Source organism: Ascidia mentula, chromosome 5 (genome assembly GCF_947561715.1).
Source record: "Ascidia mentula chromosome 5, kaAscMent1.1, whole genome shotgun sequence".
Taxonomy (NCBI): Eukaryota; Metazoa; Chordata; class Ascidiacea; order Phlebobranchia; family Ascidiidae; genus Ascidia; species Ascidia mentula.
In genome coordinates this window covers 19,127,784-19,262,856 of record NC_138570.1, presented here as the reverse complement: position 1 = coordinate 19,262,856, position 135,073 = coordinate 19,127,784, and the positions used below count along the sequence as shown (strand labels likewise).

The 135,073-nt window shown below is 38.6% G+C and overlaps 16 protein-coding genes and 2 long non-coding RNA genes across 27 annotated transcripts in view; 9 read left to right on the top strand and 9 right to left on the bottom strand.

Moving 5' to 3' along the window:
- Positions 1–1,619: 1,619 nt before the first annotated feature.
- On the bottom strand, positions 1,620–7,113 carry LOC145902112 (betaine--homocysteine S-methyltransferase 1-like). The gene is made up of 7 exons (XM_082989974.1): positions 6,842–7,113; positions 5,461–5,652; positions 4,783–4,945; positions 4,312–4,485; positions 3,557–3,687; positions 2,526–2,623; positions 1,620–2,054 (listed from the first exon to the last, which is right to left on the bottom strand). The coding sequence occupies exons 1-7, from the start codon at positions 7,097–7,099 to the stop codon at positions 1,979–1,981; spliced, it is 1,092 nt and encodes a 363-aa protein (XP_082846100.1). The 5' UTR covers positions 7,100–7,113; the 3' UTR covers positions 1,620–1,978.
- A 1,512-nt stretch (positions 7,114–8,625) lies between these two features.
- Positions 8,626–12,858, bottom strand: LOC145902360 (betaine--homocysteine S-methyltransferase 1-like). The gene is made up of 7 exons (XM_082990297.1): positions 12,582–12,858; positions 11,797–11,988; positions 11,224–11,386; positions 10,697–10,870; positions 10,230–10,360; positions 9,695–9,792; positions 8,626–9,222 (listed from the first exon to the last, which is right to left on the bottom strand). Exons 1-7 carry the CDS (start codon positions 12,837–12,839, stop codon positions 9,147–9,149), a joined length of 1,092 nt encoding a protein of 363 aa, XP_082846423.1. The 5' UTR covers positions 12,840–12,858; the 3' UTR covers positions 8,626–9,146.
- Positions 12,859–15,591: 2,733 nt separating this feature from the next.
- On the bottom strand, positions 15,592–60,750 carry LOC145904006 (zinc finger protein castor homolog 1-like). 6 transcript variants are annotated; one of them, XM_082992213.1, is made up of 42 exons: positions 60,652–60,750; positions 57,512–57,552; positions 33,971–34,174; positions 33,752–33,811; positions 33,159–33,248; positions 32,844–32,912; positions 31,786–31,911; positions 30,749–30,839; positions 29,968–30,097; positions 29,626–29,681; positions 29,491–29,554; positions 28,869–28,995; positions 28,364–28,440; positions 27,959–28,056; positions 27,598–27,666; positions 27,327–27,417; positions 26,878–27,042; positions 26,398–26,570; positions 25,777–25,902; positions 25,444–25,595; positions 24,844–25,086; positions 24,427–24,546; positions 24,026–24,164; positions 23,879–23,945; positions 23,381–23,534; positions 23,139–23,209; positions 23,019–23,068; positions 22,636–22,758; positions 22,007–22,549; positions 21,602–21,712; positions 21,254–21,341; positions 20,821–20,992; positions 20,204–20,344; positions 19,832–19,959; positions 19,653–19,755; positions 19,343–19,519; positions 19,047–19,149; positions 18,686–18,821; positions 18,243–18,451; positions 17,830–17,955; positions 17,491–17,625; positions 15,592–17,136 (listed from the first exon to the last, which is right to left on the bottom strand). In XM_082992213.1, exons 3-42 carry the CDS (start codon positions 34,116–34,118, stop codon positions 16,791–16,793), a joined length of 5,397 nt encoding a protein of 1,798 aa, XP_082848339.1. In that variant the 5' UTR covers positions 34,119–34,174; positions 57,512–57,552; positions 60,652–60,750; the 3' UTR covers positions 15,592–16,790. The 6 variants fall into 6 exon arrangements, with proteins under 6 accessions (XP_082848339.1, XP_082848336.1, XP_082848338.1 ...); XM_082992210.1 differs by having other exon boundaries at positions 24,026–24,168; positions 24,428–24,546; XM_082992212.1 differs by lacking the exons at positions 57,512–57,552; positions 60,652–60,750 and adding exons at positions 37,221–37,325; positions 37,394–38,374 and having other exon boundaries at positions 24,026–24,168; positions 24,428–24,546.
- Positions 60,751–62,119: 1,369 nt separating this feature from the next.
- LOC145902246 (integrin-linked kinase-associated serine/threonine phosphatase 2C-like) lies at positions 62,120–67,069 on the top strand. The gene is made up of 11 exons (XM_082990137.1): positions 62,120–62,455; positions 62,549–62,568; positions 62,695–62,761; positions 62,977–63,051; positions 63,290–63,410; positions 63,765–63,871; positions 64,497–64,590; positions 64,675–64,762; positions 65,088–65,209; positions 65,674–65,875; positions 66,127–67,069. Exons 1-11 carry the CDS (start codon positions 62,374–62,376, stop codon positions 66,274–66,276), a joined length of 1,128 nt encoding a protein of 375 aa, XP_082846263.1. The 5' UTR covers positions 62,120–62,373; the 3' UTR covers positions 66,277–67,069.
- A 154-nt stretch (positions 67,070–67,223) lies between these two features.
- Positions 67,224–69,513, bottom strand: LOC145903380 (uncharacterized). Of its 3 annotated transcripts, XM_082991462.1 has the most exons (7): positions 69,203–69,513; positions 68,987–69,069; positions 68,706–68,790; positions 68,257–68,634; positions 68,121–68,152; positions 67,512–67,843; positions 67,271–67,340 (listed from the first exon to the last, which is right to left on the bottom strand). In XM_082991462.1, exons 1-6 carry the CDS (start codon positions 69,453–69,455, stop codon positions 67,520–67,522), a joined length of 1,155 nt encoding a protein of 384 aa, XP_082847588.1. In that variant the 5' UTR covers positions 69,456–69,513; the 3' UTR covers positions 67,271–67,340; positions 67,512–67,519. The 3 variants fall into 3 exon arrangements, with proteins under 3 accessions (XP_082847587.1, XP_082847589.1, XP_082847588.1); XM_082991461.1 differs by having other exon boundaries at positions 67,224–67,843; XM_082991463.1 differs by having other exon boundaries at positions 67,224–67,843; positions 69,002–69,069.
- Positions 69,514–71,852: 2,339 nt separating this feature from the next.
- LOC145903136 (putative methyltransferase DDB_G0268948) lies at positions 71,853–72,791 on the top strand. The gene has a single exon (XM_082991210.1). It carries the CDS (start codon positions 71,853–71,855, stop codon positions 72,789–72,791), a length of 939 nt encoding a protein of 312 aa, XP_082847336.1.
- A 1,175-nt stretch (positions 72,792–73,966) lies between these two features.
- Positions 73,967–76,886, bottom strand: LOC145904055 (ATP-dependent RNA helicase DDX19A-like). The gene is made up of 5 exons (XM_082992279.1): positions 76,299–76,886; positions 76,041–76,117; positions 75,314–75,514; positions 74,766–75,010; positions 73,967–74,541 (listed from the first exon to the last, which is right to left on the bottom strand). The coding sequence occupies exons 1-5, from the start codon at positions 76,849–76,851 to the stop codon at positions 74,229–74,231; spliced, it is 1,389 nt and encodes a 462-aa protein (XP_082848405.1). The 5' UTR covers positions 76,852–76,886; the 3' UTR covers positions 73,967–74,228.
- A 3,089-nt stretch (positions 76,887–79,975) lies between these two features.
- Positions 79,976–80,877, top strand: LOC145903975 (uncharacterized). Its single transcript, XR_014402706.1, has 3 exons — positions 79,976–80,088; positions 80,471–80,578; positions 80,739–80,877. It is a non-coding gene; the product is annotated as an uncharacterized LOC145903975 (long non-coding RNA).
- Positions 80,878–81,359: 482 nt separating this feature from the next.
- On the top strand, positions 81,360–82,571 carry LOC145903135 (uncharacterized). The gene is made up of 3 exons (XM_082991209.1): positions 81,360–81,792; positions 82,205–82,318; positions 82,397–82,571. The coding sequence occupies exons 1-3, from the start codon at positions 81,410–81,412 to the stop codon at positions 82,569–82,571; spliced, it is 672 nt and encodes a 223-aa protein (XP_082847335.1). The 5' UTR covers positions 81,360–81,409.
- Positions 82,572–82,804: 233 nt separating this feature from the next.
- On the top strand, positions 82,805–91,061 carry LOC145901822 (EF-hand domain-containing family member C2-like). Its single transcript, XM_082989627.1, has 17 exons — positions 82,805–82,923; positions 83,289–83,477; positions 83,777–83,902; positions 84,303–84,433; positions 84,631–84,748; positions 85,174–85,314; positions 85,638–85,748; positions 86,110–86,217; positions 86,606–86,744; positions 86,994–87,159; positions 87,569–87,711; positions 88,178–88,374; positions 88,892–89,025; positions 89,438–89,582; positions 89,897–90,036; positions 90,368–90,470; positions 90,768–91,061. Exons 1-17 carry the CDS (start codon positions 82,882–82,884, stop codon positions 90,870–90,872), a joined length of 2,238 nt encoding a protein of 745 aa, XP_082845753.1. The 5' UTR covers positions 82,805–82,881; the 3' UTR covers positions 90,873–91,061.
- A 170-nt stretch (positions 91,062–91,231) lies between these two features.
- On the bottom strand, positions 91,232–93,679 carry LOC145902655 (uncharacterized). The gene has a single exon (XM_082990706.1). The coding sequence runs from the start codon at positions 93,624–93,626 to the stop codon at positions 91,425–91,427; it is 2,202 nt and encodes a 733-aa protein (XP_082846832.1). The 5' UTR covers positions 93,627–93,679; the 3' UTR covers positions 91,232–91,424.
- A 3,885-nt stretch (positions 93,680–97,564) lies between these two features.
- Positions 97,565–111,523, top strand: LOC145901409 (kelch-like protein 25). Its single transcript, XM_082989083.1, has 14 exons — positions 97,565–98,001; positions 99,603–99,738; positions 100,509–100,697; positions 103,586–103,739; positions 104,401–104,537; positions 104,826–104,975; positions 105,349–105,501; positions 105,931–106,038; positions 106,477–106,591; positions 107,023–107,144; positions 108,794–109,004; positions 109,467–109,647; positions 110,039–110,130; positions 110,662–111,523. Exons 1-14 carry the CDS (start codon positions 97,925–97,927, stop codon positions 110,808–110,810), a joined length of 1,974 nt encoding a protein of 657 aa, XP_082845209.1. The 5' UTR covers positions 97,565–97,924; the 3' UTR covers positions 110,811–111,523.
- A 71-nt stretch (positions 111,524–111,594) lies between these two features.
- Positions 111,595–112,775, top strand: LOC145903300 (uncharacterized). The gene is made up of 2 exons (XM_082991377.1): positions 111,595–111,680; positions 112,250–112,775. The coding sequence occupies exons 1-2, from the start codon at positions 111,639–111,641 to the stop codon at positions 112,742–112,744; spliced, it is 537 nt and encodes a 178-aa protein (XP_082847503.1). The 5' UTR covers positions 111,595–111,638; the 3' UTR covers positions 112,745–112,775.
- Positions 112,776–113,053: 278 nt separating this feature from the next.
- LOC145903298 (uncharacterized) lies at positions 113,054–116,317 on the bottom strand. The gene is made up of 3 exons (XM_082991375.1): positions 116,186–116,317; positions 115,506–115,670; positions 113,054–114,048 (listed from the first exon to the last, which is right to left on the bottom strand). The coding sequence occupies exons 1-3, from the start codon at positions 116,199–116,201 to the stop codon at positions 113,066–113,068; spliced, it is 1,164 nt and encodes a 387-aa protein (XP_082847501.1). The 5' UTR covers positions 116,202–116,317; the 3' UTR covers positions 113,054–113,065.
- Positions 116,318–116,588: 271 nt separating this feature from the next.
- On the bottom strand, positions 116,589–121,973 carry LOC145902734 (protein FAM124A-like). 2 transcript variants are annotated; one of them, XM_082990829.1, is made up of 4 exons: positions 121,844–121,973; positions 118,588–118,652; positions 118,102–118,301; positions 116,589–117,743 (listed from the first exon to the last, which is right to left on the bottom strand). In XM_082990829.1, exons 1-4 carry the CDS (start codon positions 121,882–121,884, stop codon positions 116,634–116,636), a joined length of 1,416 nt encoding a protein of 471 aa, XP_082846955.1. In that variant the 5' UTR covers positions 121,885–121,973; the 3' UTR covers positions 116,589–116,633. The 2 variants fall into 2 exon arrangements, with proteins under 2 accessions (XP_082846955.1, XP_082846956.1); XM_082990830.1 differs by lacking the exon at positions 121,844–121,973 and adding an exon at positions 120,029–120,159.
- A 721-nt stretch (positions 121,974–122,694) lies between these two features.
- Positions 122,695–126,032, top strand: LOC145901418 (tafazzin-like). Its single transcript, XM_082989092.1, has 6 exons — positions 122,695–122,970; positions 123,702–123,856; positions 124,273–124,403; positions 124,493–124,614; positions 125,132–125,580; positions 125,764–126,032. The coding sequence occupies exons 1-5, from the start codon at positions 122,772–122,774 to the stop codon at positions 125,302–125,304; spliced, it is 780 nt and encodes a 259-aa protein (XP_082845218.1). The 5' UTR covers positions 122,695–122,771; the 3' UTR covers positions 125,305–125,580; positions 125,764–126,032.
- A 36-nt stretch (positions 126,033–126,068) lies between these two features.
- Positions 126,069–129,698, bottom strand: LOC145901416 (protein arginine N-methyltransferase 6-like). Its single transcript, XM_082989091.1, has 6 exons — positions 129,512–129,698; positions 129,264–129,377; positions 128,881–129,041; positions 127,726–127,900; positions 127,387–127,533; positions 126,069–126,489 (listed from the first exon to the last, which is right to left on the bottom strand). Exons 1-6 carry the CDS (start codon positions 129,689–129,691, stop codon positions 126,079–126,081), a joined length of 1,188 nt encoding a protein of 395 aa, XP_082845217.1. The 5' UTR covers positions 129,692–129,698; the 3' UTR covers positions 126,069–126,078.
- A 2,423-nt stretch (positions 129,699–132,121) lies between these two features.
- Positions 132,122–135,073, top strand: part of LOC145903634 (uncharacterized) — a 5,033-nt gene continuing 2,081 nt past the window's right edge. For both annotated transcript variants that reach the window (XR_014402668.1, XR_014402667.1), the window contains exon 1: positions 132,122–132,228. This is a non-coding gene — a long non-coding RNA (uncharacterized LOC145903634). The remainder of the gene's footprint in view (positions 132,229–135,073) is intronic.

Here is a 135,073-nt window from a genome sequence, read left to right as displayed (position 1 = left end):
GTTTCTGACACACACATTTGAATGAGATTATAGAGTGAATGTTGCAATATTTTATGTCATGTACTGTTAACCCAAATAGCCATTTTTTGCAGTTTTAAGTGTTAATATTGTCAATAATTTCATTGTATCATTTTCATCGTAAAACAAACATGCTCTGTATACTTTGGGGCTAACTTTGTACAGATTTCTTTGTTACACACAAATTCATTGTGCCTTGTTTCAGATCATTCTTTTGTATGTTCCTTTTTGTGTGCTTTGAACATGTGCAGCATTTCTTTTTTACCCACCACTGCCACTGAGCATTACTAATCAATCCTACGTTTTTTTGAACATGTTAAAGTTGCAACTTGTTTATTGCAGACACATTTGTTGCAAATATGTAAGTTAAAGTTCATTGTAGATCCAGTTAACCCATCCTATGTATGTGAATAAACTCTTTACTTGTTAGAGTTCGTTTTGAATTGCGGCATTTCAAGACCGATTGTTCTGCATTGAGAATGTTGCAACCTGATACGCTTCATAAATGACTAATTTTCCTGTTCGAAACACAATGAACAGTAGCTTCCTCGCATTCCTGGCAAGGTTAAGAGCAAACATGACATGACAAATACCCATTGCCAACCGAATAATTAACTAAAGTCAGCGTTTCCTCATAGCTTTGCAGACAAGACCACTAATAATCTAGAATAGAAGCCACTTCCTCTAGGACGCATGTGGACAAGGAAACCTATTCATTCCTTACATGTTGGAAAACTTTAGCAGTAAAAAAGCATGTGGTAACAACGTTGGTAGTGCGTGCTTTATAAACCATTACCTCCGCTTTAGAAAACTAACATGTGGACATTTTAAGCGACCTTTTCCCACATTTACCTGTGCAAGTAGACGCCCCGATGTGGTGGATTTGTGCAGAGTTGGTATACTATGAGTACAAACGGGAATTACATCACAAAATTACTGCAGTCTGTACCAAAATTAACCCATACACTAAACTAAATAATAAAATTATGGGTTATGTTTTTTGTTGCATTTGGGTAACTTCGATGTCACTTAGCCATAAAACTATTGTGTCTCTTGCTGTGCCTTGACCAGAGGCATGCAATGAACAACATAACGGTCGTTGCAAGCAAAAGACAAGATATTACTCACAACTAAAAATACTTGTGTACTGTACAGTCACAACACGCTGCCAAAGAAACTTGGTCAGAATTAACATCGTTTTTTTTTTAAAAAAAAACCGTCATCCACAGATTGTTGCAGCGATTGATGAAAACGTTGAGGTTGTGTCAAGTAAGCTGCAAAATAAAATATCTACCGCTCACTGTGACGTAATAATGGCAAGTTTGGGCGCAGACAAAAAGCACGCTTGCGCAGTGATGAACGACAATCAATTATAAGACAACCCCTAAGTCCGCGATTGCCCCAGGTTTTTGTGTTTTGAGATATTTTGGGGGTGCAGTCGCCCTCCCCTTCTTAATCCTTCCCTGCAACAAACTTGTATTTTATGCCCGCGTGTTTACGTTATTGTGTTGCATTTACTGCTTGTCACGTATGCGATACTTCTAATATTATGCAAGATAATTATGCAAGATTGAGATAGTTACGTACAGAGGAAATTAGGCTTTGTTCCTGGTATGGTTTATTGCAAGCAAAACGAAGCAACCACAGAAAACACGTGACGCATCTGCTGCTACAATTAAGCACCACTAAAATTAATTCCGCGACTTATGCAAAAGGAGAAACTTGGCGGTGATAAGAAGGTCCACTTTCAGATAAATCGGAACAAATGCATCAGAAAGTCGAATACATTTTCAGCATGCATAAATATTTTTGATATTTTGAGTTTCTTTAGACAACAAATTAGTTCTGCGTTCGTTTTTAAGAGCTATAAATCCACAATGTAATGAATATTTGCTTCTTGTCATTGCCGTACGAGGATGAAGACGTAAAGGCACAAGACCAACAAACATGTGACGTCATCTCACACGTGGGATAAAGCAGAAGAGAATGGACGGCCAGTAGAGGGCGTATGGTTCAACCAATACTCGTCGGAGGACCTAAATTCGAGACGAATATATTCATATATTACGGCGAGGTACCGTGGGCAAAAAATAATAAAAATCTACACTAAGCCACAATGCGCATCAGGCCTAATAGTCGCTAAATGCACTCAACGACTCTGGCTTGATTGAGTCAGGAACGTGCAAATTTTTTAAACGGGTTTAACTGCTCCTCAGCCTAGGCATTTAGGCTTAGCTGGATCAGCCACTTTTTCGCTCAAGTCTGAGCGAGATCTGAACAATCGAACTAGCTGTGAGGTCACAAAGCACTAAAGCAGGGCCTATCGGGCCCAACGCTCTACCGGCAGACCTACAGAAGCGGTTTTGCAGGATATTGTGGTTTATAAATATGCCCAAGAATCATCTTTACACCTTTTCACACAAAGGCGATGGGTATAAAAATACTGTAAAAAGTGTCGAAAACCTAACGGATGGAGACCGAAAGGCAAACGAAGCCATCGAACTTACTTTTTCTTGGTGCATTCAAATGCGCTATCTTTGAGGAAAGTTGCAAGTTTTGGGCAGAGATCATTGCAGGGAGGCAATTTATTTCTCTCCTTTGACAACTATAAACAAACGTGTAGTTTAGTGGTTGTTATAAACTTTACGCACTTGTGGACCAGTTGAGTTAAAAAACACCTTGTAATTTGATGACTATCTGGTAATTTGGTGGCAACCTGGTAATTTGGTTTACAACCTGGTAGTTTGATAAAATGTAGGCTAAAATGTAATAAACATTTACATAAAAGTGAATATACAATGTGGCAAAATTACGCATTTCGTTACGAAGGAAATCCATTTGACATGAAAATTTTATATAGAGGAGACAGGTGGTATATATCGGGGACAAAAGATTTCCACATAACTTTGGTTGCGGCATTTTGTCGCTTTACGGTTTGTTTACAATCGTCGCAAGTCAAAAATAAATACAAGCCCAGAAATACCAGCGGTATAACTTTCAATCTGGTGACAACTAATGGCAGAGGGTTTGAAAAAGTGAAATTTCAAACATTTTTGTCATGCGTTACTGATTCAACCAGCTCCCTTCATTCATCCCTCTAGCACATTGTTTCCCAACCGGTGGCAGGCGAATCCATTCCAGGTGGTACGCGATCACCTTACCGTAATTTTCGGATATAGTTCGAATTTAAAAAATCGTAAATGTTCTCAAAATGTTCGTTACTTCCTCCCCTAGGTTACTTTGTAACACTTAACAAGGTGGTACACGTCGAAATTGTTTTACCTCCGAGTGGTACGCAACCACAGAAGGTTGGGAATCACTGCTCTAGCATATTTATTTTCACGTTGGGTTCAACCATTTGTTAAGTTAAGAAACATAAACCTAGTTCATCTAAAACAAGGCTCGTGGGAACGCCAACGCATTTAAGTCCACTTGTGTCATATGAAGAACACAAATCTGGATTGAACAGTTTCATCCGAGCGTCTCTTTCCATTATGACCTCATAAGAGTTGCGATAACCAGTCACAAAAATCCTCACCTCGTAAGCGAACGATCTGATATGATGAGATTCAACCCCACAACAACCTCCTATGTATCTTACTCCTATGTCATAAGCTTCCCTTGCAAATCTGTGTGCATCCACGCGTGTCATCGAGCGTTGATCGAGCGCTGCGTCAAAATCACAAAGTTGACACATCATACGTAAGTTCGTATTCACTTTAAAGAAGTCCAGAATACACATATATAATGCATACATGGTTCATATGGATGGAAACCATTTCTATACGCCTATGCATAATATACCACGTGAATGTAATTACAATTGCTGGCTCTATGTTACGTGTTGGTAAGATTTCTACTGCAAAAATATGCGCCTGAATTCTTGATGAGTATACATGGCGTCATTGGCAGCCATGGATTTTCAGTGGGAAGAGTTGTACTATCACAGCAAACCATGAAAATCTTTCTTTAACAAAGAACAAAATTAAGCTTTTCACAGGAGGGTCCCCTGTAATTGAATCATTTCTCGTAACAATTGACGGCTGAAAAATGGTCCAACGACTTTTATATCCTTCTTCATGAAACCATTTGCTTGTAACGAAACAATAGACCCCGTATATTAAAGATGGCGTTGGTTTGATTCTGGATGATAAAAAAAGCTTTTGACCCAGAAAAAAACACGACGTCATGGCTGACCATAGCTGTTTGGCTGGTTATCACAACGACTCATGTAGATTTTTTATAGAAAAAAAACGAATTTCGCATGAACTCGTTGGTTAAAAATCTCCTTACTGAGTGGAGTATCAGGAAGAGCTAAGTAACCATCATGGTGTCCCTCAACCTCCGGACACATCCACCCCAGAGGTTGGCACATGAGGTAAGGATGAAGATCAGCCTCATCCAGCGCCTTCTTCATCCTCTTCAACGTCTTCAGGCAAGTGTTGATATCATACAAGCAGTTAATACCTGTGGGAGGTGGTTGTGGTGTTTGTTATTTAATTCAAAACGATGTGAGTTATAGGAAATAGTGACGGAAGAAACATCGGGATTAGCAAATGGACAACTTTGTTCTGACCCAAAGTCTTTAGATACTGTAATACTCTATTGAGGTTAATGCGGACAGAGTTGTCATCATTAAATCTCTATCAATCTCACCAGTGGTTTATGATAAGTCAATTCCAATAAAATATTTTATGCACATCTACTGGTTTATTGGTTTCACCATTTTATAATGTTAACGTTATAAAATTGAACCAAACGTACCAATCATGTCGGCTCCAGCTTTCGCCATCCTGACAGCACACTCTTCCACTGACACACCGTCCAAATCCCCCAACGGACCAATCCGCATGGTGGCGCCCATCGGCTTTTTCGCTTGCTTCATGACGTCAATGCAAATTTCTATTTCTTCAACGTTTCCGAAAAACTGCATAGATTAAAAGAGTTTCTTTGGTGAAGAAGGAAACGTTCATAGTTTGTTTTTGGAAGACTCCGTGGTTTACATAAACTTAACTATATTAGAAAATGCAGAAGTAATGCCATGCTTTCGCATAGCAAGGTAGGATCGCCCCACTGCACAGGCCCTTTATATTTGGCGATCACAGCTCTAATATTCTCATCATAAGTTTCACAGGTTTCGCAGCCAAGGCATTGCAGCCAAGCTGTTCCAGCTGTACCTTATATTAGAAAATGAATATGAAAATGATGATGTATATATAACACGAAAACAAAGTCGATATTTCCAATGCAATAAATCAGCTGACAATAAACCAAGGCTTAGAGCCTTATTGGAATACCTTGAATATAAAAAAAATTACTATGCTTTGTTTATGGATAAAACGTGGAGCGAAAAAATTATAAATTTGGCAACGACTAGTCATGGAATATTTGCTTTTGGGCTTTTCTTAACAATATTTTTCGATAAACGCGCACAATACCGACCTCTGCCAGAACGAAATCGACGTCGTAGTCGATGAAAACTTGGAGTTGAGACATGAATTCATTCCTCACAGCTTCGATCCCTTTCTTCTCAGCATAACTGAATACAGGAGAAAGCCCCCCGCACACGATTGCGTCACCCTCGTTTGCGACTTCTCTTGCAATCTCACATGCGGCCTTGTTAATTTCAGCGCACTGTAACAACAAGAACAATTTGCGTGATGAAAATACAGCAGAACAGCATGCGACGCTTTGTGAGTTATTTCAACAATTTTAACCAAATCTCAAGCATATTCAAACCATATCGCAACTATATTTTAACAATTCCACCATATTCCAACCACATAACAATTTCAACTGCAAAATCAACTTTGAGCGAATCTGAATTGTTTGCATGATTTCCCCCCTTTGCACCCATAGCAACTAGAAAATTAGAGTTAACGACGCAAAGTAACCTCCAAAGTATGCTAAGCACAGTGGAGCCAATAATATGAATTGTGTAAGCTGCATACAGGTATCCAGCTGTGCTGATGAAACCTTAAAGGTCGGAACAGTTGGCCATCTGTATGCAGCTTACACATCTTCAATATATGCGTCCATTTCTGCGATGTCCACCCTGGTCGATTCGATCTTGTTTTCAATAAAAAAAATTAGTAAAAAGTTTTTTGTCTCAACACAAACGAATGAGAAATGCACGAATGTTTTAGGCCGAACAACGTGTGTATTTTCTCCATACTTCCGAACATTTTGAATATGGGACAGCATTGACAGCACCAACTGTAACGACATTAAATTGAAAGTTTGTATCCTTGGTCAATATCCTGCCGGTCATCTTAACGGTTAGTAACAGACAACAGCGTTGTTTGTATTTTCAGCGATACCGATGATGTCTGGAATCACAGGCGAAATAAATATATCCAGAAACAAACGTCAAACAAACGACTCAAGATTATTTACAGGAATTGTTAAACGTTATCAGTGATAGAACCGCACTTTTCTGTTAAATTTCATATCAATGCTGCATATTGTTGTTTTGCAGTGTATTCACACTCCAAAGTTCGACAACATACCGGTCTTGGCTTTTGTGGGCATTCGTGTTTATCAAACACTCCCTAATTCATTTTATCCCAGCCAGTAAAGGGAGTTTGCATTTTGCCAAAATACATTCGAGCTTCCATTCTTCTGCAAACACGCCCTCTTACTATAGTTTGCCTCGGGCCGACTAAAACGCAGCAACTCAGCATGAGTCAGCAAAATAAACAAGGTCGGCGAGTTGTTTACCAAGCCACGTGTGCGGCGCGCCTACCACTTTCCACCTAACCGTTATATGTTTAACTTCGCGAAATACGAAGGACAATTTCCCAACAAAACCTTTTTTTCTTACTGTAAACTTGACTCCGACGCTTTCCAACTTTCCCTCGCTTGAGTAAAAGCATGGGGTCTGTAACACATCAGCTCCAGCTCTCAGATATTCTCTCAACAGTTGACGTACAGCGTCTGGGTAAAGCACGGTCGCTTCAGGTGTCCATGGACCAGCTGAACAATAACCTCTCTTCTCCAGGGTCATACACATGCTTCCATCACCAATGACTGGACCTTCGGCCAGACGCTCAAGTAAACCTTTCTTTTTGCTTTCTGACATTTCAATGTTAAAACTGGGCTGCAGGTAAGAAATAATAATTGTTGATCAGACGTCAAATATTTAACATAAAAAACGGCATAAAGCTCTGTCAATTGGTCTACAAGGTATAGAAGTACGTCACATACATTCTTATTTAGGGTAAAACTGTCGGGACGATTTAAACCTCATAACATCAAATAACTTGTTTCAAAACATACAGATTTATTGCAAAACCCTCCTGGCTCAGTCTATAGAAGCTCAACACTTTGCAAACACGCATTGTTAAACCCGATAGCGTGACAAACTGAACGCAAAACACAGTTGGCACCGCAACGTTTCCCTCTTTGTCAGCAGAAATTCACAGCCGCATGAAAACAAAACGCTATGTCACGTGGCAGCAGCAATCGAGTGTAACGGTGTTTCAAAAGAGAAGAAGTCAACAAAGGACTTCCCCAGTGGAGTCCGAACCAGTTTGAACCGGTTTAAAGTGGTGTGCAAAAGGTGAAGTCTATTACGTTGTCACCGTATGAAGCCAGAAACATTTCACACCACACAAAAACACGAGTTTACTCGAAACATTCACCCAAGCTTTCCACCTTAACTGAACATGTTGCACATCATAATATGCAAACAGCAATAGCACATTATTTACAACATAGCCTGGTCTGGCTAAACTCAAGAAGCAAGTACATGACATCACAATTAGCAACACTTCAAACACATAACAATTTGCTACACTTTGTACACATGACATTTTGCTACACCCTGTACACATGACAATTTGCTACACTTCAAACACATGACAATTTGCTACACTTTGTACACATGACATTTTACAACACTTCAAACACATGACAATTTGCTACACTTAAACACATGACAATTTGCTACACTTCATACACTGTACATTACGACGGACATCAATTGCTTCCTCTGTTGCTTCTGTTACACATAGGCTTCGTTGGCCTTTGGAGTATCAACGCTTTTTAGGTTATATTTTCCAAACCTTTAAGTGTGAATTATAATCGTAAACTGTATTCCATATCCTAGATATTAAACTTTGTAATGCCAAGTTTACGTTTCAATGCTTTTACAACAGAGAAACTTTTTGCCAACAATTGTTTAGGACAGCTATTGTGCATTGAGAATAAGTGTAGTTATACGGGCAATAATGTTTGTTTAGCAGAGAATCGAGGGTGTATTAAAAACAAAACTTGCGTAGTAAGTGTTGAGAACAAGGCGCTCAGATGTTATCTGACCAAATATGTGTGCAAGTGTTTTCAAATCTGAGGATCGCGATTCGAAGTATATAGGATCAAATGAACGTTTTTTATGTCGCTTATTGCAAGCAAAGCGAAACATTGCGATTTGTGACTTGTAAATATCGGTGTTTTTAATTTTGTACTTTTATTGCTTGTTACGCCGAAGCCAATGCTTGATTTTTATGTTCAGGTTGCAGAAAAATAGAATTTTCGACTTAAATCAAATTCAGAAACAGCTCAGTAAACTCAACGAACATCACCACAAACCTTACATAAATTATGCTTCTGCCATATCGAAGTGCTTTGTTTCGGTTCTGGTCCTTTGGTATTTTAGTTGCAGCAGTTTGAAATGGTAAAGTGGGCCCAGCTGGTAACATAAAATATTACACCAACCCTAAATTAAGTTGTTCACCAAAAGTGGGCATTTTCGTGTTTGGTTTAATTTAATGCAAGCAAAAATGCGTCACCATCCCAAAAACTTTCAAAACACAGAAACTATTCAACGAAAAAGCACAAATTTGGAATATTAAATGTTCCAAGTTTTCCTTGTCTCTTTTTGGCATCTATGAAAGTAAACCCAAAAGGTTAAGTAAAATATTGCTAGAAAGTTGAGGAATTAAGCATTATTTCCGAGGTTTTATTCGGATTTTCTTAGGTCAGAATTCTACATAATAATTGGCGTTGGAAATGCATAAGAGCTCAATTGAAATACATAGGAGCCCGCAATATTCATGAACCATTTTAAAAGAAAAATGCTTTCATTTGTTGCAGCTGATGATAAGAATCAAGAAACATGTGACGTCATCTCACACGTGGGATAAAGGTGATGAGAATGGCCGACCGGTAGAGGGCGTATGGTTCATCCAATATTCGTCAGGAGCCCTGGCAGTGAAACAAAAAAAAGAGCTGGGTTGGGGTTTGAATCCAGGCATTTCGTCCATAATAATCAGAAAAATCCATTGAACTTAAATTGCGCACCGCTCGGCTATGAGCGGTTTATGTGACTGAAGACATATGGAAATAAGTTATGGTACATTTGGGTTATCTGAACAACAGCGCAAAAATTGAAAAAGGGCGTTGTGTACGTAAATACGTTACAAATATCCAAGACTGATATGACATTCGTGCTGTGCATTAGGTTTATAGGCTTCGCAGCGTAGCTGGAACCTAATGATCTCGATACGATAGCTGTGATCTCTAAAACAAGCCCAGTGGGGCGATCCTGTTAACCTTGCGATTGCATGAACACTGCGTAATAAGGATGAGGAACGCATGCAGTTTGTGAGGTCGAATAACACTTTGTGCCCTAACTTCGTTGTCGCTATAGGAAGAAAACCGAAACCACAAAGCTTACTTTTTATTGATGTTTTCGTACATGCTGTGGTTGAGTAAACGTCCAAGTGCTGGACACAGATCGTTACAAGGAGGCACTTTGTTCCGTTCCTTTGACAACTGAAAACAAACAAAATCTGTCGTTTACACAAAACATAAGCGAGACAAACATGTTGCCAGCAGGCAACCACGCATTGTGATCTTGGGGTTAAATGCTTGTGTCGCGAAGTCCATACGTAATCCAAAAGTAACTGAGGGATTGATTGTCAGCATCGGTGACGCCATATATGCTTGCAAATATTGAATTCGTGCCATGTTATAACAATGTGGAAAAAATTGTGTGTTTGTTTTGTTGTAATGAGGAAAGGGTTTGTATGATGACGTTTAACATTAAAAAGCACAACAGTTTCGCCCAGCACGTTTCCATGGAAACGCAATTCGGTTTGGATTCACCACTTTTTTCAGACATAAAGACAGCGCATCTACCAATATGAATGTCGCACCAGAAAATGAGTTAAGGAGACTTTGGTAGTCTCGCAACCCGAATACTTCCTCACCTCATGAGCGAACGATCTGATATGATGAGATTCAACCCCACAACAACCTCCTATGTATCTTACTCCTATGTCATAAGCTTCCCTTGCAAATCTGTGTGCATCCACGCGTGTCATCGAGCGTTGATCGAGCGCTGCGTCAAAAACACAAACTTGACACGACTTGATGTTGTATTTGTAAACAAAAATAAGTTCATTTTCAGTCCCGGACGTATATCATATAGGCTCTACTATGGATGTAGTGAAACAACAAAAATAACAAATGATCAATAAACCATGCTATACAATAACTACCATATGTAGTATTGGTGCCTGTATAGAAATAAACCGTTGGATCAAAACACTCCCATAACGCCATCGGCCACCATGGCTGTTCAGCGATTTCATCCGTATTATCACATCGAATCAAGTAAATATAATTTAATATAAAAAAAATAATCCGTATCAACATGTGTGAAAAATCTCCTTACTAAGTGGAGTATCAGGAAGAGCTAAGTAACCATCATGATGTCCCTCAACCTCCGGACACATCCACCCCAGAGGTTGGCACATGAGGAAAGGATGAAGATCAGCCTCATCCAGCGCCTTCTTCATCCTCTTCAACGTCTTCAGGCAAGTGTTGATGTCATACAAGCAGTTAATACCTGTGGGAAAATGGCGTAAAACTAAGTGAGTGCCTGGAAACCAATGAAAATAAACGCAGAAGATTTGGAAACATAGAAAATTACAGGTTGTAGTCAACTTTGTTTGGGAATCTGCCGCCTTCAAGACTTTGTCAAAACCATGTACTTCATTTAACTTAGTCCAAATGACCACGTGCATATTGAAATATGTAAAGGTCTTGGTCATTAATTACAGTTGTAGTAAAACGATACTTCAAAAGAGAAAATATATGTCCAATATCTTCATATGTCGATGTGACCCCATATATGACCTCAATTTACTCAAATAACACCAACTGAACATAATTATCTGGGAGGCTTTCTGGGTAGCTCACCAATCATGTCGGCTCCAGCTTTCGCCATCCTGACAGCACATTCTTCCACTGACACACCGTCCAAATCGCCCAACGGACCAATCCGCATGGTGGCGCCCATCGGCTTCTTCGCTTGCTTCATGACGTCAATGCAAATTTCTATTTCTTCAACGTTTCCGAAAAACTGCATGGAATAAAAGTGTTTTGCAATCGAAAACCCACATTATTGTTTGTTGAAATAATGCATGAAATGTAGTTGACAACAATCGGCTGCATGAAAACTACGGTTTATACCAGTGCTCCCCAACCGGTGGGTCGCGAGGCTATTTCAGGTGGGTCCCAAAAAGTTTCTAAACTTGATCTGATGATGTCCAATATGCAAGCTCAAGTTTCGCAATAAAATAGTAAATTGCATGTGTATACATTGTTTCTTTTGTCATTAAATTATTTTTCATTCGTTTGGTCATGTCTCATTGTGGGTCGCACAACAAAACTTGCGTTAAAAGTCGGTCGCGAACTGAAAAAGGTTGGGAAGCACTGGTTTATACAACACTAACAATTTGCATTCCTTAAAATGTCGCGCTAAATACCGACCTCTGCCAGAACGAAATCGACGTCGTAGTCGATGAAAACTTGGAGTTGAGAAATGAATTCATTCCTCACAGCTTCGATCCCTTTCTTCTCAGCATAACTGAATACAGGGGAAAGCCCCCCGCACACGATTGCGTCACCCTCGTTTGCGACTTCTCTTGCAATCTCGCATGCGGACTTGTTAATTTCAGCGCACTGTAACAACAAGAACAAATTGCGTGACGAAAATACAGGAAAACAGCATGTGGTGCTTTGTGATTTATTTCAACAATTTTAACAATTTAGGCGCACTGTAACAGTAAAGTCTATTTGTTTTAAACCTGATCGGAATACAATCAGGCGCTGAGGATCTTATGGCGTGCTCTGCTCCCATATTATAAACCATAGAGGCTAAGTCATTAGATTCTGTTACGTAACATATGTATTATAGCCTTAACGTTGCGTTTGTAGCCCATGCTTACACTCGATGTTTAACGTACGTATGAGGGATTCGTATTTACAAATACTCAATGACTCATTTTATCCCGGCCGGTTAAGGAAGTGGGAATTTTTCCAAATGGAACTCCAGTGCTTCTGCAAGCAACACGTGGTAACGCCCACTTATAAAAGTTTGACCCTAAAGTGTCCAGTCAGCATGAGTCTGTATATACACAAGGTCTACGAGTTGTTTGCCAAGCCACGTGTGCGGCGCGCCTACTACTTTCCAATAAACATTGAAAATTAAACTTCATGAAATTAACGACGGATAATTCTGCAGAGAAAGCAATCATCCAAACAGTTTTTCTTACTGTAAACTTGACTCCGACGCTTTCCAACTTTCCCTCGCTTGAGTAAAAGCATGGGGTCTGTAACACATCAGCTCCAGCTCTCAGATATTCTCTCAACAGTTGACGTACAGCGTCTGGGTAAAGCACGGTCGCTTCAGGTGTCCAAGGACCAGCTGAACAATAACCTCTCTTCTCCAGGGTCATACACATGCTTCCGTCACCAATGACTGGACCTTCGGCCAGACGCTCAAGTAAACCTTTCTTTTTGCTTTCTGACATTCCGAGGTAAATTTTAAACTGCTCTGGAAAAAGCAAGGGATTTTCAAGCGAAATATTTTTCAAATTGAATTCGTTTCAAAAATTTCGTTGTATTTTCAAATTGAATTCGTTTGTAAAACAAAACGGAAAATCCTTTTTTCCAATATTTGTGGAAGGTTCCTAATCACATTATAACTACAACGCAAGACGATTTATAGCAAAAAGCAGAAGCAAAAAACATCATCGAATAACTTGAGTTTCAAACGTTCGGGACATTGTACACCAATCTACTTACGAGTCTACAGAGTTTCAACAAAACATTGTTAAACTTCGCCCCACAAACAGGAAAAAACATTTCAGCATCCTCATAAATGTGAAATGGACGCATCGCGGTTGCTTTTCTAGCAACATTTCACTCTTGTCAGCAAAAATTGGCAACCTGTCAAACCACGTGACAACCGCAATCGAGCGTGACCGTGTTTCAATTCAAAGAGAAAAAGTCAACACGGGGGTCACAGTTTCCCCCAGTGCAGGTCGGTTGCCACGTTCGAAGCCAGTTGCAACTGCGTGCTGTGAACCACGACCAACAACCTCAGTCAGACGCTACCTTAACTTAAACCAAACATATATTTGTTTCTTAAGTTTGCAGCCGGTTATAAAAGGAAAACATTGCATACAACCACCATTCACAACATTGCTTAGTCTAAATTATAGCCAAACTCAATACATTATGCATTTATTAGAATTTCAACTGACAATTTCCTACATATTGGGCTCTGCAGGCTGGAGTGTAACGGACGTCAATTGCTTCCCCTGAGGTTTTTACGCAATTTTGTCTAAAAACGTCAACGCTTTTTGCCATAAGCTTAAATGTCCATTACAATTTACTGCTTTGCAAACCATAGTGCTAATATCTCTTGCTGACAATAAAAATTCCCCAATACACCAACACAACATAACAGTTAGGGGTTGAAAAAACACAACTTCGTGCGATTGAACAACCATGCTCTTGCAAATGTAACTCTGGATTAAGGAAAACGAATTTTAAACGAGGCTCAATTTGAGAACATGGCCACTGTGTGCCTTTCTTGTCGTTTATATCTCAGTGCTGTTTTTTGCGGTTCGTTGCCCATGTTTAGCTTCATCTTCCCGTGTCCAGACCAAGGTCCACAACAAACACTATTATAGCCTACTTCACGATACTTGGCATAGTCTGTCTGCCTTCGGGCCAAACAAGAATAATTGCTACATATTGAGGAAAAGACAGATTAAACTTTTATCAGGCCAAGCTTAAGACTTACGTGGGGTTGGTAAACACTTTCAAAGATGGTGAGTAAACAATCAAAGGGCCACGGTTAATTTTGTTCAAGACATTTCTTGTGATATTCTTGCATTGTGGTATTTTATGCTCTAACACAAGATGTTCCTTTCTCAGTGATTGGTCACCAATGTTGGTCGTGCAAACAATAAACCTGCAAAATAAGTTAAACTGGAATAAACCGGATTAGGCCGGCTTTCTCTGGTCTGTTCGTAGTAACACGTGAGGAAAATCACACGGGAATTGGCCGGTTGATTATTAACGTAAAAGTGGGTTTAAACCGCAACAGATAGTTTTGTTAAAGGTGTACGAGTATAGAGGGGGGTTCATCAATAACAAATGTGGCCTTTTGTGAACTCCACGAACGTTGACTTACTCGATTCGTAGATTAAACAATTCTGTTGACTTGCGAGTGAACGTTCGCTCTTTTCAGCTACGTGGAATAAATCCTCTTGGTTTCTGGTTATTTGGTAAAACAACCATGGATGAAATTAGATTTTGTTTAACTGTCGTGCGAAAATAAATGATCTCATTGGCTAAACTTTTTTCAAAACATCTTTGCACATCGCAATAAAGCTGCGAAAACGACCCCCACGCCTTCGCAAAACGATAATCCAGTGCAGATATTGTTGATCACGTTCGATTAACCCCAGCCGATGTTTGGTTTGCGCTTGTGTAAAGTGAGCAAATAGTTTGGAGGACTCTCGAATTTCAATGGCACGCATTGTCTTCAGCACGATTCAATGTTTACTTTTGTCTGGGCTAACGTCTGGTCGCGTGTGTTACACCAGGGGCTGCCATTTCCATCTTGCAAAATCCATCTTGCAAAAAGTGACTCTACAAGAAACCCAACAGTTACCGCGGTTTGAACAAGGCAATATTGTACTTCATCTAAATGTATAGTTTACCATTTCTGTCACCTTGTGCGGTAACTCTGATCTTTTCACCATTACACAAAACAGTTTAAAATATTGTACAAGGAATGAACCAACTGAAACTTAGTATCAATCTCGTCTGTATTTACAGGCATCATTGGTATCGCTTATTCAAATATATTTAACAATCATTGAACTGTTGACAGTTGTGCAAATTGTTTCGACCAATCAGGTTTCATCGGTTTATTTGATGACTGACGACGGTGTTTCCTGTTAACCAACCATGCTAAGACTTATCCACAAGTGGTTTATGTCGGTACGTTGGATAAGAACAATACTGGAGTCGAACCACAGTAGAACAAACTAAGGCCTACTGAAATCCAACATGACAAGTGATCTTCCATCTTTGCGTCAAGAATATCGCATGTCTACAAAAAGCAAAACTAAATAGCGATGAATTTGACAGTCTGTGCGGTTTTGTATAAACTTTAAGGTACGCCTTCCTAATGTATAAATGTGAATCTGTTGCTGCCTACACAGGTATTTCTCATGACAACATCAGTTATTTCCCAATCACGCATGCATTTTATTTGTGGGAGTCGTTCCAATATGTACACGAGAAATGCATAGAGCGAATCCCAACTAAAGACAAGCGCATTTGTTCGCTAAACACACAACGATCCAATCGACTCCCTCAAAGAGGCACCAACCAAAGTGAAAACAACAATCCCAAGAAAATATAGCCGCTAAATGATAAAGAGTACAACAACATTCTATGCACACGCTAGGACGACGAAAGATGAGTAGGAGGGTAAAATTTTCACTCTTACACAGTTTGTTACGTCACAGAACATTGCCACGTCATCGCGGATAAACGTAGCACGCCAATGAAAAAGCACATCGCACATCGTTGATAAAAAGAGAAATATATTTGAAGATGGAACACGTACGATGACGTCACATGAAGTTAGTGTTCGTGACGTCATCGACACGTACCTGATCGATGACGTCATATCGACAATACCTCGAAAGGGTTTTATAACTGACAGATACAAAAAACATGCATTATAATGTAAATAAATAAAGTACGCACAAACCGGGTTTATGTTCGCTCACAATCGGTGTTTATTCGTTTGATGACGTAACAAAATAGGTCACAGTACGGTCACTGAAATATGCTGCGCACCTGAGCGATTGTATCGTGGATGGTGATTGGCTGAAGCGCCCACCAATCACAGCGCTTCCCGCCGATGTTGCCGTTTGAAAACTAGAGATTAGCACAGTACGACGATGCTGTACAGAAGTACGATCAAAGTTGAATAAATAGAAGCACGCGAGGCAGGATGTCACACGGGTTGTGTTTGACACACGATCATTTACAGACTTATGGCTTTAAAAACGAAACACTTTTGAATTCACAGCGAGAGATGAGCGGAAAAGGCTGCCTGGCTGCTGATTTCTTAGATAGTGAGAATAAAAACGAGCTGATAAAAGGTTACAGAAGGTCGTTGACCTCGCGAAGGAAGAGTTCAGCGCTGCTGAGGTCACTCGCGATCGAAATGCATAAAAACCCAAAAAGCGAGGCTGTTGCATAAAAGGTCAACAGATACTAGCGAAAACATATGGTACTGTACATGGGGGCAAGACGCCGAATAAAAACGTATGATGACGTCACTAAAACGAGACGACCCGTTACACACACGCGCGAAAATTAGGATAAATGAGAAGATATGATAAGAGATTTTAACACAAACAAATTCGCCTGATTGGGCAAAAGGTTTACGATAGTCCAAGACCAGCGTGGTAACCGGTCATGAGGTTTGTAACTCCGCTCTTCGGGGTTTGATTGACAGCTAGATTCAGCGAATCAGAAAGGTCCATCGCACCGGGCGCTTGGTTCACTTGCATCATGTTCGGATTGAATTGTGACGTCACAACGGCAGACGCGTTAAACTGCGGGGAGATGCGATCATCCGGAACGGGGCTATTTGCGTTGTTCATCTGAGCGTAAGCATCGCTGTTGTATTGTCGGTAATCACCACTTGACGAAGGAACACCAAATGATGACTCAGCATGAGTAGGCGGGTTTCGTGATTGCGTCATTGAATTGTATTCAATTTCTTGTCTGCGGAACACCAACAATAAAGTTACAACGTAATAAGTTGAGACTTCACTAGAAGACAGAATCATTTCAATTTTCCATGACCAACAGAAAGTAAGGATTGGACTTTTTTTGACTAGTTGTATGAAGTCTTCGCCAGAAACAAGATCTTCGTTTTATGTTTGTTGCCTACTTTATCATCGGCTTTTTCGAATAGAATCTTAACATATTTTGGACACAGGCATTTGCAGGCGAGTTTTAAGTACTAGATTACAATTAGGAACTGATATTGACAGCAAGGGTTGGATAATCAACCACTTCACGCCCATCTTAAACAACCTGCATTCAAACATAAGCATTTAAGGTTTGAAAACTTACCCGGCTTTATTACAGACTTGTGCGAGAATAAATCCCCTCTTGTGTTTGTTCGAATGTTGTTCGATCCCAGATAGACCGACCACAGAGTACGAACAACCGGATTGCAAGCAGTGGAAGTGGGAGGTGTTACGGTGTCTGCGAAAATAATACTTGATTTATAGAAGGAAACATACAGCTAGAGAGAGCAGCTTGCTGAAATTTTAACACATAAACATATTTTCTGCCTCTTTCATTGGTGGACAGAGAAGTGTTGTTTTACATCTGGGCTGTTTTGATTCGCTGTGACACTGCTCACACTTTATAAATGTTAGTTTAGAACTTTAGTAACCCCCACATTACCTGTACTTGCAATTATCCCTCATACAATCTTCTTTACCGCGAAACCTCTCAAATCCGGATTGTTCCAAGGTATCAGCTTTAACATGCTGGCGACGATGAGTCCCAACCTTGGCACTGTCTGTACACCTGGAAAGAATACAAGTCGTTCGTGACAATTTTTTCCTGTTGTTTAGTTACTACGGCCGCCAAAACTGTAGGTTGGAGGTTCGAATCTCAGCGTAGTCATGAGTGCTTCTTACGGAGCTATGACAGCGCGTTTCTTGCGATATTTAGATGCACCGACCGAAGGAAAAATCCCATTCCACATAACAGAGGCGTCAGTAGCGGATTATTTATAGTACGGCGTTATTTTAATAGTTTTTCCGTATCACCCCAAAATTTACGGAAATGTTATAAAAAGACACGAAACTTACTTGAACTGGCATCTGAGACAGTGGAAATGGGTGCTGGTTGCTCGGTACTGACAACCTTCCACCTCGCAATCCTGTGTCGTTTTGAAACGTTTAAAGTCGTCCCTGACCAGGCCGGCGACCCTCTCGTGGTGTTGCTGGTGTTTAAACATGTGGGTTCGACCAGTGAAGCGGTAAGCACAACTTTCCCTCGTGCAGTGGTAGTGCGCCACCTGACGGTAAATGTTAAGCGGTTGGTTGTCGTTCGGGCAAAGCAACTTTTCAGTTAAAATTGATTTTGCGCCAATTTTAATATGAATATGCGTTGTTTATAAGTCACAAAGTCGCGAAATATACATGTACCGTTAATCAGTATCTTGGATGATTGTGCCACAATCTAATCCTAGTAATTACTTTTTTTGTTGTAAATATCCTTGTGCAATTTCAAAATTGAAACGTTTATCTACCTTGAAGGCATGAGGACACTGGGTGTCGCCACAGTTCTCCGATGATTCGAATCGACGAAATCCGTCCAACACATCATTGTTGATTCGAAACTTCGCAAACATCGATGGACTTTCTTCGCTGGATTTCGGAATGAATCTGAAAAAAACAATGTGTTTCTTACGTTTGGAAAGCTTTATAGGTTTGTTTATGTATTATTGTATTATGTATTAATTAATAAAAACCTGTTGTTCATTTAAAGATATTTGGTGATTGCATTTTAGTTATAAGATGACAATATTCGTAAACCAGCTTTCAAGTAATTATTGAACGACAAATTTATACACTCGCATATCAATTAACACATGAGATCTAATCAAATACCTGTTCATTATGTCCTGCTCCGGGTATTGATACGAACCAACCTCTTCTTCCTGCATCTTATCAGGGGAATCCCCGTTCGTGGACGGCATGTCGTTGGAGAATTCTGTGAAGGAAAGATATTAATGAAAATCGAGAGGTTTTTTTTGGTGTTCTGAGTGGAAACTCTGTGAACGATAAGTGCCACAGATATAACGAAACTCCTCTGCCATGTGTCACAAGCACGTGCAGAAAATCCTTTGTCATGTGTCACAGGTACGTAATCGTTATACAGTCGCATGGGTAAAGTGGCAACTTACTGGAGTTCGACTCGTTGCTGTTCGAATCGGTGTCCGGAAAGTTTGCTCGCAAATCAAGCACGCCCTCATCCGACGAAACGTCGTTGATCTCAGATTGGAGAGGCAGTGAAGTGGAACGGGGTGATTCCATGCTGCTCTCAACTCCTCCGCGAGGTGGCGCATACGAGCCTTTTCCTCCTGGCATAAGAAGATTCAAATATTGAATAATGTTTTCACTCCCCGGCAGTTGAGGGTAACAAGGTTTATTAACATGACGCTAACTTTTTCGTAACTGTCAAGCGTGTAACTATGACGTAACAAAATTAAAAACCTTTTGCAATCTGCTCCAACATGGCCAGCTGGGGTCGACTCAACTCGTGCATGAAGTTTGGCTTTGACGCATACGGCGCTGACGTCACTGATGACGCAGTAGCCTGATAAAAAATAGTAAAAAAAACATAATAACGGTTTGAAAGCAAATTAAAAAATTTCATTTATGACAAGTCGCACCTGGCTCGTATCCATGGCAACGCCAGGACGCTGTTCGATTTCGTCGGCTTCGTCCACTATAAGCGGTAGAGAGTCGTCACCCGAATCGACGTTGCTGTGGTCAATATCGGCAGAGTCTGACGTCATATCTGGAGTAAAGGTAAAAATTAACTTTCACAATTTTTATGTGAGCTGCAGATAGATGGTCACTGTTTCGATCCTATAGGTACCATTTGTGCAGCTAATGTGACAGGTCTGTCTATCAAATGTCGGTGTCATACAAAAGTTACATAAAACCACCGAATACATTCAAAAGTTCAGTTGTAAACTAAAAAATATGGGCGTCTGTTAATGTTATAAACTACAATGTGTGACGCAATGTTCGGTGCTTACCCATGCCGTTGTAACTTCTCCCCAACATTCTCCTCAGATGTTTACGAACGTGAGTCGACATCTGGTGTTTGTATTGGAAGGCGAAAGCGCACCCTGCTCTGATGCAGTGGTAGTGACTGAACAATCCATTGTATTTGCAATCTACACAAACAATACCAGTGAAATTCGAGTAAAACACTGGTGTTTAAAGCATTGACTTCAGTAGTTATATGCAAATCAGCATACTTACATGCAAATTAGACGTGCGAACAACTCAATAAAAAGTTACACACATTGAATGTAGAAGACCGGGACGCCTGACTCAATAACCTCTACGGTTTTATCAGTGCCCATGACATTTTATTGCTTGTGTTTGTTTATCATCTTCGGTGTAATATTTCGCGCAAATTAAAATGACTAGACGCTGGGTTTGTCACATTTTGATAAGTTCATGAGCAAAGTTGAAGCCATTATTATCAATTCTGTGAGCTGTAGACAGACGGCCACTGTTACGTCCAACAAGCTACACTGATGGGATCTTATATAGGTCGGAACTGTGGCCGTCTATCTGTTGCTCACAGAATTTGATAAGTTCTTTCGACGATTGATGGAAACCAACATAAACCAAGCGGACGAACCGTATTTCCCGCATTGCTCCTTCTTGGTGTAATATTTGAACCCGCTCGCCTCCCTTCTCGCAATCTTTTCGTGCTTCTTCATGTGCCAGGGAAGTTTCGACGTTCCTATGGTAACGAACTGACATCCGGGTTTCAAGCAGTGGTAATGCCCCCTTAACCGAAACTCACAGCTCTGCGGAAATACAATGAGAAGGTTTTAAATAAACGAACTTTTTGCTAGAGTCCCATTTAACAATGCGACAATACAACTGATAAGAAACCATTTTCTCGACTAGGCACGAAAAATAATCGTTTCGTTTAAGTGGCTCCTACTTCTCGACTTGGCCCCAAACTTTCTCAACATATCTTTTTTCGGTTGCTTTTGGATATATTTAAAGTTTGGCATTCATTCGTGCCATTGTTACAAATGTTTACTGATCTTGTGTCAACTTACAGGGTTCGGGCACATCTTCTTCACTGTGTAACTTCGGAAACATTCCTTTGCTGCCCGGGCGTATGCTTCCAGGCTGTCGTGAGCTTGTCTGTTCAAATAAAAAATATCTTGCGTAAGTTCATTGTCATCCACAACTAGCTGGAGAGAAAGTACAACGATTAACATGAGGTAAACTGTACAACTGGATAAAACCAAACCATCTTAACACCCATATTGCGAATTAAAAAAATTTGGAGAAATAAAATTACTTATAACGGAATTTCTAATTTGAGAAACAAAACAAACAGAAGAAATGCCCCTGGAAACAATGCTTAACTGTAACCTTATTTACTGGGAATAATATCTTACCTGTGGGTCTGGGCCTTTCCCAATGACTTGCAAACGTATCTACATCTGTTAAGTGTGCAGTGCCAGTGGTTCTGCATCATGTATTTGCAATCCCGACGAATACACGTCATCCTATGAATTAGGACAGAAGTTAAAATGTGGTACCAACAAACTAAACTTACACCAAAACCAACATTGATGTAATGTTATAAACAAATATAGAATACAGGCGGACAAGGCAGCCGAGGGCAGTCAACTTTTGGGAGCAGAACTTGCTTAACAGAGACCAGAAAACTGCCAAACTTTTAATTAATGATAATTTATAAAAGTGAAAGCATTTGAAGCGTGTCTGTTGGGTGGGAAATAACCTTGTGTCGCCCTGCAAACACTTCACGTGAAATAAAACGTCATCAATCCAATTCCTACCCAGGTCTGATGTGAATGAAGCCGTCCTCATTTCCACTCCCTGCTGCACTCATGCTCTTCACAAGATCCAACTGACTCTGTATCCCTTCCTGCACTGTCTGACCTCCTGATGACATCATCGCCTTTGACATCAGCCCGGGATTCTGGAGTACCATGTAGGCGTTGGTCGACCTTGGCTCCGGGTTCAAGGTCGGATAAAGCATCTTCTTCTCCGCCACCATGCGGGAGAGATATTTGTACACGGGGTTGTCTGCGTAACTTGCCAGACTCACTGGGGCACTGACCCCCGAATATTCCACCGGTTTCTCGTTACCATGGTTATCCTCACGTGATTGGTCGAACTGGGCACGACTGAGTACGATGTTTCGCTGGGTGTCGCCCTCGCCTTGTTGCGGGTAGCCACTTGGTGGAGAAGTTTCCTGGTTGGGAGAGTGCGTTTGGGGGGGTTTGTGACTTGGTTCCTCGTTAGTTTGAGGAAAAACTGGAGAAAATTGTCGAGCGATCTTTTGTTCGAATCCACTTTGTTCCAACTTCTCGTGGAAACTAAAAAAAATCGAATTGAAGACGAAATTTTGGCAAAAAACTTACAAACATCACAAAATTATCACAAGCACTTTCTCCCTACTTACGTGGTATGGGTGAGGACGAATTGTTTTTCAGTAAAAACAGCGCAACAATTTTCCACAGCACAATGGAAATGATGACACGATGAAAATACACAGTTCGGAACGCTGCACTCATCCGGTCCAAGTCTGTCGAAAAATAACATAGGAACATTTTCGTCATGGATTCCAAGTAGATGCAAACTATGTTACAGCAACAATCTAGATTCCCCCTTTGAAGCGTAAGTTTTTAGAGAGTTGTTTTACCAACGCTCATAACGTAGAAACATTTTAATTTTGTCATAGCAACGAAGTTGATCTCGTATGATTGGGATATCTGGGCGGCTACAGTATTTCAGTTGAAATCGTCAGTTTGATTTTTCAGTTATTTTAACAACATCCAAACTCACCCACGAAAAAATTTAAGCACCGCTTTCGACGGTTTGTCCGATGACGTCACCTAAACAAACAACAAATTTGGTGAATAGGAATTCTAGAACGATCAATCTATCTTTGACGTAATCACTTACAATATCAAATTTCTCATCTCTGGAAGAAGTTGAATCATTTTTCGAAGAAAGATTGAGAGCTTGTTCTTCAACTACGGGATAAAAAGAGTTTTAAACGCCGGAAAAAATACCTATTGCTGTTGAACTCCACGAAACCCTAAACTGACACTAAAATAACCATTTTCGTTATAATACTTCCACAGGAACGGTTGTTTCTTGAAAGTCTTAATAGATTTATATATAATCTCATTAGATTCACTCACCATGGTTTTGAGTTTGATCTTCATTAAAAGATAAAAAGGTTTCTCTTGTTCGTTCCGGTTGAGCAGGTACGGGCGATTTCTTTTCGCTCCATTGCATTTGTTCCGCTTGGTCGCTTTCTTGTTCGTAATGGCTCTCGTTCTTGTATGTGGAAGGCTGCAATAAAATCAAATTACATGTGACACGAGTCAAAACATGTGTGCAAAATTATAACATTGCGCAATAATAGTATCTCGTTCCTTGTTGGCGCGCATTTTTAATTCTTTCCTCCCCGTTTTTTTCGCCTTATTTCGCGCGTGACTATTTATCGCCGTGTTGGAGTTTCGCTTCACTTGTCCTGATGAAGGTTTGTTGAATAACGACCGAAACGTCGTCCAAACAAGTTTTCTTGACAGAGGAGCTTTATATTATTGAATTTGTTGCTATGTTTCAACAAAACAATGGAACCACTTTAAACTTTTCCCATCTCCGCAGACAAAGACAGTTATTTTTCAACTCACCTCCATTTGATCATTGTATGCTGGTGGTAAGTTGTATTGTCCACTCAAGCTCCGTGGGGTGTCTTGCCTTTAAACAACAATTCATTGTTAAAAAAACATAAAGAACAGATCCAAAAATAACTGCGTAATCTTATGAGCGCCACCTACCGAGGAGTGGAAGACATCTCCGGTTTCATTTCGCCACTAGGTGGAAGCACAGGGGACGCTGAGGTTGAAGGAGCGAAGGCTGCTGGGAGACTACGAGGTTCTACTTTGGGGGAAAACCCAGAGAGGCTGTGTGGTAAGGCTGCGGGAAAATAAATTTTTAATCATTTGACCTGACAGGAAACACGTGACACGTTAAATCCTCCGAATGAGATTCAATTTGAATAATTGAGTGTTTTTGTTCGGTCTTCGCGCCAAAAAAAAAATTGTCAAAGTCCTTTTGCGTGCCTTTACACTTTACAGATATTAACTTTAACTCCTGCACCACGAAACATAAATAATATATAGAGGATACTTTTATCTACTTCTCCACATTTTTCAACATATTTAGTGAAATAACTCACCAGCTGCCCCAGTGGTCGGGATTGAAGCCAAAACTTTCCTGGCAGCTTCGTGCAACATGGAAGAATCAAACTTGGAACCACTCTGACCTCGGGATTCCAACACCATGGATGGTACGGGGCCTATGAACAAGATAGTGTTTACTGACAGTAATAACTACAGTGCTAAGTTGGCTGTAACCAAATAAACGCATTATCCCGAATGTCTGAGCATTGGATGTGGTGTATATGGAAATTATTCTGATCCGAAAAAATAAAAAACTTATTTCATAAGTAAGGATAGAACAACAATTAGCTGGAATGTTTCGTAACGTGGTGAAGGCTTATCAGATAGTAAACAATTCAAACCAGGAAGAGAGAAGAATATGAAAAGTTTTAAGGAAACAAAATCGACAGAAAAACAGACAAAAGCGATCTCACGGTTGAGTAGTCGCGATGCGACGTAAGGATAAATGAAGGATGGCATAAGAATCGGAGTTCGGGGTTTCCCCCTTATGTCCAAATATGGTTGGACTCTTCCCAGCGGCATAGAAGATTGTTGTTGTTGTTGTGATATCATCTGGTGGCGCATCACCGCTGGAGGGAGGTGCGGAGCGTACGCAGCAGTGGAAGGAGTTGTCGGATGAGTGGAAGGAATGGAAGTGGAAGAGTGAGTTGGAGAAGCTGATGGAATGAATTGAAGAGGAGAAGAGGTTAGGAGGAGAGAGGGATGCGAAACATCCAAAACATCACATTGCAAAACTCTTTTGATGAAACTCAGTACCGGTGGTGTTTGATTGCAATCGTAATTGAAAAAGTTCATGTTTTAAATCATTTTTAAACGTGAAGTTACAAAAAACTTATTTCAATTTCAATTTCAATTGAAACTTATTACTTTTGTCCTGAAACAAAATCAATTCCTGACACAAAAAGGTTTAGGATTGTAAAGGACAACGTAAGCCGTTCCCTAACAGACGGACATGCGGTATACTAGTCGAGACTTTATCCAAACTTCTTTGTGTATAAAGAGCGGAAACATACTTGAGGTAAGACTTTCCGATCCCATGATATCCTGTCTGTCATGTTTACGTTTGTGTGAAACCATCTGACTTGTTGACGTGAACGAGAATCCACAGTTCTGACGCAAACAGTGGAAGTGGTTTGCCGTCCTGTTCCACGCACACGTCTGAAATCTGGTGAAAAATCAACATAATGTAAATATACTTGGAGTAATTATCATTTAAAATTGAACCCGATATTATCTTAACAAAAAACTCGATGTATTAAGGCAAAAACAACATTTTCAGTGTTTCAAGCAAAAGTGTTGTTTGCATCAAAACCAAGACAGTCAATTTTTCCACACGTTAAACTTACTGGCATGATTCGTTCTTGTAGAACTTTTTAAATCCTTGTCTGGTGTATGCGTCATCTCTGGTGTGGTAAGCTTTATGTTTTTCAATATCACATTTGTTCTTGAACGTGAAGTTGCATCCTGGCCGCCTGGAAGGAATATACAATATGTGATGGGTAACAACTCCGGTATATCAAATTTAGTTGACCTCTTATTCTGTTAATTACTTTTGTGTGATGAGAGGTTTATGGTGAAGGGCAACATATGGTACAATGCGTACAGTTTTAGTGAGATTAATCAAATGATATCAACATATTGGCCTTAACACGAAATACGCGATTCTTTTTCATAACTACCCTACATTTTTACCACGCAGTTGCGATGTTTCGTTATTTTAAGTAAAAAATTAATAAATTGTGGTGTCGATTTTGTGATAAAAGTCTTGTCAGTTTGCCGCAAATTCCTGTGACTTTTTCGCAGAAAATAAATGTACACCCTTTGGGTGTTTCTGCACTAGTTAATCGTAGGCTTTACATGACGCAATGGACTTGTGTATATCGCGTTGTATCGCAATTAACAGTAGTACAACTTTCAAATTACGTCACAGTTTCGACGACGTTGCTTTAAAAACTATTCCGACTTACGTGCAGTGGAAATGGGTTGTGCGTTGTGATGCGAATGGACAATGCATCATTCCACATGTCTCTGTTGCTCTGTACCTTTCAAACCCGTTGCTCACAAACTGCTGGTTCTTCTTGTGGAAGTTCTCGTGAGTCATCACGTCAGATGTGCTCGTGTAAACCTTGCTGCAGTTGGTCTGCAAGAAACAGTTGTTTGTTTCCGTTTATACCGAATCGTACAAATGAAATGGTAATTGTAGTATTTTCTATAGTTTCCAGCAAAATCTAAACCCACGTTTGAAATTATCTTAACTGGAATACATGTTGCTTTGTTGAAATGAAAATTTTTTGTGCGTCATGGGTTTGGTAATTGGCCGAATTTTGGTCAGAAAAAATGAAAGCCGTTGTGACGGGGAGATTACGGCGAGGTCAAAATACTTCACAAATAAACAGAATTCAGTTATTTTACCACAAAACGCCAAACCAATATTCCATTCTACTTACATGTAAACAATGGTAGTGGGTGCTCTTCCCATTCAGGTGGCAATTCCCGAACTGTCTCGAACAATCGTCAGTTGGTGCGAACCTCATGAAACCATGAGCGAGGGAGTTGTCCCGTTTCTTGTGCATGTTGTAATGACGGATAACGTCCGATTTATTCGTGAATCGCTGTGAAAATAACCAAGATACTTCTTGAATAACATGTTTTTTATCATAAGCGGGTCGTGTTAAATGCGTTGAATCGATTAAAATACGATGAATTTCACGCAAAACATAATATAAAAAGATACAGCAGTTTTTCCAAATATGTTGAAGAAGTTTGGGCACGAATCTGCTCAGTCAACAACAATAATAAACTACTATGCAGTAATCCTATCTATAAAGTCGTATGTTTTCGTAACAACTCAACACAAATTAGTTTCATTTCATCACAGAAAGCACGGCGATCATACCTGGAAGTTGCAATCACTATCAGTGCAGTGGTAATGGTCTCTGTTAATGTGGGGACAAGACGCTTGCATACATGGGTGTTTTGCTGAATATCTACAAAAAATCGTATTAATTTATTGTTCTAAGGCTCATTGTTGTCGCACATTCAAACTCATTTGTACGTAACAATAAGTGATATGCGCAACCATTAATGCACAAAATGCAACTGTTCGACTCGCCTCAAATGCTCGTATATTGGGAAACATTCTCGGATTTAATTTAAGTCCAACTTACTTCGAAATATATTTGTCAAACACATCTTCATCGAAATTGGTCGGATCCAATGTTCCTTTCTTTATGGAACTGCAAAGAAATAACAGGAATGTTTAAAACACACGAAACATGCTTTGGTATAAGAAGGCAGAAACCCTAAACTGTGCATTGACATTTTACTTGTGGGTTAACTAAAAGTAAAGGCAAGACACATAATACATAATATCGATTATTATGTAACAGTGGTGTTGCGAGGCATGATCATTTACCGTTCCCACTATGTGACTTTTATTCGCACAACAAATCATCTTAATACGAAGGTTTGGGGTCAGAGTTCACCAAGTTTCGAACAAACGACTTATTTTTTCAACTGATGACCCACCCGACTCCACTCGATACAGTCCCGGATGTAATGGTATCCACCGCATCAGCATTGTCACTATATTTAATGTTAGGTGTCGCACCAACCGATGAAGCGACCTGTATCACAAATATTAATTTCCGCATGGTGGCAGTATTGAGCTGCTACACGCAATAAGAGGCAGAGAGAAAAATAAGATTTTAATGCAGTCAATAAAGTCTCGGCCATTTTTTATTCTTTTCAGGTAACCCGGATGACGACAAACCGATACAGCTGACCATAGCCAGTCGTAGTGGCTTAAATGATGAATTTATCATCTACAAGTAAACCCGTTATTTTTCAAAAAGAAGCTTTTAAACAAGTAAATATTGATGAAAAAATGCTCAACACAAATTATCATGGTGTAAATTTGTGTGGGTAAGGTACCTGGGAGAAAGCTGATGATCGGTTGAAAATCTTCTGGAGGAATTCAGCTTTGCTTGTGGCAGCTGCGGGATTTTGGTCTGAGGGAAAGAAGTTGGTTAAAAACACGCGGTTGACAGGCACGAAATATATGAGCAGCGTTAGGCGAATGATAACGGAAGTTTCCGCCTTTTAATGACTTTCCACTTCCGTATAAATTTTCTCTCGTTGACAGGACTTTAATCATGAGATAATGTCGAACGGATCGTCGCTCGATGTTAAGATAAAGCCGCATATTCTCGACAAACAATAAATCGTTCGGTTTCGAAACTTCAAACTACAACAACAAACTTGGCGAGTTTCGCTAATTTCATTGTGGATTCGATTCCAGTTCTAATTCACTTTAAAAGCGATTGACCCATTAGGAAGCGCAAGTTAAAAAATCGTATCCGAATGTGTTTGGTGTTTTACAGAAGTTCTGCACAGCGAAAAGTTAACATGAAAATCTGAGAAATTTCCCATTTCCCACCGTTTGTATTTGAAACAATTGAAGCCATGAAGGCTGCAGCCACAGCTGGAGGTAGACTGGGTGAAGAAAATGGTTGCATTGAGTTTTGCAGTTGACTTGAAGATGAAGGTGGGGGAGATCTCTCATCCTGGTGAAACAAAGCAATGACGTCAACATATTTAGTTGGTGACCCCGATTTTCACGTCACACGTGAAAGCATTAGTTTTAATTTAGGTCATTTCTTTCGTGTAAGTTATGGACTTCTGATATGTTGTTGACAACACACAGAAAGTAATTATGCCATTTTTATTTTTTGTGATGTCAGAAATTTGTAGGTTGGTATAATGAATTAATTACCAATTATCTGTCAAATGTGTACACGTTTCTAACCTATATTTATAGATCAACACACTATGCACTTTGTAAAATGAAACATTATCAATTGGTATAAGCAATAACAACCATGAATTTTAACTGAGAAAAACACATCAGGCAATTATAAATAGAGAGGCTCATTTCTTGCAACATAAAAACACTCTAAATTTTTATCAGTAGTCATTAAAACACATTTCAAACTTTACAATTTAGTTTTTTGTTATCTTGACAGTTTATTGCACATGCATTTACTTTGCAAATAACTCACATGACTTAGGTTGGATTCAGCATTGGCATCTTGCCAACTTGGCGGGTTCCATGTTGAAGTTACACTGTTTGTGAGTCAAATGTTAACTTCATTTGTAAACTGTTGAGTTAAATTACAGCAGATTAAAGGTTATACCTGGCTGTTGAAGTGCCCTGGTGTGTTGAGAATGAAGTCTCGTTTTCTGATAAATCCTGAAAATGAAACATTTTTTTGCCTTTTTATTACATGTAAAATGATACAAAAAAACTTGTAAAAATTTTTGCTGAAATTCTGAAACATTATTATGAGTCAGCAAACATTATTATGAATCAGCATTTTCCAACAAAGTGTGCTCTGTTACTTCTACATCATTTAAATAATTTCAAACATGAATTATTTGATGCGTCATAACACAGTGTCTTGAATGTTCATCTAAATGTTATGCAGAATATACTGCAATACGATCATTGAAAATACATTCATGTACAAACAACTAACCTCTGGTTCTTGCTTGGTTACTGACTTCATTTGTCTGATTGCAATGAGGTCATGTTGAGTTAGACCTGATTTTGTCATCGATTCGATCAAGGGAGTTTGCTGCCCGAGAAGTTCCATGAATCTTTGGTATCTACAAAAACAAAATCAAATTATTTTGTCCAAAAAAGTAAATATTGAAAAATTTTGTAAAAAAAAAAATATTTTATTCAATGACTACATTTTTAAACCATTGGAAGAAAAAAATTTTCCCCCACTGGTTGAAACAATATCTGTAAACAATCCAGAAAACATTTTTTCTCAATCTCCCAAAAACATTCTCTCCGAAGATTTACAACAAACACCAACAAGGAAATATAGGAAAAAAATAAAATGACATAATTTCATAACAAGGAAGAAGGTTTTCTCGATTGTTTGTGGATACTCTTTTCAACCAGTGAATATTTCATATTATTTGGCATGGCAGACCATTTAATTGGAAATGGAACTTAATTTGGCTCTTTCATAAATCCTTAATGCACATAATCCCCCAGGGCACCATTTCCCTGGGCTTGGTGCAATCCAGCAGAAACGTAACAATTTATTCACTGCAGGGACTACATAGTGGTTGTGCAATTCTAAACAGTGCTACACGCCTTTTTGCATTCTAACTGTAATTAAATGTCGACAAAACTTACATGTAAAACAGCCTAAACTTAAATAAGGTCGCAGTGGTAAAAAGGAGAGTCTTGTGTAACACACAGCAAAAAATCCATATAACATTGCAGTATTTCTGTCAACTTACTTTTCCATTCTAGTTTGCACGTTTTCATCATAATTGTTTGAAACTTCTCCATCACATGTGAATTGATTGTCTTCACTTCCGCGACCTTCGTCTGCAAAAACAATGTTAAATTAAATATTTTGATAAACTATCATGAAATCTAGTTTAGCTGTCAACGCCTCATAAACTCCATGTCTAATCAACACAAAAGCATCCAAACACCCACATATCTTGACACGTATAGATGCACAAATACTGGAATGTTGTTCATTTATCTTTCTATATTAATCATTGTTACATGTTTCCAAAACTAAGTGGGAAAATGACGTTTCATGTATTTTAAAATGCTTTGAAAAGAAACATCAGCTTTTAGATAAGTGTTTCAGGTCTAGAAGTGTTGAGGTGTCAAATGACTCCACGGAGAGCAGGCACTGCACCATGCGTCGCCAGGAAGTGAACTTTTGGGCTTTTATAGAAAAGTTCGACAGGCATTTCCCACCATGGTTCACCATCTCATTTTCTTGCACAGCTTAGAATGACCCACACACAACTTAAGCCCACACATGAATTCACACAGGATGTTGAAACTTTTGATTCCAACAACACAAAACATTGGGCATGTCGTCTGTGGTGATTAAGATAATAAAATGATTCATTTCCAGGCAAAATGGCTGAATACTGCCTGCCTGTTTTTGCAAGTAGGGATGTGGTTTGCCAAGCATTGTATTGAACAATGAGTCACAAGTCTTAAAGGTGTTTATAAATAGTTGTTTTCCACCATTTTGGAATGGTGGCAATTAAATATGATAGTTTAAACATTAGTTTAAATGCCCAATAATGGCTTTCACTCATACATAATGGAAAAATAGAATAACAGAAACTTTCATGATTTATGTTGTGTTTAATCTTGCCCTAAGAAAACAGGTATAGGTGGAGAGGTCAAACATAAAAACCAGTATTTCGGGCAATCTGCCCCCGATTGCCAGGAAAAACTGTTTAAAATAAGAAAAGGCAAATACACGCAAATATTTGTGGATGTGAGATGGGTAAAACCACACCTTCATAAGTTTTCTGCCGTTTCACTGACAAATCCAACCCTGGTTTAAGTTTAGAATTTGGTGTTTCACAATCAGAGATGCTGTTTTCCACATCACGGACTCTTTTCCTCTCCGATCGCTCTTCCTCTGTAAGTACAACAATAAAATATTAATTAACCAGAGTTTTTGTCATCGAATTTTTCATCTTGGTTCACTTCGACATCTGACAATTAATTTTAGACGTGTGGGTTTGTGTGGTTTGCTGAGTTTCAATTGAAAATGACTGATGTAAAAGTCAGCCAATATGAAAACTTGTAACAATGACCAGTACACAAAAGACTGGATAATTTTTTTTCCGGGATCAGTCCCTGTATGATGTCACAATAGCTCAAATCCCACACAGCCTTCCTACTTTTTGCACTCAAAATATTATTATAATGATGTGGAAAACTTTATATGAACCGCTCTTAAATAAGTTGGTGTTTATTTAGACAACAATAGACTAAAGTTTTGTCTCATCCAACCACAAGCGGGGGTTGGTGATGAAACTATAGAATTATTCCAGACTATCAATAATCATTCTAAAATATTCATTGTTTTGTCATGGCTGGGTTGTTGTTTCAAAAAACACACACACTAAACAAAAAAAGAGAATAGAACATAAGACAAAACTGCAACATTATTCTAATAACAAGCTACACAATTTGACAATCCTAGTTAATATTAGTCATTGAATTAGGACAGAATTACCACACAATACACTGCCATAAACTGTATCAATACCACATATTTCATGTCAGATAGTTTAACAATGCCATCCAGCTATTGAGCTGTTCTGAACAGCAACAATTCAGTGGTATTCAGACAGTGCATAACGATTAATGACACTTAATATAATCAATTACAAATCCATGGAAATATATTTTCCAAGAAACAGTCGACTTCCTCTTGGTTATGGTTATGGTTTCATGAAACTTAAAAATGAGTCCTCAGCAAACCGAATTCCTTTGTTAAATATTTATGTGAAGTAACTTTGCAACAAACAAGGAAGTTATGAAATTAAGTTGTTTTTAAAGTACCTTGCTTCTGGTCTGAACTTTCAATCCCCTCATCATCACTAAAACCTTGAGGTTGAAGAATGTAAACACCTGTAAGTAAATATTTCACTTTATTTTCCATCTTCCATCGTACAAAAACAACATGTTAATAACTGACATATCAGTAACTGCATGTTTTTATTAAAACTTTTAAATTTAAAAAAGTAAAATACTGTTGGCTTTTATCAGTACTGTATGTTTGCAATTTTTTATTCAGGAAATTATCAAACAAAATCATTTGCAATTTAGTGGATTTGGAAAATGTATTACACAATAATACACTGGTGGTATGTTTACCTTCAGGAGGACGACTGTCAAGACTATAGTTCTTTTTTCTTTCTGTGTTGGAAGTACCTTCATGTGTGGGAACTGCATTGTTTCCAGTTACTAGAAGTATTAAATTACAGTTTCAATCAAAAGACTAAATAAATTTACAAAATAAAACACACTTTTTCAAATTCAAAGGGGGAAGTGAAGTTTTCATTTATTTGAAATTAGTTCTGAAATCAACACCAAATTACTTTACCAATTATTTTATAACCAACACTGAGTAGTAATGTCACAGAAATGAGATTAAAAACACTTGATGTGTTGCCTGTGCTTAATAAATTGTCTGACACACATGTGCATAATATGCAATTAGTGTTAACAGGGGATACAGAGGAACCGTACACAAATTGTTTCCGATCAACATAATGAATCACCAAATTTAAACAACCACAACCATCCTGCTGTTTATGAAATTATCTTAAAAGATTGTCAACAACAAACAGCAGTTGGTCCTGATATCATATATGAGGACAAACAACCTAGTGTTCCATTTGAATGCAACCTCATTTCAGGTCAATTTTTCTGAACATCCATTGATTGTGTAAAAAAACATAACTTACTGGGAGTAAATTGCTGTTGAACTTCCAAGTTGTTGCCGTCATAAAACTCCAAATTTTCATCTGAATGAAAAAAATAATATGGACAACTTTCTAAAGCAGGAGAAGCATGTTTGAAAAATACTAAATTATTTTTTTTCATAAAAAAATATTCAAACAAAAAGATTTGATTTTATTAATAAAATTTATTCATGTTATGAAGAATCAAAGATGAATTCTAACCACATGGGGAGGTTGCAGAATCCCCTTCACTGTGCTGGTATGATTCAAATGGAATTTGTTGGTCGTCAACAACTGCTTGATTTTGCTGCAAGTTCGAACAGATGAGATCCAAGCGTCGAACTGGTCGACTTTTTCTTCTGGAAGACATCTTACGTTTGAAGCTCACAACATTCCAGTTTCCCACTTTGTCCTAAGTTGTAATTTCTGCAAAACAAACATCTTGTTTAAAATATGGATTTGTTTATGATATTTATGACCATTTCAAGGTGTAAAACTGTCTTTTATCAACCAGACAAACTGACAACTGACTCTGGTTGTCTCTGTTTAATCAAAAACACATTACAATATGAAAACCTGAGCTGCAAGCACTCACAGACACATAAAGATTTCAAAACCTTTTCTCAAATAACAACATCCAAGAAACTTCAGTTTCAAAAAAGTCATGCAAAACTATGCAAATGTTTGGGACTTTTTTTCCTTTCAAACAATATTTTTACTCCAACCAAAGGTTATAAATGAGGTTTTCAGGAATTTCTGTTTGATTCCTATATTTAATCCCTTCAGTTAAACTTAAAGCAACCCGAGAAAACGTTGAAGGTTCTGGCACAAACAATCTTTCTGGACAACTTTGGGCTTGTTGCAAACAAGGCAGAAAACAAACTTAACCCTGAATGAACTTATCCAATCGTCCGCGTTAATAAAATGACGCCTTCAATAATCAGCAGCTGTTCACGTCTAAACCGCCCAGTGCATCGTTTTATCTCTTCACGTTTAAACCAGCAACGAACAAAAACCCAAAAGCGAGATTTTGCTCGTGTGGCCCCGAACATTTGTGGCAGTTTTTCGACGAATTTTTGCGATTGAATTCTCGCACGGCGTTGCGAAAAATAGCACACGACATCAAACTGGGCCGGGTTCACAACAGATTTCAAACATCGACCAAAAAGGAGGTCAAAGTGACTGTGGTTTGTGCACAGCAAGATTCTTTTCACCATAATAAATGTACATTGTTTTTTTTCTGTCGTGTTAACTCTTTTGCCTTCATTTCCTATTCAATATCGGTAACGACAGAAGATATTGCCACTAGGATGTCAAGCACGCACTTGATTTATTATAAATCCCACAATTGATATGTTAGATGGCAAAACATGCGGACGCGCAAGCAATGGCGCTTAATGTCGAGCTGCAAAAAAACACGAGGAACGAATAACATTCACGACTGACACGAAGTCAGCACTGATATGCCGCAATCTGCTAATCTAAATAGTGGAATATCAGCGAATCCGCAATTCGTGTAAACAGAGGCGTGTTTGGAGGAACAACTTCGACAATTAAAAAACATGATTAAATGAAAAGGCGGACTGATAAACAACATTACACAGACATTTGGTTTGGGGTCACGATGTCCTTGTGTCGCAACAATTCTTGGTCTCGTGATATTTTTAAAGTCCAACGTTTGCAGAGTTTTGCTGCAAGTAAATGTGGGTGTTTTTATGCCAGATATTTTCACATTTCTACAAATCATCCTGTGTAAAAGTTTTTCTACAACAGAATTTTGAAATGTGAAATTCTTGATGCAGAAACAAAACAGCTATAAATTGATCTCAAAATGCTACCCTTGCGGAAAACCTGGTACCGAACTTTTTTCATAAACATTAATAATATTTCAACAATGCACCAAATCGCACTTAAAGAATGCATGCGACAAAGTCGTCGAAGAAAAAATGGCGATTTGGGGACGCGAAGCAAATAAAATCGATTATGTGCGAACAATCTGAATTGACAGCAGGTCAGTGTATTAAACCGCCCGCCCGCAGCCATAAATCTAGGTCGTTTGTCACTGAAGTAAAATAATAAAGGAACCGAGTTTTGGGCACCACAAGGCAGCTTTTGTTTCCATTTCCTTCCTTATAACCTCGTAAGTTGGCATTTTTCGTTTGACGCGCAAGGATCCTAATGTTCACTGCACAGCTTGCATCATTAATTAAACGTCCAGGGTTTGTTTCACTGGAATCTACAGGACAAAGTCAACGATGATTGGACAATTTGTCTTCGCAACTGTCGAGTTTTTCCTCTTTGGCAGCAAACAGCAATTAGTGCCTTTTCTCATGTGGTTTAATCTTGCCTACAATGCAACGTCTAATCTATAGATAGACCAAATTCACTACCCATACCACAAACTAACTGCAAAGTTCAAACTGGAGAAGAAATAAACAGAATATTTCCAACTTAACCTAACCAGTCAATACAACCAGTGAAAAGTTGACAACAAAATCAAGTACTTCCACCACAAAATGAACGGTCTTATGCAGCAACAAGCCAAAGACTGTAAGGTGCAGACCTCTCCAGGCGAGCTGTTAACTCTACAAGTGGCACGCAAGGTTTCGGCCCAACCTGGTGGTCGGATGTGACGAGAAAATTATTTGTCATCACTTTAATGCGAGCGTTTTCCCTCCTTTTCGTTTAACTCGCCTGCGTTGTTTCCTACACACATAACCCAACAAGGAAGCAGGCGGTAACACAACAGTAGACACCGACCAAGCGATCCCCACAAAATCACGATTAAAAACTTCACTGGAACGTCAGGTTTGACCTCATCTCATTTCTAACTTAGAAGATCGAACTCTGACTAAATCCCGGTAAGAATTGTTGAAGCTGACGTTGGCTGTTCTGTTGCGTCAGTTGTTTATCAAAGGGACCCAAAATAGGCTTGCACTTTAAAATATGGTGCAACGCCCACCAATCGCACAAAGAAATACAGTGGCCTCGGTTATATGGCGAGGGAACAACATGCCATAAACTTAACATGGTTTGAAACAAGCTTTCCACTAACGATTACTCGCGGTTATTTGAGTGCAAATATTTTCTGGTTTTCCGCATGGACAAAACGAGAGGAATTAGGACGGAAAATCTTCTGCGAGATTATGAGCGGATACAGCCATAAAGGGAATTTAATCCATTCAAAGCAGAACAAGCGTGTATAACCTCACTTGCATTAATCCTATCCACTACAAAGCGCCAGATTCACTCTTACAAACCAACACTGGGTTTTTTTTTTCACCAAAAAAATTATGTCAAATGACCAAAATGCCAGCAAAAATTTAGGTCATTTTCAATTTATTTTGGTCATTTACGATATAATATTTTTATTTTATTTTTATATTAAGTTCGACTTGGCACTGATCCATTGCTTCCAAAAACGTATAAGTTGAAGCATTGGACCGGTGATCATCAGGAATTTTGCAGGAACCTGATGTTGCAACATGAATCTGAGTGCTCGTCAGATCATGCAGTGATGTTGCAAACTGTATCGGGCGTTCATTTTGGACACAAAACAAAACATTCATCATCAGACCTGAAAAAGGAGAAAAACTAATCAACAACAGAACAACAAAGATGTTTATTGTATGAAGCAAATAGTACTTTTTGTATGAGGAGCTGCTCGAACTACCGATCGGCCCAACGTTTCTTCCCAATTGCTGCGCTCATGAGTTGCTGATTGCGCAAACTTGTGCTGCTTGGATTTCTGGTGGTCTTCCAGCTGGGTCACACGCCATCCCCCTGCAGTTCCTTTCGTCCCCTCCGCAAATCTATTTTTCACTTTCGCTTCTCGGCATACATGACAATAAGCAATGGTTGTTTCTTTATCGTAGCGGAGCCAGGAGAAGATGCTAAGCCACGCAAGTCTGAAGAAACGTTTTGCAGACCTAAACAAATATTCAAAATTAAGACAATTTTTGATTATTTAAAACCAGTCCACTTACGTTTTTTGAATGTTTGAACTTTCCCCTGATCCTGATCCCGAACTTTCGGTTGTTTCCGTTTCCACCTCTGCATTTTTTCTACTCTCACTTACTCTACTTGCAGGCTGAGTAAAAAATCCTAGCAACGAGGATTGGCCTGTGCCAGATACAACTTTAGCTCTTTTTCTAGGTTGTTCTTCGCGCTCCATTATTCAGTGAGTTATGTGGTATTGCGATTGTTCAAAAAAAATGTAAGCAACTTTCAGGAGTAGACTTGTTTATATAGGCAATACGCTGCGTTTGTTTAATTTAAAAAAAAACAAAGGAAGGACAATAATCCCTATTGTTACCAAACCATGCAACTGTATCCGTATTCTTATCGCATAAAAGTCGCAAAATCCGCGTCCTGCTGGGTGTTATCGACCGTCGGCCGCTCGAAAACGATTCGCCGAGAATCACAAAAGCGACGTCCGGGGCAACACAAAGGGAATTTTCGCCTAGCGATGAGACGCTCGAATAATCTACCAGTCAATTTCCTTTGGGACATTGTGTCCAAAATGGCTTTTATTTTTTGTGTCATTTCTGAAAAAATTGTGTCAATGACCGACAAATGACACAAAAAAAAAACCCAGAACCAACATGTATAGCAGTATGTTGTAACTAAACTCTCCTGTAGTTTGGATGTGATAACTTGACTTTACATATAAACTGCCGAATGTAGAATTTGTCCAAACAACACAAGTAAAAAAATATCGGCATTAAGTCGGTTTTTGGCAAACTTTTAATTATCCTTTGTCACGTGGATGTAACTTCAAACCCCACGGTTTCCAACTTGATTCAAAACGCACTGAGCTGTAGCTTGGGCACGAAAAAGTTATGAAAGAAACTAAGAACAAACCACGCTGATTTTAGTTCGCACTGTATTACAGGAAGTCGTGTGTATTCTTTAGTTGCGATGCCGCCAACCACTTCGCACTGTTATCTGTTGGATGTCCCTACATAACTAAAGAGCATTCATAAAATCAACTTTGTGTAACTCTGTTTGAGGTAAAGTCATTACGCTGTCACATTAGCTGATGATATACAAGTTAGAGCCGTAAATAAATTGCATTGCGATTGACATAGTAGGTGGGGAAATAAATACAATTGAATTGAGGTAATTTCCGGCTAAAGGCGTTGTGACTATCCTGTTTTAACAAGGTATAACTACACACAAGCAAGTAACAATACGTTCGGGCGATATTTTTGCAAATCCTCATCAACGCAATATCAAAAGTTCAAGTGAAATGTCAACAGAAACATCAAACTTACAGCTTTCGATCAACGCCTGCGCGCCCTGCACTGACCTGCAACAAATCAAAACCCAACTGAGTTCCCAAATCATCTTAATTCGCTACTTCCCATACTGGAATATGGTTTGCGAGGGTTCAGTCTTAAACGGAGCTATCGGTAAACGGACATAAATCACGCACCAGCATCCGCAATTGCTCCATACAAATTTTCCAGCCAATACTCTCGTATATGGAAGGCAGAAAAACGCTTCCCCTAATCCATTAAAATCTGCGACATGGTTAGAGTGTTGCGCGGAATATCACGGTTGATTCGTTTCAGGCAAGGCAAATTTTTCTTGCGGCGTTTTTCAACCTAACAGGGCGGTTTTTCAAGTAGAAAACACAATAATTGCTGCATCGTTTATTTTAAGTACCGCTGTATTATTGAAAATACAAACCGACGCATTGTCAATTAACGTCCTTTCTTTGAAGAAGAAATGTAAAATTAAAAGTTTCGTCAAGTTCAGATTTGTTCAAAAAAAGAATGTTACAAGAAAGTATTGAACAACTTTTATTACGCCAAATTAACATATTCTTTTTATATGTACTACGGTTTCCTTATTCATGTCCCGTGACGTGAAGTCTGGTTAATGAACAGCTGGGACGAAACTAAATTGCGCCACACCAATTTCACAAAGCTGGGCAAAAAGTTCACCTTCAATCTGTGACGTTCCATTTTTTTCTTCTGTGTCGATTGTTTTTGAAGTTTGCGCCATCATAAACAAATGTGACGAAAAATGCGCGATTCTCCACAGGGACATAAACCATGCGCAAACAAACCAAAAAATATTTCCTTTTTAACACCGGTGGACCACTCACGACGTGGTTTGCTGGTGACAACCAGTTATTTGCGACCGTCAACCATATTTCTGTTTCCTAATCTTTGTAAAGGCCAATGTCAAAAGTAGATTGGTAAATGTACGGTAAAAGTCGGAAATTTTAAATAAATTCAGGGACAAAGTCACGTTTTTCGGGGCGAGACTTTCAATAGGAAATCGCTGTCGACAATTAGGCAACGTCGCCCTATAAGTTGTGGCCAATTTAACAAATCCACTTCCCCTGTTTCGGTGACAGAAAGGTGTTTATACAAATTAGAAAGCGGAGATGATTTAGATAAACTCTCCTCCATTTCTATTAATGAGTGACGTAGTTAATACAAAGTGATTATAATCTGTCTGTCAGGTAAACGGAAATGGGCGTTACCTAACTAACGCATACACAAGATTGACGACTTTCACCACTCTGTAATGGCAAGTTACACAACACCACAAACTGATCGTGACGAGCCAAATAAACACATTAGTCTAAATGCTCGAAAACCATTGGTCGATGGGACAAACAAAGAAAAGTTGCATTGAAACTATTTTTAACATCGAATACATATCTTTTGAGTTTCGTGGATTTTGATGGGCAAGAGACAGAAACGTCAGTCAACGCTGAACAGTGTACACTGGTTCCTGTAGTCTTTTTTCACAATTTAACTTATAATCGGGGCTTTGCGAGTTTGATATCAAAAAAAAAGTTTTTACTTTTTAACCAACTCAAGTCAGTGTAATGTTGTTTACACGTCGGGCTGGAACCTCGAGCACAGATTTTTCGTCTCCCCTGGTGTTGCGCTTAAAGGAAGGACAGTGAATGCAAACGCGATACTTGGAGGGTAATTAACCCCCCCGATGAAGGAAGGATGGAAGTGAATTCGTGAATTTTTGCAAGTAAGATACCGGGACAATATCCACCAGCGAACAAAAAACGCTTACGAGATATAAATTTACCACGTGACGTCATGCCAGAAAAAATTTAACTGAATTAAGGCACGCGAGTGCGAACACGTCAAATTGTAAAGTCGCCTACTCAACAACCTGTAAGGTGGTGTTTTACCATTTTAACTTATGTATGTATAGTTCACTTACGTTGCAGTATTTTGCGCAAAATAAGCATGAATTGATTTGACAGTTTATTCAAGGGGCTGCCAAACTTTTTTCTCGGACAATTATCGTTTACACTGCCTTTTAACTTGGTTTTCCGGTAAAAATGACTTATCACCTTTACATGGAGGCCGGTCTCGTTCTGAATATATTGTGCATTTATGTTGTAGTGAAAATAAAATAATATGTACCCGCACACTGATACAGGTAAAATCAAAACAATATTTTAGCAAAACTACAGACCACCTTCCAAACAAGAAGATACGTACCAGAGTAACTGCAATTCGATTTAAAGCATAACAATCGTTTTGTCGATGCAACAAAAGTTCATTCTCAAATTTCTGTCACAAAAAACTGCCCAAACGGAACCGACGCAACCCAGCTCTAAAATCTTCTTCACTGATCATGTATCAGCGAACTTCTGGTGACGCAAAGTACACAAAATCCGATAGATTTTACGTGTAAAACAAGTCCGCCCTAAATCGTTCGACCCACTTACTTACAACACTCAGACACGAGCGGATGGCAGGTGTGCGAGCTCCTATAGCGCAGTGTGTTCCGGGGCAAACACTTTAACAGAGGACAGCAGGATATACGTTTTCGCGATGATTCAACGATGGCATCGCTGAGACGCATTCGTACACAATAATTGTGTCTCAATACGGTATGTGGGCGACGGGTCGGGTTACAACTACTCGAAGAAACACGTTACATTTTGGCACGCGACTGCTTTCATGCATTAAAGACGCGTCCCACGGAGTATCGTATACTTGATTTTGTTGCCTAAACGTTTCTACAGAAAGCTCCCGCATGAATAGTGGCAGTTACACGTAATACCTAGCAATAAATAATGGCCCTGGCTGACGTAATTACTACTGTGATGCGGTGTTAATACTCTACGAAGTGCCCAATATTCGCACTTCTTTATTCCAATCCAATAAAATTTTTAATAATCTAGGACGAAAATAAATTAAAAACTCTTACGCAAACAAAGTCTCCCATCAAATTTGAAGAGTATGACAAACCAATGACAGCCATTCTTCTGTACATGCACTAAACGTTTCCTGTAATCTGAAATGCTAACCATCTGACTAAAAGTACAACTAGTTCCACAAACTATTAGATGAATGTTATTTAAACACAAACAACGCACGAAATTAACTGCTACGGATCAAACCGCAGAGAGGAGTTTTAAATTAAATCTGCACAGGCGAAGAAAAACCATAACAGCCAACAATAAACCGCGGGTTTACCAACAAAAACGCACACTAGGAGGACATTGAGAAAGCTGTCAAGTAATTTTGCAGTTTATGTAGATGTAAGAGTCAAATGGCGACAGTGAGAGGGTAGATTACATGCAGGGAATTGTAACTCGTGCCCAAGAGTTGCTGACGCGTGTGGGAATTAAAGCAAACCTTGCAGAAAAGAGGCCGTGATTAATGACGAACGCCCAAAAGCGAAGCTTCCTCGCCTAAATTGTCCAGGATGTGAAGATACACAAGCTCCAGGATGCGTTGATGACTGGATCGAATTACAAAATGCGATAAAGAAAAATGTCGCCATCAAGTTTTTGTGGAAATTATGCCACCAGCAACATGTTGACTAATCGAATTCGGATTCACGTAAAATTTATTTCACTTATTAATCGACTCCTCATAGTTGATAACGGTGTAAAATGCTTCCTAGCCCGCGTTTCAGAATGTGAAATGAAAAACAAATATCAAAACGTCTTTGTCGAAACGTCTTTAACATGACAGTGTTAACAGCAATATGGGCCAGTCTATTTATACTCAGAAATATCAAAAGTTTTTTTCACAAATATAATGTTTTTGTTGCTGCCAGGCATATTGTAACTTAATAATCTGTTCTTCTGGCAAAGATAAAACGTAACTTTATTCACCGACGTTTCGCCTGTTATTCAACAAGGCTTCCTCAAGGTAATGGTACAGTGCAGCACACAACTAACGCCAAAAAACGTGCCAACACGAAAAAGGGGATAACGCTAACACCGCTTGTAAAATCATGTGATGTATAAAAAAATGGGCGGGAAAACTACAGTTACAGTAAGTTGTTATAGAGCACCGGGAAAGTTATTTTTTTATACATCACATGATTTTACAAGCGGTGTTAGCGTTATCCCCTTTTTCGTGTTGGCACGTTTTTTGGCGTTAGTTGTGTGCTGCACTGTACCATTACCTTGAGGAAGCCTTGTTGAATAACAGGCGAAACGTCGGTGAATAAAGTTACGTTTTATCTTTGCCAGAAGAACAGATTATTAAGTTAAAAGTTTTTTTGTTTTCCTCTTCCTGGAATAAAACCACAGATAGGAGAAAAATGCCTAAAAATAAAGTTTCATTAAGCGGTCACTTAAGCATTAAGCGATTCCAGTAGAAGGTGGAATACACGAGTAAAACCGTAGACCTTGTTACTGGCAAACGACTTGAGGTTTAAAGTTCTGGTTTTATTTTTTTTAATGCATTTTCAAGTCTGCCTTGTTTGTAAAAATCATAATATGTCACTGAAATACACGACTTCTTGACATGACTCAAGTGCCAGAAAAAACAACTATCGATAAATAAACTGAAGGTGGAATCCACTGTCGGCCGAATACTCTGTCCCTGTCTACCCATAACTAGTCCATGAACGCAAAGTCAAGCCAACAACTCAAGAATCATTTGTTTTTCTCCGACAATTTGTCGCTCACAACACGAGACCAATCACTGTTTTGCCGCCAAAAAACGCGCTCAAGAGTGGAGGTTTTTTACTTCTTTTTCCTGTTTCGTAGGCGTTGTAACACCGCAAAGCACCTCTCCGCCTCGAGCACCCAATCAAGCTCCGAGGAAAGCTTTTTCTCTTTTTCAAACTCGGTGCACACCAAATATCACCCAAAAGTGGAGAATAAAAACGCGTCAAAAAGTCGATCGGTGCTCGACTGGATTGGGGACAGGATGAAAAAGTTGAGGTGCAATTTCATAGAACTCCACTCACCAAACCACTTGTTATATTTTATCACTACGGGAAAATGCTTTTTTTGCAACATGTTAAAATAGAAAAACAATGTATTTGTTAAAGTTCGTTTTATACCTTAGTCTAAGACATTGCGTTGCTTTCAATAACTGGCTTCAAAAACAGAAAGTATTGCATCTATTATCAACAAGCTCATTACAATTCGCGGCACACAGCATCCATCATCAACTTATACGAAACAAAGAAGCATTAAAAATAATTTCCTTGTTTCGGATTACTTTTAAATCAAGTAGAAACGTTTGTTTGGTTTCGTTGAAGGGCAGAATGCCGAAACTTGAGACAATCCCATTCATATTAGCAGATGATTGACTTTAAGACAAAAAGTCTTATGACAGGTGATTTAATGCACTCGCTCTTTTAAGGATGACAAAACAGACGAAACTTATAAAAACAATTTGTCACCACTGTAACTTCCGTGTGCAAATCACAATATTGTTTTTGTTTCTTGGTGAAAAGTAAGTGAGAACAATAAGTTTATGAAACAACCGACGATATTCGTTGAGGAAGTTGTCTCTTGCACTGGAGCTGTAAAAAAAAGTGATCCTACTCAACACCAAACATAAACTACAGTCTTTCTTGTGCAACAATATAGGACAAGTCACAGTCGGAACGCAACTCACAAACGTAACACATAAATCTTCAATACAAAAAATATAGCCCATGTAACTGCCACAAAATTCATTTTACATACGTTTCGACTGTAATACATTTAAGGAGCTGCATTGTTTGTCTTGATGTCAAAGTCGAATACACGAAACATGGCATCAACGCGTAGAACCGCTTTCATCAGACAACAACTCGAGGTGCCTTGTGGCAATTTCCTTGATTCGTCCATTACAAGTATCAACATACACACGTTCGCTTGAACCTAAAAAAATCAGCAAGCTGTCATGGCAGACAGATTTTAACTTCCTCTCGTATTTTCCCACAGAATATCTTGCGCGAGCCGAGACGAAAGCCGTCAAGCGAACCCCAGCATCCGCTCAAAACTTACATGATCGACATCAAGTCGTCGAGAGAGCGAATAGGAAAACGGGAAAAACGCAAAAGCGTCTAAACATAGAGCGGTCTAATGAACGGAGCGAGGTGGAGAAACGTAAGGAGACAAACCTGGTATTGGTGCAGCGATGAAAAATCAAGCGACCCAAGACCCGCTGGGACTTGGGGAACGTTTTTCGTCATTATATGACACAAAACAGCAGCTGCCTGCGTTGTGGATGCAGCGGTGCTAAACTTAGCCGGGCTAACGGAGATAACCGGCGTGTACAAGTCAACTAGAGCAGCTGAATATGCGGCTGCGCTATCATGCACTTCACAATTATCAACCAGCGCTTTTTCCGCGCCCGCCAAATAGCTTCAGAAGATTTTTAACGAATACTTGTTTTTTCACATTGCCTCGTGCGGCTGAGCTGTGACTCTAGTGGAGCGATTGCGTGAATCGGTGTAAGAGGCATTTTATCTCGGGTATCAGTGCAATCACAAGTTGGACACTTTGGAACACTCTTCTTGACAACTAAAGATTTTTGTGACGGCGAATGATTCAATCGTGTGCTAACTAGTAGGCGATAAGAGTAAACGACATTACCAGACTATTTATCAATGCAACACTTTGAATCAAAGCACGATGGCGACCAACTGCTCATTTTGGCATTTTCGAGGGTGAAAGGTCTGGTTTCTATGTTGACCTTTCACCCCGCAGGATAAACGACGCACGACAAAAGTTCAAGAATCCACTTCCCGCATTTATATTATAACAGAGATTAGCGTAATGGAAAGTCAACTTTTTAGGACACCACGTTTCCAAACACACGAATTGCCAAACTTAACAAGGGTAAACATGTTACCGTACACCCGCAATAAAGTTAAGAAACATTTGCTGCTAGTGTTAACGAGCAGAGTCTTACAAAATCTAACGGTAGAGTCTTACAAAGTCTTCAACAACAAATTTCTGTTGTTTCTTTGCTACATTTCCTGGTATCCTTACATTTCAACATCGTTTCTGCAAACACAAACATGTATTCCGACTGAAATGAATCTAGTCGACCTTTGTTCAGACAAGTATGATTTGCAACCAACTATAAATCCTTTCCTGCTCAGATCACCATGAAATTTTCTGCACAAAACGCAAACGCTTTCTGACCAAGAAGAGCAAGTAAAGCTCAGCCATGAAAAAGTCTTATCTTTCCAACAAATTGACCACAGTTTCACCAAGTTTGGTTGCAGCAAGATATATTATCCGCTAATCTCGTTTTAAGAATTTCCTCCCAAACAGACAAGACTGGTGACAAACTTCTTTATTAAAAGCGTCCGTTTGATCTTTGTACCTAAATGTGAACTTTGTGATGAATCAATGCGAGCGCGTGGCGCACATAAACACAACACACTAATAAAGCTCACCATATTACAATCTATTTACATGAGTTTAACAACAAGAACAACTGCTTCAAACTCAAGTAAATCCTAATTATCTTCTAATTAAAGATCAATGAAATACAAGACATAATATATTCTAGAAGAACTGGCAATCAGGATGTGTAGTTTCAATACTGCTGCCGCCTTGCACTCGACATACAACGTTAAAAGTCGCAAAACAACTCCAAGTTTAAACTTTGCTAAAACCAACTCCAACAGTAAGCCGCAAAAACGGGAACTAGTCCAAGCCAAGCGAAAGCAGTCTTTTTTCCTTAGAAAAATCCCATTAATGCTGATTGAAATAGCTGAATGTAACAACTGCCACGCAAGAGCGTCGACAGCTGCTACGCCGTCCGCCACAATTCGCACAAGTGAATTTTTTCGGGTTGTAATGCGATATCAACTCGCAAACGGTCGCTCGCCGACGAAAAAATGCGACCTCTATGCTTTCCATCGCTTTGCGTGGATCGAATTTCCTCAATTTCGACCAATCGGCCGAGCGCATAAAACGAAAAGCTGAGTGCCGGCGTGCCTTTGGGGACAAACGCCCTTATTTCGACATAAAACTGTCTCTGTGACGTCACGATCAATACAGCAGCTCGCTGATTTGGGGTACGAGATTTGTCGGCGCCAAAAATTGCCGGGCAACGAATCGAGCTCGGAGTCGCATAATTTGAGACGTTGCGCTTTGAAATTAGCCGAGCTATGGCGAGCAGCCTTTTGAGAAAACCTGACGCGCGAATATTTGTGTTGTAAATTTCCTACCGTTATAACAGCTGCAATGTTTCGGGGCGCTGGGATAATTCGCCTTTTCACGCGCGTTCGTTCGTTGATTGCGCGACGACCCAAAATAGTGGTCGCGAATAATTGGGCACAAAAACTTGGCAACCGAGGACGACTTTACGTTGGTCGCCGGGCAACCCGCAGTAAAGAAATTCACTTCGCACGGAATAGCGGCTGAATAACTCAACTTTATTAACTCAAAATCACGATGTTGAGGAAGATTGGAACAAGAAACACTAATTTCCCTTTTTTCAGGACCCGATGCGTAAATTTCTACACAAAAATACCCTCAGTCGCGTAATTAAGCAGGATATAATTAACAATAAGTGGTTTAACTGTTCACTAGGTGAACGAACTCCCTACCGGAGAGCTTAACGGTCTGCTGTTTTCTTCATTAAAATTGCAACGAAATTTTGAGTGTCGTCTTTCTAAAGCAGAACGTTGCAACTTCAAACAGACCAGAAAAAAGCGAGACAGCGAAAAAACAAGGGGCTCATTAAAATTTCAATTTGCAGCCTTCTCTTTTAGCTGTGGTGACCGCTTTCGAACTTTCCCACTCCAACTCCGAGAGGAATTTTTCTTTTTCTCTCCCATTCTCCCCAGGGAGCGAACGGCAGCAATTTTCAAGATTGATTAAAAAAAATGCCGGCGCGAAATAAGAGGACGAAGGGAGGAAAAGATTATGGAAAGAAAATGTAGAGAACAAGAAGCTTTGCATAATCCGCCCCACTAATAATAACCAGACTTCCTCGTTCTAGACTGGAGAGGGCGATTAATAAAAGGGCGATATGACGCGGGTTTTTCGGCGCAGAACGCAAAACCAAAGTGACGTCATCGAAGTCGTGTTTGTTTTGTTGCATTCAAAGTCAATTGAAGGTTAAACGAAATCAATTACATTTTTGTGCCACGCCATGCGGTACTGAACTAAACCACGTGAATATTCGTAAACAACACAAATCCTCGATGCTAACCGATGCCTGATGAAAGTGCAAACAATTTAAACCTTCATGGAAGCGACTGACCTGCAACACTCACATAGTTTAATACCTGCTTCATTCTTCACTATATCGCATACAATATTTTCGACTAAAATTCACACCAGACGTAATTACATGATGTAACAAACAAACATGATTCAACTCGAAAACAACACAGGTCTGTCCCTGCAACTTCAGCACAAACCTCAGCACTTGCCCGAAAAGCCGAACTTCTGTTGCAGCGAAAAGCCGACGAATGAAAAAAGGGGAAAAAATGGGGGGGTTGGGATTGTCGGAGGTCGCGCGTCGAAACGAGACAAACGTTTAATCGAAATAACCGAATAGAGCGGCAACAACTGGCACTAATGAGGAAAATTAGGTCATTGAGCTGCTAGTCGATATCATGGGAGCATGGGGCGGCTTGAAAGGCTTTGTTTTAGTCCAAACGCGAACAATCCAACGACAACCACTAAAATGATAACTGAAAATAGGTTTTCACTACCAAGTAACTCGATGAATATTTGTTCTTCCGGTAAAAAAAACAACAAATCTACACTTTCTTTTTGGAAAAAAAGATCGCATTTTTCTGTGAGGTCAGAAAAATCATTGAAACATAAGTACTCAAAAATATATAAGTAAACGCGTGATTCTGTTTGTTTAAGTTGTTCTAAAGCAGCAAAGACATCCTGTTTCCTGAACGTGCGTAATGATTCATGAAAACATACAAAAATGAAAGTTATTACATAAGTTTTTGATAGGAACACCCAACCGTGGACTTTGCCCGACAAACAAAAATGTACCGATTATAATTTACAAAACGTTCGTTTTTTAATGCATCCGGTTTCTTCGTGTAATACCTGAGAAAACATTGGAGCCAAATTACGCTTTGGTCAATCACACACATACGTCCGTTATACCTCTAACCACTGGAAACAAGTTGGGGTTTTAAGTTTGAACAACTCTGTTCGACGTTAGGCATTTTAACGGCCTGTTTTCGGGACAACATGTGATGGGTTATGACGTCATAATTTCCCTCCCTGCGAAGCGGTGGTTTTTTCTGCAGGCGATGAAAAGTTGCAGAATCACAGATAAGAGGATTGTTCGTTATCGCGCGCAACCTTATTTCTCACGAATGGAAAGATATCGTCTTGCCGTTATTACCGGGCACGAACACGCAAACTCAACGCTCATCTCACGGTTAGTTTAGTAATTATGGATTTCATCAAACGCGAGTAAAGAATATTGCCGGACATTTTTCAATAACGGAACAGGGTTTTTGATTTGGAAAAAGGTTCACGTTCGCATTTCGCAATCGACAAAATGGAAAACACGTGATTTCTCGTGGGATTCGATCACGTGATGCCATTTTAAGAGCTTTAAAATAATTGGCTGAATCACTGAATTCCATATTGCCGATATTGCGAACTTTTGTGCAAAAAGTGTATACATTGGTTGGCGTAAAAGTGGGGAAAACCAACCCCCTTATATTTGTTCACTTGTTCACACAATGGCCATTATTACACAATAACCACTCTACTGCTACTTAATAAAAAAACAAACAAGAATAGTTATACGTCAAGCCCTCTGACGTCAGACCGACCACAAAATGTAAAACATAGAAATATTATTTTAGGTCTTGCGCAAAAAAAACTTGCACAGAAAACATTTTTGATTAAAGTAGTGACTATCACAAGCGCAGAGCCCACTTGGTTGAGAAATAAACCAGAAAATTTTGCCCAGCAGTTTTTTATCGCAATCCAATCGAACAAAGTCGTCAGGAACAAAAACCTTCAACAGAAATCGTAGTGCGGTAAATTGGGGATTACGTAATTGTTGGAGGCACTTCCCACAAAACGTTCGATATCAACCGCCAGAAAGCATTCGGAAGATGAAGTTTCCCAAAAATATATTACCCAGACATACGAATAAAAAATATATTAATCGTTGCTCTCGGCGATTGCAAAGCGTCTAAGATTTTTGTTTTTACAGGAATAATAGTGTTTGTTTGTTTTTACTTCTTTTAATAATAAGAGTAATTCACATCCGTCTATGCATTGACGTATAGTCTTCCCGCCAGGTCCGTTTATCCACACAAAAGCAAAATATTGGTTGGTTTTGAAAACACGTGGGTTTTCGAGAACAATCATTACAGCACAGGGAAACAGAATTTTCAGCAAACCTTATTAATTCCGAAACGTTCAAGCAAAACATTCGATGCCCAATAACACTCGAGCAAGCGGCCAGGACTCCGATTTAATTTCGATTATGGACAAAAATGCGGCACGAGCGTAGCAAAAAAATCGATGACTGAAATCGAAATTACTCAGCGCTCTGCAAAAAATGCACCAAAGCGCTTTCCTAGTTCAAGACCGCGCGATTTTAGGCCAAAAATCAATCGGGTTTTATTAGTTTTGTGAACGACCGAGAACGCTTTGCCGCGCTTGATGTCTTCACTCGTACTGGGAACCTGTCGCCACTTGCCTCCTAACGTTGTGAGAATAAGCATGTGCGGTTTTGGGTCACTTTTTATTGGACAGCTTTAATTCCCTGCTTTCTTGTAACGTTTCGGGAAAACCAACAGGCAACACATCTAACTTGTTTGTACGAATGCGATCGCCACTAACACATCACAAGAAAAAACGTTAAATAATAAAGTTTTTTCTGAAACTAAATTTTATCAAAGATTTTCAAACTGTTTAGGGGGCAAAATGGTTTCTATAGTTTGGCAATGGTCGAAGCTTTCAATTCATGGTTCAACGTAACTTCTTTATTACTGTGCGCAGTACCAGCATTAATATTCATTGTTCAAATGCTCATCTTGCCGGAAATATATTAGTTTGGAATTACAGTATGCAAATCGTGATTAACAAATTAATTGGTAAATTTTGATTACTTACAATGGCAAGTATATGTTACAACGTCACTAACATATTCGTACAGGAAGCAAACCTCTGGGTTTGACACTTCAGATTTCACCCTTGCATAGAATTTCCAACGTTTTGGTAAAATCCGTTATGTTCAAACTCCCCTGCTTAACCAAAGTGGCAAAACAATATCTCATATTTAAGAAACCTTCATTTAGTAAAAGCACAAAAAAACAGAGCGCGGTGTTTCTATATTTAATTACATGTGAACTGTGACAAATAACATCTCATACCCTGGTGTTGATGTAAGTCGCAACGTATTTGACGAGATGGGATAATGTTACCGAGCTGGACAGTACATAAAACATTACATTCATTTCTAGGGCAACCTTCGAACGAAATAACAGTCAGTTGACTCGAACTGGTTTGAGGGCATGTTATTTCAAGCGGCAGTAACTTACCGAGAACAGCTGGTCGGGAGAGAAGAGTCAATAAAGTGCAGTTGTTCTGCAACCGCTCGCACAACGACATGCCAAAATGCTCTGCGGGGTTGTAAGAAGCTGAAAGCAGAGATAATTGCCCTCGTACAAACCAGTAAACCGGATGGCAACGCTGTCTTTTTGTTAATGTTAACTGCGACTATACTTAAAAGCTGCCACTGTTTTTAACGGGTCCGTTTAATTACGATTTTGACGTTTCGCTTTTAAAGTTTAATGGTTCAAAGTAGTGGAAATGCGCAGCTTTTAATGCCTTCGCTTTGTTAATTGCGGTGACCTGTTATTGAGGTCGACATTAAACCAGTGTGGTAAACAAAATGCCTTTTAGCGATAATTGCAAACGAAATATGACAAGCGCACGTTTTAAATGCAAAACTATTTCTCGAGAGTTGTTTCAAAAACAACCTAAACATAATTTTGCTAATTTCCCAAATCTTTTGCTACATGACAGTAGCAGCGACTGAATAATTATTTTAATAACGGCTAGTTGCTCACTACCAGGGCAGGTCTGTAATCTCGCTGGTGACCTTTTATGCTAATGTAGTGAATTGCAGTTTGTAAATTGTCAAATCGGTGACATAAACTGTAGACCGGGTACAGAAACTTCAAAGGCCTAAAATTTGTAGTTTTAAAAACAAAGCACATTAAAATATTTTAATCTATTGGAAAAGCTCTCTGGTCTGACCCTCTTGAAATGTTTTCGTGGTCCACAGTTTGGGAACCACTGCCTTTGGAAGTAAGCATAGCCTATGCGGGCACAGCGGGTGTACGTGACTTTATCAATGTTGAAAACAGCGGCAAATTTCAACGATGTGATGCGAAAGTTTGGTCACAACCGCAAGGTAAACACAACTCTTCTCATTTCCAACTTTTCTTATAAGAGTAACGTTTCACAAAACCTTCGAAGTGTCAAAAATTCTGTGTGACTTTTTAAGCTCTGTGAGTTGTGCCTCACACATAATGTGTAGAACACTTCAATTTCGCAGGAGTTTGGTAAATATTTGACAATAAAGCGACAAATTTTGAGTTTATTTTGCGATATTTGACCTGGTGTTGCAGTGTTCGTGCAAACAGCTTTCCGACATTAGGATTGAAGGTCAAAGTATCATTTTTTGTGAGGTAATTGTTACAGAACTGAAGTTTGATAAAAACATATGTTAACAACAACTTACGAATGACTGACAAGGCAGGTTTTCCCAAGCAAACACATATGTCCACGCATGAATAGCCAATGACATTGATAAACCCATCCAGTATACATTAAACACACAAATATTCGAATTCAGTTAATCAATGCCACTTTTAAAAACCAAATCAACAATTTTCCTAAAAAGCTTTGTTTCTAACTTTAACTGGTAACTATTATCGGTTTCGCGCAGCTCATCGAACAAATATTGACATTTCACCTTTTCGAAAAGTCGCAATTTTTTTCAGGTCGAGAGAAACAACAAACAAGAACGAGGGAGGGGCCACCACGTCTGACAGGATCAACAGAAAAAGTTTTGAGCGCGCATGGAGCAAAAAACTTTGCTCTCCAAAGGCCAACGACCGTTGGGTTAAAAATAAATGCTTTTGCCTTGTCACAGATTAAATAAAACCAGATGTTTGACGATGAAATGTTGCAATGTCGGACTCCTCACAGAACCTTGGTAACTCGGATGTTTCATGTGTTTGAACATATTCGCAACGAATTTCAGTTCCTAAAACTTGAAACACTTTAATACTCTACTACAAACGCGGTATATTTAACAAGTAACCACGACCAATGCACTTTCACATTATATTTTTGGTTATAACGCTGACAAATCCCTGATAATGTAGTTTCCATGTCGATGTAAAAGAAATAAATACAAACGACTACATAAGAAACCTAACCAAAACCAATAATAGTTGTTTTTTGTGCAGCAAGATTCGACAGTAAAAGACCTTCTAAGCGAAATACAGAAAGCCCCCTTGTACCTTTATTTAAAATCTTTCTTTGATGCACAACTTTCTGTTTTTGCTATTCGCAACACCAACCTTCCACTTCTCAAAATGAGAACAAACAAATCACTTTCAATTGCTTTCCGGGAAATAAAACGTTTCCGCCCAAATTTTGATGTACTGACGTTGTGGGCGGAAAACCTGATAATAAAACCTTTGATATCAAAAACATATAATACCGCTTCCAACTACGATCTGCCGCGGACAACGCACGACGTGGGTTACACCCTTTCAAAACGTCAAATATTGGGTGCGCCACCAAATCACAAGCTCACCATGATCACAAGCTCCTGAGCAAAAAAGGCAACCCGGTGACTTTTTGTGTCGTAAAAAAGCCAGAAAATTGCCGTAAGTGGCAAAGCGCGCGGGAATCCAGCTAATAATTTATGACGGACGGATGAAAGGTTGAAAAAGGGGCGCAGCGATCTCACGTAAAACCTTGCGTGCAAAGAGTCAGTTTTTAATCATTGACTAAATTTCGACATGAAATCAAGTTGAAAATAGGACCAGGACAGGCCGGTACTTGTCGGCAAAAAGGAAACGGTTCCTGGGTTTTATTTCTGGTCGTTTATTGGCTTTTTCAGAGTCGACGCAGAGACGGTTGTTAAAAACTCGTGACCCAAGAAAAAAGTTTTTTTCCCAGACAGTATTTGACGTTGAATTATTTGAATTGCGAAACCCACAATAAATAGTTCATGAATGGGACAAGACACTGACATATTGGATAAGCAGAACACTTTGATCTTAAACGCAACACGAGTAAATGGTACACTGAAATTAACGTGCAGTCAGAACCTAATGTATAATGTCCACCCACTGTACATTATAAAGCTAAATAATGTAGCATTGTCAAAGAAAGGCATGTCTGCGTATTCATTAATAGTATTAAACCCATTCAAAGTTGCCTGCGCAGGTCATATAATATCTGATGGAACATGCGATATGAGGATATGGGTATTTTGGGTCGGAAAAAATCGCTCACAAGTTCCTGTCTTCACGGCGTGAGAAAACGTAAAAAGATGAAAGGCAGGAAACCTGACGGATTACTCATCTGAAATTACAAGGTCGGCAAAGGAACAAAATCGTCATTTGCCTGATGTTTTACATGGGGTTGGAAGGTAGTAGAAGGCGAGAAGCCAGTTTTTTCAAACCTGTGTAATTACGAGGGATGAATGTGAACATAGTTTGTCCTTCTCACGCCTTTACACATCTTCAACAAGCAAACGATCAAAGTCAGATTTACAACCAGAATTCGAAACAGACGAACATATAAAAAAAAACGACTGATATGTTGGGTAAAAAACTCCACGCACATGTTTCAAACACGACCTCAGCGCGTATTTGTAAAGCACTTCTTCTAATTAACATTATCATATTAGTATGCTCAATAGTTCATTTTAAAGTTCGTGTTGGAATCAACTCTTAATATAGGATGATCGATACGCAGGGGCTTAACTAAACGTCATAAACAAGCTTGCCACGTCACCAGTTATGACATGTTGATGACTTGCAGCAATAAAGTATTCCAGAAGAAAAGTGAAAAAAGAACTGGATGAGAATTTACAAACCATGTAAACATACTTGTATCCTAAAAATACAACTATGTGACTACATAGGCACAGTTGGACTGCATGAGTTCGATTCTTTAAGATAAGCATGATGTCTTATATATGAGAGGAAAAGTCATAGAAGAAACTTAGACAAAGGAGTTTGGTCACTGTTTTAGAGGGAAACTGGGTAAAATGATCATTATTGCGTCACAACGGCCTTGCTTATACCTAAACCCGGAAATTGCGACTTGATGCAAAATTTGAAGGAAGTTGCAATATTGGTAAAAACTCGCTTAACTCACAACAAAACAGGTGCTTTACGTTGGTGGCACAATTCTATGACATACCTGCAGTCCATGTCAAAAACTTCAAATTATATAATCAGGCGATAAAGGATTTGTCAATCAACCATTCCAAGCCAACTGCATCACGTGGACCAAACGTTTTGAGGAGACAATTGAATGAGAAAATGAATGGCTGTAGTGTATGGACAAGTCAGTCATCAAACTTAATGAAAACTACACAAAAACGTGAACACGCTGGAAACCAAGTTTCGATTTTTTTACATCGCAACCGGAAGTGGGGCAAAGTCATTGCAGCTTTACCTATGACATCACAATGACAAATGGCGACTAAACAAAGGATACGGTGATGTTTTACACGGATAGGAAGTAAGTTCTGGCTGGGGAATTAACACGCGCATAAAATTGTTGAAGGGTTTAAACAAGCAGTTACCAGACTACTAATCAATACGTACCATTATCTATTGTATTAAACTCTATTTTTACGATTGAAACCAGATCGCATAGCGCATGAAACAGAAAATCCCATTAATTAGAGGCTTTGCATGTACACATATATTTTTTCGTTTTCAAAGGTTGCAAGATTTTGCATTGGGACTGTCAAAAGTTTATTCAATCAACTCACAACTTTTTTGTTTACACTTTGCTTTTTATGACCAAAAAATTTCGGTTTTCAGCAATGTATAATCAGATAACTCCATGCACAGCACAAACCCCACATATATAGATAAAACATGACTGAAACCAGGGCACAGGTGTTGTTATACAAACATTACTCAATTTGGGCTGCAATGTAGTGCGCATTTAGTCACGGGGCACACGTTTTTGTCAAAACAACTCAAAATACTGAAGAGGTACTTATTAGACATGTGCCTATGTGTCGGCTTGCGACAGAAAACTCACATAAAATTGTTGTTCTTGTCTGTTTCAAGCCTACTCCCGACGATGCTTTTCGGCAATTCTGATTGCTTTTGTTTCGACAACGTGTAACAAACTCTGGAATAACTGCATGCATAAAGACCACAAGTTACAACGTACGTTGCACAAGTTGGTGCCTGGAAGTATCACAAAGTTGTGTTCAGATAATCTTTCAATCAATGTAGAATTAAAGTTTGGAAAAACAACAAATGCAAGAACGCAATGCCTTTTATTTCCAAACAGCGCCCATTTGTCAAAAAATCTGGGAACTTATTAATTAACGACATGTTAAGTACTTGAGTCTGCCACGCCTCTGCATGATAAAAATCTGACAATGAGAACTCGCCCACTCCACTTGAAACTGGAAGTTTTACGGAAAAAAATCAGTAAACTTGAGTGAGTAACTAAATTTGGAACACGTCACCCTAACCCTTGATTAGGGCTTTTGCCAATTAGTGATAAGTGCACTAAAGTGTTTTAATGGACCGCGCTTTTCGTAACGAGGACGCAATAACTGCTCAAACCAATATTTCTATTTCTGATATTATAAGTTCACGGTTCAAACGAGTCCTTCTACGAAACTAACGCTGTTATCTCAATGGTTTGCAAACAACAACGAAGCTAGCAGCTTTATCAATACAACAAATAACGGCAGGCGCTTAGTTTTCGGCTTCCGTTCGTATAATAGGACAGAGCTTTGTTAATTGTACAACTGGTTTAATTGTATCCGCTCACTGCACACAAACGAAACAGCTTCTGACGACTCGGTTTTACACATACTGACAAGCACCTAACCTTAAAAGTTTGGACGGAAAACTGGAACACATCAGGTCGAAATAGTCTCAAAACCAGTTTTTACTGCTTCCACGACCAGCTCGCTCGCATATCATCTTGCTGTAAAACGCCACTGCCCCACAAACTAGGGTCATTATTACAGAGCGAAGTGAAACGAAAAATGACGGGATTCGACATCAAAACGAGCGGGGCTTTGACAATTTACGAGCTTGTGCCCGCGGCTAGCCATTCGCCGGACTTTTAAAACCTCTTTCTCTGCCATTTTTGTTTTGCAGCCCTCTGAAAACTGGCAATTACATGCTAATTGCCCGGCACTGTTAATGGTTTAAATCGAGCTTCGGAACACTAAATATTGTTTTGATTATAGAACTATACGGTAAAGCAAAACTGAACAATGGCCAGTATTTGATCAGAAACTATGTCACACAACTCACATTTCCTCGTTTCGTTCGTTTTTCCTGCTGTTCGTCTTCTCCTGGAACAAAGAAAAGAAAGTTGCAATAAATCAACATCACAAAACCTGCCGCTGACGAAAGCAGTTTTACGAAGTAGTGCAAGGGTTGAGGTTAACAACGTTGGATGATTTCGACATAATGTGTTGTAAGTATTGTGTTACTCATGGAGTTCATTGCTTGTCACGGATTTAATGAAATATGACATGAATAACATAAATTCTAATACACAGTCCCTGTGGATACAGAAGAAATAACCCGGGCCAACAACGAACACAAACTAATAAAAACGCGGCTTTGAGGTTGGTGTCGACAAAAACGACCAGTTTCAAAGAACAATATTTGTCCAACGCTTTGCTCCGGCAACATAAATAACTGCCCTTTTCGCGACGTTTCTTTCAAAATGAAAAAGATTTTTCGTGAAAAGAGTTCGTTGTTAGGATTCCGAAAAGGTCGGAACAAGAAAAATATGAGAAGAAAAAACTTCCCATCCGATGTTGAATGGGGTTTCGTGCGAGAGCGGAATTTTAGTCGGATCGAACAAAGCGGTTCGAGAAAGAAAGGAAAAGCCGTTTGGGCGCTTGTTTGAAACCCTAGAGAATTTACTTCATGGCAACGCGAAATTTGAGAGATGGAGATAAAAATAGGTGTCGGTTTGCGCTCATCCATTGTTTCCACAACGAAAAACATCGGCGTGGGGAAAAAGCTGTCGTCGGGACGTTAATATTTCACACTGTGTGAGTGCGCGACACTCCTCTCCTCAATGTATCGGATACCAACAACAAAAAGAAAAAATATTTTTACTTTCGAGCGGAAAAACTAAGGTGGCGACGTCGAACAATGGCGTCTCGTCGAGAGGTGGTTCCAAATTTGATTGTTGCGACACAATGGTTATGCGCTCGAACTCTGAAATCTGCGTGACTTTCAAATTTCCCATAACAGCAGTGAGTAAATGAAACAAGAAATAATATTTGTGATATCGTCGCCGCCAAAACATGTTGTAACGTCCGCAGTAAAACCAATACCTTTTAAATCGCGATGTAAAGCGAACGGTGGCAATAAATAATACAAGACACCTTTAGGCGCAATGAATGAGTTCAAACGGGTTCATGGCACTGGGATTGTAAACCGGGGGTTTATGAACTCTGCGTTAAACTCTTGAAGCAAACACCACAAAAACAATTTTGCGCACTGAGGTAAAAATGCGAGTGGTTGTGGCGTTGATCTACTTCAACAGTTGGGTAAATTTGCACTCATAGCGTCCCTGTTTCGTCGCGTTGGTCGTTCGAATTGAGTTGCAACCTGAAGGAATGCCGATAACCCAAAAACATTTCAACCAACAATGTTTCCCGTGATTCAGGAGAGACATTCCTCTGTGCCAACGAAACAAGTTTTCGGCATTCCAAAACGACAAAAAAGGCTGCGCAAAATTTGGAAGGAAACCATTCTGGATGTTAGCAACGACCCAAGCAAATATCTCGTGTTTGCTTTCTTGGCCGAGCGAAGTTTGTCTCTTGTGCTGTTTCTAATTAAGGACATGCCCAAATCAGACGGGGTTAGTCAATCACGAGGAAATCGACATCATTTTAGGAGGTCAACGTTTACAAGGTCGCCCACGCTCATGTTGCTTAAACTTTCTCTTTTTGGGAACATAACCTAGGGACGAGGTTGTTAGTTTCTGTTTTTATTTCAGTGATTTCAAACAGTAGTTAAATGCAGCTTCCACCTCCCACTTATTGTCACCAAATAACGTTTAAATATTTCAATGATGCTTTCAACCAGATAGATCAGCATGTTAAATGCTCACAACAACCTACATACATATTTTTAGCACCTTTTGGTACATGTAATAACAGTTTTTACAACAAGCCTTATCTGTATGCATATTGTGACATTAATAGACATGTGCTTTAGCCCACCTACAGCTGTTCCAGGCATCAAACAAAAAATGCACGGTTTAGTGGAACCGAATGTGTTGCACATTTAAAATACAGGAAACAGAATGTGGATAACCATACAGCATATGTCACAGCTTTCATATCATTGACACAGCAATAAAAAAATAGTTTGAGAAGGAAATTATTTGCAATTATGTTTGTTGGTGTATTCTTTGGTAAGCACAGCAGTTTAGCAAAACTCACAAACGTGCAACAGAAATTTTTAAAAGCTCTTATTAAATATGCATGGGTCTTAAAGCTAAATTTCTTTCATATACCATGTTTCAGCATCACTCGTGTAATGATATCACTATACTTTTCACATGAACAGAAATTAAACAAGCTAACATTATCACAAAAAGTGCATTGACTACAATTTGTTTCAAAAATGTCAAAAGTATCTTTCGGCATCAAACAATCCAAATTAACACAAAACGCACCAACTGGAACAGCAGACACTCAAATATTTACACACCAGCAAAGTGCAGCCAATACAGGCAAAAATGCAGACCAGGGGACAAAGGTTGAAAAGTATTTAACAAACTCCGTAAATTACACCAAATTTGCTCAATAAGCAAAACTGCAAGCATGTTGTTCGCACCACGGATCTCAAATTGAGTTGTGGAAATGTGACAATTATGGATACACTTTACGCCAAAATCTTATGAACAAACTTTAACATTTGGTATACTGACAACTTTGCAACTGAACAAATGCCCTAGAAATAGTAAAAAAAAAAATATTGTAGAAGAGAAACATGGCAACACAACATACCAAAACAGAATTTTGAATTTAAATTTTGATATTTTAAAGCATATGTATGTCAGTCAGCATTGCTTCAATATACCTAAAACTTGTTGAAAGAGAAAGAACACCATTCACAACCACACACAAAAGAGTATTTGGACAACATTGGCCATTTATATATGAAAGAAAACAGACAATTTTGCTAACACAGACAAATTGTTGATTGTTATCACCATGTTCCTATGTTGATATGTATTCAGTCAATAAGTAGGTTAAAGCAACTGCATGAAAAAATCTACAGATAAAACATACCAACTGAACTGCTGCTCATTTTACTACATGTTACATGTTTGCAAATAAACCTATGCAAAGTTGATTGACATGCTATTTCAAAAACACACAGAAATAGTTGCATTGGCAAAAAACACAGGCACATACCTTAAAAAGCATTTCTAGACGAACTTGTCTTCTGCCAACAGGAAGTTTTGCTGTTTGTTGGCGAACCAGCCAATTCCAAAGTCAACACCAGCACAGCTTCACTCCAAAAATTTCCGATGTTTACTATTTGTTTAGCGCCCACTTGTGACCAAAATCTTTCCAAAACAATCGCCACAAGGATTGCTTTTCCGCAAGAGCAGGGGTAGGCAACAGTTGCCATTCAAACAGCCTGTTATACAAATTTTGATCGAACCTCAACATACTTGAAAAGTCGCAGAGATTCTTTTATGCACTTTTCTACTCATTGAAAGAATTGCAGAATGTGCACTTTGGGTAGGCACATCCAAGTGCACCGACCACCGGCAGTAATACATGTTGAGCTCTTGTTCACTGTACTGCCTTTTTCCCAAACGCGCTTTGCCGTCTGTATGGAACTAGAAAAGAATAATAAAAAGGAATGCATGTCGCTCTGAAGCAGTGGGTTACCTCTGCACCGCACAGGATGAGTATTTTGATGGTACATATCCATCAAAAAATGAAAACAGCAAATGCTTTCCAAACATATCTTTATTTCACGTTTTTCAGTTTGATATACCTATTTGGCAACCAAGGCAATTAAGTGTCTTAGGGCCAGCAAATTTCCAGGCCACCCGAATAACTTAAATAAGTGTAACGGTCAACATAGTCCTCTTTGCATTGAAAGTTAATTTCCCGTAACAAGCTTGACTTGCAAATTAGACTGACAAATTTGTTCTGTGGTGTTTTTAGCCTTATTCTTAGTGAACGCAATACATGAGTATTTTCGGACACTTGTTACAATTTGCTAACAGAGCCTTTTATTCTAGGACAATCTTGCACACCAATGAAAAGATAAAACTTATTTTACAAACCACAGAATTAATTTCCATCAAGTAAAGACAGATTCCAAATTTCTGCTGAAAATCAGTGAAACCTCACGAAATCATAAACAGAGCAGGATGGTTTATATATAAATGACACATCAATAAACAACATTCAAAAACACATTAAACAGATATCACACACAAACAACTTTTACGCAATCGCCAAACAACCGAAATGGTTTGATAATATAACCCGGATCTATTATGATTTAAAAACACTTTCAAAGCAAATCAACAGTCCTGAAAAGAAAGCATGTCGTCGATGCAATTACTGCGCATGCGCAACAGCAATAGTATTCAAGCGTGGAATTACTATTGGTACTTCTTTGTTATCTGTCGAAATTTTATTTACAATTAAAAGTCTTTAGTTATAAAATGTCACACCAACAAAAACTGACACAAAAACTTTTCAGGCTTGATTTAATACCTGTGTAACATATTTTAAAATCCCCAAGTAATTTACAACACGGTGGCGCTCGTGTCGCATGGTACATTTTGTTTTGAATTGGCACCGCGACCGCGACCTGTTGGTTCATCTCGTAATCGTGCAGCAACTACGTGTGAATTCCCGAACTTAGTCGTGTTCTCGTAACAGTCGGACAAAAAGCATTGCGAGTTGCGACTATATCTGTTTATGTGAGATATTGCCATCAGTTTGCAAAAATAAATATTGCATGGTTTTGGTGTCTATAGTATTTTTTATGTTGCTGTCGGTCGTGATACAGTATTTTAGGTGTATGTGGGCTGGTAGTGATTGTTGTAAATTTGTATAATGAAGTCGCAGCGTTAATTATCTTTTTCTGCAAAATTTCCTGTGAAGATGTCATTGTTTAACGATCTTCCACCACCCAATCCATCAGCACAAGATTCCAAAATAAGAAACACATCCAGTACTTCACCAGGTTCGCAAAAAGTTCTGCATTTCGCTATAATTTCTTAGTGTCTCCAGAAACATAATTTATAACAGCAATTTTAACGGAAGTATTTTGTTTTAGATCCAGTCTCCCTTGTCCATGTAAGTAAAACACAGTTATTAATTTGTTTAATACGTGCTTAAATGTTTTGAACTAAACAATTATGTGCATTTCTGTAAGTAATAATCTGTTGCTGTGTGACTGTAATTTGTTTTGTTTGAATTTAGAATCAAATTTATCCAAGTGTTCAAAAAACTGATACCTCTGCATCAACTTCACAAGCTTGTCAACAAGGTTAAAAACAAACGTTGTTGTTTAGTAGTGGGCTTGAATCAAATTGTTTTTGTGTTTGGAAAAATGTTTTCATTTGATTGTTGGTTTCACATCCCTTGCACAGTGTTTTTATTGAAATCTTTTTAGCTGTAAAAGAATCCAATAGATATTTGTGTATTGTAGTATTTATTTTGTTGTTATTACTTCCACAAACAAAGTGGCATCAACTTTTTCAGCATCCAGAAAACGGCCTTCAACAGACAAAGGAACAAGCCAACAAGAAGAAGCAAAACAACAAAAGTTGTCAAATGGTGAATACCATCTGTGAAATGCTTTGCTTACAATTTATCACATAATAGGCATGTGTTTATCACATAATAGGCATACAGTAACTTGTGATTTTTATTTGGAGACATTATTGCCAAAATGTAATTAAATTATTCGCGATAATTTTTAGTGTGAAATGCCTAATGTCCTTACTCAAATGTTTTTTTTTAATGAAAATATTTAATTTGTCACTGAAATTAACACATTTTTCATATTCTTCAGTATTCCTTTCCACACTGCATAGTTTTGTAGCAGAAAGGAAAGGGGAACGTGATGACATGCAAGATGCACACGTTCTGATGGATGATTGTACGCAAATGTTTAAACAGCTTACTCCGAAAATGTGAGTGCTATTTGTTGCTCCTCTCACACACAAACATTTCTTTCACCAAATTCCATCTTGTGTTGTTGGAATTTGGCGGTTAAGGGGGAGTAACATACATATATATATATTGCAATAGTTACAATATGTATTGTATAATATAATATTAAGTATATCCTTTTTTAATGTTTTTTGTGGTTGTGTGTTTATATTTGCAAAACAATTGTAATGACAGTACATAGTGGAAGTAGCATGTCAGGTGCTAACTCCTTTTTTTAAAGTCTTGTGTTTATGTTTCCTGTGTATATATAATAATCGATTGTTTTCAAGTTAAACACTAAAAAACACAGTATTGAAATTTCCTTTGTTCGACAGAAGTAGAGTTGCATACTTTGCTGTGTTTGATGGTCATGGGGGAAGCAGAGCGTCTCAGCATTGTGCTCGAAGACTACACACTCATTTGTCACAAAAACTCCCAAAAAGTAAGTTTTGTTTGATCCAGAGCCCACACAATTAGTGACATTTTACCATTACCAAATGCCTGGGAATGTTTAAACTTGACACATTTGTAACATGTATCCGTTATGACAAGCAGATGTATCAAAATTTTTATGAGATGTTTGTGTAACTTGTCAAGTTGTAGTTAGTCATTGTCTCCTCAGTCATAGTTGAGTGACAGGACATACAATAGCACATCATTTTTGTGTGGAAGTCAAACGCTTCCTGTCGGCAAAGTGTGTCTAAATGTTTCCCAGTAAATCTCTGTCCCTGTGAGCTTTTTATCACAGAAATGGTGCAACACTTTTAAGTGGTCTACTGTGATTAAGTTACACGTCTAGCAGTGCTTGAATGGCTGCATTTATCTGGGCTATATCTTTCCTTGCATATAAGTTATATAACACTTTAATCCAACACAGCTAACACAATGAATTACTATATGACAGAAATGTGATGCATGTAAATTTCTTTTTGTTTGAACAAAAAAATTGTGATTTAGTCTTAAAACCCAAAATGACGGCTGTAATTACCAGGTGATAAACAGATGACCTACTAAACTAGGATTGGATTCCTAAAAATAGAAGGTGTCAATATCGTATTTTGCCTCAGGTGATGTTAACAACTTCGACAAAGAAATGAAAAGGCAAATTCTTGACTCATTCAAGTCTGTTGACGAGGAATTCCTTAGGGAGGCCTCAACCAAGTAATCTTGTTTCTAGATGCATTTAAAGCAACGAAACACAAAGCTTATATGTACATAACTATACACTATAATATTTTTGTTCAGAAAGCCTGTTTGGAAAGATGGAACAACAGCTTGTTGCGTTTTAGTGTTGGGTGACACCCTCTACATCGCAAACCTCGGTGATAGTAAGGTTGAAATGTTTTAATTTTCATTCCATTGTTTCTTAGGTTGCCTTGCATTACTAATTCTTTACAATAATATTTTTTATTTTCTTTGTCTTAGGAATTATTTTTCTAAACACTTAATGCAAAACTTATTGCAAAGAATGACAGGCGATCTTTTATTATGAAATATACAAAACTATTAATTTTACCTGAAGAGCATTGCCAGCTTCTGTACTTATTCAAATAGAATTTAATGCAAATATCATAGTTTAATTGTTTTTGATGATTTAATTTATCAGTAAAGTCAATGTCACTTAGCTGGTGTTCTGATAATACTCCGATGTGTTGCAGGCCATTTTATGTCGCTACCAAGCTGAGTCAAAAAAGCACAATTCAATTCCGCTGAGTAAAGACCACAGTCCGAGCAATTATGAGGAAAGGCAGAGGATACAAAAAGCGGGAGGTTCAGTTCGGTAATATTCTGTGAATCTTCACCCAGTGCTGTGACAATCTGGGTGTTTACAATGGGTGGAAATTTTAAATTTTAACATATATTATTTGTTGCGATGCTCAAACACAACATGGAATTGGGCGTAATCAACATGACTAAACTTATGAAATTTGGAGTGAATAATAGATTTGTATTCACTATGATAAAAACAAATAATAAATCTTTATATGAAAGTATGTATATTGGGGTTATTGAAGCTAAATAAATTTGGTGTTTAATAATTTTACCGTTTGTAAAAAATAACAGAAACAATTATGACAATGGCACAATCTTTACAGTCTTGCTAAAGGTTTTCTATAGTGATCGATAAATATTCTCTGTCCCTTCGCTTTCACCAAACAGTTGTTACTCATATCCAGCACCCATGGGTTATATAAATAAAGAAAACTGCACCAAGACATCACTAACATTATCTTATTTCTGTAGAGAAGGAAGGGTGTTGGGAATATTGGAGGTGTCGAGATCAATTGGTGACGGTCAGTACAAAAGATGCGGAGTGATAAATGTCCCGGATGTGAAACGATGTCAGTTATGTTCCAACGATCGCTTCATCCTGATTGCATGCGATGGATTGTGGAAAGTTTACAATCCAGATCAAGCAATCCAGTTTGTTCTGGCTGTACTCCAGGTATCTCCTTACTATAACAGTTTTCACAAAAAGTGAACCAGAAGCTATAGATGTTAGAAACCAGAGACTGATATGACTTGCTGCAGAATTTAAAATATTGTTTTCTGTTCTTGCAATAAACACAACAGCCATAAACATTCTATAGATGCCAGTATCAAATCAGCCGTGCAAGTCACTGTGTTTATTATTGTTTCAACAACATTAGGAATTTCAAATGTATAAATATTTTACAAATCTGTTTTTACCTACAGGACAACTCTGTTCAGCCACCAGAAGGCAGTAACAAGACCCTCGAAAACTACCGATTTGAAGTGGCTTGCAATCGACTGGCAAGCGAAGCAGTTAGAAAGGGAAGTGCGGACAATGTCACAGTCGTACTTGTCTCCATACACAAACTCTGAAAAGGTACTTGTCAAAGTGGGTCGAAGTCCAAGAACAAACAACCAAATCTACGAGTTTCAATCCAGCTGGATTTGTTTTACTTTGTCTTAAAATTGTTTATTTTCAAATGCTGTATGCGTTGCCATGATACTATGTATCAAACAATGGTCATTACTTCAACTCAAGGTTTCTCAGCTTTGTTTGTTCAGTGGAAGTCCTGGTCTATGTTTTTTGTACTCTGTGAACCCTAATCACTGAAAAAAAATTTAAAAACCGTTGGTGGTGACCCTAAAACTTCATTACTCCAGGTATCGTTGTATGGTAATGACGAGTGGTCCCGTAGTTGAGGAACCCTGTGTTAAGCAACAATGCTGGTTCAACCAGAACGCCATGCTGGAATGTTTTCTTGCCAAAATCTTGCAGAGGTCACCCAAATGCCAAATTCAATGTATAAATTGGGGTGACTTGTCAAATATTACACAATTTATTTACATAACTTTTTATGAAATTGGTATCTAAAGGGTCCTCATAGCTTCTGTTCACACAACCATAGTTCCATAAAAGTAACTGCAGTTAGTGAGCATTTTGTATTTATTTTGTGCCATTTTTCGCCAACTGATCATGAAAGTTTTAAATTTTGTGCCTAAATTATTGTTTTTTATGTCGGTTAGTGCAGTGGACAAACATTGTTTGTTCAGTATATTAGATTCACATCACAGCCAGCCTCTTTCCCCAGTCAAAGTAAGACATATTTAAATAATGGTCACAGTGAGGACAAGGAACAACATGATGGGAATTAAGTGGCAAGTGGTATTTTATGGTTAAATGGGGTATATTGTGGTCAAGATGTACTTGCCAGGTGACCTTCACATTTTTTGTAAGAGATCTCTGCCACCATAACCTTGAAGGGAATGTACAGCATTTATGGAACAATGAGATTCTTCTAATCATACCTCCAATATGTCCACTTGAAATATAGTTCTGACGTCACATGTGACCTTAACTACATAACTTAATCAACAAGATTTGTAGAAAACAGGTCAACGATTGTTGTGGTTGGGTTTAAAGTTTACAGAAATGTCATCTGTCAAAAGAAAAAATTTACAAATAACTCAGTGGGACCATACAAGCAACAAAATGTTATACCAGGCATTTAAAATTTGCGAATAAACAGCTAAAGGTAACAGTTTCAATATGTACCTATGTTGGTAAAACAGTATATGTATGTCACCCAAACTTTTTTAACAATCCTCACCAAGCAACTCAATCGTCAAATTTTATTGAATTAGATTTTTTTATATCAATGTCAAATTTCTTTCCTTTTGCTGGATCCTCCACAAACCCAAGTCCTTTTGATTTGTTGTTTTCATTTCGCTTCTGCAAGTTGAAAGCCATTGTGTGATTGAACTGGTTTTCAAGCGCGTCATTGAGTTGCTTCGATTGGGAAAAGTTTTTCGCCAGCGAAGAAAACTTATTTGTTGAAAGATTTGAGTTTTGTTTTTTCATCCCACCAAGAAGTCGGAAGAATTTGTCTTGTCTGTTCACATCACCAAGATCAGAGCTCACCCACTGACCAACGTTGGGTTTCTGCAAAAAGTGATTGAACATTTTCATGATTTTAAAGCAAAATTTTACAAATTAAATTCCACCACTAGATTTTTACAAAAGTAATTATTAAGTTTAATGAGTTAATAGGTCCTATGTTATGATTATAAAGCAAAAAATAATTTGATTTTTTGCAAAAATTTCAGGCACACAACATCTGTGTTTTCTAAACAATATGTCAGTGACCTTTTTGTGGTAGGTTGTAATTTTAGTTTTAACGATTTTCCACATAATATTTCAAAAATGCAAACAAACCAACCTTGTCTGGTGCAGCAACAACTTGTCTGCCATCTGCCAACATATGATTTACTGAATTTTAGGCCTATTTAGTTTGAAAAAAACTTAATACTTGCAAAAAGAGGACAAAACAAAATTTAAAATCTATTGCAACATACCAGCATTTAATTTTTCATTTTCCAAATTGCTTTCAGAATTAGATTTCTTTTCTGTTTTCTTTGTCATTTTATTTGTTGATTCTTTGCCACTTTCTTCCCCATTTTGTTTTTTAGGTTTTGAAGATTGTTGTTTTTTGTCTGTGTTTGGATCTGGATTTTCCTTTTGCTTTTTCTTAACTTTGTTTGGGGATTTTTTCTTTCTTTTTTTCTCAACACATCCATTGTTTTCACTGGAGATTTTGATGACATTTAGATTTTCAGCAGTTTCTATTGTATGTGTTTCAATTAACGCAACATTTGGTTCCAGCGTTTGCTTTTTCTTTTTCACTTTTCTCTTTTGAACTTCAACTTCATCTTTTATAATTTCTGTTTCCAAAACTAAATTTTCAAATAAAAAGTGGTTAAATATAAAATATTTTGTCCAACTTTCATTCATTCGGCCAACTCACAAACTTCAGAGTCAACATCCACATGTTTTTGTTTTTTCTTTGATTTCTTGCTTTTCTTTATCTGTTGTTCATCTTCTAACGTTTTCTGTGCAAAGGATCATTGTTTGAACCAAAAGTATAAACAAAATAAGCAAATAAAAATCAAATTTTTAAATAAACAGTCTTAATTTATTGATCTAAAAATCTAAAACAAAATATAATATTAAAAATAATATTCAACAAACAAAAAATCCAGACAATAAAATAGCAATTCAACAACATTTGAATTAATCTTTTTTTACTTCTAAAATTGACACCATTTCGTCCACAGCTTCAACATTGTTGCAGGCACCTAAATCTTCTTCATTACCAGGAATTTTCACACCTGTTTAATAATAAGCAATCTAATCCATGTTTCAAACTACATTTCTCAATATGTACCCAATTTTTTTAAAAAGTGGGAGAATTAAAATACTTATTTTTTAAGCAGTGGGTATAGACTGCTCAGAGCAATTTACCTTTTTTTCGTTTCTTGCCTTTTTTTGTTTTCACGACAATTTCTTCGGTCGTAACGTCAATGTTTTCATTAGCTGATATTAAATCATCAGATTTTTTGTCTTTTTTGCGTTTCTTTTTCGTCGCTTGGTTTTCATTTATTTCATTATTGGGTGATGCAACCGAATCGAGGATTAAACTTCGCTTTTTCTTCTTACTTTTCACGACAACCACACCTGTTTGCAAATCCATGTCAACACATTTTCGCTTCTTCATGTCTGCAGACTATTTACGCATGACAAATGTTTTGTAAACATAAACAAAACCACATGGCCAGTACTGCACTCAATGACCGCGCTGTTTCATAATATTTCTATTGTTTACAATGTTGCAACAAGTTTCCTGCTTTAGGACGGGTTGGTGGAATTGTTTTTACCAAGCTAGTGAATAAATTGTGGATATTTACTTTTAATAAATGCAAAGCGCAATAATTTCAATGCGTGTTCGGAATCTTGGAGCCCTAATCAAACAATTTACGACAGAAATGTGCTTAAGTGTCCATGGCGTTTTATTCAGCGCATGTTTACACAGACCAAATAGTATAATTTTAAACTATGAAAACAGCTATCCAAATATGAATTTATTTCACAGATATCCAAACCATTTTGCAAATCTTGATGTATATTTTAAATTAACTAAACGCGTGTGTGATTGAGCTATTGTTTTACTCTCAAATAAAGGAATATAGTCTACACGTTTCAGATATAAAAAGGTTGTTTCAAACGGAAGTCAAGAAATTAAAAATATCGTTTTCGGTTGCAATCTTTTGCAAATTTAAAAAGAATTAAGTTTTTTTCGGCCATATCACCATGAATATGCGACATACTGCAGCTATTTTTTGGAGTACACTTTGGTGTACTTGGCCAACTGGTGTAAAAAATTTGAGCCCAGCGGGCAAAAATGACCCTAATCCGAAAATGTGATGGAATTCGTGTCGTTCACACGACATGTGATATACCTATGGCCTCTATGCAAAGCACGATTTTGACCTTTACAAACTTTTGTGAGTGGCTGAATCCGCCCACTCATCACATATACGCATTGAAAGAGAATTGTAGAAAAGGTTAAAAGTATAAGACCAGTTGATTTTCTGATGTCAAACATACATTCTGTTGCGTTGAAAATATCCAATATATGATGCACGTTAAATTTGTCACGTAAGTTAGACGTTAAAATATCCACACAAAAACTGACGAGTTAAATTTAAGCGAAGGCGAATACGTTCATATCATCGTACACGATTTCGCAAAGAGCGAAAGGGGTAAAATTCAACTCATATTATGTCTGTGCGTAGCTCGAAATCATCACCATATGTACGCGGTATTATGCGCAACATATCTATATTTAGAACACAATGACTGCATGGGGTTGAAATCACTCACATGCGTAGGTCTGAGAAAAAGCCCAAATTTACCTTTGTCATTATTCAGCAATATCAGACGTGATTTCTAAATGTTTCGTGGTGCTTGTCAAACGATTTTATTTACATTTTCAAGTAAGGATTTTTACTTTTATAATTGGCCTACATTTAGTAATATATGTGTTTCTTCAAAACAAACAGCGAAGCCCGTGTAGCTGCTACGAAATTCATTTTTTTAGACGTTTCGATCGTAACAATCATTCTCAATGTAAATTTATAAAACCGTGAGTTATGTTCATCTTGAAAATAAATGCCCAGCAGGTAAATGGAGACCCAACACAAGGGTCTGGGGTTGTGGGCGCCAAACTCATTCAGTGCATGTACAATGTGGAGCTTAATTACTTCCTTAGATTTTACGCGGGACAGAGAAAACCACGCAAATAATATAAGATCAATATACATTTCATTTCTATCAGACTTTGGATCATAACGTTACGTTATTGCGTCATATTAAGAGTAACTTAAGATAGCACGAAAACGATCTTTAATTTTAGTGCCAACACAATACTAACGCCTTATGGGTCACAATACTGGATATGACGATGAGACTTGAATTTGAAACACTTGCATGTTCAAAGTTACATTCCGCATTGTGCGTGTATGCATAAGTTTCTCCAAGAGATTAAACGCCCCCACAGGACTGATCAAACAAATGCATCTGTCAACCATATATATATTAAAATAAATGAAAGCAATGTGTATAAGCCATACGACGGTGGTGTCTAAATTTTGTGATGGTTTTGCGATTGTTCAGTTCTTAAACACGAAATCGAAAAACATACTTTCTTCAAGAAATTATGAGGCCCCTCGTGAGAACGGAAACTATGTTAATGAATTTTAATTAAATTCATTGTAAGGAGAAATTTATGGAAAGTTTGACTGTGGTTTTACATTCAACCCAACATATTTCAGACTGTCCTCTATAGTCTATATCGTTGCATCCCCGAGCGTATAGTATAAGGTTGAATGAGATCAGAAAGCTTGTTTTAAAACATGACGAACCACTCTATACGAATATACGCAATTCTCTCATAGTAAATGACGCGAAATTGCTGCAACACCAAAAGTTTGCAGCAAAAAATGATTCACACATGATGTGCGCGCACATACGTGGGGTAAGTCCCCCGTTCAATATAAAAGCGCCTCGCACGACGAACATTCCATTTCATCGATGTGATCGCGACGGTGGAGAGATGCAAAGGTTTTATGACAATCGCGAAGTTGTTGTTGAATATTCGAAACACAGGCCCGTGTATTCGAAGCAGGTGCACGACGTTGTGATGGGATACCTGCAGAAGAAGATGGGCGAACCGCGTGGGGGTAAATATGACGTCATGGTTGACGTAGGATGCGGTGGGGGGCAAGCGACCGCGGTCTTTGCTCCAAATTTCAACAAGGTTGTGGGTGTCGACCTCAGCAAGAACCAGATTAAGGAGGCAAAACGTCACAACTTGCACGGTCACGTGACCTATGAGGTAGGAAAAGCAGAGAATTTGGATTTCGATGACGCAAGTGTTGACGTAATAGTAAGCGCCGAGGCCGTACACTGGTTTCATCTTGATAAGTTCTTGGTCGAGGTTTTTCGCGTTCTAAAGCCCGGAGGCTGTCTGGTACTACTTGGTTACTGGGTGCCGTCGTTTATACCTTCGTCATACAGTGGGAATGCGGGAGAATTAAACGTCCTGCATAGTCAACTGATATCTGAAGTGTTTGCCGCGGAGGTAAAAGAGTGCTATGACGTCTACAAGTCGATCCTGTGTCAGTATGAAGATGTTCTTGCTGCCATCCCTGTGGAAGATAAAGAAAGGCTTCAGAATGTTGAGGATATTTCGCAGTGGGATATGGAAAAAATGATTGGCTACATGAGGGCGCTCGAACCCGTCTTCTCATACCATGAAAAACGCCACAAAGAAGTGTTGGAAGAAAAGGGTGAAGTTGAATTGAGCGATTTCCAGAAATACGACATCGTTCCCAAGTTCCTTAACATGGCTGCTACAAAGTTCTGGGGCTGCCAGAGTTACCTGGATCCCGACATTAAGCTCAATGTGAGTTTCAACATGTTTTCCGTCGCCGCTCAAAAACCGCACACAGAGAGAACACCTGATTCTAAAACTAGTTTGAAGTTTCTGTAGACTACATAGTAATTATGAACATTCTGCAAAGCTCAAATTACTGTCGGCTACAAAAATGTGGTTTTTTCTATTTCTTAATTTTGTGTACCACACACGAAATTCCTCAGCGATCAATCAACTTCTAATCTCATGACCCAGAGAAAATGAAAACGCGAACCTCCTCCCCAAATTTCGGATCATCAGATGACGTAATATAGCCTATTGTTACATGAACAATGTCCTGCTAAACTTTTCCAGGCTTTGTGAATAACAATGTACGTACATTTTAGTTGTGCTTTAACTATCGTTCTATGTTTGTATGCGATTTCATTAATTGTTTAATTATTTATGCCATAATGTGCAGAATGCGATAAAATGTAAAAAAGGGCATGAGATTTGCATTCCGTGTTACGAAATGACGTCACTTAAAATTTACTGTCGAAAATACAATTACCGCTTATAACAACACTACCTGACTGATAGTGGCCGCTCTGTTACAAAACATTCGAGAGATAGGAGATGCAGAGTAGCAGCTAGATTTGTGCTTTTTAGCATGGGAGTTGGAGTAAAATTGGCAAGTCACCGCAAACAACATGACTACAAAGTGATGTTTTTTTTCTCGACGGCTGGGTAATCATCGGCTCTCACGCCAAAGGTAAAGCGTAGCATTATCCGAATTTGCAGTTAAAAAGAATAAAAATGGACAAAGGTTCACAGCCCATGCATTGCAGCGTAGCTGGTCCTGCGCATTAGGACTCTCTATCAATTCATGCCAGTGCTGCATAAAATATTACTATACGGACGTATCTAGTATTGCAACTATCAGCGTGTTTGCACGTGACAAATGTCGAATAAGTTCAATAAAATTGAATGAATCATGTAAAGGTTTGAGCTCGGGTCAAATGTGCGACGTCATCATCATTATTTGCACAAATGATGACGGTGAGTTCATGATTTTTTTGTTGTAACACTGCAAGGTATTGGTGGGGAAAAAGTTAGGCGCAAAATTTTGACAGCACGAATTAAAAGTAGCATATTTCGACAAGTTTTAGAAAAAACAATTTATTTCATCCAAATGAAAAAGGTATTTTCGTTTTTCTGCATTTGCCGCCTTATAGCAACCAAGTATAAGCCAACTGCAGGTGTCTGGCGTCATGGTATTAATACAGCTCATACCACGCAAAACATAACAATCGTTTACGTATTTTTTTTATTGAACGAAAGAAAGGAACCCAGAAGAAGATGATTTGTACAAATATCCTTAAATCACAATTACCGTGAAGACACAATACGAGAGGTTTACTGCGACAACTAAATATTGGCAGTAAAAACTGTAAAACCAGAACTTCCGAATGCGTCTGAACTTCGGGAGAAAACGAAATAAATGAAACGTACGAACGGTAATCACCAATGTGTTAACCTCGTTACCGCAAGGGGGGCACATCTTCTGATACATTCTCAATCGTCACCCAACTGTTTCTCCATCTCTGTGTAGTTATCAGTATCCAGACCCGCAATCCTCATCCCAAAATGCTGCTCAATGTCTCGCAATATCTTCAAATCTCGATCGTGTGAGACGAAGTTGATGGCGACCCCCGACTTCCCGAACCTCCCAGTTCGTCCAATCCTGTGCAGGTAAGTCTCACAGTCTGCCCTTCCATGGACGTCAACGGGAAGGTCAAAGTTCACCACCAACGTGACTTGCTCCACGTCAATTCCACGTGAACAGACATTGGTTGTTACAAGAACCCGTTCTTGGGCGTCTTTAAACCTATGTAAAATTCAGGTTTTTAAGTACCAAATGGAATAGAAACAATGAAAAATAGAGTCAGGACCAACAGACATACCATACCTAAATGGCATCCGAAAAATAGCCAGTGTGTTTTTTATACCGCAAACCAATGTTAAGACTTCTAAAAGCAATATGCTAACAACAGAAAAGTAAACATTGTGACACACAATGACCAAATATCCAAATTAAATTGAATGAAATACCTTTTCAAAATAGAAGCCCTCTGACTGACATCTAGCTCTCCGCTCAGCAAAGCGACCACAAACTTGTCCTCACACATTCTTTTGGCCAACCAGGATGCTGTTTTCCTTGTGTGGCAAAATATAATGGCTTGGCCGACAGACAGGACCCCATACAAGTTGGTCAAAGCTTCATATTTTTGGTCCATGTTGTTGCATCTCACGTAATACTGCTTGATGTTGTCTAATGTTTCTTCATCACGCCTTAGCTACAAAAAAAAGGTCATTATTAGGCAAGGATATACATATACACCTGTTCTACTGCATTACAATAGGCTATATACATATTATACTGGGTTGAAAGTCACTTGTCATGTTGTCAGTATAATACAAAAAAGCCGCTAAGTTTGTTTGAAATGTCTGCTTAATGAGTGGCCTTTCTATTCAAACCACTAAGTTTTTTTTCAAAAAATATGATTTAGTGTTTCATCAAAAGATGGTAAATTTGTACCAATCATCTTAGCACTTAGTGTTACTTGATTCACAAAGCTTGTTTGAACACTAAGATTTACCCTGATTATATTTGGTTTTTGTACAATCTGCTTGGCAAATTTAATGACAGGTTCATCATAGGTTGCACTAAAGAACAGAAGTTGGCATCGATTTGACAATTGCCGTTGAATGCGAATCGACTGATCCTTAAATCCTTGTGTGTCAATCATAACATCAGCTTCGTCCAGAACAAAAACCTCAATTTTGCTGAGATCAAGAGCCTTTAAACAAAGTAAAACATATTGAAAAAATGACGATGGCAATAAAAAGTTTTGTGCCAGAAGGACTTTTTTAAATTGAGTAAGCAGTAAGGTTCACAGGCTTCGCAGTCAAGGCATTGCAGCCAAGCTGGATCAGCCACTTTTCCCGACAAGTCGGAGCGAGATCTGAAAAATCAAGCCCAGGGTCGTGAGTTCAAACCTCACCGGGAGCTTGATTTTTCAGATCTCGCTCCGACTTGTCGGGAAAAGTGGCTGATCCAGCTTGGCTGCAATGCCTTGGTCAGAAAATTAGAGCTGTGATCGCCAAATATAAAGGGCCTGCGCAGTGGGGCGATCCCGCCTTGCTATGCGTAAGCATGGCATTACTTCTGAGTAAGCAGTAAGGCATTATACTGAAACATATTTGTGAACACTAAATCTACAGGTCAAAGAAGAGTATATAATGCTTGTTTTACAAACTTTATATGAAGTTGTAACCATTTGTCAAACTACAAATATGTTCCACATGCTCAACTAACAAACCTACCCTGTTTCTGGACCAATCCAACATGGTTCCTGGTGTTCCGATTATAATCTGTGTGGTGATGGTTGTGTTTCTTTGTACTGAAATTTAACATAAAAATTAAAAACGTTGCAAACAAAATTTGATCTAAATAAAACATTATTTGGTTATTTGGCTAATTCATATTTAAAGAAAACATATTTATATGAATGAAAAGGCGGAGCACTCCATGAGACACATGTTACAACACATCATTTACACTAAATCAAAATCACTTCATACCTCTATTTCCACGAACAGCATATGCTACTTTAAGGTCCTTTAGAAATTTTCCCATAACTTCGACCACCTTTCCAGTTTGCAAGGCCAACTCATACGTTGGTGACAAACACAAACACTGGGGATATGGCTTTGTGACATCACAACGACCTAACATTGTTAAGACAAAGGCAGCGGTTTTTCCAGTTCCAGACTGTGATTGTGCAATCATGTTCTCTGGAGGGTTTGCCAACAGAAGAGGCAATGCAGTCTCTTGGATTTTTGACGGACGGTTGAATCCCATACCATAAATTCCTTTAAGCAGTTCATCCTTAAGATTCAGTTCATCAAATGATTTTACAGAATAAAGTGGGGAGGAAGGGTCTCTTTGTTGAACCTGAAGCTCCTGATTGTTTTGAACGAGTTTATTGTGCAGCATTTTTTTGAGTAGAGAAGTTTCTTCCTTGTTCAGTGGTTTTTCATAATTTTCGTCATCTTTCTTCAGGTTAATTCCATCCACTTTTTTGGCAAGATTCTCCTGTTGATCTGCTGCATCCGCCCAATTTTCCTCAGACATTTCAAGTTTTTTTTTTATAAACCAACTAAATAATTTGGTTCTAATTTAAAATATGGAAATAAAAGTAATCAAATTTTTATTCACTTTAGGCCTATAGCCCATGGGTAGAAATGTTGTGTGCTTTTCCAAAATTTCAAAAGCACAGAAAAAATAAACTAAAAGACGTTTGATCTAGAACTCCCAGCTTACAAACCGAAAATAGGAAATTACGTATGTTCTTGGCTTGAACTGATCAATTACGATTGAGACGAAATAAACCTAACCTTCGTACAAATAAAATAAATAGTCTCTCCCACCAACGACGTTTAATTTCCGTAACAAACAACATTATTACGGTCTTCGCATTTATAAAGAGATGACAGACATTAAATACCATACAATATTTCATGTATTTTACAAAGCTGTACATTACACAACTTCCCTGAAATTTCAATTCCATGCCTATTCATAGAAATCGTATACAACGGATTCTTGCTGCTCAGGTGATAACTGACAACCAAATGTAAGTAGACCAGTACAAATAATTATGAAAGTTATTGCCAAAAATTTTTAAATTGTTTTATACCAAAAATTAATTGTTTGAGATTGTTGGCAAATATTATGCTTTGTTATAAAAGTTCCCTGTTGCACTCCCAGGATTTTGCTTTGTGCTCTGTTTATGTATGAGGCCGCCACACTTTATTGCAAACCGCTTCAACACGCTTTCACGTATCAAGCAAGGCAAATATTGAAAGGCATTGGCTTGTAACGCTGTAACCACGGTGGTTGCGTATCATCTTGATTTTGAAAAAGGAGCTTCGCACTTAGCTGAAAAGTGTGGCAAAGTAAATTTGTACATTAATCACGTTTTCCAGGTAGTTGTTGCAGAGCAGAAGCTTGGAGGGCTCAGCAAACTTGTTTGAAGAGAAATGCTTTTGATTTATCATCTCTGAGAAATCGGTTAATGTTGAGCCAAGTCTGAACCAAAGATTCATTTGTAACAAAAACCCCGGTAGTTGGAGTAATGAAGGGTAAAAGACAGATTGCCCATAATTTGAGTAGTGGTTTTCTACACGTACGGTTGATCTCTTTTATGTGGGTAGTATTTTTTTTTCTTCATTCAACCTTCGCAACTCTATTTCCCGTTCAAATATAAGATTTTTGTTCAGTTGCTACATTCTTGCAAGCACAGTTGTGTTGTATGGTGTATGAACTGTTTTGACGGCAAGAACATTAAGGTAACTTGGAGCGCTTGTAGAACAACAGACGCTGTTTAAAAAATGGATAAAACAGGAGAACATAACTCAGTAAATGGCTTTTTTGGAATTAGAGGTGCCATTATCCCTGTAGTTAATCGCGTGATCAATAGCAAACATCCGGTAGATAAGATTTCTTGATTGAAAACGGCCTCTGTGTGTGTTGCGGTTTAACCAGAATAAATAACGGTGTTGTAGCTTAGGAGTGAACTGCGGCATGTTCTGATGTTAAGAAGCACAAGTAGCACGTTTCAATTTGTGGACATATGTCTGTCAAATACGAATACAATCAACATAGTTTCCCCTATTGCTTCTTTTGAACTATTAAAACTATAATTTAAACAGGTTTAGACGATAGAAACCATTTTCTATAATGGTCTGTATTCAATTTTGTCTTTCAATTCTGATTTTGACAATCGGTGTCTGTCATGCGTCACAATCGCTATTCAGTTACTACAGATCTCTGCGAAATCAATGGATAGGTTGCCTGGTTAATAGACGACATGCAAAAATGTGAGTAGAAATTGTTACAAATAAGTTCATGCCACCTTAAAAGGAAAATAGAATATCTAAAACTGTAGAATGTCCACATATTTAGTTTTTTTCTGCTCGACAGTTTATCCTTGATAATTAATGATTTTGTTTGCAGGACCGTCAACCAATACCGTCAGTTCAAAATCAAAGTGAGCAGAGAATGCAACAAACTGCGAAATCGTTTCGCCATGCACGAACATATCAGGGTTAGAGTTAAATGTGTGTTGGACCGACCAGATTTCACGACAGATCAGACACCACATGAGGACTGCAGAAAAATACGTCATAGAATGACGCAAGCGAAACAACGTCACAAGCTACAACGTTACGCAAAGAACAAATTGTAGCGCATGCTATCATATACAAGATCATCACAGAATATTTGTTGTAAATTCATCGTCTAAGTCTACGACAATAAAATACGTCAAAACATATCACCCAAAATATGCCTTCTTTTTTATGTCAAGGGACCCAATCACCAATAAAAGTGTTGAATATCCTTTTTTTTGATGATGTCGTATTGTTATACAAACTACATCTCTTCAAAACAATATTGTTAGGGAAATTCTAGTGCACCCTGAGATGCGGAGCTCTCTTAACCCTTAGTTAAGAAACCCTGTTGTTGCCAAACAAACAGGCAAAAGGTAATTATAATTCAAACCAGCACGTTAGACTGCGCAGTGGGACGATTCTGTGACTCATGCGATTGGCACAGAAGACAAATAAACAATAAAGTTGCGTTTTTAAAGAATTGTTCCTCTAGCGTGAAGTTACAAGATTTTTTTTGCAACCGACGTTGCGGTTTGGTGTTTGTGTACTTAACAACTTGTTGCCTCATAACCCTACAGAAGTCTCACCGCATGGTAGACGAAACGTCGGTTGTAATAAAAATCTTGTCACCTTCTGCCAGAAGAAGAGTAAGAAGAGAAATGACAATGCCCAGCAGCAAGAATAGCACCATAATATAGTTGTTTGTAATCGCTAGTGGTCAAAACACTGGTGGGATACACCAGAAGAAAGAATAGAGGTGGCAAATTTAGAACGTGATTGTTGGAAAACACAGCACCGTCCATCTTTACTTGCTCCTTAAGTCGACACTAATCAACATTTCCACGAGAAATCCAGGGGATCACCGTTTTCCTTTTTGTCGATACTTAAAATACAAGCCGGAGTGCACACATATACGCACACGCTGTTTGTAACCTGCTTACGCCGCCGATTACAATGTGCGAAGGTGCGGAAACGTATAAAGAGCGACACGACACGTTGCTTCCCTTATGAAATCATCCCGTTACCTCCCCTAATCCACGGGGCAAGCTACATCATGTCAGTATTATAACACAGTAGTCATAAGTACAGACATCATTTATTATCAGAGCACGGGGAAAGATGAAGCAAGTATTGGTTGTAGCGATTCTGTTTCTTGGTCTCATGAGTGTACGAGCGGAAAATTCGCAACATAAAATGAGTAAGTACATGTCCATAAGTACCGTGACGATGTGGTTGGTTTAGTTGATCAGGTGTTCTGTGACGCTTTTGTACTCGTAAAACTAGGAGTAAACATCAAAATAAATGGTTTGGCCACTTGCCGACCCCTTGTTATTGCAAACAATTTGTTAAAACCCATCGGATCTACGTATTTGGACGATTTTACTTAACTTTCAACAAAACGGTGTTCTGCATGTTAAAATTACGTCACTATGTGTGGGTGAGTGTTGGAAGGTAAAAGCATGCACGATTCAAACCATCTTCTGTTCACGTGCTTAAAGAAACCGTAGCACACTGGCTGAAGAATTTGGTCTAAATATTTATTCTGACAATACTTTAAATGATCTAATTCTTTTCGACAGATCTGGTTTCTTACTTCAAATGTTTGGACGATCCTGTCTGGGAATGCCACGGAGGATTCTGTCAAACACATTCGTGTCACTGCCTAAAACCAGAGGGAGCGTGTAAAAGTACGCCACAATATACGTTTTTTTATTTATATTTTATTGTATATAATCAGTAAAAATGATCACAAAATGTAAATTGTTGGCAAAGAATTGCTTTAAATTGGAAAACCGTTTAATGGTGGTCGAAAATTTTAGCCGAAATAACCTCTGTTTTGAATTACAGACGTGGAAAGAGAAACCATTGAACATTTTACATAGAAGTCAAAGCATCATTCCATCAAATACACAGAATTGATTGTGATCGACTTTTGTGACGATATTTTGCCATGTATAAACGATCAAACCAAAAATAAAGAATTAACCCACACAAAGCTTTTATTGCGTCACAATCGCGTTTGTTTAGGTTAAAAAAGGAAAACAGATTTTAGAAAAATAATTCTGGAATAAATCGATTGATAATTAGAAAATATAGTGTTATTCTTACGGCCACGTTGTAATTTGTTGTCTGTTTCCAGTAGAACAGTAAATATTTTCAATGATGGAATTATCAGCAGCTTAACTCACATCGTGTATTGCGATGTCTACAGAGACTGCAGCGCATTGAGTACAAACGTAATTCTATTGACTTCCGCTTCGTCTTGTTACGAAAAACAACGCTTCTTTCGCAATAAGCAACAATGTGACATATTTTACGCATTTCTACGTCATAATAAGCTTTGTTAAAGCGATTTCATTGCTTGTGATGACATTATTTGCGTTCACTACGTCACTGAACACTGAATATCGATAAAACAACCTTCATATTGGGGCAGAAGAAACAGTTTCAGGGTTTGTTATAGTTGAAAGCGTATAGGAGCCATCGAGGAGTCCTATATATTAAATCCATACCGCATAATGAACGAAGAGCAAGATGCTGTGTGCGCGTTTAGCGGTGACACGGAGACTCTGAGGCCCAGTGAGGTGCGCTTTACCCGCGAGTTTATTGCCCCTGAATTCAGGGACGGAATCATGATTTCTGGCGCTGTTGAAGCGATTGCGGAGGGGAATTTGCCCGTTGAAGTGTTCGAACCGTTGAAAGTTTTTCGCCGTAACGACAAGTGGTTCACCTGGTACAACCAACGTTTGTATCTGTTACGTCGCCTCGAAGTCCAGGGTGTTGTTGATTACGTCATAGCGAAGGTGGTTGATGAGGAAAATGGACGAGGGGGTAAAGAGTTTAACACGAAGTGCGACGGGTTGCAAGTCAAGTTCAGATACGAAGACATCTTACCTCACGGGTTGGTCGCATTGTTTTAACTGTAAAACGCATATTCTGGTTCAAAAGCCTTTCTTTCTTTGAATTTTTTTCTTTTTTGAAACGTACGTTGACTTGGGTGTGTCTGATCACGTCTACCACATTGTGTTGCATAAATAACGACATGCACTGATGAAAATAAGCACGTTTAGATTAAAGGCGCTTAATTTGTTGTTTTTTAACAATTACTGCCTTTAACAATATGTACAGATCGTAGAAATAAGCACGGTTCGGCAAGATTTCATTCCAAAAAGCCTTATAAAGGATCGTTAACTTCAAGAATTGAATAAGTAAAATATTAACATGTCGAAGGTCGCATTGCAAATAATTGTTGTTGCCTCAATTTGTTATTTTGTGTGGTTTCCAATTCACTTAATTGTTTTCATCCAACTCAGACCAATCGTAACTCCTGGTGTTGATCAAGATGAGGAGGAAGAGGTTGATCTTTCTCAGGAAGTAGAGGATGTTGTGGAAGACCAAGACATTCCAGAGTCAAACCAGGAGACAACGTAGGTTTAATATTGAAAAAGCATATATGCATAAGTGAACACCTACAAATATTCTTTATTGAGATATGTCTTTTGCAGAAGAACAATTTCAACCCAAACTCTCGACACCACGGAAAAAGAACCTGCCATTCTTGGCAATGCGATTCAAAATTTCAATCATGCTTTGAACGATATAATGGAGGACGCGAATCTTTTGACTTTTGTGGCAATTATTATTTGTTTGCATGTTGGGATAATGTGGTATTTTTCTTGATAATAAATGATTTCACGGTTAAAATTTTGGTGTTTAAGCAAAATGTTCAATGAAAAATACTTTTATTTTATTTGTTTTATACTCGGAATACATATATTGATTTGAAAAAACAAAACAATTGTAACCGCGAAAAAGAGAGATTTTAAACCAGAAGTTAAATAAATAGTTTAAAATAGCGACAACTAGCGGCTAAACTGGATTGTAAGACTGTAGTTTCCATAACAACGACGAAACGCTGATTGTGGTGATCTGATTTCACCGGTGGATTGTTGCTAACTGATTAGTTTTATTGAAAGCAATTTTAATTAGCATGGCATTACCTTATCTGCCTGGAAATTCTTTCAACGCCAGCGTAAGTATTGAATAAGTGTTGTTAATGTGTGTTTTTTGTGTCTCCGTTGGTTTGCCTTACGGCCTTTTCATGGCAACATTAAGATACGTTGTATAATTGCACAGTATGAGTAGAATTAGTATTAAGAACATTGTTATTACATAAATGTAGTTTACGTTTGCCACAAACTTGTCAAAAGTAGCCAGAATGTCAACCGATAGTTGCTCAAAGGTTTGTGCTCAATGAAAAGTGTCTGTAAATATTTGAGAAGTTTTCTTTCAAAATGAGATTCAGTTTGTGTCAAAATAAGATTTCATAAATAAGAAAAACTAAACATGTAATATTTCCTCAATATTGAAAAATAAACAAAATTTCTCAACACACAGCTTGGCAAAGAGAAATTTCACAAGTCTCATCACTTTGATTACCGCAACGACGTTTCTATGCTGGTTGGCGAGCAGAAACCAGGTATTGGTGGAGAACTTCTTCGAGGACAGAAAATAAAATCAAAGCACAGCATCTTTCCCAAGGGTGAAGGAAGCAGCGCCCCAGCATGGGTTGCATTCGATAGACAGGTTCGCTGTTACTAGACAAAACTTAATGTCTTTTTATTGGGTCATGTACAGTTGATTTGTTACTGTCTTTTGAATAGCCCATTTGCCAATAAAAACAACATACTCTGTCATAAAAAAGTTGAATAAAAAGTTAAACCAAAGAAGCACTTGTCAAAGTTAGTGAACTCACCACCTCACATAACACTACAGCCCTTATGCTTTTTTACACAAAGTTAGTTCAGTGTTATTACTGTGTGAAGTGATGTCCAATGTGGATCAACAGAGCATTTGATACGCTGGTAAATATTGATGATTTGCAGGTCTTATGTTTCCAAGCATATTTCCAAGAAGCAGTTCATGAGAAGCATGAAGAGCAATATCGAATCAGAGCTTGCAAGATTTATTTCTACTTGGAAGACGATTCCATCCAAGTCATCGAGCCACAGGTTAGTACCAAATAGTCTTTATTAAATTAGAAACACTTTACTCTATCTGCAACTATTACTGTTCATTGAAGATAGTTGTTCCAAACTAGTTTACTTTGTATTGATTAGGCTTCAATCCATACAAGTAGCTTTTATACCATGACACACAATATTATATAACAGATTTATACCCAGTGTACTTAAACTTTTACTGTGACTTAATACCCTTGTATAATGTTTTGTACAAAAAAGAGGGTGGTGTTGTGCATACAAAACAAATGTAGTTTATACTAATAATTAATCAAGCCCATTGCTATGACATTATGCATAGGCCCCCTTAAACAGTGGTCATTTTTCAGGTCAAATTTAAATAAAGTTTGTTGTAAGATAACAAGCTAGACAATAAGTGGATTTCATGCAGGTAAAAAACTCTGGCATCCCACAAGGAACTTTAATTCGTCGTCATCGAATTCCACTCCAGGCTCCTCGTGACGATGAGTATTATTCTGTGGAACATTTTAATGTTGGAAATGAGCTGGTTCTCTATGGAAGGTAATGCACCAGTACTTGCTTGAGTAAAACATATGTGTCTTTTTCTCTTTATTTGTGTTATCCCTATTCCATTTGTTGTCATTTTCCCTTTTGTTTGTTAGTTGCAAAAGGAAATCTCAAATATATTTACCCCAAATTAACCTTATTGACCAGAAAGTGATTGTCAGAAAACTAAACACAGAAGTTTTTTGTCACAGGAAGTTCAAGCTTACTGACTGCGATGAGTTCACCAAAAACTTCCTTCGAAAACTTGGTGTTCGTGTCAACACACCAGAGAGGACACCCAAAGACCCCTACAACAACCTCAGGAATGAGGTAATTTATTTATTCAATTACTGAATGTCTATTATTTATTTTCCTGTCACACAGGTGCCTGTCTTGATATCCTTTTAGGTTTTATCAGTACCTGTGTCATTTTATAAATCCTCTTAATTTTCATCCACCGGGTAATTTTTTGTGCAAAGTTTAAATGATTTAATTGTAACAATAGGCAAAAAAATCACATGTGCGCATTTACTTTTATTTTGTTCATGTCAAATTGTTCCCGTTCACAAATTCTAAAAGCTGCAAACGTTTACATTAATTCTTGGGTCGACATGAGTACTGAAATGGCAACTGCAGTAGGTGACGCTCTTGGAATGGGCTGCAAAGATCATAGTAAATACGTTCAGAAGGCATCTGCACTGTATGCGCATGTGCATTAATAAGATTTGTGCATGATTTTTAATTTACTTTTTCAGATGGAGGAGAGTATGCAAGCATTGAGGCCATACGAGAGAACTGACACCCTGAAACAATTCCTGGATCACCACAGACACGTGCTACGATTCAATTGCTACTGGGACGACACTGATTCCATGTTCGGTGATACCAGAGAAATGGTGCGTGATCTAAGTGCGAAACACAACAGATGCGTTTTTTAATCACAAGCATATAATCACAAACATCAAAGTTTTGGTAAAGTAAGAAGTTTGCATTTGAAACACTTTACACAAAATTTACAGCATAGCCAAACTAAATTGTGAAATAAAACCATTTTGCCTGCTTGTATGATAAAAATATGAATATAATTTCTTGAAACAGGTCGTGATGTTTTTACATATCGAGATGATTGTTTCTGGTTTTGTTCTTGCATTTACACAGAGGTCAAACAAGGACATTTTGTGCCAGATATAAAAACAATGCACGACAACATGTTGTTTAGATCCTCCACTACTTTTTGGCCGATGACACAATTGAGATTCGTGAAGTTATTCAACCAAATGCTGGTCGTGACGCAGTTCCCGTGTTCCTTAAGCGAGCTCGTCTACCCAAGGTAATTCATGTTTATGGAATTCAGTTATTCCCTAAACCAGTGCTTCCCAAACCTTTCGTTTGCGACCCCTTTTGAACTGGTTAAAATTTTTCGCGAAGGGTGGTACCTATTGAAATATAGTGCAACTAAATGTTGTACTTTGTGTGTCATTGAATCTTTGCTACCCGTGAAAGTCCGCGTGTGACCCCCAGCTGTATTTCGTCCCCCAGTATAGGAAGCCCTGTTGTAAACAGTCACATCGTCTCATTTCATTTATGCAACACAAAGGCAGACGAGAGTGCCCGTGCAAACTTGCAACAATCAGTGTTTCTGTTCATTTGTTTCAACGCATATTCGCATCTAACATACCTGTTTCTTCCAGAGTGCTCCCTTGCCGCTACGTCAGCCTGGAGAGAAAACCGACCGAACTGTGTTGAACGTGTTTGGGCCGATGGGACACGGTGGAAGATACATTCTCGACAGCCTTAAGGTTCGACATAACGCAACTTAACAATGTCTTGTTATTAAACGATGTACATATAAGGTATTATGTTGCTGTTGCTGCCAGGAATATTGTGTTGTAATTAATCTGTCCTTCTGCCACAAACAAACGTAACTTTATTCACCGTCGTTTCACTTGCATGAGGAAGCCCAGCTGAACAGCAGGTAAAACGTTGGTGAATAAAAGTAACGTTTAATTGCCAGAAGGAGAGATTAATTAAGATGTACCAAGTGTGCTGAATCAACTGGATTTTGATACAAAACACTTTTACACCGCTTGCGGTTTTCTCTAGCCCTACCTGGCGGCGGCAGTTTTTACAAAAACCTGAAGCTCTGCAATGTTAGAATTTTTAACAATTTTCCTGTATGTATTTCAGACTGGTGCTGTGTACGAGGATTATTACACGAGCGCAGACCTGGTTGTGGGAGCGGTGGTAAATGTATGGGGAAGAAAACTGGTTCTTTGTGATTGTGACGACTTCACCAAGGAGTATTACAGGACCAAGTTCGGAATCGGTAATAGTGGTTTTTCTGTGTGCCCAATGAAAACTGCTAACCTGGAATCGAAAGAATTACACAGTTTAATGTCAATAAATTTACGACCAATTTCTTTCGATAAACAATCCGTGTTGTTTGCTCAACTCGATATTTTTTATTGGTAAATTCACATTCTTTATTCCTGTAGAATTACTTCTTAGTGTAGAGAATGGTTACGTGTCTGTCGCCATGCGCACGAAAATTACCATGTTGTTTATGACGTCACAGACGACTTCTCGTTGATCAAATACAAAGCGGATCCGGAGATGAAGGTTCCTCGCCCGATTCCTCCTTACAACGGATTCGGATCGGAAGAGGACTCTCTCTGCTCCTGCATGGGACTCATCCCGAAACCACCACAGAGAGACTTCATCAAGTTCATGGAGAGGGACAGGTGACGTCATAGCGAGATTTGTTCAACTCGAATTCAGTGTTTGGCGACCACTTCTGTTTCGTCACCTGCTTTGGATTAGTGGGATTTTTTGCCCTATTAAATGCACTGCGTGTAGAATATTTTACCACTCTTGCTTAGCGCCGTGAACTACCAATACATTGATTTTAAGTATTAGTAAATTCTCGCGCATTGGCTGGGATTTGAAATTCATTTCTTAAGTGCCATATGGCGTCTTATACATTTGCTTTGATGTTAACTCGTGTCAGAGTTTCGTTATAAAAGTTTTTCCAGCGTTGCTGCTGCTTGTTGACCAACTACGTGCTCCAGTGTGGAGTTGCCCCACATATTTCTCTTGCATTACCTCATGTAAATTCTAAACTTGCATTGATTTCAACTTTATTATTATTAGACACGGTTTGGAGAGCAACGTATTGAGATTTGTTGCTTACATGGCAACCGATAATCCCATCGACAAAGACCGGAAGTTCATTGTGTCGTATTTCCTCTCTGACGACACAATCTCGTTCTTCGAACCGCCGCAGAGAAACTCCGGTAAATGTTGGGAATATTACACACAATTTTTCACGCTGTTAGCTTTAAAATTAGAATTGTCAAAAATAACCATAGCAATGGTGACGTAGGTTGTTTCAAAATGCGTCTGGAAAATATCAGTTGTGTACGCTATGTGCGATGTGTTAAAAAAATCTTGTTTTTTAACTTGCCTGGCAACTTCAACTACTGAGGAATATTTGCGTCATTTTGGTTAGAATCGCAAAATTACAAGGAAGCTAATATCAATTTAGCCTTAATAATACTCTATAGTCACCATAAAAGGGAAGTCCTCGCCTGCCCGTTTGGCAACATCGTCTCATGATTTCAAACGCCGCACAAATTAGACCAAATTTGTCGAACAGTTTATGCAGCTTACTTTAAATTATGCACTGATGAGATAAGACTTAATCGAAACAGTGAACCTGTCTAAAGCTCACTTAAAATAAATACCGCTGTTTATGTGAAGGCATCATCGGAGGCAAGTTTTTGGAGCGCGGCAGAATCAAGAAACCGGGCCAGGAAATGTTCAAGAGCGAGATGTCAGAATACTTCACCGCTCAGGATTTATTCGTTGGCGCCAAGTTCGTCTTCAGCAACTTCGAGTTCGTCATCACCGACGCGGATGAATACGCGTTCAGATACGTGGAACAACACACTGATGAGGTGACCTTGGACGCGATCGACTTTAAAATAGAATTTTCACAAACAAATGTCGAAAATTGGTTGCCTGGCAACTGTCACCACATAACAATGACCTCGATTGTTTTTTAACTTTGTGTATGACGTAAATTTTACCCGATGGAATTTACAAACTTGTTGACAGTGTTCACTAATTACTTATAATTCTGATTGCGTTTCCTCCTTCACGGGTAATTGACTAAAATCGACGATAGATGACGTCACTCCACCACGCAATACTATTTGTGACGTCAGCCCCATAGCGGTGCAGCTAGACCAGTCACAATTTTATTCAACTGATCATGGCAAGAGATGTCTATGTTTCCTGCAATACTTTAACTAGTAGCCAGAACTAAACTTTGCGAATCACTTTCCCACATATCCTTGTCTATCCTGTATGTCGTGTGTTAAAATCCCCCCTTCCATGCCGAAATGCGTCTCACCCAGTCCCTGCAGCTTTACAGATTCATCACAATCTTATTGTTCCTTCTTCATTCCTCAGTTCCCACAAGCCAACATCGCGTTGATCCTGGAGAAGTTGAGGAAAGGATCAAAGGAGAAAACCAAGGATGTGAAGGAATATTTGGTGATGAACGACCCGGATAACAGCGGGACGATCAGATATGAGAGTCTCAGGTGATTTGGACATTTCAGTTTTATTGTGTACAGAAATTGTGCAAACATACTTTACTTTGTTGACTGCTCTTTTTTATAAATTTCTTGGAAGTTTGAGCCAGACAAACTCCCGTGTTTAGGTTTTTGGAAAACAACAATTATGTGTGCAGTATTTCGTCCATGTGTTTTTGTTTGTTTTTTAGACTATGTAGTGTTACAGAGGTGTCGATTTGTTCATTAAAGTAGCTGCAAAACAGTTTATAATTAAAAACCTAACCTATATTAAACATTCACTAGCAGCCTACCTTCCTGGCATTTCACTGCGTTTGCTGCAAAAAAAGCTTGTGGAAAACGTTTATGACAAGCTTGTGGCTTTGCTCTGACATTGAATGTTTAAAAGGCAAAGTTGAATTGTTATTACTTCCCTCTATAGGAATCTACTGGCTCAGATGCAGAACTTCTCTGAGCACGAGATAATGACAATTGGTCGTCACTACGCTCACCGCGAACCAGAAGAAATAGACATGAATCTCGTGCTCGCTGTAGCTCAGGAAAAACTGAGGAAGAAGAACTTCGAGGTACCGGATTATGTGAATAAAAATGCTGTTGCAGACAGATTTTACCTTTTGTCATGTAATCAGAGCCCGCATAAACCAGAATACAAATTCCACAGCAACACATGGGTTTTAAGACTAAAACAGCTGGCCTAAAATTTGAAAAGCACAAAACAGTGACAGCGCTTATAGCTAAAATCATATCTGCGAACAGTATTCCTAATGCAATGGTTGAATCAATGTACATATGATATATATTTCCGTAAGATGTGTCTGAAAGTCACGTGGTACATGGGATTCAATACAAAGGAATCCTCACGTTTGTTTTTACTTCGTAGGACTTTGCCCGCCTGCAAGATGCTCTGATATACGAGGATCAATCTGGGAAGGGGAAATTGGCGACGGGAGTGCTGAGGACTGTGTGCCGAGCATTCAAACTCCCTCTACCTGAAGATGTCCTTCAGATTCTCATGAACAAGTCGGTTACAAAATTTGGAACATTAGCGTTCAAAAAAAAATACGAATTGGTCCTTGTTAGTATAGTTTATATTAACTACTTATTGCGATACGCATTATTTGGACCAAAAATACTGGTAAACCAGTGTAAACATAACATTTTCACGTCTTCTTTCAAAACATGCGAAGGTTTCCACGTTTATAATTTGAAACATTATTGCAAAGGAAACCGATCAGATTTACTGTTTTGTCTTTTGTCGATATTTTCCTCACACTGATATTGTTTTGAAAATGTTCCTCGTGTTAGTAGCTTGGTTTCAATCCACACCCAACCAACATGTAATTTATTTCAGGCTTTCGGAGGGAGGAATGTTGGATTACAAGGAACTCGTCAACAAGATCAACTGGAGAGAACACCCTGTGGAGGCCGTCCAATACCAACAACTTCCTATCAAGGTAAAATAATTGGCTGAGGTGCAGGGAAACATATTACCGTATATTTCCGTGCCTGAACGTAACGTTGTACTTTAGTTTTGCAAAATCTTCCACTTTCACAAACCCTAAAACAAGTTATAAATTGTAAACCATCACATATCGCAAGGTGGCAGCAATGAGTTTTTTGCCGTTTAATTTCGTAACTTTTGCAGTGATTGCCACCAATATATAAATTGCGACGCATGCAACTCTCCCTGTATAACATTCGTAGTAACACTCGACTGCGTTACGTCAGAATTAATGACGTCATGTGTTTAGCTGGACGCATCTTGGTCTGGAGGTGAAATTACAAAGTCGGCTTCCGTGGATAGAATCTCCTACCACGCCTTGGTCGAAGACGTCTTCGGGAAGCAGGAATCTTGATTGTTTCGTCACAATGCTACGTATATTGTCGTGGAATAATATTCGAACGCTTTGTTTGTTTTGTCAAAAGCAAGTTAGTTTATAAATTTCTCGAAACGCGTTATAATTTGTTGAGTTTGTCCTGCTTGCTTTCCTCTGCATCCCTCCGTGTCTCATTATAATGTTGTTTTTGTAAATAAAATATGTAACTTAAAATATTGAAGTGGAGATGAGTGCACGGGATATTTCGTAATGTCCATGGAATTGTTACGTCATACAAGTGTGGGCGCGAAAGATTTAGAAATAGTTTCAGGCACTAAAGCAGTATAAGACGGTGATTCCTTGGCTCTCTATGAATTAAGGCTGAAATCGACTGGGAACCTTTTTATTGCTTCTTCTCAAACACATAAAGTTACGTTTGCAGCCATTTCTACTTTTTACCGAAAAATGCAATCAATATTTTAAAACGATTTTCAACAAGAAACGAAATCCACTAAATTTTCAGAACAAACAACGGGTTTAAGTGTTTACTAAATATATAATGGGGACATACATGATCAAAAACATAAAGATTTACAAAAACATTTGTTTTGTTCGGATCTCGTTGGTGATCACTCTCCAAACAAATATAATGCACTTATTGTTTTCACGAATTATTTCATCTTGCGTCTCATCCTCAGTTATTTTCACTCTTTCCTCGTAAATTTTGTAAAAAAGGGACAGAGCTTGAAATTTAAGGCCAAGTCCGAACAAAATCTGCCCCTGCAAAAGTCTGCTCTTGAAATCGTTAAATGAGTTTCGATCGTTTACTTGTGTTGCTTGTTTGCAGTAACTTAGTGCCTCTGGGTAGCGTTCGAGAAAAAACAAACTCTTTGAAATACCAAGAAGGCAGTTGTATTTTTCAGTGCAATACAACGGATCCCCAAAGTAGTCTAAAGCTTCAAAGAACGTAAGCAAAGCCTTTTCATGTCGGTTGGTCATACTTTGACACACGGCGTATTTTAAAACCAGGTCCTTGCGAACCATTGATAACACAACTTCGGGCATTTTTAAACACTCCCTGTACATATTACAAGCTCCTTCATACTCTTTGAGCCCAATTAGTGTTAGAAAATACCTGTACACCTCTAATTGTGGTGAATCTGAATATTCCACCATAAACAATAGTTCTTTTTCCAACTTTTCAATACCTCTCTTGTAAAGCTCCAAGTCCAGTTCTTGCATTTCAGCTACACTATTTCCACTTTTCTTCGCCATTTCAATCAGTAAAAATTGACATTTCTGTTGCAAACGAGCTGAGGCAAGATTTAAAACAGTAAGCCGGTTTATTCCTATTGACCTCGCCACAATCTGGTCGTAAACCTTGGTTGAAAACTCATCTTCTTGGCCATTTCTCCGCATGTAGGTAATTAACCTGAGTTGATAGGCGATCGATAAGGCGTCTCTGAGCTCATGGGCAAACTCAGCTGTCACGATGGAATTTGCTTCAAGATCTGACACTAATTCGAAGGAAGAGGCAGCTTTGAATCCATAGTAACGCCCCAGGGAGGCAAGGAAGAGGGTCAAAGTGCGGTAAAGTGTTTTCTTGAGATCCATTCTTTGTCCTCGTAGAAAAAGTCCAGGTTTGTGTAGAATTGCAAAGTTCCGCAAGTTCGCCTGCAACTGTCTACGAAACTGCGAGGAATTCGAGGATTCGTGGCGGAATGCCTCAACTCCCTCCAGAAACTCATTGTAAACTCCGCAATTTCCCTCAACGAAGCAGGTTTTCAGCAAAATATCACCAAGGTTGTATCCGTTTTTCAAATCTTCCGCTGTTTCAAGGTACTGCAACATCATACTTACTGGTTTAATCAATTCCACGACCCACGGTTTCGCGACAGTCTGGCCGCGGCCAAGAGGATTTTTTGATGCTTGAGGTGCGAAACCATCTGGTGAAATGCCGCATGGAGTGTGCTTGTCATAAAACCAGTCACCTTCCTTCTTGTGCGAACTGTTCAGGCCGTCGACGCAAAGAAAACGGACAATTGTTTCTCCAAAGTTTACGAGAACGATTTGAAAAATGACCGAAACCCATCTGAAGAATTCCAAAATTTCTTCGTAATTCTCTTTCCTTTGTGCTCCCTCTTCGAGAACGATGATGTGTTCGAAATCCGAATAAGGCGTGATCTCGTTGCGGGCTAAGGATCCCATTCCAACCAAAGCGTACTTACACGGCACCTGGCCCTTAATTCTGACTGAAAACTCCATTATTTCCTTCATGATTCTAGTAAATTGATCATTAATTGATGTTTGTATTCTAAATATTTCATCAGATTGAATGACGTCATTTTTTATTTTACTCAAAGCTCTTTTTGTGAATTCGCGCATTCCTTCAAATTTTACCAAAAAGTTTTTAGCAGCCTCGACAAGGTCAACCTGACTTGCTCCCGCCAAACGCAGCACGTGGGAACAAACTTCTTGAAGGTCATTTTCAATTGCAAGGTGACCTGGTCTCCTGACAGCGGCGGCGTTTAACAAAGCAGCGCTGATAATCAATTTCAACTTATCCGGACTTCGATGGCGATAAACCAATCCGAGTTGACGGAAAACCTCCGAGGACAGAATCTTCCACCTTTCCCGTCCGTTAGCGAAACACATGGACCTCAGTTGTTTTGACAATAAATACTGACAAGCTCGAAGGCAATATTCCTTCAAGTCCCAAGTCTCGTGTCGCGTCTCTCCATAGGTGGCGCCAATCAGTTCCACCGTTGAAACAAGGCCTTTGAGTGACGTCATTTTTTACTTCGGTTAGTTGAAAGAGTCAAATTATAAACAAATTATTAAGACCAACACCTGAAATTAAATAACATTTCACTTGTCCAGAAAACCGCATAAAGCACCAAGTTTACGCATCACAGCTTGGAGTGTTGTTATGTGTAAACTATTACGTTTACTCGCATCGAGGTCAACTTAATTTGTTACTCCAGCCCCAACTCCCTGCTTGATATTATAAACAAAAAACACTGCTGCGCAATCGCAGCTTGCTAGGCAACCTTCACATTTAGGCAGAATTTCGTTGATAGAAAACTTCTACTTTCGAAGACACAACTAGAACTTTTGTAAAAGAACTTATCAGCTTAAGAGCAAGATTATCACCATCTACTTGAGTTCGATTTTATTTATTTATCATAAAGATCTGCAATCTGAAACCCTGCTTTCGAGACCTTGTTCAGTGACGGTTTCACTGACACCCACGTCCTTCGTTTCAAGTGTTAAAAAACAAGCATTGTCCTATACCCACGCGATGAGAGTCACACGATCTTTAACCAAAAGGTTTTGTTTTCCTATTGTCGTCACCCATAGAAATATGAGAGGTCACCATTGTTATTGTAACCGTATACTAACCACTGGCTTTTCGGCGGATTATGATGCGTAGCATATTTGAATGTAATATATACGTGGGTTGGTTTCATTGTGTCGAATTTGGCTGCATTCAGTTATTTGGCCAGAACATAATTTTGTTGTCGTTTTTGTGCAACTCGCTTGTAGTTTTGCTGTGTATCTGTTATTTTCTGGCTGACTGGTTACATTTGGTGATTATAGCGCCAGACTTGATAACCTTTATGGTTTTATCAGTGACCATGCCATTTTATTTCTATTGTATATTGTTTATCTGCGTAATTTTGCGCAAAATACACATGATTTGATTGATTTGTTTTGGATCAATGTGACACTGGTTGTCTGTAAACCCTGTTGCAGGAAACGTTGCGACTCTTTCAGTTGTACAGTCGTGGCTTGGAAGGCAACCTTTATCAACAGATTTTCCCAAAACAATATTGTGGCAATAACCTGAAGTTTATTCAAACATTTTTAAGTATGCAGTCTGGTGCAAGTTTTAATATATGGGTTAAACACAACATTAACCCCTGGCTAGATTTGGGCAAAAAATCTTTTTGCTATCGCTAGACGGCAGTGAAGAGGCAACCCACTTCGAGCAAACTCTCGTTCAAATAAAACTGAATGCGGCTCGGCCAATTGAATACAATCGGAAAGCGTTTGACAAATGTCACTCTTCATTTTGGTTAAGGTTCGAATATTTTGAATCCAACATACGAACCCTCATGCGGTTGCAAAAGACGTCATGGAAAAAAATTAAAAAATAATTAAATCACATTTGTTGAAATAGCCTTAGTTATCGGGAAAATACTACTACACCGGGTCACAGAGTTTTTTCGAAACTTGATCCACATATAAGTCTGTGTAAAACAGAAATCTGTGTGAATTTTAATGATTAGGCGTGAACATGGCAGCCACCTGTTATTTTTGGTAATAAATTTAAGTTGAAATTCTACACGAAATCGTAGCGTTAATTTTCGCACATATTTCTATGTTACATAGGCTTATATATGGATCAAGTTTGAAAACAAGTTTGTGACCCGATGTAAAAGTATCTTCCTAGTTATCGCATGGAGGAAAAGGATAAAATTAAATTCAGCAGACATCACAATATGACCTGGCAGCAGTTGCCACAGCGCAGCGGTCGGTGTCCAACATTCGCTTTAGAGTGGCCCAAATGGGATTACTCGGATGAAGGTTGGATCCGCGCCATCCACATTTGGCTGTAAAACGTGTCGGTCCTCGTGCATTTTGCTGGTGCGCTTTTGTGTAATGTTGAAATCCGCTAATTGCCTTATACTTGAAGCTGCATATCTTAGTTGTTTCAGAAACTGCTTAGGTTTGGTTACCTCGTATTCATGTCTCAAAATCTAAGTTACACCGAAGGCCAAATTTTGTCCACGGGCATCAAATATATGCTCAAATGCCGCCGAGCTCTTCAAAAAATTTGGTGTCAATGTTCGTACGCAATGAAAACAAGCTTTCCTTTTGCTTTTGCTTTGCGTACGTACATTGGTGTAGTAAATGCGTGTTTCCTGAAATAATGGATATTAAAGGTTTGTTACCTGAAAGAATAAACATAACCCTGAAGTATCATCATAAATTACCACCAAGTGATTCGCGCGATATATAGAGAGTACACAATCCACCACAAACAAATGACATCAACATACCTGCTTCAAATAGATGTGAGTTAGGGCGAAGGTCTGTTTGTATCAAAGGTTCCCTTTATAACCGCGAAGAATGGCTGCAATTGATGTCGTCAGTTCATCTTCTGCATTAGTCGCACGCATGATAAGCAAGTGCAGACAAGGGAAAATTCTAAAAGCTAAATGTGTGTTTAAATGAGTCCAGGAGAATGTCTATGTTAACAGTTGCCTTGGTTACAGTGCTGCCAGATACTACAGGATTTAATATCAATTATTAAAGCACATTTCGGTAGAGAATCAAAGTAGGATTTGGATGTTTTGATGTTTTTTAAATGCATATGAAAAACTAAAAATATAAGCACGTCTTATATTGCTTACAAAGCTTTTGTACTTCTGTGGTTGCAAACATTATCAAGTTTAAAACAAATATGAATATGAAGTTCTGCTTGATTTGTTCGAAAGCGATTGGCCAATTTAATATCATGTGACACCCCGGCAGGCCGTTCACGCAGCCCTTTGCCGATACAAAAAGAGTCTTTCTTTTTCAGCTTGGTTTCCAGCTGCAGCGAAGTTACAACACTTACCTTGAGTGGTTTTGCGCACTGGCGGCTGCCGTGTTAATTCAATACACAACACAGGGTTGGTATACACCGCGTCTAGGCATGAGGTGAAGGTCACATCTCGACTTTCTGGCTGTGTGTTGCGGCTTGGCATCCCACCAAGCAATTCGGTTCGTTCTCTCGGGTTGCGGGAGTTTGCAGAATTGCGAAAAGCCACAAATAAGCGCCATGGAAGCTGTTATTACCTAACAAGTGGGGTCGCTTCCACTTTCTAACGCTTACTTAACATTTTTGCAACGTTTAAAAGCAATTCTCTTGCCTACTTGTGTTATGGCCCTGGTTTTAACAAAATGTTAAAAATCCAAATAAACACCCGTAAATGTTTTGTGTTGTTTTACTCCATCTGCGCCGATGTCAAATTTTCAAGCGCATTTGTGTAAAACCGACAAAGCCCGCGGAGCCGCCGACGAGCGCTCAATAAGCCAGGGGTAGTTGTGTGCGTTTAACGCGAAAAGAAATTCCGACAGGGTATCTCGCTACGTCGCCAGCCACAATACACGTTCGTTCCTTCGCCCAAAGGCAACCGGGCGGCGTTGCCTATTCGTTTGACGTCACAGTGTGACGTCGCATGCCAGTGAGTCTAGCCTGTAAGCGAGCGGTGTTGGCTCCCACCCAAGTTCCACCACAGTCACGTACCTGGTCGAGAGCCGCGAGCGCCTGATCCACGACTGGGCCATCGCGCGATCGGTGCTTGCCAAACCTGCTGCTGGCATTCGCTTCGTCGCGTTTCGATGGAATCAAGTGAAGTTTAAACTGCTGCGTGGGCAACGTGCTGAGCTTAAAACACAAGTTGAACTCACGGCGAAATTCAGATATCGTTTGCGATCGCGTTTGGTCGTTGGTGTCCGGTGTAGCTAGCTGCCAAAAACTGCCAGAAGGTTTAGTTATAGCTCGAAGTGATGTTCGAGTTACAAAGCGTGAACTGTGGAAATACATACCTTGATGTGTTTTCAGTATATGCGAGAGGCATGACGGGGGCCAGTCAGAACCGGTTTGAGGCGGTTTTCTTGGCACGAAACGCGACCGCGCCGAAATCTTGTGGTTTGCCAAAAGCGTTTTCGTGCCTCCGCTTCTTGCGCGTTAGACGAAGCGTAGACAGGAACTGCTGGCATATGCGAGGGCTTTGCAGAGCATTTATTGATCGGAAGGTGGTTCGGGAAGAAGTCGTATTAAAATTATTCGGGCACAACTTGGACTCGCGGTGTTTGGCCACTTTTTTCACGCTTCGATTTTTGTTCACAACGTTCTGGATCCATCGAACCACCGACCACGGTTTTGGCATGCGGGTTTGAAGGCAAAGCAGTGCGTTTTGCAGTCAGCGATATTAACGGCAATGCTTTCAACAGGTACGTGTAGTTTATAAGGCGACGCTTGTGTGTGTGTGTGTGTGCGTGTGTGTGACGTCACATAGGCCAACTGATGACGTGGAATGGCGTCGTCGACCACGATAATAAAGTTGGAAAAGGTGGACGATGGTTACGAAGGAGGAGGTCCTTGCACAAGCAGGTAAAGAAAAAATTCATATTTTCCTTGAATTAAACGATATGAGATCGATGTGGTTTATGTCGGCTGTTCGTTGCCAACCGTTGCAGCTTTCAGACTGTGGAAACACGGTCTGTTTGGGAGCCAAAAACACACTTTTGTAATTGTTTTTCGGAGGACGATCTCAGTCCATATGGGTTAAATTTCGAGACAAAACAACAGTGTTACACGCATTCTAAATGTTACCGTTTGAAACTTCTTACATAAAGGCATGTGGTTTGTATGGACGGTTGAACGGTTTAGGTTTTTGCAACAATCGTATTCCATGTTAGGAAACCATAACACGAACTTTTGTTGAGAATTGGATGTGAGTTGGAATGTGAACTTTTGTGTTTGTAACGTGGGGTTGTGGGTGGATTGTTGCAGGGCCCTGGACGGACTAAAACTGTGCCGGTGCGCGGACATCTTTTAATGGAGATTACTAAACATTTTCGCTGGAACTCAACCTTTGCGACAGAAATCTCTTAGTTTTAAAGCGAACAATAGTGCTCGTGGGTTCCCATTTACTATTCATGGGGCCCCAAGACGGGCAGGGGGTGGGACCGGAATTGTTGTCACTTGAGTTTGTCCCAATAAGATATCAGAAGACTATTTTGTCATTTTAAAGTAATTCGATGTACTGCCTGAATCGACAGAAAGAGAGGTCTATCGTGTATCGACTGAACTAACTTACATTTGCCTCGGGTATGGGGTCTTTTAAATCCTACCAACAAAGTTAGGTTTCCGAACAAAAAACATATTCTCGTCCTGCAGTTTTTGCGTTCAGACTTTCGACCGAAGAGAAAAAACATCTTCTCAAGCAAATTCATAAATATTAATCAAGTACCCAGTCATACTCAAGCAGGGAGCCAGAAGTTTAAACACAAATAAACATTCCTAGATTCATGGTTAAGAGGTTTCCTTCCTAAAAAAGCCGGGCATTTTCTCCATGCGCAGATCTTGAACTCATTAAAATTATAACATTCGTTAATTATATGATAAGCAAAGTGGAGCCAACAATAGCAAAGTCGTCTGATAGTCACACCAACTGTACTGATGAGACCTTGTAGGTGGAAACATTGGCCATATGTCTGCAGCTTACACAATTTGTTCATTATGTTTGTATCAAATTTTCCTTCTGTTTTTGTGTGAACCTGTGATGTTGCATTTGCTTGGGAGATAATTGAAAGTAATTTTATTTGAAATAAGTTTAAATTTAAAAAAAGTAAATTCAAACTTTCATTTTATTCAAACTTACATGCCATTTATAAGGTTCACTGTCATCGCAGCCAAGGCGTTGTGGCCAACGTAAGACTTCAGCGTTAAATACCATAATGCGAAATTAATATCTCCGTCTTGTTTTAACAAAAATAAAACGAACCTATCGACCTTGACCTTCCGCTACTCTTCTTAATTATTTTTGGATCAGTTAAAAATTGAACTATTTATATTTAAATTTCGCTCGAAAGTCCACAGGACCCTGAAGAAAAATAAATTTGCAACAATGAAATTTGTAAAACTGCCAACGGTGAATTTGCAAGAAACTCATTGGATTTCTAATGTTTTTCTCGTTTTCCCTTATTCAGCCACGTGACCTACGAACGGTATGGTACGCCGATGACGTCATCGCCAACAGGGGTTGACAGTACGACGTCACTCGCAACTGAGACCCAGGAAATGGTTCCGCCCTTGAAAAGAATGAGATACGAAGAAAACTCCAAGGTGCGGAGAAATACTTTCACATTTTTTTTCGTAGTTTTTGCGGCTCAACTACAGCCACCAGCAAGTTCCGACATCTATGAGCTGTTGTTGGAAACCTTATTGAAGTTTGTTGCATGTTTTTGCATTAAATATGTTATCGTTAAATTTAGACATCGCATATGTGTTTCGTGCTCACGCATGACAAGACAGGATCGCCCCACTGCGCAGGTCCTTGCTTGACAATGACAGTTACCTTATATCGAAAACTTTAGGCCCAGGGTCGTAAGTTAAAACCTCGCCGGGAGCTTGATTTTTTATATCTTGCTCCGACTTGTCAGGAAAGAGTAGCTGATCCAGCTTGGCTGCATTGCTTGGGAACCCCGAAATGTAGATTACTGATTTCACCAATTTATTTTCTGCTTTCTTTCTTTGCTTGACATAATTTTAATCAAACGTTGCAGCCGTTCTTTGTGATTGCTTTGCGCATAAAACAGTATCCACGTCTACAAATTAACCTTCGATAGCTTTGTGCTCACGTTTCTTCCAAACCCCACGATTTTTGGTCATTTCGTCGGTAGTCGTGTTTTTAAACTCCCGCGCAGTTGATAATTATCAAATCTTTCTCTCTTCATGGTTTTTTGGCAGTTATTGACCACGAGAGCTGGCGGCAAGAGGGGGATTTTCAGAAGTCATAAACTTTCTTTTCCTAAAATGTGCACCCAAGTTGTTCTGTTAATATGTGCTAGTTAATTTTGCCATTATGGCAATTAAAAATATATTGTTATGCACAGATTATTCAAAATGGCCACCGCAAAACTTCAAGTTCAGATGTTGGGCTTCTGTGTTTGCCAACCGAGTATCAACATTACGAGGCTTGCCACTCGCATCAGTTGCTGTGCGGGTTCAACGCCATGAGGACTAAGGATCAGTTTCTGGATGTTGTGCTTGTTGTGGACGGAAAGGAGATTCCATGTCACAAGGTTGGTGCGCTCCCGATTACAAGGCACGGTTGGCTGAACACAGGTTACACAACTGTCTGCAGTTCATGGGTGCTTCCCCATTACCGAAAACAAAAAAATATATAATCTTCTAAAATAATCGTGAAGACAGAGTTTGCAGTTTTAGTTTGTGGACCACATTCGCCAAGAACGGCAATGGATAAAACCCCCCAAAAAATCTATGAAATAAAAAAATTATTACCTCGATGAAAAGTAAATTCAGTATTGCAACACAGCAAGACATTGTTCTCAATAACATGTTGATTTCCTGTTTCGGTTGTAATTTAAATCGAAATGTTTGGCGATTTTTTGTAGATTATAGTTTATATTATCTGCTAGCTTAACGGCCGTGATTTTAACAAAACAGCTTCCATGGGTATTTAGAGCCCACGTATTCAATGAAAACACGGCTTGAAAGAAACAAAAGAAATATCGGCAAAAACTTTTCAAAAGTAAAGGAACAACTCGACGGGAGGAATAACATCACTTTTATTTACTTTCATCAATGATTTAGTTGCAAATAAATGTCGTGGGAATACCCTGTAAGTCTTGGCCTATCGTCAAGGCAAACTCACCAGTGAGTGAAAGTTAATGAAATATTGCAGCTTCCGACCCAAAAATGAAAGAAATCGTAAAATTTAAATCAAGAAGTTTTAAGACAGACCATAGAAACAGCACAAACCAGCAGTGAAATCAGGTTGTTTTTTTGTCAAACCAGCAGAAATGCCCCCAACAAACCCCGTCAACTAAAATTACAATCGTGACACAAAGTAACGCGATAGAATGGCGTTATGGTTTATCGCGCACGTCACGCTTGGGCGGCTCCAGCTAACAAGTTGGCTCCTGGTCGATCTTTGTGGCAGAAAAAATATGCTGAGGCGGCTTCAAACTTACTTCGCACAACTCTTCTTCTTGGGCAAAGTTGCTCAACTTCAATACAATCAGTAATTTTCTGTTGTTGTTTTTCAGAAACTTGGTTTCTGAGTTGGTATTATGAACATATTTTTTGTACTTAGACGTAATTGCTGACTGATGAAAGTTACTAACAGCCTTATCGCATCCATCGAACAACTGACTATTTCGTTGTGCGGAATGTTGCCGTGAGGCGTGGGAACAATGGACGCCATTTAACTTAGGTTTCTGCACAAAACCCAACAATTTCGTTGACAAAAGAGTTCCGTTCTGCACTAAATAGGCAGCGGATTGAACCACATAAGTTATCAAGACAACTAAAATAAATGTTTGTTACATAAATTTGAATGACAGCTGGTCACCCTAGGGGTTTAATAGGGTTTCGGGCGCACCCCAGCCCCCCAAAAAATCCACGGATATTTTGTTGCTGCTGACGGTGCAGGGAAGGTTACTCGTATAAAATGAATTCTGTCCAACACGTGGGTGATCGAATAATTAGCAGTTCTTCGGCAAAACATGGAAATTTCGATAATAATGCGTATTGCCCAATTTCACGTTGTGTGAAAAAACTTTGCTTTCTAACGCGACAAAAATGGGTCATTGGTACGAACGGGCGAACACATTTTAACCTTTCAATAAATACAAACCTTGAGCAGAAGCTTTCGTAGAGGTTAAAGTAAGCATTGATCTCCCGTGAAGTATTTTTGTGGGCTGGGGGTGATCTCGTCCCCCGAATACTTGATGCAGTAAAGTGGGGTTATAACGACTAAATAAAATCAACAATTGCGCAACTTCGTCATGGGTTCAACCACTGCTCAAAGCTGCGACGAGGACTTGATGAAACCTGTTGTGTTGTGACATATGAAATGTTGTGACACAGCACCTGCACTTAATCGTGCAATGCAAACTGGCGCAGGGCGAGACTTCACAAACGTGAACATGTGTGTTGGCATAACGATTATTCCACTTTTGGCGGTGATCCGGCGGCAAGCATGAATGACGTTTTAGTGGCACTGGATCTCGTTTCTTGTGTTAAAATCATGTGTGGTAAAATAACACAGTGTGATCGTTACGGACACGTGGCTTCTGCTTGTGTATTCAGTGCAATGAACATTACAACGTCTTTCCCGTCAGTCATATCCTATGTTGCGCAATCGCAACCAGTTCCGTATATAGCCGAATTGAACACCTTCTGTCACGTTGAAGCCGAACACGTTTATTTATGGACGCGATTCGTTTGTTCAGATGTCGAAACATAATATTTCGTACACACGTTTCTCCACGTCACCAACTCACGTAACTTTGCAGCAAAAAAATATTTAAAATAAATGGAAGAGGGGTGAAATTAGGCAGTACATGGTGTTAAAAAAATTCGTTGTTTAAAACTTACAGACAGGGTATGGAGAATCACGCAACCTTTGCCACAGTAACTGCCCATTCAAGTTTGACGTAACAAACGTTGTTAAGTGTGCTTGACAACCGGTTGAGACCACGCTGTGTAAATGTTACGTGATATAAGGGGCATCGTGCGGTGGAATAACATCAACCCCATCTAAGCTGGAGATAATGTTTTAATCCGATTAGAAGTAGCTGTGACCCCACCCTTTGTTATGTTGGTTAAGCATTGTGATTTGTGTGTTGAACACAACAGCAAGTAATTTTAGGTCTGGAGATATGTGATCTTCTTGGGTGTTTTTTATGGTGAAATTCTAATTCTTATATTTCTCAACCTCTGATGTTTTCAAATAAAGTTTTATTTCAACTTTCAAGTGGGAGCTCCATGCTTGAAACGCCACAAAATAAGACGACACATATTGAAGCAATGAAGGTTTAAATAACATTTGACTCCGCTTTGTAGTCTTGACGCAGTTTCTTTGCACGGGTTTAGAGAATTGAGTCGTTTCATAATTTTTGTTAGGACGTGACGAATACAACAAATTGATCTTGTTCCATTTCAGATTGTCTTGTGCTGCACAAGCAAATATTTTGCCGAGCTGCTGTTGCCTGGCGACGGAAATCGATTTCAGCAAAGAATCCACATCAATGAAACAAGCTACGTCACAATGAAACAACTCGTCGATTTTTCGTACACTTCAAGAATTCAAATATCCGGTAATTCACAATAAATTCGTAAAAAGATGGAAAATTTCCGTCGAAAACATGTGTTCATGACTGTAGTTTAAACAATTATAATTCGCTGTTGTTGAAACCGTTCATATTCAACCTTTTCACGGCTGAAATGGGTCGTTATCTTATTTTTATAAAAATTTATAAACACGATTTTGATTGAATCAATATTCGGCCAACCGTGTTATGAAGGAACATGTCGGTTAAAAAAACTCGTCTGTTGTAAAATAAAAAACTTCAATAGCTAGCACAGTGCCACTGTCAACAGCTGCACTGATGAGACCTTGCAGGTCGTAGCAGTGCGTGTACACTCTGTCTGCAGCTCTCAATTATTATCGTTTTTTTTGCACATAAAATGCTTAAAAATGTTCAAAAACTTGTTGTCGACAGACGTGAAATTCCTCCCACTGACAACTGTATGTGGCTTTGAAATCGTTGCACTAAACATTCTTGCGAAGTAATATCCAGACTAACGAAAGGTTATTGCAAAATCGTCCAAGACACCCAATACAATTATTTAGAAACCTTCAAGTCAAAAAGATGCAAAAAAAGCTTGTGGATTTTATAATTTTAAATAGGCATATTAGCTTCGACTGTTTTTACTGAAAGGAATTTTTCGCCAAACTTGAAATAAATTACTTGGCAGGTTCCAACATCGAACACCTGCTGTCGGCCGCAAGTTTTTTCCAGTTCACATCTGTGTGTGAAGCTTGCGTATCTGTTCTCAAGCAGAGAATATCACCTGTTACTTCCATCGCTATCAAACGGTTCGCTACCAGACAGGTATGTCAAAGAAGGTGTAACTTCTCGTTTTGGCAAGATTTAGACGTTTTCGTACCAGCTAAAGGAACCTTTTTTCAAACATTTAGGTTGCCACGGAAACACGTTATTACAAAAATTAAATTTTTCAAAATTGGACAAAAATTCTGAGTTTTTTTTTCAATTAAATTAAATAGACATATCCAATGAATCAAATTTTTGCCTAAAAGAAGCGTAATTTGTGACCAGAGGGTTAAGGGTTCGATTCCCGATAAAGGCAAAGCAACAAAGTCTGCTTTTTGTTTCCGCAAGGGCTGTCGCGACTTGGCCGAGAACGCGAACCAGTTCGCAATCGAAAATTTCACCGAAGTTTCTTCAAGCGACGACTTCAAAAGTTTCGAAGTGAAGGAGCTGATTGCTCTTCTCTCGTGCCCAAACCTGAACGTCAAAAGTGAAGAAAACGTAATTCGTTTAACTTACCTTGATAATAAATAACTAGTTAATAACTAGGCATTAAACACCAATGACGAACCATCGAGCTCTCTATGACTTTACAACTGCTTGTTATGCAACAATAGTTGCAGGCTATACGGAAATCGGGTATCTCTTAAATCATATAGAAGCAAAAGTGCCATAACATAGTTATTGGGCATACAGTATAATGTAATGTACTATGATGTGGAAATTTACTGAACGTTTAGTGCTTGATTTCGTTTGAATGATTTGTTTTCCTTGTTCTTTTTCGTACGAAATTATTTTTTTCCTAATCTTCACCAAATTTTCCTCTTAACCTCCAACCTTGCTATGTCCATAGTAATTAAAAATCTCACAAAAGGTTTACGAAGCGGTGATGACGTGGGTACGGTATGACGTCAAAGGTAGACAACAACACCTTCCCCGAATTCTTGAACATGTTCGCTTGCCGCTGGTCGAGCCACAGTTTTTACTTGACGTCGTTCAAACTGATTCGATCATCAAGGAGAACAAAGTAACCTTGTGATGTGTTTATGCTGACTGAGATTCCCTTTGTTGCTTTTACTAACAGTTCCAATTGCGTAATGAAAAATGTAGCGGTTGATTATTTATGTTAAATATGTTCGCATTCCACATAAAGAATCATTGCAGACGTTTATAAATCATAAACCTTTTATTCTATTAAGAAGCATTATGTATAATCAATAGGGCCAATAGTGTATTTGGTGAGTTGCAGACAGGGTTACTGTTTCAACCTATAATAAGTCACCAAAACTGGAAGTCTTGCTTAGACTATTTAGATGGCAAGATCGCAGTAGGTCACCAAAGCTGAAATGATGAGATTTATCTGGTAAAAAAAGTAGCCCTGTCTGGAGTTCACTACAATAGAAGCCTAGTATTTGTTACACTTTTTTGGCTTCTTAACTGCAATGTATTAACACAGGAATGTGAAAAGTTTCTGGACGAAGCGAGAAGATTCCAGCTTTTGGCAGATCAGAGACCTCTTATGCAAAGCTGCCGAACTCAACCTCGGTCCACTTACAACAGACAGGTAGCAAGGTTTTTCTGGCATTTACTTTTACCTTTCAATGCAAAGAATCTGCATTCTTGAAAGCATAACACATATGATGATTACAGTAAAGCATCGTTTTCCAAAGTGCATGGATGCCTCTGAACCCCAGGGTTCAAAACTAAATAAAGGTTCCCTGAACTATTATCTGGTTTTGGGACCACGCTGGTCAGTATATTGTTCAAGCCTTTGGGCAACAGGCGATATATAGGATGATATAACGACGATGTAGTTGAAATACGATGCCTACTCGACATTTTTGTAGGGTTTCTAATCAACGTAAACTAAATTGTCTTGCTTTGGCACTCTTTAAGCAGACTGACTTGTATATTATAAAATACACGAGCTTTCACGAGTAAACAATGCTAAAAAGAATCCTTGTTCAAAGTTAGATTTGGGATAATTGTTTTTTTTTGCCAGAAATCTGATGTCCTGGTTGTTGTGGGCGGATTAAACAAGGACAAGATCCCTGTAACCGACTGCGTCTACTTCAATTTCCCAGAGTCTTGCGCAAAACACCTCGCTCCTTTACAACGTACGTATACTCTCCCCACATATGCTAGAGTTGTTGAAAAAATCCTCTGCTTGATGGAGCAAAATATTCGCAGTAAAGCAGCCTTGCTTCCCATTTTGAATATATACAAATATCTGTAAGGCGAAAATAAAAGTTGAAACACAAATTCTCTTCAGGTCTTGAGGACATCGGCGTTAACCTGTGTTAAGCTTAAAGCAACCCACGTGATTTTATGGATTTGTTTAGGTTGTTTAGAGTAAACCAGACAACTTACAGCTTATTCCGAAAATAAAAAAAAAATACCCCACATGGCATTTCAAATGTATACAGTAATGAATTTACTGTGGCAATACCTTACAAGTAGAAGTTCATTTAATCCTTTTTTCGTTACAAATGAGTTTCTAAATAACTTAACCAACGTGATTTTGGGTTTATGGTTACATTGTTTGCAGTAAATCAGACAGCTTACAGCGTAGCGACCGTCAACAATAACATCTTCGTCACCGGAGGGGCTTTCCATTCTCCATATAAGGAAGTGTGGATGTACATACCGAGCCTCAACACATGGCAACAGGTGACGTCATAAAAAAGCTAAACATAATGTTTTAATACTGAGCCCACTTATTGTGTGATTCTGCTTGGCAGGTTTTACCAAACTTTGTGCCGCGAAACGCTGCAAGGTTACAAAAAATTCCAAAGAGATAAGATACGTCCAGCAGGTTTCTGCGTAAAACTAGATAGTAGCTCATGGAAATTTCCATTTTGTCACGGATCCCTAGGGCAGTGCTTCCCAACCAGTGGGTCGCGAAGCTATTTCAGGTGGATCGCGAAGCATTTCTAAATGTTACAGTTTTCTATTAGATCACGAAATTATTGCACTATAATTGTTTTTCATTCGTTTGGTCATATCTCATTCTGGGTCGCACAATAAAACTTGCATTAAAAGTGGGTCGCGAACTGAAAAAGGTTGGGAAGCACTGCCCTATGGTATTATTCATAAAAACCCGGAACGTGTAAATTTTAATGTGATCGTAATGCCATAAAATGTGATCAAATTCTTTTCTATTTCTGTGGAAGATTGTTTCTTGTACCTTGGACTAGTTTTGTTTTAAACCGGGCAAAAAATATACACAGTACGTCAACATGTCACTTTTTGTAACTTTGCGGAAAAAACTTTCATCAAAGATAGAATGTGTTTAATGAATGAATGCTGGATCAATTTAAAATTTTGTCGATCGCTCACCGTATCGATATAAATATATAGTAAATTTCATAAAGCAATCTGTGGACAGCTCTGAACTTCTCATTAAAAAAAAATCAGAATTATGTTTCACCTCTTTCGTCTGCATTTCAGTTAAAACCTGTATGACGTCCCTTGAACGAATAAGATTTTTTCGTTACATTTTGGTTTTCTTATTGCATTAGTCAACACCCGGCGGTTTGACGTTGACGAAATACTTTGTCGTATACTTCGCGTTAATCGTGGCATGAGCACTTGACTGGTGGTATCCCCTCTCCAGCTGAAGTATGTCTGCCTTGTTGTCACATTTTATGATGAATGACACTTAAACTCTTCTTGTGACAACAAATGTTACAAACGAACCTTTTTGACTGATTGATGAGTTTGAAAACCACAAAATCGAAGTAACCGCGTTTTGCGAAACAAAAAGCTGATCATTTCCACTCTGTTGTCAGTTTGAAATATTTGTATGGATTATGTGGTCATAACCCTACTGACTATGTTAAGTGTTTTTTTGAGTTTAATTTGCTTATGATAACGAAGTGCAGTAAAAATAAAAGTACCAGCAGTTATATTTACAAACCTAAAACAAAATTGAATGATATGGAAATGATTGGTGTGTACGTGCAACTAAACAGGCATTCAAACATCCATCAACCAAAGCCCTCTAAAAGCACTCTTGAGTAGTTTGATTCTCCACACTCACGTCCAGGGCACTTGGCAAGCACGTGGTGCTCAAATGACGTCATCACCACATAACGTTCAGCCAAGTTTTACAAAAGGGTTATTGTAGTTTTGGAGAAACGTTTTAAGCATATTTGAAGCCACACGTGCGTATACGGGCCCCACGATTGAATTTGCCGCTGCCGTGATGCTATGAACGTTTTTATCTGTTGACTCAGCAAAAAGATTATACAAAATTGAAAACCAAGAAAATTATTACTTGGTTCTATTGAGAGTAATGCAACCATTTTGACTTGTAGGTGGCACCGATGTTGGTTGGGCGATATCTTCACGCTTCGGCGGGTTTGGACACGTGTCTTTACGTGGTTGGTGGACACAACGGTACGATGAGGTTGCAGTCCGTTGAGAAATATAACCCGGACTCCAACACGTGGAAAATGGTGGAACCGATGATGAAAGAACTGAGTTCTCCGTCCGTGGTTGCGTGCGATAACCTCCTGTTTGTTATCGGTGAGTTGGAAGGATAACTTTTACGGAAGGTATTGCGACCTTAAACGCGAAGGTTAGATGGGACCTGACGAGTGATTCAAACTTGCGGTTGGCTTGCATACAAATAACCCAAAAGCATTTGTTTTTTTGTATATCCGTGTTGCCTAAAATCCTTGCCTTATTTTTAATGTAAAGATGATCCGAAAGGTGATCAGAATTTTTCAAATTTTGACTTTATAACGTGATGTAAGATCCAGTTCAGTGCGTGGGGTGGGCTTCGAAACTAACACGCACTTATCAAGGCGGAGAATTTTTTCCTTTTTATCCACTCCTGATTTTTTTCTGCAGATTATCACAAATTTAATATACCGGTACAATTTTTACTAACGCCGGGAACTCAAAAACCAACCAAATACACCCCTGTCAATTCCGGCTCCGTGGCGACGTCTTGTGGCACACTAACCAAAACTAATTTGTCGCTAGGTGGTGCTAACGGACCGTCCCCGCAGGACATTGTGTGCGACGTTCAGTTCTACAACCCGATGTTCAACAAGTGGAAATCCGCTGCCCCACTCCCACAGCCTGAAAGGGGAGCGGTTGCAGCAAACCTTAACAGCACCATCTACGTCATGGGGCAACAGAGGAGTGTCTCCGCCTACAATATGTAAGAAACTTGTGATAGTTGTGATTTGTGACAAGCGGGTTTTTAGCAAAAGGGGCAAAGTGCTGCCGTGATATGCAACATAGAATAACTAGTCACCACAAAGTGGAAGTCTTTGCTTTGCCGTTTGGTCAGCAAAGTCGTCTGATAGTCACACCAGCTGCACTGATGAGACCTTTTAGGTCGAAACAGTGGCCATCTGTCTGCAGCTTATACACAAATAGAATAACTTTTTGAAAATCCGTTGTTTTATTTGTTACCGAACTTCCATTAAACAAAACCACAATTAATTACTTTTGAACCTTATTTTACCAAATTTTATTTATCTATAATGCTGGCGTCACATCTGTTTATATCAATTCCAATTTTGTTTCATGAAATCCTTAATGTTCAGACAAACGAACGTATGGGTTTCCCTGCGGAATTCTCATGGGGGTCATCTCCACGGTGCGGCCACTGTCCACAAGGGGAAGCTTTACGTGGCAGGTAAGTTTCGTTGACCAACTTTAACCTCCTGCGTGTGGCCGGTTGCAACCCATCACCTCTTAGTACAACTAGTTGAGTTCCTTTGGCAAACGGTGGTTCTCCGTGAGGAAATCACCTTCACATGGGTGCCTGACTCGATAAGCTCTAAGGTTTTATCGCGTGTCCATGCCATTTTAACGTTTTCATTTACGTTGTAGTTGATTTGATTGGTTTTTGTTAATCTACGCCAAGCACTGTTGTATGTTGGTGTCTTGTTCAAACAATATACAAAATAGTTTACTTGGGGAAGGACACTCTTACATGCATTATGCGTTGCACTTTTTGATAAATAAGCTATTGATACACGCCGCTATATAGACCAGGGAGACAAAATTCATGTGCAGTAAACACAAACTGTCTGTGCCCCTCTAAAACGTCTAAAAATATATTGTTTTTTGCAACCCAGTAATTTTTTTTGATTGGGAGTACTTCGAGCATATATATTCAAATCAACGCGTCATTAAAATTATTGAAACAACCCCATTTCTATAGGCGGTCTCCATGGAAACAGCTTCATCAATGGAACAGTTGAAATGTACGACCATCTCAACGACAGCTGGCAAGTTATCAGCACCTTACATGTGCCTGTATACGCGCAAGGATTCGTCAGTATTCAGAAAGACACAACAGTGACCACTTGAGCCACAGAGTGCTTTAAATGCATATTTAAACGCGGTTGATTGCTTTCAAGCTACTTTTGCAGTGGGGTTTTAAACTTGGACGACAATCTGTTTAATTGCAGTTATAATTATTCTTTTGTTCCAGATAAAGTTTTTCAAAAACTTTTTGGGCATGTAACGTGTGACGTAATCGTTGGCCCCTTTTTCTATGTCATTTCTTGGGCCCAGCTCGCAGAACAGCTGTCTATGACGTCACAAAGTGACAAGACTGCTACCAAGTGGCAGTAAAATCATTCAAACGTTGCAATATGATTGCAATATTCTTGTAACAGGAAGAAATTTAGGTGAATTATTTCCAGTGTATTATCGTTTATTGATTAAAAGTATTATTAATGAAAGGAAAAGATGTATATTCAGCTCGCTGATAAAAAATCCACAAGTGGATTTAATATTGCCATAAATTGAGAACCCCCTATAAACTGCAATTTAGCATAGTTGCATATTTGTTTTTGCTGAATTGAATTTGTGCAGGGTTGTCGCTTGCTTTATGGCGCGTGCTTCACGTGATGACGTAGAACACAAGTTGTTTTGCATAATTCATCAACTGTTTGTAAAATCGTGTCGCCAGTTACCTATACCGCTGCCTAAAAGGGTGCTTTCGATGCTTTTATATTATGCAGGGCAGGTGTTTACTTTTTTGCCTTTAAATAAAAACTCTATTTGGTTGTGACGCATATGTTGTTTGTTACATCATAGAGGGGCTTATGACAATAATTATCAGTCAGATTTGAATCAGCAGCTGAAAGGTTTGCCAACAGTTTGCTTGGAGTTTCTGCCTGTTCAGACAAAATGGCATCAATTTTTGTTTTGCTGGTTCGAATTGCAATTAAGGTAAGCTATTTTCCTTGTCTACATTATAACTTGCATGACCACGCAATAGGCTATACTTTATATTGATATAAATAATCCTTTCGTATATATTGTTTTGTACAGTGTTTTGTTCTTCTGTAACGCCATTAATAAGTTCTACGAAGTGTATTAAAAATTGCAAAGGGGTTCTGTCTTATCCTTTAAGGCTGATATGCACACACTGATTTTTTGATGATCAATTTAGCCTCGTAATAATTTGCTTTTAAGTATGAATTAGGTACTGCATATTAATACAGAATTTTTTTGTAAAATCCTAATAGGGATTGTGTTTCTTTATGGAACATACGGTATGAATACTCTTGTTCTGCACAAACAGCCGTTCAAAGCGATGTAGACTATACATGCATTATGTTCGATACACATTTTATAAATTAAATGTATTTTATTTTGATTAAAATACACAGTAAATAATAAGGTGTCATTAAAATTAAATCAACCGACCGTGACCACAAACGGGAAACACTGTTTAATGCGTTTATTTTTCTAATTTTTTTGCACTTTTTAACAAATTTTTCTTATATACAACACAGGCCAAGAAAGCTGCAAATGCGACCACGTTGAAACACAATCACGAGCAGGAAAGGAAACTGGCCTCAACCAAGACGTGTTTCGGTTGTGGTGAAAGCAAAGCGAGGGCATGCGAAACTTTGTATATAAAATCGAGTCAATTGGAAGACTTGCCCAAGGAACTTGGTAAAAGTCTATCAATGTCCGGGCCACGAAAATCGAAAACCCGTTTATTCGGGTCGAGAAAAGTCACTCCTTGTAGTAGTGACACCGATGTCAAAGCCCTGAAGATGAGATTCTACAATGAACACGAAATTCAACAGCAGATGGAAGAAACGTTTGTTCCAATCGACTTGTGTTTCAAATGTAAAACTACCTTGAGAAACAGAGCGCCAAGCGTGTTCACCAGCAAAGTTCATCATGAGAACACATTCAGTAAAACGGTTAAAAATACAAAGGCTCTTAACGACGGAAACACTGTGCAAGCGTGGAAATGTGACGTGGCACATTATCCTTGACCTTCAAACATGTCAAGGTCATTTAAATTGTATAGACGCCAAACAATTTAAGAAAAAGTTGAAATGAAATTATTTGAACATTGTTTCTTGTGAATTTTGATGTCGTTCAAGGGTTTTATTTTTTGTATTTGATTGGATGTCAAGAGTTTTATAAAAAACATATGTCAACGCTGGTACAAATTGATACGCGCCAATTACACTGCTTCATCAACATTTACGAAAACAACTATTGAAACTTTTTTGACAATCATTGATTACAGCATAGACATTAAAATTTACACTGGGATTTGTTCCATCTGACAGTTTTAAATCTTACGCATTTCAACGCTTGGCTCTGGAATGAGCTTGAATTTCCCTTTCGAGTGACTGAACCAGCAGACCAGCGTGCTTTTGGTCGTCGCAGTCGATTGCGTACAACTCAATCAGTGGCCTCTCCTCAACAAACATGTAGTAGATCCAGAAAAGTAGAGTTTCAGGTGCTCCACGAACGCTGCTTTCGCAGTAAACTATTTGATTGTAATCGAATTCATAGCAGGACATTGCTCTTTTCCCTGTCGAAGCTTTCGAGAGAGAGCTGTTGTAATCCAGACCTCTGTAGCCGGGCAAACCACCTTTCATACATGAGAATAACCTTTTTCCAAGCGGTTTCTTTGTATCTTTGCTTCCTCCGGATTGAGGGATTCCACTTCTTCCAAAGTGATGAGGATTAAATCTCTCTTCATCATCGCTTGTGTCTGTGGAATCTGCGTCTCCTTCTCCTGCACTATCACATTCCTCCAATGTCAAACGCTCACGTCGTATCTTTAATATCGCAAAGCATCTGTCCGGTCTACAGTACAAAGCTCTCATTCCCCTGTCGAGATTCCACTTCTGTAACTCCTTGGGTGTTAACGTAACACTGCCATAGAAGGAGACCAACGCATTTCGGGGCAAGTCTAAATACGTGGGGTTCGGGGACAAAGTCACTGGGGCTCCTGGTCTATCTGCTGCCGATGGTGGTTCGCTATCGATGGTAACGTAAATGTGTTCCTCCTCATCCTGCGGAATTGCGGCTTTTGGTCGGTTCATAGCTGACAGCTGTCGGAATGCCAATCCTTGTCGTTGGAATGCTTCGGAGCGATTCGTATTTTGGTTCGGGATTTTTCGGAGAAAATCGGCTCGGATTGCTGCCACTATGGAGTCTACTTTTTGTCCGGTATATTCCCAACTTTCCCATTCGTTAAACTCATCGTCATCAGAGCTGCTGCTTGTGTCGTCATCGGTGTCACGTGTCCCTATAGCTTTCCAGTTTCGTCTGCGATGGTCTAAACAAGTTGAAAGTTAACTAATGTGAGTTAAGTGGAGCTTGGCAACAATATAAAGGCATTAAGAATTCAGCTTTCTATGCAATTAAAATAATTTTTGTTACATATTTTGTGAAGATATTTTTTTAGGCGTTGTTGTTTAAATGCGTTTGTGCAAAATACAAATGATTTGAATGAGATATTACGGAGAGTTCGTTTAAAATATCAAGTGCCGATATATTTAATATGAGTCTCTATAACCATGCAAGCTCAGGCAGGAATCAATGAGTCGCTTCTCTACTGCATTTTGTCCCATGGTGCTAACACCAAGCTGTAACGCAACCAAGCTGTAAGAATGGAACAAAACGAAATCACTTCCGACAATTGTTTCGTCGCGCAAAGCTTGAAACTCTGAAGTTTCGTTAGAAGCAAGTCGCGATTTGAAATTAGTATAAAGGAAATGTTGTTGAATAAAAACGGAACATTTCACGTTGTTTGAGCCAAAAACTATTGAAAAAAAGAACTCCAAACTTTGGACAAATCTCAATAGGCCTAGACTAATAGATCGAGACGGTATATGGCACCCCTGGTTTTAAGGTGGAACGCAGAAAATTTAACCAGGCTATATTGGTTGTACTTTCCAAACATACTGCGTTATAGGGATGTGCCAGATAAAAAAGGATTCGGGTTCGTGCGAACCCGAATAAATAGGAAACATTATTCGCACGAACCCAAATATATTCGTGTGTAAGTAAGACGTGACCAATAGATCCTATGTTCCTTGACGAACGTTTGTTCTTCCTGTCATTCGACAAAATAATTACATGCAGTTGATGTTTGTAAAGTAAAATAAACTTACAGAAACCAACAACTAAGTCTACTATCGCACAGGCGAACAATGGCGGCTATACCGCTACTGTTTTGGAAGAACGAAACTTTGACTTAACATGACGTAATTGTGCCTTCACATTGAACAAATATAATGTTAAACAACTCAGGACTGAAGTTTTTTTGTCGTCAAATGCGCTTCTGTGTTTTAGTTATGCAAACCCGTGCCACGAATAGACTTACTTTGTTGCGCCTATAGACTATGATACGATGTTAGACGAAACGGATTTCGCTGCAAGAGAAACACTATTTTCGTCACGTTTTGTACATTCGTGGTGATTAACCAATAGCAAAAACGACTAGACTTGCTCTCCTAGCGCTATGCTTCCATTGTTGATCATGCGAAAAAGCACTAAACCTCAGTTAGTGTATCACACAACCGTACTATACGCTCTAATAAATATTCGCATACGAATCTTGCGCAATATTCGGGTTTGCACGAATATGAAATCTGTGCTCATATTTGGCGAATCTATTCGGGTTCGCCTTGTCACATCCCTACTTTACAGTAACGTGCATCAAAATAGGGAAGAACTTATACAAACCACTTCACGATTGTCATTCACCGAAAATAATAGATAATTTCTCACCGTAATCCGACCCTGTCGCATGTTTATGAGCATGACGTCGCTCTCGGCCGCTGGAGGGGACAAAGGTGCGACCTGATGGCGGAAAATCTTCACCCCAATCGTTTGCCGGGGGCTGATGAGATGTTCTGCCCAGTCTCTCATACACGCTGGTTTGATTGTAGAATTCTGTGCGTAAAATGCTTGTTATCGCATGTATTGGGTTTTGCTTTGGTCAGCACGGCCGGGTGGAGACTTACAAAATGACCTACATGCAACTTGTCGCAACCCATCACCTCCCACTGCGACTTGTTGCGAATTTTCCGTTGTTAACCTTCATGCCAAAAAACCCATATACTTAGTAAAATCTGGCACGGAATTAAGTTAGCCCTATAGCCAAAATAATTTCACTACTGTTAGTTGTTTGTAACTATGTGAAAATACTCGATACACTTGCGAAACATGTAAAATATTACTTGAATTACACCATTAGAAGAATACGTTCAACTTAAGTGAAATCCATTCTATTAATTTGCTATTTTGTATTAATGAAGTTAGAATTTAAACCTTTAAGTTTTAAAATCAATAACACCATAAAAGAATTAATAAAATTAATACAAAATACGCGTTTTGCTTGCGTTGCAGTTTTCAATAAACATAATAATAAATGCGAAGTTGAAACTTCAAAATACTTCATTACATACCAGGATTCTGATCCATGTCGTTCAATACTTCGGTCGAAAGTTTCTCCTCCGTTCAAGACAGACTTGTTTACGGTTTCTTCGCACAGTTGTGACAATAGTGACGATATCCTGTTAATCACACGCACTCTTGCTTACGGATTCCAGCAGTGATTCCATGCGTCGCACTAATCGACTGGTTTGTATTACAATGAATCACTTGCGTTTTTCGTGGAGGCGTGACGTGTTTATTGTGTTGCTGATTTCATGTCACTGTTAATCGAAACTGGTGGAAGTTGCATCACGGCGATGAGAAGAGGTTTGCCCTAACCGAATTAATGTTGCACAAGTATCTAGGTAACGTTTCAAAAACCTACATTTAACCGTTCCATAAAATCAGAGTCGTTGCAAATCCGCTGTCGCCTTAAAATTTTATTTTGAAAAACAAATAACGAACAAAAAAGAAGATCTTTCACACGAAAACTCCCCGCTCTCTTCCCGTTACGTCAGTGGGAGAACGTGACGTCGAAAAATATTCGAACTTGGCACGACTTGTTCTCGGTGTTACGTCACTTCTCTCCGGTGACGTGGACGGCGATGTTGACGATGACGTATGCGCTGGTTTGATTTTCCGCGGGTGAAGGCGAGGTTTTATTTTTGGCGTAACTTGAATGTCCGACAGACCGTTTGCAACGGCTTTGACGTCATGAATTGACGACAGACATGACGTCACTTTTTGCGGCCTTGTTGGTTTAGAATTGGTGACGACGCAATGTTCCGTTGTCGGGCTGTCGTAGTCGGAAAGTGCAGATTCCACCGCAAAACCTTGTTCCGCAGCAACGTCTACCTGACGGTTTATTTGAAGCAATAGAAGGTTGGAGTCGTGGTCACGTGTCCTCCAACGAAGCTCGCTGATTGGTTCACACGAGTGTGGAAGGAGGGGTACGAGCTGACCGACGTTGCGAACTCGGAACTGGACGATCGTTGAACGCAGCGGGTGAGGTTTCAAATTTTTCGGCAACTTCTTCAACGCGAATTGAACTTCTGTGTTTTGATTCGAGAAAATGGAAAAGTAACAGAAGTCGTCCCGAACTTTCGTCTCGCTTTTGCGCAAAATCAGGCGATAAAGTTTTATCTGGTCCTCCCAGTTTTCGTGACTCGTGAACAAATTGAACCTCAGAACTTGTTTTCCGTAATGAACTTTGCGAACTCCCCATATGGGATAATAGAAATCGTACGTTGGCGTGGACGACTTGGCCGCTGGAGGCGCGACGGGGAGCGGAGTTCGGCGACCGGAGTCGCGTGACTGTGGAGTTACGGATTGCGGATCGTACTTGAAAAAGTCCTGAGCGTTTGAGTCGCACGACATAAGCTTGCCCGTGATCGCCACCCGGTGATGAAACTTCCACGGCGAGCGTGAGAAAATTTGACGAACTTGTGTGAAGTTGTTTGTCCGCTTGTTGTCCTTTTTCGTTGTCGGATGGAAATTGTTGTTGTTGGTATCGTCTTGATGTCGGTATTCCCCGGTTTCGTTGTCGTCGAAGAAAAGAACGATCGCAACTGACGGAACTTGGGGATGGGACTGGAAATAAAGAGAGTTTACATTGGGTACGGACGAAAATTCCTTTAACTCACAGATTGAACTTTACATAACACAAAGAGCCCATCGCAGATTAAAGTATTTACTTTGTGAAAAGCATGGTATCGAATTGTGTATAAGCTGCAGACAGATGGCCTAAAAGGTCTCATCTGCAGCTGGTGTGACTATCAGACGACGCTGACCAAACGGCCAAGCAAAGACTTCTACTTTGTGGTTTACTTATCTTATGGTATCGAATATAAACAATCCACTTATTTCCGATGTACATTTAACTTGTTCCAACTTGGGAGCACGCTTAAAAGCTTGGAAAAACTTTCTTAACAGGGTCTGGTTTACTCACGTGATGACTCATCCCATTTTTGGGCATTGAAAGCTTCCGGGGTTTGGCACTTTCCGACACACAAACCACATCCAACGATGGGTCGAGTCTTTCAAGCAGACTTTGAAACGTCGATGAAACCTCATGTGATTGGCCGGGATCAGTGATCACGTGCAAGGTCACGCGCTTCGACTCGTCCAACGACGTGGCGAGATCATCGCCTGCGTAAATAAAAAATAAGAAAAGACGTTAAAATTATACTTTTTTTTGTCAATTGCAACACAACAAAAGTTATGTCAGGTGACAACGAAAAGCAATCTGATCCCTAATTGTTGACCAATACAAACTTTTGGGTTCCTTGGCATCAGTGATTGATAGCTCGCACGAAATGCAAAATCACCATTTTTGTGCTTGTCAATCAGCATAAATGCTATTTTTATCGCCACTGTTGATTAGCAAACAGTTACATTAAAACTTCTGATAATATTTTAGTGTTCGTTCACTTACTGTCTGTGGAACTCGCCCTTCCTTGTCGTGTTCGGTCAACCGGAACGGGGGTTCGGGATTTCTTCCTGAATGCAAAGAAATATTTTGGTGTATGTATTTTTACAGTTAAACTATATACTTTTTAGGCCGTTGTGTAATTCCTACAACTACAGAAAACAGCTGTTATTAAATTGAATGTCAAGGTGGGTAAAAGGGCAAACGCACGGTTTGTTTCATACTTTTTTATTTCTGGCACATTTTCGGTGACTATTCTGACAAATTTCTGTTATCGAGTCTTCAAAAAAGTCTCAAAATATATAAGTCCCACTGAACGTTAAAGAATCAACAACTTCTGGTTTCGCCGTATGCAATTGTTCCTTGATCTGTTTATATTTTCTTCGTTTGGTTTTGTATAATACGCAAATACAGGAATATTCGCTGTTACGTTTGGACTGTTTTCACATGTCGTAAATGATGGATTGAACGCAACCGAATTTACAATGTTGACGAAACCATCACGAAAAATCCCCATCAGTCTGTTTTAAACCCCGTTCTTAAACATGCAAATCGTCATCTACGTCATCCTCTTAAATCCACACTTCTTCGCATTCATAATTTGTTGATTTGTTGTCTACGTAAGCTCGCTTGATCGCTCGTTGAGCAAACAAACGGGGTATATTTGTGTTTGGCAATGTGTTGATATTGCGCGCACATAAATAAATATGCAATGCCAGCAACATTTATTTTAACGAAATACACGAGTATTTATCGCAACGTCAACGTGTATTTGCCATTGTTTGTATATTGGGTTTCTACGTATGACGACAATTAGAACAACATCGAACAACAAACACAACAAGCCTTCCCGAATGCAATATCGGCCCTTAATTTATATGTCATGAAATCATAGTAAAAGTAATGGTGCCATGATGTTTTTGATTTACGATATGAATTCATTTGTTATTTTTGGTGTTTCGGATACGAAAAGAGATAAAATATAAGTTTCCCGCAATAGTTTATTGCTGTTTACATCCACCCTAAACTTGAACCCCATGTAGTGAATGTTACAGGCCTTAACTTGCCTACGGTTGTCATGACGACCGCCGTCTACTTGTGGTCATCACAAGGACACTCGAGCTTTTAAATTAAGCGCGCCATTACACAACATATGAGTTGGGCCTATTATGCTGGTGTGGATGATAATACACTGGAAGTTCCACCAACGAGCGCCAACTAAAAACATCAATGACCCAATAGGCCATATTGCCATATGGTACAGCACCAAATCCCCGATCAAATACAAGTAGTTCCAGAAAATCGGATTAATCCAGAAAGGCAACGGTTCTTAGTGATTACGTCAAACATTTATAACCACAACATACATAGAAATAGACTCGAAATATTCGATCAACATGACAGCAACACTAAATTATTACTCAACAATTCTAAGTTTCAACCTTACCTGAAGTAATATTTGTTAGAAGCCGTCATCATGTGGGGTTGTCCGTACTTACTATTCACCAACAACAACAACTCTAGCAACAGTTTGCTCACTTATTTCGACCACCTTAACCTAGGCGTAAAGAGAACAAGCTTTAATCTGATAGCACAAGCCTAAGGACGCAGCCGACTTCAGCCCAAGGCAAGAATGGCGACAGAAAACAACATTCAATTGTAAAATTGTTTTTATAACGCGACGCGCGACTCGCTATCCAGGGTCGCCTGCCTGATTTTATGATGTCACAACAAGTCTATTCTACAGCGGTGTTGTAGTTTATTCGACTGGCTTCGCGTCGCATACCTTCCTCATTTACAAAAGCCTACTAGAGCGCTCAACAGTAACACATTATGACGTAACAAGTAATCCGATCCGCGCGAGCTTCGATACATTTACGGATTAAACCCCTGGCTGGGAGTGCTGAACGCTTTAAACTGGCTTTTGTGTTGCGAGGTTATCGCCTTCCACCTTAGCTCAGCATGGGCGAGCAATGCCAATATGTTGCTGTGTAGAATTTGTCATTCTGGAATCTGTCTATTGCTTGTAGAGTAAATAGTATCTCCACAGTAGATTTACGACATTTGTAAACGACGTCGTCAGTTCATTGTGAGCTGCTCGTTGTGGCTTGCTACAAACAAGTGTGACGTTATATATAACATCTGCCACTCTGTTTTATCAGCTAGCAGAGTAACTGGAGATACAACATGTTAATCAATCCCCGAGATCACGTGGCACTGGTCGCGTGAATTCTAAACTAGATAAAGATCTTCGATTAGCAACCATTCGCCACTAATCAGACTGACACCACGCGACATACAACCTGTGGTATGTGCAATTCCTTACAGGCATTGCTATTTTTTAAAGCAATCACCATGTCTACAATTACCGTCGTTCAAACATCAGCAGGTTATGCTTTGCAGCTTATAAAAGCATACTGTACGCTCATTGCAAATTTAATAAAATCAACTAAGTCCATTCCGAAATGCTACAACGCCCTATAGCTAACACCTGTACAAACCCCCATTGGTACGAACATCATGATAAAGCAATGAATAATTTAAAGCAGCTCTCTAGTTCAGGCTTAAGGCTGTTTAAGCTCTGGCCTTCCCGTGTTTCGTATTCTCTGAAAAGCTTACGATAAGACATAAGTTTAGAACACGATGTTACAGATAAGCTGATTCGATTAGCGCAAAATAGTCTATCGTGCTGGCTCCAGTTTATACAAATCCAAGCGCCAAGCTGTACGGATTCATATCTAACCATGTTACATTTTTCCAATGCGGTGAGAAAATCACGGCTAAATTCTCAATTTCATTCATCGAACTACAAACACAGACCAAAAGGAAGGCTGTAGTTTTCCTGACAGGCGCCACCGGCGAACCGAGACAATTTATCAGTGCCTATTGTTACAGGACGGCCTCCAGCTGTGATGATTAATGGATCTTCCCAATAGCCTTTCACAAGAGACATTTTCATTCGCTTACGAAAACGATACTGAATTCGCACATTGGGAAAATCGATTGCGAATCTTCAGCAGGTGATAATGGCTTGCGCACATTATTTCACTTATCGGGTTTTTACACAAATTCAATACCTTAGCAGTCAGGGGCTACAGGAATAGCTACGTTTTATTCCTTAGGACGAATAAATATTTTTTTTAATCAGCCCGTTCGCTTATTAACATTAATAATACATTTATTCGCTTGATAAGAAAAGGGACCAGTCTGCCCTTATCTGATCCTTATGAATCAACAAATGCAATAAAACTTAGTCAATTACCTTTCAGCAAGTCCCGCGTTTGACCTTCTGATGGTGTACATCCTTCTGAAGGGAAAAGAAGAACACAATATTCAGAAGGTCGAGAACTTGGTGCAAAATTAGATCGTCCGAAAGCACTTCTGCCCAGGCCACATCACTCGCTAGAGGTATGGAGTGCTGTCTTGACAAGTCGAACACAATTAGAGAACCAGCCGTCATTGAAGTATCACGAACAATGCTGTGTGAAACTCCACGCACTAATTGAAATTCCAAGTAGCTTAACAAACACAGGCAAGCATTTTTTTTATAGTAGCCTACTTTACTGGTGTTTAAATCTTTTTACATTTATTAAAAGCAAATCCGTATAATAAAATAACTTTTTGTAAAGTATGGTGTTACTTATTTTGAATGTAGGCTACTATTTTGTTATTTACAACCGTTGCAGTTCTATTAGTTCAAAGATTTGGTTTTAAAAAAACAAACACAAAACCACTCAAAAATTTTTTTTATCAATTTATTTTATTCAAATTACAAATTAACTAATGTTTGATCGCTTCTCACACGCCACGCAAAATATTGATGGTTTCTGTGTTTGGGGAAGCACCTTAAAACTTTTTTTTGGAACGTACTATAACGCACATTACTTAAAACACCCCAACTGTCCCACCAATTACCGTATGTTTATAGGATAAACACATAACAGATATTGTAAATATCAACATATAGGAATTGCGTAGTATATGTTATTCAGAAAAATTGCTGAAGTACAGACGAAAGATCTTTAGGTTATTCGAATAGATTTATTTTTTTCAATACATGGTGGTTGTGTACGTTTAAGAAGTACCCTGAATATTATAGTTAATCAACAAAGTCGAAAGTCCTGGTTTCGTAATCTCTGTTTAGCTGTCATGTCATAGTTCAATTTTTTTAGGTTGGTTTGAACAAGATAATGAGCCTGAAAGTAAAATGGCCGTTTCCAGCCGAGCCTTTCCCATTGTGGTGGAGGTGCTCTACCAATATAACCATGGCGGCGGTTGCATCACTAAGCAAGATATGGCTTTGCTATGCCAATAAGACCAAAGTTCACAGGGCTGAAGTTTTCAACAACTTGGTTGCTCACAGAGACAAAAACACACCCCTAATAACAGGTAAAGTTCATGTTGTTTGTTTAGACTAATCTTGCGATACACAAATATGTAATAAATCATATTCACAATATTAACTGATAAAATGTTTTAATCCGGGTACAATGTAACCCATGTGAGAAGTATTGTGTACATTGCATATTAGAAAAATAAATTACCCTTGTTAATTAGTGGTTTGCTTCTGAAACAACTCCCAGTCTAGAAACAAAACGTGTCAAAAAAGATAACTTCATTGTGCATCTGTTATTTAACAGCTGTTTTAATCAGCTCTTTAACACAAATTTAACCTAGATTGAGAAAATGTCATGTGGGGAAGATATATCCTCATTCTCATCACACTTTTGAGAAAGTTTACGATAATCTGCACAAAGCCAAAGCTATTATGCTATTGATTTAAGCGCAGCTGTTCAAGACTGAATAGACGCAAAAGACCAATATACTTGGGTGCAAAATACTTGGAGTAGCATAATATTAGCTTTGGCTTTCCTTTTCAGACTTTTTAACTTCCAAGTATTTTGCACCCAAATCTGCACAAAATTAATCAATTAATGCATTAACGTACAAAAGCGTTCTGATAATGTGCACAACATAAATTTGCTGAAAAATTTACATTCACTGTCCAGATTACAAACTTTCTAATCTGAGAATGCCCACAATCATGATTGTTATCACACACATGAATAAGTGAGCAGTTATATGAAGCTAGATGTAAAGCTGTTAAATTATTTTTGCAGTATGTAACCATCACAGTTGCATGGATGACCCCTTATTCGCTGGAACATTACCATGGCGATCAATCCTCCAATCACACAAATTGAGATGGATGTTGGGAGCACATGATATTCTCTTCACAAAAACCTGGCATTCCATATTCTTTGCTCTTGGAAAGGTAAATTTTATAATACTAATGCTATGACATTCCAATATGTAAAATCACAATCTAGTTTTTTGTTAAATTTCTTACTTGTAGAGAAACCATGTATTTAAACAACACAGCAATGTTGCATGAAACATGACTGCGTTGCCTGATTAAAGTGGCGAAGATTCGCCCTGTATATGTAAAGGTTTCCAAAGAAAATTGTGTGTCTGTGCATGATCGTACCTTAGCCACAGTATACCTCACTAAACTGCTGAGCTCTGTTAGTGTTGGAGCTGGTTATCCTAGGTCGTGAGTTCAAACCTCACCGGGAGCTGGATTTATCAGATCTTGCTCAAGCTTGTTGGGAAAAAGTGGCTGATCCAGCTCGGATGCAATGAGAAGCCTGCAAACCTAATGTATTTAAACTAGTAAATGTTTAATTGCAGACTTTCCCGGTAATTAGAGGAAATGGAGTGTTTCAGAGGGGAATGGATTGCGCCCTTGATAAACTCAATGCAAATGAGTGGGTCCATGTTTTCCCGGAAGGAAAAGTGAACATGGATAAAGGATTGATCAGGTCTCATAAATTATAACAGAAAAACTCCATGATATTTGTTGAAAACAAGACATTTTTGATATAAAAGCAAAACATATTTTGTCACTCAGATTGAAGTGGGGTGTGGGAAGGTTAATAACTGAATGCAAGAAAACTCCAATTGTTCTTCCAATGTATCACCTTGGCATCGATGATATTCTTCCCAATAAAAAGCCATACCTTCCAAAAATAGGTAAGTTTGTTAAATGCTTAGTAGCATTCTTGTATAAATGGTAATTTCTGTTGCATCACACATATCTTCGTGGTTGTTATTAAAAAAAATTTTTGTCGCCAGGTTGTAAGCTTTCATAAACAAAGTTATGCATTTCCTTTAAAATTATTCACTGAATGTCCTTGGCAAAGTTTCACCGCTGTTACAATTTTATTTTGTCACGCCATTTGTAGCACTTGATGAAGTGCAATGTGATTAATGAATAAAAAACTGGATCAGTTTAAAAACCAAAGACCCCTGGCAGGCTGTCGATCGCTCACCGTATCAATATAATTGTTGATGAAGTGCTTGTCTAAAAGCTTGCGAAGTAAAGTTTTTCTACAGTCAGTTTTTGAAAACACCAGCAATTACTAAAGTTATAGACTTGAGACTGACATGGCTTTTTAAAGAAATTGGCAAAATTGTTAACTGTCACCATACAGAATTTGTGATGTATTAGAGTGTTTGTATTAAGTGACTTTGAACAATTTTCCTTCAGGTAAAAAAGTGACCGTTCTCATCGGTGAACCAATCAACTTTGAGGAACAAATTGCCAAAGCTAGAAAACTTGGCTGGAGTGCGATGAAAATGCGAAAAACTGTTACCGACGTTATTCAGATTGAACTCGACAAACTTAAACTCGAAACAATTGAACTTCATAACAACAGATGACAAAACTTTATGACATAAAATATTTGACTGTGCCTTCGATTTCTAGTTCTTCTTTGTGTGTTTGCCCGAATTAGGCAATTTTTTATGCAGTTGCAATTGTATTGTTGTTTTTATCTTAACAACTAACTTTAAATTACATTAGACCCAGTGCCTACAGTGTTGAATATTTTACAGTTTTTGGGCTGGGTAAATCAAAAACAAAGGTTTGTGATGTCATAAAAGCCCATTTGTCTCAGGAATACATGAGGATTTACTTGCATGATCATGGCTTGGCTGGTAAATTTTTTTTAATTCATCCACAGGAAGAAGTGTTTTTTCTTTTGCTAGTTTTTGTAATACTGAAATATTCCCTGCAAAACATTTGTCATTACCTAGACTGAAAGCCCCAAAATTCTGTGGACATGAACAGAATGAATGAAGGTTTAATAACGGAACTATTTTCTATCTTTTCCTAAACAGATTAAAAAACAATACACCAAAAGAAGTGAAGGGAAGTTTACAGAAGGTTGGGAACAAGCAACAATGGCAGTGTTCAAATAAAAGAAATAATAATAATGTGTGTTTTTAACAAAAATAGCCGCTTTGTCACAAAACAATAAGCACATGCAAAAAACATCAATGGTCAACAATAAAAAGCTTGATGCATTGGGAAACTTTATGTGATCCAGCAAAATCATTTTATGTAATTAAACTCGGCTATCCAGGTACTGTCCCCTTTTATTTTTATGTATTTTTTTTAAATGTTTATGTGTTTGAAACATTTCAAAATTGTCATTATGTTTTACCATTGCTGACGGTTTTCGGCAGCTCATAACCCATAAAATAAGACTGCTCAGTTTGGGGTTTGCCATCCACCGAACACACCATAGAAATGTCCAAAAAACGATGGTTATTCTCACACCTCTTGATGTGCAATGTACCAGTGATTTCAGTGTCCTGGGAAACTGCAACTTCATCTTTGAGGTACAGGATTGATTGTTTCCAATGTGTGTCTGGGTCGTACGGTGAAGTTGATAAAGTGAGAGAATCTGATTTATTGTTTGGTTTCGACTGTTGTTGATTTTGTACTTTTTCATCATTGTTGAAGTTGTCGTCTTCAATGTCAATTCCATTTTCAATTTCACGAATATCTTTTGGCTTTGATCTGATCACATCAAATGACACATCGAACCACAATGCAAAGCCCTGCAACAAATATATCAGTTATGTTTGTCATATAAACACTGAAAAACAGTTTGCTGCCAAGCTTGTTCCATTAGAGTTATAGTATGGTACAAGTAGCATGACCAACCAAATGCAAAGGACTAGGGAATATGATTTTGTTTAATGATGGGGCAATGCCAGTCAAATTTTTGCACTGTATTAAATTTTCAATGCAATAATGGCATTTGTAGTGAAGAAAAAGCATGCTTCCCCAAAAGTTATTGAAAGTTAACATAACGTCATGGCTGTCCCCATCAAAAAGTTTTGCTACAAAATAATTTAGATCACTTGGCCAAGCCTTTAACTTAGCTGTACAAGGAACTCTTAACATCTGTCAGGAGAGCCTACAGCTTTTTCAGTTTCAGTTATTTTCTTTTATCACATTTCCATCTCTCTTAAGGCCTAATTTGCACTTCAACCGAAGTCAAGGCCTTTATATTTCATGCATAATTCAAGGTCACGGGGGACAAAGAACCATGACTTCATGGACATAATTTGATCTAAGGGACACTTTTAACACATTATCAGAGTCCATTAGATGATGTACATTTCATTGTAGTGATATTCCTGCAGAAAATTGTCAGAAGAAAAAGGTTTTCTAAAACCTTATACAAACAATGTAAGTTACACACTTTATTTAAATTAAATCAAAAAAAAAGCTGTGTGCAGATTTGCTTTGTTTAGCCTATAACCTACATAACTGTAAGAGTAGGTTAATTGTAAATAAATGCTTTTGCAATTCGATCGTTGGTAGGTTTTTAAGGTGCTCGGCCCCCTTCAAGTCAGATTTTCTACTTTACAGTTGTTACAATTTAAATTTTGCGCGTCTACCGGTGCTCACGACCGACTGAACTTCATCAATTATTTATTCCCACCAACCTGCAAGTCGGCCATCCCGAAACTGTGGAATTTAAACGAGTGCTCGACCGCAGCAATGTCCTCGTGGGTGGTTTTGTACAAGTCAAACTTTGCAACGAGTTGTGCATTTGACAATATATTCTCACATGTGATAGTTTTCACCATAACCTGAAAAAAAAATCATTCTAATAGCAAAATGCTGACAGACAACACACTAAAATATTTGTTATTCCAAGAACACATTTTTTGTAAAAGATTATTATATTTCTACTACTGTCCCATGATTCTACATACAACCATCATTCAAATAAATGTCTTCAAGTTTCATAAATTTAATTTAATGCATTGACAATAACCTACATCTTTAGACATGGATCCTCTCGCAAATGGAAGCAGGGCTGACATGTCAACTCCATAAACTTCACGCATGTCACCCCAAAAGTTGACTTTTTCAACGACAATTTCATCGTCGCTAACAGGGGACAAAAACATCTTTGCCTCACATGGTAACAATACTCCTCCAGGCTTCAACCACCTGCAGTTGTATTTATCATAAATCAGTGTTTACCACATGTTTTGAATTTATGGTAAAGCAGCATGTATTAGTAAAGCAGTAATTTTTGTCCCCGGTAAAACAAATTTTGTAACAAAATTGTAGTGACCAAAAAAGATGTTGAACAATTCTGGTAACTGAAATACTTCTTGTAAATCCTTTATTTAAAATAGGTTGGCCGCAGTGCATCCCCTTACACTTTGTCAGCAACTATAACAACCTATATTTTAAAGAATGTAATGCCATGCTTACGCATAGCAAGACGGGATCGCCCCCCATTGCTATGCGTAAGAATGGCATTACTTCTGTGTTGTCTGATTACGGTGGTGGAGATCCTCTACGCATGTGAAGGTCGCCTGACAAATTGTGTGCTTGCGCACCAGTGTACCTTGGCCACAATATACCCCGTAAAGCCTCTGAGCACCTGTAGCTCAGTTGGTAGAGCGTTGGGCCTGGTTAGCCCAGGTTTGTGAGTTCAAACCTCACCGGGAGCTTGATTTTTCAGATCTCGCTCTGACTTGTCGGGAAAAGTGGCTGATCCAGCTAGGCTGCAATGCCTTGGCTGCGAAGCCTGTGAACCTTATTTTTACTAATGTGATATCAATTACTGGATTAAAATAAATTAAAAATTACAAAAGGTTCATGAACATAATCGTCAAACAAATAAAATTCAAATTGTGTCGACAAATAAAAAAATGGATTATTTCTCTTTGAGCAATAAAAAAGAGATGCTGTTGTCATGAAAAGACTCAAATATTTAGAAACCAAGAATTCAATTTACAATAATGTTTCTTAGTTAAAGTTTTTTTAATCAAATTTTATCTTTTGTCAGAAAAGGCTTTTCTGCTTCAGTGACGCAAGTGCTATTTTACCAAAAAGATAACAATCTTTAATTAGTTTGTATCAAAAACATAAACAAAAAGTTTACAGTGAAATAGATAATTGTCCCCACATGGGCTTACTTGTCTCTGGCATTGATGACGGATGTGAGCATAGATTCATAGAGCAGACAATATCCCATCCATTCACTCACGATGACATCCACTTTTTCAGGTAATTCGACTTCTTCCAGAATGCCTTGCATCACGATTACTTTATCACTTAATCCATTTGCCTTTACTATCTAAAAAAGAAGCCTTAATACTCCATAAAGATTTTTGTAGGTTTAGAATGCAATCATTAGTTATTATACCAGTGTTACACAATAACTTGAAAAGTTTCTAATGCCAAGTAGTTTGTGTAACAAAATGCATTATGGTTTTATAAGGCAATGACTGTCAGTTAATTTTTATGGTTGTTGCATTGTTTCAATGTGGAATAATGAGTGTTCAAAATAATTTTTGACCTGTTTTGCTTGTTGGGCAATGGAACTTGCCTCTACAGCGTAAACAGTTTTTGCACCTGCTTGCGCACAAAAACAACTTAAAATTCCAGTCCCCGCTCCAACATCAAGGACAACCTTAACATAAAAATATAAAACAATATAAATTTCTGCAGTAAATTACACAACAAAAAAACATCAATAAATGAAATATAATGCAATGAAAATTTTAAAAAGATATAATTATTTAAAGATTAGAAAAAATGTTCCACCTTGTCTTTTATTGAAGGATTGCAGTGAAAAATTGCATTTTTGTATGCATTTGTTCTGATTGTGTCTCCAAGCATTTCTTCATGAACACAGATGTCAGCATAGGAATCAAAGTACGAGGCCTCTGAGGAACTGTTGAATCCACATAGTCTTGGACGCTTTGGTTTTAATTCATGAGACATAATGATACCAAACCTAAATGCCAAACAATAAGAAATAAATTGTGTGCTTCTGAATTTCAATGGCATAAATAGGACTGAAAACAACAGACAGTTTAATTTCTACAAAACGAATCATTAAGTCAACATAATTTTGCAGTTTACTTTTATCACTCAGAGGGTGATTCTGGCTAAAGGACATGAAATTCTTAATTCACCGCCAGCACCACTGAGGTCAGGAAAGCAGAGAGAGAGATGTCAAAAAATTATTTCTAAATTAAAGCATGAAAAATGAAACGAACAAAACAAAACACAATAAATGCAGAAAAACATTTAAGTAACAAAGCAAATATACTAGAATACAATAAACCTATATTAATTTAAAGCGAAACAATGCAAACAAGTGCAATTATATGGTGTTTAAACAGAAGATATTTTCCATTACTAACACAGTTTTATTGTTTTGCTATGTTAAAAATCCAGTGAAATAAAGAACCTGATTTCGAAAGAAACAATGTAAACCTCATGCAATAATGAGAACTAAGAAAAATATACTTGGCTCTTTTGTACTAAAATAAGCGTTTAATTTTTCATGTACAGTAAGCGAATCTGCGAATATACTACTAGACCAGGGGTTCTTAACCTGGGGTCCGAGAAGATGCATTAAGGGGTCCATGAAACGAAATACAATTATTCCGAAAATCCACGTATTTTCCTCTGTCCATAAGGACACTAAAAAGGTTAAGAAACCCTGTACTAGACCCACAAAATAATTCTTGACAAAATGCAGTGCCTCGGGACCAGAGGGATGTTAGTTGACAAAAAAAAAATCGCCAGTTAACAAAAGTTTGAACGCGCGTGAAATTTGAGAGGGCGCGCGTTTTTTCTCGCGAAAAAGTTTACTATTTTTAGATAGTACAGACACCAAAGAATATCTACCCTTAAGGATTTCAGCGGGAATCGATGTTTACTTATGGTTATGACATAGCAAACATATCATATTCATATTCGAATAATAATGCAAATTTTTTTTTTGATTTTTCTTTTGTTGGAAAGTTCAGCCTATGATCTATCTTTGTGTGAAAAAAGTATGTCGCTACCTCGTAAGGCGGCCGAGTCACGCGCGTTCAAACTTTTGTTAACTGGCGATTTTTTTTTGTCAACTAACATCCCTCTGGTGCCTCGGGGATGTCCCTACAGGGAATTTGATTTGTTGGTTTATTCGTTTATTTATTTATTTTTATTTACAATGTCTTTATTGTCGTACAAAATGTTTCAAATGGGTATAAGTATTCATGACTGGTAAAATTGCACAACTGCGTAAAATTTTAATTTACAAAGGTTGTGTGACCTAAATACAATATTTTCCTGTGTAGGCACACCCAGGTATTTTACATCGTAAAAAGAAAATAAGGTGCCAAAATGTCAGGGATTTTAAACGTTACTCATTTCTGACCATAAGGATTTCACGTAGTGTTAGAATATTTAACAATTTCTGTTAGTTTTCATTTTCAGATCACATCACTATAAATTTGCAAATTTTTAACAAAATGTTTTAAATACCAATAATTAACCAACGTTAGTCCAATAACATATTTCGACCATTGGTCCAACACCAACCAAAAAAGTGCTGAACAACAGTAACCCTGCTATAGGGCTTGCTATCTGGTAAAAGGCTGTTAGCCGCAAGGCTAATTGTGACCAGTGCCATTATAATATACGTATAGGCCCTATATTCAATTCACCAACAACAAGGACAAAAACACCAAGAAACAATTATTGTCATTGTAATTTCGAAATCAAGCTTGCAAAGGAATTAACGAAGCGAAGAAAATATTGTTGACCGTTAAAAATGTCATTTCACCACCGAAGCGTTTTAAACACGAGGATATAGAAATTGGTCAAGGTGGCTGACATCCACCGGTACGTAGAGTAGAATGAAAGGCATATTAACGCTACACTGTGCCTGAGGGATATTTTTTTTATATATTTGTATTAACCTTTACAGCATAGTTTTCGTATTTCGGTTTAAATCTCATAACTACGCAAATGTATCTGTTTAACAACTACAAGGACAATTTACTTTCACAAAAATTGCTTGCCAGGTGAAAAATTGAGTCATCCCATTGCACTGAAAAAATATTTCAAACGGCAAAATCAGATGTTGTGCTTCTGCCTGTGCCAGCTAAGACAGTTCATCATGAAAAAAAGTTTCATACATCTGAAATTTTCTTTGTTTTCGTTTTAACGAAATGCTGTAGTTATATATTTTGTCTCCGCAGGTTGCTCTGGCATATGTGTGTTCCTTTTATTTCGCGAGACCTACCGTTCCGTGTGGTCGTCATTCTATTTAGCAACAAAAGACCAGTCTCGCCATACAACAATACCCTCTTTCATGGACCTATTAAGTTACACACAGGCTCACATTGATGTAGGCATCAGACAAGATTACCACAGCAACGTTGATCATCGCTTTACAAAACCTGCTGCTGACTTTAAAACCAATTTGATATATACTGTGTTTGGGATCATCTCTTGAACTACAACAAAATATAACAAAGGTAAGTGGAATCTTTTGTCGGGAATTCGGCTTGTAATGATCCGAAACATTTATTTTTTGTTTAAACTTGGTCTTTTGAAACCGTTTTCTACTCTTTTACATTTGCACCCCGTCTTTCTGACGCCTTCACTAGTTATTTCGCTTGGCCGTGGTTCAAACAAATGAACAGCCGAAGAATCCGAACCGATTTGATGTAACTCACTGAAAACATTATCTAAATAGCTGTTCAGTTGCGACTTTTCACCTCCAATAACGTTAAGCGTGGAAGTGAGCTTAGTTTTGTGCTTTGCAAACGGAAGAATATGGCTCATAAAAGTCAGCTTTCGTAGCAAAACAGTACGGAACTCCGTTACAACAAAAAAAATAAAGCGTTCACCAAAAAACTTGAAGGATTTTGCGTTTCAATCACTAAATGAAAGGACGCGAATGAATGTTTTTGAGAGGCTTCCATTGCCGCGAACCCAACATTAAATCAGTCAAGAAATATCAGTCTGTACACCATGATAGCTGCAGGACCCGTCACCGATGTCTGTTCTTGGACCTCAGTTCGGTCTGAGACCCAAACCGAGATCTGGACTAATCTGTGAAACCACAAGTTGTGATCTATGGGATCAAAAGCCAAGATCTGTGAGAATACATTGTAATCTGTTATGACATTAATCGTTTATTTGGACGTACATGCGGCTTTGAGACACTGTAACTTAGGAGCAACTGCAAAACATAATGGTCAAAAGAAAACAGTACATACGCCTGGACAAGAACAAAAAAACACACTAACAGAACACGTGCACGGCACCACACAGTCAATCACTCACGCAAGCGTAGAGCGCGCAAGGCTCAGGGCAACTTGCGTACCGCCGTTGGCACATGTCCTCAAACACAAGTCATGTCTTAATTTCATAACAGGTAGTCAAAGGGTCTTATTGGGTAAGTTTGTGTTCTTTAATTGTGTTTATAAAAGAACATTACAGATTCAAGTCGATTTGATCTGGTATGGCTGTAACTTTTTTGACACAAGCAACTGTAAAGTTTATTTGGCGTTTAATTATTGTCAGCACAAATGCTAATAACAGCGCTAAATTTCAATGTAAACAACGTAAGTGATCTCAGTATACAACAAATCAAAAAGAAATGCCCATGGAAAACTTTAAACTATAATCCATTCAACCAATCTGCCACGAATGAGTTGCACAATTTACCACAAAACAACTGTCTAGCGGAAACGTCAAGAATTCTTCACGCAAGACGTTATACTTGTAGTATGAATGTCCACTTTATTAACTAAACAAATATAATTGAAAAAAAAGGCAGAGAGAGGAAAATAGTTGATACTCGTCCAATAAACAAGTAGAAGGTTTGATGCTGTGTTTTACGCCCGTTTAGTTTAAACAATTCTTTATAACGAAAAAGAGGCCTATGAAAAGGTGATTTCTGCACGGATAATTAACGTTTGACGTAGGATCGAAACTGAGGTGAGAGACCTGACCTTTCCATTCCAAAAATATACATCGAAGAAAATAGTAGTTTATGTGTAAAAAGAAATATAGGCAGTGGGCATTAATCCCTTTAACTGCCATGCTCAATATTTAACAATTTTCGATTTTTGATTACTCAAGTTTAGTTAACTTTTTTTTAAAAAAACGCTAGACGACAAATTAAAACACAAAAATTATATGAAAATTCATACTCAACACAATTATCGCTTTTCCACTTTAATAACTCCATGTTTTCGAGTAGTTATATCCAAAAATGCAATCACCCCTACTAAAACAGCTTCCAACCATAGTACCCTTTTTTTAAAAAATAATTCGACTGTTGCCTGAACCAGTGTGAACAACACGATCAAAACAAGCGAAAAAACAGGGCAGAATTCGAATATGTTTTTTCGAATAATGCGTTCCGCATCAATGATCACTATTTCGCGAGATGATTTATAAGATACAAACATGTTTGTTCTGTCTATAAAACACAGTACGTCTAACTATTTAAACCAAAATCAAACTGGTGGGTTAATACATACAAACTACTTGCAGCAAATCCGACGTTTCCCATCAGAATGACTTCAGCGATTCATTCGATTTTACTTATTTCGCTACGGTACATCACACTCAACCGCGTGCCAAACTACTTTCCGTCCCCTATAATTTTATTTGAAATCTCTGTATCTGTCAGTAATCTAGTGCTGATTAACGGGAAACAATTAAAATCGGTACAAATCCCAGACTTTCCATGAGAATGATTTCTGTTTCGTTGTCCCACACAATGGTTTTTCCCCCTTGGCGTGAACGTGATTCATTCGTTTCTCAAAAACGTGAATAATTTGTATGGTGTTTGACCAGTTAATTGGTGATCGTTTTGCAATTTTTTTGTGTGTTGTACGTTAGGGATAACATAATTAAAAAAAAATCGTTCGCCCACACTAGCTTGGATCTCGTAAGACAATATAGCTTGTTTTTATTCGATTTTATGTATTTTGTCCTCCAAGTTATTTTATGTGGGGCTCCTGACAAAGATGTTTTAGGGTTTTTGACGTTGAAGTCGTGCGTTTTATTTCGCGGTTAAAACTCGTAGCGAACAAAACGTGACAGCTGTGTTTACTACGTAGGAATACTGGAACGGAACGAACTTTTAAAAAGCAAGTTTTCAGTAGATTTAGAAAAATACATAGCGGAACCAAGGATTGTTTCTTCACTTATTTAACTTGGCCAGAATGGAAATCCAAGTACAGCAACTTAAAATTAATTTCACAAAAATGTTTTGTATAGAAATAGAGGTTTCAGTCACTTCAAGTTGTTTTCCGGTCTGTACAGCTTTGTCTATTTTTAGACAAAGATTTCACCGTCCAT

Coding starts and splice junctions, on each gene's coding strand:
- LOC145902112 (XM_082989974.1), bottom strand. CDS start 7,099: ATGTCAGAAAGCAAAAAGAAAGGTTTACTTGAGCGTCTGGCCGAAGGT. Junction 2,624..3,556: donor TCAGATCGTTCGCTTACGAG/GTGAGGATTTTT, acceptor GTTTGTTTATAG/TTGTCAAAGGAGAGAAATAA. Junction 2,055..2,525: donor TTTGAATGCACCAAGAAAAA/GTAAGTTCGATG, acceptor TCTCGAATTTAG/GTCCTCCGACGAGTATTGGT.
- LOC145902360 (XM_082990297.1), bottom strand. CDS start 12,839: ATGTCAGAAAGCAAAAAGAAAGGTTTACTTGAGCGTCTGGCCGAAGGT. Junction 11,989..12,581: donor GCGTCGGAGTCAAGTTTACA/GTAAGAAAAACT, acceptor TTGTTGTTACAG/TGCGCTGAAATTAACAAGTC. Junction 11,387..11,796: donor TCGATTTCGTTCTGGCAGAG/GTCGGTATTTAG, acceptor TATTCCATGCAG/TTTTTCGGAAACGTTGAAGA.
- LOC145904006 (XM_082992210.1), bottom strand. CDS start 34,118: ATGTCTTCCAGAAGAAAAAGTCGACCAGTTCGACGCTTGGATCTCATC. Junction 27,667..27,958: donor ACTGTATCGAGTGGAGTCGG/GTGGGTCATCAG, acceptor ATTTCTTTGCAG/TTCCATAAAGAAAGGAACAT. Junction 17,956..18,242: donor TGTCTCAGATGCCAGTTCAA/GTAAGTTTCGTG, acceptor TATTCTTTCCAG/GTGTACAGACAGTGCCAAGG.
- LOC145902246 (XM_082990137.1), top strand. CDS start 62,374: ATGTCATTGTTTAACGATCTTCCACCACCCAATCCATCAGCACAAGAT. Junction 64,763..65,087: donor CAAACCTCGGTGATAGTAAG/GTTGAAATGTTT, acceptor GATGTGTTGCAG/GCCATTTTATGTCGCTACCA. Junction 65,876..66,126: donor TTGTTCTGGCTGTACTCCAG/GTATCTCCTTAC, acceptor TTTTACCTACAG/GACAACTCTGTTCAGCCACC.
- LOC145903380 (XM_082991461.1), bottom strand. CDS start 69,455: ATGAAGAAGCGAAAATGTGTTGACATGGATTTGCAAACAGGTGTGGTT. Junction 69,070..69,202: donor AGGCAAGAAACGAAAAAAAG/GTAAATTGCTCT, acceptor ATTATTAAACAG/GTGTGAAAATTCCTGGTAAT. Junction 68,635..68,705: donor GGATGTTGACTCTGAAGTTT/GTGAGTTGGCCG, acceptor TTGAAAATTTAG/TTTTGGAAACAGAAATTATA.
- LOC145903136 (XM_082991210.1), top strand. CDS start 71,853: ATGCAAAGGTTTTATGACAATCGCGAAGTTGTTGTTGAATATTCGAAA.
- LOC145904055 (XM_082992279.1), bottom strand. CDS start 76,851: ATGTCTGAGGAAAATTGGGCGGATGCAGCAGATCAACAGGAGAATCTT. Junction 76,118..76,298: donor TGCTGTTCGTGGAAATAGAG/GTATGAAGTGAT, acceptor GTTAAATTTCAG/TACAAAGAAACACAACCATC. Junction 75,011..75,313: donor AAAAACCAAATATAATCAGG/GTAAATCTTAGT, acceptor TTTTTTTTGTAG/CTAAGGCGTGATGAAGAAAC.
- LOC145903135 (XM_082991209.1), top strand. CDS start 81,410: ATGAACGAAGAGCAAGATGCTGTGTGCGCGTTTAGCGGTGACACGGAG. Junction 81,793..82,204: donor GAAGACATCTTACCTCACGG/GTTGGTCGCATT, acceptor CATCCAACTCAG/ACCAATCGTAACTCCTGGTG. Junction 82,319..82,396: donor GAGTCAAACCAGGAGACAAC/GTAGGTTTAATA, acceptor TGTCTTTTGCAG/AAGAACAATTTCAACCCAAA.
- LOC145901822 (XM_082989627.1), top strand. CDS start 82,882: ATGGCATTACCTTATCTGCCTGGAAATTCTTTCAACGCCAGC. Junction 84,749..85,173: donor ACAACAACCTCAGGAATGAG/GTAATTTATTTA, acceptor TTACTTTTTCAG/ATGGAGGAGAGTATGCAAGC. Junction 90,471..90,767: donor ACCAACAACTTCCTATCAAG/GTAAAATAATTG, acceptor TCATGTGTTTAG/CTGGACGCATCTTGGTCTGG.
- LOC145902655 (XM_082990706.1), bottom strand. CDS start 93,626: ATGACGTCACTCAAAGGCCTTGTTTCAACGGTGGAACTGATTGGCGCC.
- LOC145901409 (XM_082989083.1), top strand. CDS start 97,925: ATGGCGTCGTCGACCACGATAATAAAGTTGGAAAAGGTGGACGATGGT. Junction 103,740..104,400: donor TTCAAGAATTCAAATATCCG/GTAATTCACAAT, acceptor ATTACTTGGCAG/GTTCCAACATCGAACACCTG. Junction 109,648..110,038: donor AGTGTCTCCGCCTACAATAT/GTAAGAAACTTG, acceptor CTTAATGTTCAG/ACAAACGAACGTATGGGTTT.
- LOC145903300 (XM_082991377.1), top strand. CDS start 111,639: ATGGCATCAATTTTTGTTTTGCTGGTTCGAATTGCAATTAAG. Junction 111,681..112,249: donor TGGTTCGAATTGCAATTAAG/GTAAGCTATTTT, acceptor TATACAACACAG/GCCAAGAAAGCTGCAAATGC.
- LOC145903298 (XM_082991375.1), bottom strand. Junction 114,049..115,505: donor TGCGACAGGGTCGGATTACG/GTGAGAAATTAT, acceptor CAACTTGTTTAG/ACCATCGCAGACGAAACTGG.
- LOC145902734 (XM_082990829.1), bottom strand. CDS start 121,884: ATGTACACCATCAGAAGGTCAAACGCGGGACTTGCTGAAAG. Junction 118,653..121,843: donor AACGCGGGACTTGCTGAAAG/GTAATTGACTAA, acceptor CTTTGCATTCAG/GAAGAAATCCCGAACCCCCG. Junction 118,302..118,587: donor AAGGGCGAGTTCCACAGACA/GTAAGTGAACGA, acceptor TTATTTACGCAG/GCGATGATCTCGCCACGTCG.
- LOC145901418 (XM_082989092.1), top strand. CDS start 122,772: ATGAGCCTGAAAGTAAAATGGCCGTTTCCAGCCGAGCCTTTCCCATTG. Junction 123,857..124,272: donor TATTCTTTGCTCTTGGAAAG/GTAAATTTTATA, acceptor GTTTAATTGCAG/ACTTTCCCGGTAATTAGAGG. Junction 124,404..124,492: donor ATGGATAAAGGATTGATCAG/GTCTCATAAATT, acceptor TTTGTCACTCAG/ATTGAAGTGGGGTGTGGGAA.
- LOC145901416 (XM_082989091.1), bottom strand. CDS start 129,691: ATGTCTCATGAATTAAAACCAAAGCGTCCAAGACTATGTGGATTCAAC. Junction 129,042..129,263: donor TTGCCCAACAAGCAAAACAG/GTCAAAAATTAT, acceptor CTTCTTTTTTAG/ATAGTAAAGGCAAATGGATT. Junction 127,534..127,725: donor GAGGATCCATGTCTAAAGAT/GTAGGTTATTGT, acceptor TTTTTTTTTCAG/GTTATGGTGAAAACTATCAC.